The sequence below is a fragment of the Oryctolagus cuniculus genome, chromosome 2 (assembly GCF_051225735.1).
Source record: "Oryctolagus cuniculus isolate XC-2025 breed Fujian yellow rabbit chromosome 2, ASM5122573v1, whole genome shotgun sequence".
In the NCBI taxonomy this organism is placed as follows: Eukaryota; Metazoa; Chordata; class Mammalia; order Lagomorpha; family Leporidae; genus Oryctolagus; species Oryctolagus cuniculus.
The window spans coordinates 82,678,689-82,822,548 of NC_142868.1; the positions used below are offsets into that span (position 1 = coordinate 82,678,689).

At 45.1% G+C, this 143,860-nt stretch overlaps 3 protein-coding genes across 7 annotated transcripts in view; 1 reads left to right on the plus strand and 2 right to left on the minus strand.

Annotated features, from left to right (window-relative positions):
• Window positions 1-430: 430 nt before the first annotated feature.
• GTF2E2 (general transcription factor IIE subunit 2) lies at window positions 431-88,140 on the minus strand. 4 transcript variants are annotated; one of them, XM_089327295.1, is made up of 9 exons: window positions 86,903-87,148; window positions 83,125-83,184; window positions 78,896-79,065; window positions 55,773-55,864; window positions 39,182-39,289; window positions 35,042-35,224; window positions 21,910-22,003; window positions 2,766-2,881; window positions 431-1,142 (listed from the first exon to the last, which is right to left on the minus strand). In XM_089327295.1, exons 3-9 carry the CDS (start codon window positions 79,059-79,061, stop codon window positions 1,026-1,028), a joined length of 876 nt encoding a protein of 291 aa, XP_089183421.1. In that variant the 5' UTR covers window positions 79,062-79,065; window positions 83,125-83,184; window positions 86,903-87,148; the 3' UTR covers window positions 431-1,025. The 4 variants fall into 4 exon arrangements, with proteins under 4 accessions (XP_089183421.1, XP_089183422.1, XP_069924617.1 ...); XM_089327296.1 differs by lacking the exon at window positions 83,125-83,184 and having other exon boundaries at window positions 86,883-87,148; XM_070068516.2 differs by lacking the exon at window positions 83,125-83,184 and having other exon boundaries at window positions 86,903-87,142.
• On the plus strand, window positions 58,936-73,767 carry SMIM18 (small integral membrane protein 18). Of its 2 annotated transcripts, XM_089327317.1 has the most exons (3): window positions 58,936-59,250; window positions 62,228-62,320; window positions 67,691-73,767. In XM_089327317.1, exon 3 carries the CDS (start codon window positions 67,727-67,729, stop codon window positions 68,009-68,011), a length of 285 nt encoding a protein of 94 aa, XP_089183443.1. In that variant the 5' UTR covers window positions 58,936-59,250; window positions 62,228-62,320; window positions 67,691-67,726; the 3' UTR covers window positions 68,012-73,767. The 2 variants fall into 2 exon arrangements, with proteins under 2 accessions (XP_089183443.1, XP_008250567.1); XM_008252345.5 differs by lacking the exon at window positions 62,228-62,320 and having other exon boundaries at window positions 58,964-59,250.
• Window positions 88,141-116,465: 28,325 nt separating the features above from the next.
• The window catches only part of GSR (glutathione-disulfide reductase), a 47,439-nt gene continuing 20,044 nt past the window's right edge, over window positions 116,466-143,860 (minus strand). Inside the window, exons 3-13 of the mRNA XM_008252335.5 lie at window positions 142,089-142,177; window positions 141,383-141,452; window positions 136,717-136,864; window positions 132,459-132,513; window positions 130,963-131,062; window positions 128,102-128,188; window positions 125,739-125,897; window positions 122,265-122,376; window positions 120,568-120,699; window positions 119,570-119,703; window positions 116,466-117,437 (exon numbers count right to left, since the gene is read on the minus strand). Coding sequence (XP_008250557.3) covers window positions 117,288-117,437; window positions 119,570-119,703; window positions 120,568-120,699; window positions 122,265-122,376; window positions 125,739-125,897; window positions 128,102-128,188; window positions 130,963-131,062; window positions 132,459-132,513; window positions 136,717-136,864; window positions 141,383-141,452; window positions 142,089-142,177 — 1,236 coding nt within the window. The 3' untranslated portion in view covers window positions 116,466-117,287. The remainder of the gene's footprint in view (window positions 117,438-119,569; window positions 119,704-120,567; window positions 120,700-122,264; window positions 122,377-125,738; window positions 125,898-128,101; window positions 128,189-130,962; window positions 131,063-132,458; window positions 132,514-136,716; window positions 136,865-141,382; window positions 141,453-142,088; window positions 142,178-143,860) is intronic.

Here is a 143,860-nt window from a genome sequence, read left to right on the forward strand (position 1 = left end):
ACTCACTCTAAGTCCCATGTGAGCTGGCACAAACCCAACATCCTTAGGCCACTACATCACTGACTCTCAGGGTCTGCACTGACAGGAAGCTGGAGCCAGGAACTGAACCCAATACTCCAATATGCAGTGTAGGCACCCCAAAGGGAATCTTAACTACTTTCTGAAACATGAGATTTTGTCTTTACACTTCACTACAACTTAGTCTGTGACATGGGATCTGAGATAATCAATGAAAAGATCTCAGCAAATCATCTGAAAATGGTTTGCCACAGAAGGCAGGAACGATCCCATCAATTTCCTGTAAGTCACCCTAACTCCTGAGAACCCATACAGCCTTGATATTGCTCTCACAAGCGGGGAAGTGCCAGGGGAACAGGGGGCTCTCCACCAGAAGAAAGAGGCTAAACTTTTAAAAGAAAACATGAACAAGGACGTTTAGTGCATCTTTATTGCTTAACTTGCTACAGGAGAAACACCTTGTGTTCTGACTGTGAGACCCACATGCTCAGCACACAGTGCAGAGTTCCATCTTCACAAACCCCAGACAGGCGCCCTGGAAGCCAGGCCGGCACTGCTGCCTGCCATTTCCAGAAATCAAAGGAAACAAGCTGAATTCACTAACATCTTTAAAATCCTTCTACAATTATTTTATTATAAATATGTTCTTTCGGAATAAACAAATATCGCATTCAAGACTACCTGTCAATCTGCTCTAAAGTAATAAACAAGGGAAAATGGAACCAGGAACCTTGTAGAAGCAGACAAACAGCAAAGACACCTGCATGCCACGCACAGTGCCTTCCCCCTAAAACGTAACTGGAGGTTACAGGGAACATCACATTTCTCGTTAGCCTGCCCAGTGAGCTTGAGTGTGAGGCTGGTAATTTGCACCTGTTCTGTAAACTGAGCTGCTCCTCTCCTCAGCCCTAGGAAGCAGAATGGAGGACAGTGAGTCTTCGGAGCCCAAGCATTGACCAGAACAACCCTGATGTGTATCGGTCCTCTGTTCAAGGACAAACCTGTCCCTATTTGCCAGGAGTAATGTCAGAGTAATCCTTCAGCACGCCGGCCAAGTGCTCATTATGAGTCTTAAATCGTCGCTTTTTCTGCGAAGCAGGCTTTTTCCTTCTCTGAATGGGTGCCTAAAGGAAAAGGTAAGAATAGTTAGAAACAAGCAGCTACTCCAAAGGGTACGATGGTCAGGGTTTCCTAAGCATAGAACCCAACAGCAGAGGAGGAAGGGTCTGGAACTTTCTCCCTGCCCTGGAGCCCAGCATCCCATATGCCAATGCACAGCCCACAACCCAACCTGAGCCAGACCCGGGATTTTTGTTCAAGAGATGCGATGCAAACCTCCCTAGGAATGAGCAGGCTGGCACAAAAACCTTCCTGCAGGCACCAAGTCAGTAAGAGAGAGTCAGTGAAACTGTCATTTGTCTGTTATCGGGCTTACAAATAAATCCACTATCACCACTTAAAAAAAAATCAAATATGATAAGATCCTGATATGGCAAACTTGGGTGATGGGTGGACACACAAGGGCTTTTAATGTTATTCTCCATTCTTTTCTGTATATTAGAAACGTTAACATCAATCACATAATAAAAAGAAATCAACAGCCAGCCCAGCAAAATGGCGCCATCCGTGTTACTGTGCCCTCTCTCATGGCTGCTGGCCCCGCCACGCTCCCCAGCATTCTTCAGCATGGTCAAAATTCTACGTGCAGGAGGGGCCAAATGACAAACCTGACCGGTTGAACACTGGGCTGCCCTTGGGCACCACCGTGTTCCTGTGGATCTACCTCATCAATGTTAACAAAGTTTTTTTTTTTTTAGTATAGAAAAAAAAATGGATTGGAATAAACTTTTTAAATTCCAGTATCAGAGTATACTGCATATGGTGTTTAGCTTTTCCTCTCGATTATTCTGTTGAATTGTTAATGTGAGAGAAAAAATTATATATGAATATGTCAAGTCAGCATTAGTGTTCTGCATCATTAAATGAAAAAAAAATTGTTAAGTCCACAAATTAAGCAGTGATCGGAACTCATGAAGGGCTGCAATGACACTGCTTCTTGGAGAAATTACCGGCAGTCAATCTTCCATTTCTGAGTTCTGAATGCTCACTGAATAACACACACCCCACAAAGCCACAGACAAGCTACAAAGTACGATGGGGGCCTAGGGCCTGAGGAGAGAGGCAGAGTAGCCACAGTCAAGGGTGCTGGTGGGTTATTCTCCAAGCTGGCTTTGTTCCTGGACTACATAGAGCCTGCAGTTAGCTGGCACAAGACGATTTTCGAGTTGTCATTTGGTTACTAAGGTCTCTGATGAGCAGGACTTAGGCGCTATAAAGACCAAAATATGATTTCCGAGAGACTCAAAGATCAACAGGGACAATTCAGTGTGATCAAGGCCATGACAGAGCCGGGAACCAAGACCATGAGGCTCAGGGAGCAAGGGGGAGGGGAGCACAACTGAGGTCTTGAAGCCCAAGCAGATGAAGAGCAGGCTCCTCACAGAAGGCAGGGGACGCGTGCTGAGGGTAGGAGGGGAAACAGTGGACGATGCTGGGGCCTACAAACAGCAGGGGATGCTGCAGGGAGGCCGGGCCTGAGGGGCAGCAGCCAGGGGCATGTCCACGGGTCTGCAAGGCAGACATGTGCTGAATGGCATCTGAGCAAATCGCAGGACAGAGACAACTACAGGAAGCAGGGTAACAATGCAGAGGAGGAAGGTTGGATGGCTTTTCCAGAGATTACACACCACTTTCTTTGGTCCAGATTCCTGCATGGAAGAAATACCCTGTCGCTTCAGATATTCTTCAATTTTCTCCTCATCCATTGAATCCACAGTGACACTCCTCCAGAGTTTCTGAAATTCTGTACCAACAAGAGAATAGTTATTTTACAATCCATTTTTACAAATGATTACATTGAAGTGATCAAAATCCAGGCTTCATTATTATCTCTTTTGGGTCTAAATTAGCACATCTGAGATTTCATTAGAAAAACAAAGAGGCAAGGCAAGAACATTCCAGAGCTGGACACTGAGCAGCAGAAGGGCCTGGGAACAGAGCAGCACCAGCGCAGACCACGTCATTGCCATCTATTTTTAGAGGCCAGTAAGGGAGGGCGATGTGCCTGAGGCCTCCCTGCTTTCCTGGGGAGGAAAGGCAGTCAGCACTCTCCTTTTATTCTTTTCCTTTTGGGCAAACAGTTCAGTTCAACTGAGCTCAGTTTACTCCATTTCCTCTCCCACTAATAACAATTATTGAAACAGAGGGAGACAGAACAAAGTTTTATATGGAAGTGAGACACTTCAACAGTTTGGGAAAAACAGTTGAAATCAGTCTGGGGACTGGAGACTGGGAGGACATGACAGTGGAAAGGGGAGAAAGCGGAGGAAAACAGCCTCACCCTCCACTCCCATAAAACAAAGGAGGAGGGCTGCCACCTGGCCTACATCTTCTCCTTGGACACCCACGGCCCCTCCGCCAACGTCACCTTTTTTTAACCAAAAGAGATCATGTCCAATTGGAACATGTCCAAAATAAGCTCCTAAAGACAAATCCCAGGACTGGGTTCCTCCCTCCCGCCTTCTCTGTTTTCTCTGCCTCCCAGGGCTACATTAGCAGGAAGCTGGAATCACGAATGGAGTCAGGACTCAAGTCCAGGCACTTGGAAACAGCAAGCAGCATCTTAACCATTACGGCAAATGCCTGCCCAGCATCTACTTTCTAGCACAAAACCATTTTTGTGATAACAAAATCTAAGACCTAGGGACTCTTTGATGGAAAACAGAAGAGGTGGGGGGAGAATGCTCCCTGAGCACAGAGGCGGTTTACTGAGCCTCCTGTTCCTAACAGCCGTGCATCCACCACGCCCCTGCCCTTCCTACCAGAGACCCTCACCAGTGCCGCTCCTCCTCTCCTCCCTTCCTTCCTCCTGTGCCATTAATTTTCCCTTAGGTTGTGACCACTGTCCCAGAAGAAACCATAAGGAAGCTGCCATCCAATTCTGCATTGGGCCACATTTTTTCCTTTTTCTCTCCTTTCTTCTTTTTTTAAGTATATATTGCATGAAGCAAATGATGCCTAAACAGTTGGAATGCTGGATACTGAAGAAATCTGTTTTCTGCAATACCCTCTGAGGGCTTTTGGTTGCTGATGTCCAAATACAAACATGGCATAACCTACTATGAAGAAGTCAATCTGGATACAAAGTTATTTAAATCCCATAAGAGTTTTCTAGTTTACAGACTTGTTGGGGTTTCATACCACACTGCCACTGAAACTTCAATTGCATACACTGTAGGCATCACTTAACTGAAGGCAATGGTTTGTTCTGCTTGCCTGACTCGCTCAGTCTCTTGAAGAATGGTAAGCCCCTTGAGAGCATGTCCACTCCTCAACCATCTGACTCTGACCCTGCACATATGAAACCCTGCAGTCTACTATGGCCTAGACACAGACTGTTTCCTCATTTTAAGATTTATTTGAAAGACGGTGTTACAAAGAGGGTGGAGTAGGAGGAAGAGAGAGATCTTCCATCTGCTAAGTCACTCCCCAAATAGTCTTAACAGCCAGGGCCAAGCCATGCTGAAGTCAGGAGCCTGAAACTCCACCCAAGTCTCCCAGGTAGGTGACAGGGGCCCAAGCACTTTGGCCATCTTCTGCTGCTTTCCCAAATATATCAGGGAGCTGGATAAGAAACAAAGCAACTGAAACTCAAACCAGCATCCATATGGGTACTGGTATTAACAGGCAGCAGTTTAATGTATTGTACCACATCAGCCTAACTAAATATTTTTAGTATTTTTACTTATTTTAAAATAACTTTAACAGAAAAGCAACAAAATAGTTTCACTATCCTTTGTCCAACTTCCTCTAATGCTAAGAACTTTATTTTATGATTAAAATTTATTAACCATGGTATAATGCTATTAATCCATATATCCTATTTTTTTAAAGATTTATTTTATTTATTTGAAAGAGTTACAAGAGAGAGTTAGAGACAGAGAGAGAGGTCTTCCATCTGTTGGTTCACTCCCCAGATGGCAGCAACAGCCGGAGTTGCACCGATTGGAAGCTAGAAGCCAGGAGCTTCTTCCGGGTCTTCTAAGCGGGTGCTTAGAAGCTTAGAATCAAGATTTTATTATTTTACACAGACCGGAGGGGGGGGGGTGTCTTCCATCCGATGGTTCACTCCCCAGTTGGCTGCAACGACTGCAGCTGCGCCGATCTGAAGCCAGGAGCCAGGAGCTTCCTATTGGGTCTCCAACGCTGGTGCAGGGGTCCAAGGACCTGGGCCATCTTCTACTGCTTTCCCAGGCCACAGCAGAGAGCTGGCTCGGAAGAGGAGCAGCCAGGACTAGAACGGGTGCCCATATGGGATGCCAGTGCTTCAGGCCAGGGCTTTAACCACATAAACCACAGAGCCGGCCTCCCACATACCCTATTTAACTTCCACTAGATTAGTATTACTACCTGCACCCTTCTCCTGTCCCACGATCCACTCTAGGGTTCAACACTGAATTTAGTTGCCATGTCTCCTTATCTCTTCCCACTTCTGAGTGTACCCTCTCTCTCTTTAGAATGATACTTCTGAGGAACACTGGTCTGTTACAGATTTATTTATCCACTTGAAAGGCAGAGGCAGAAAGAGAGAGAAAGAGAGAGAGAGAGAGAGAGAGAGAGAGAGGTCTTCCATCCACTGGCTCACTCCCCAGATGGCTGCAACAGCCAGAGCTGCACTGATCTGAAGCCAGGACCTTCTCCCAGGTTTCCCATACACAGGCACAGGGACCCCAAGCACCTGGGCCATCTTCCACTGCTCTCCCAGGTCACAGCAGAGTTGGATCGGAAGCAGAGCAGCCGGGACGTGAACTGGCACCCACAAGGGAAGCTGGCATGCAGGCAGTGGCCCCAGCCGCTACGGTCTGTTATTCTGGATGCATCTGAAGCTTCCTCAGGAATATCGGAGGTTATGCGTTTCGAGCAAGAATGACAGCACTGAGGCTGTGCTCTTTGTGGTGACTGCCGAGATACACACTATCAACATGTCCTCTTACTGGAGTTGGGAAGCTCTGAACACTGGTTCAAGTGGGGCCTGTCAGCTTCCATATGTATTAATTAGAATTCTCTGTACAGATGAGGTGCTCAGGGCCAGTGTTGTGGCATGGCGGGTTAAGCCTCCACCTGCAACACTGGCATCCTATATGTGTGTCGATTCAAGTTCCAGCTGCTCCACTTCTTATCCAGTTCCCTACTAATGCACCTGGGAAAGCAGCAGAGGATGGAACAAGTACTTGGGCCCCTGCCATCCACATGGGAGACCTGGCTAGAGTTTCAGGCTCCTGGCTTCAATTTAGCCATGCCCTGGCCATTGAGGCTATTTGGAGAGTGAAACAGTGTGTGGAAGATCTTTCTCTCTGTTACTCTGCATTTCAAATAAAATAAATCTTTAAAAAAAATTCTTAAAGAATATCAGCCATTTCTCCAAGTTGTGTTTTTAGTAAGGATTTGTGGATATTAATTTTATATATATATATATAGATAGATAGATAATTCACTACCACTGTTTATTTTGTCCAAGCTTTGGTCAATGAGAATTCTTGAAAGTACTGTGTCCTGTGTCACTTTGGTTTTGGGGCGGGGGAGCACTCTCATAATTTCTGCTACCAAAAGATGTTCCAAGCTCATTTTGAATTTCCCCAAATTTGAAATCAAATCATTTCTCCAAGGGTTCCTGACTTGTTTTTACCATAGAAGGGTATTTAGAAACCAAGATCACACATTCTGTTTTCCTTTTGTATCAATCTCTTCTTTTTTGAACATAGAAAATGAAGGGCTGGCGCTGTGGCATAGTGGGTAAAGCTGCCACCTGCAGGGCCAGCATCTCATATGGGCGCCAGCTTGAGTCCTGACTACTCTACTTCTGATTCAGCTCTCTGCTATGGCCTGGGAAAGCAGAAGATGGCCCAAGTCCTTGGGCCCCTGCACAGGCATGGGAAGACCTGGTGGAAGCTCCTGGCTCCTGAATTTGTATCAGCCCAGCTCCAGCCGTTGAGGCCACTTGGGGAGTGAACCAGCAGATGGAAGATCTCTCTCTCTCCCTCTCTGCCTCTGCCTCTGCAACTCTGTCTTTCACATAAAAAAAGGAAATGAACAGGAGACAAATTTAAAGGCAGATGCTCTGTTCTGGCAGATCTCCAAGTATTGTGCAAGTCAGGCATGCATCAATTCTAATAAATAAAACCAGTACAGATTTAGAAATCTGTCTCAACAGAAGAGAAAAAAAATCAGATTTCAAGAGACCCTTCCTTGGCCTACTTGAGCTCCGAATAAAAACTACACAGCTCCCATAGAAGGAAGAAAATAAGCTAATCCATCAATGAGACATGGCCTCAATTTCCACATAATTTATTAACACGCCTTGCCCTTTCCTAGGAAATGCAGCTAGCACAACAGTGGGCTGCAGACTGGAGCCAGATGGTGTGGGTGTGAATTCAATCACCCCAGGTACCTCATCTAGAGAGAGGGAATAAAAATACTATCTACCTCATAGAACAACAGGAATTAAGGGAACTAAAATCAATAAGGCACTGATAGTAAGGCCTGCAAAGGAAGAAGCATTCTCCGTATCTGTTACACTCATCACCATCATCTACCACATACTGTCTCATTTCTGAATGCTATTGTCTTTTAATAAAGGCAATATAAAAAATTTAAGATTACTAAACAAAGTGATCTTATTTTTATAAAATAGAAAAAACTAAAATTCTGAACACTTCTTTAAAAGCAAAAGAGCACATACACAGTAACATGTTGTAAAGATCTAGAAAAATATATACCAGTATATATCCTCAAGCAAAGGAATATGGTTTGCTTGGCAAATTTTCATTTTTTTGCCATCTATGCTTGAGAAAAATTTTAATATGCAGAGGAATTTATATTATTAGTGTCATTTTTGTTTCTTTTAGTGTAGCATTTTAAATAAACGTAACAATAATATACTCATCATCACTTGTTAACTTGCCTCCTTCAACCTCTATTACCATTTTGCAGTTTCTGAAAATAGAACATTCCATAGAACATTACTCAATTTATCTCATTTCCTAAAGTGGTAATCTTAAATTTTAGACCTCAAGATGTCCACATCTTAATCTCCAGACTCTATGAATGTGTTACCTTATATGGCAAAAGGGACTTTGAAGATGCAATTAAGAAGCTTGAGATTAGAAAATTATCTCTAGATTTGGATTTAGAACTGGAAAAATTACTGTTAAAATAGCCACACTACCCAAAGTAATCTACAGATCCAATACAATCCTTATCAAAATTCCAATGTCATTTTTCATAGGAATAGAAATAAACAATCCTAAAATTCATATGAACCACAGAAGCTGTGAACAGCCAAGATAGCTGCTAGAGTTATGAGTATGGCTGGTCTCCAAAGCTCAGACTGAAATTTAAGCCCCACTGTGAAATACTAAGAAGTAGGACCAGGTTGGTCCTTTAAAAGGTGATCAGGACTCTGCCCTCACCTCTTCAGGTGATGAAGTCACAGGACAGCAAGCTCTCGAGTGCAGGTCCACTTATAAAAGCAGACATGTCCAGGTCTCCATGTGATGTAACACTCTGCCAGCAAGAAGCCCACTATCAGATGCAGCCCCTCTACCCCAGACAACAACTGTGAGCCAAAATTAACCTCTTTTCCATATAACTTTCTCAATCTGTATTTTGTTATCAGCAACAGAAAATGGACTTATCTTACACAAAAGGAACAAAGCTAGAAGCATCACACTACCTGACTTCAAACTACATTACAAAGCTATAGTAACCAAAATAGCATGGAACTCACATAAAAATACAGAAACATCAAACAATGAAAACAGAGCACCCCCCCAAAAAAACTGCACATTTCTTCACCTGTTCTTTTCAACAAAGGGTCTAGAAAAACTGGATATCCACATGCACAAAAATGAAATTAGACCCATACCATGTAAAAATAATATCTCAAACTGGATTAAAGAGCTAAACCTGAGACCTGAAAATAAAAAAAAATGTACAGTCCCTAACCTGAGATTTGGGGGCTGCAAGATGGCATGAAAGTGAAACAAACTCAGGAGAAGCTGCACCACAAATCTCGCTCTTCCCCCAGACTAGCAATGTGCCCTAGGGTCTCTCCCTTGATGCTGGGCAGTGGGACTAAGTTGTCACTTCTAGGCAGTCTTGTGATAACAAAGCAAAACAACCAATACTCTACAGAGGGCTGTGTTCCTAACCTATGGTATTTGGCAGGTGAAACTTTTGGCTTAAGATATTTTCAATTTATGTTAATTGGAATGTAACCCCTAAGTCACACAATATCTGTACTAGAAAAAAATATAGCAAGGTAACTTCATGACACTGGTATGGGCAAAATATTTTTGGATTTGACTGCAATTACTCAGGCAACAAAACCAAAATCACACAAGTGGTATTACATCAGACAAAAAAAGCTTCTGCACAGCAAAAGAAACAAAGAAACAACCTACAGACTGAAAGAAAATATTTGTAATACAACATACGAGCAACACACACACAAAAAACAGTAAAACAGCTAACCTACCTAAAAGTTGAGCAAAGAACCCAAATACGTTTAAAAACAAAAAAGATAAAAATGACTGATATCAAAAAAAAGTCTGTAATCATAATCACTAGGGAAATGCAAATTAAAATCACAATAGAGTATCATCTCACATCTGTCAAAAGGGCTAATATCAAAACAAAGGTTAGAGTTATTAAGGTTGTAGAGTAGTAAGGAAAAGTAGTAGCAGAGTTAGTAAGGAAAAGGGCACCCTTGGACACTTGGTGAGAACGTAAACCAGCAATCATTACAGAAAACCGCACAGAACTTCCCATGGTTTAGCAATCCTACTTCTGCGTATGTGTCCTAAGTTCTTGAAATCAGTATACTGAAGAGATATCTGACTTCCATCCCCACTACAGCTTCATCCACAGCAGCCAAGATATGGAATCAAGTCATCAGTGAGTGAACACAGGAAATGTGGGCAGTGGGACCAAAAAAAGTTGTTTACTTATTTATTTGAAAGGTCAAGCTGGGTGGAGAGGAGGGGCCCGAGAGGAGGGACTGATTTTCCATCCACTGGTTCACTCCCCAGATGGCCACAACGACCAAGGCTGGGCCAGGCCAAAGCCAGGAGCTTTGTCTGAGTGTCCCATGTGGATGGAAGGGCACAAGCACTTGAGCCATCCTTCATTGCTTTCCCAAGGGCATCAGCAGGGAGCTGGATCACAAGCAGGGCAGCTGGGACTCAAACCGGCATCCATATGATGCCGGCACTGCAGTCCAAAGCTTAACCCACTGTGCAACAGCATGGGCCCCCACTTTGCTCCTTTTTACTGCTGAGTTGTATCCCACTGTAAGGATGTGCCACAGTCAAGGGGATGTTAAGAGACAGTTAAAGGATGTGGGAGTTGTTCCCAGTTTTCGGTGATTACAAAGAAGCTGGAGGTAAAGGCACATGAACTTGAATAAATACCTAAAGGTGGGATGGCTGGGTCATGTATTAACATACAGTACAATGAATGTGTATATTTTTACTCATTCACTCATTCAATCTTGCAAAGAATGGCCAATGGACTTAGATAGTGATACACAAAAATAAAGATCTAAATAAAAGAGCAAAAACTAACTCTTCGAAGACAAAAAGTGGAGTAAATCATGACCTTGGATTAGGCATTGGTTTCTTAGATATGACGACAAAAGCAAAAGTAACAAAACAGATAAACTGGACTTTGTCAAAATTAAAAACTTCTGCACCCCAACAGGTCCTATCAAGAAAGTAAAAAGACAATCAAAAGAGTGGGAGAAAACATTTGCGAAGCTTTTTTTATTTTTTAGACAAACTGGTAACCATGTGAGTGGCAGGGACCCAGCTACTTCGGTCATCAATGTTGCCTCCCCTGATGCGCATCAGCAGGAACCTGGAGTCAGGAGTAGAACAGAGAGTAAACCAAGGCCCTCCACACGGGATGCAGTGATCTTTCCTTCAAGTCTACTTATTCATCTTTTATTTGAAAACCAGAGTGACAACCGAGAGGGATCTTCCATCTGCTGGTTTACTCCCCATATGCCCACAACAGTGAGGGTTGGGTCAGGCCAAAGCCAGGAGTCAGGAACTCCCCATGGGTGGCAGGGACCCAAGTACTTGAATCATCACCTGTTGCCTCCCAGGATGAGCATTAGCAGGGGGCTGGATCAGCACTCTGAAATGGGATGTGGGGATTCCAAGTGGTGGCTGAACCCACAGCACCACAACACCCACCCTGGATGCAGGTATAATAACCACTAGGCTAAACTGCCCTCTTTCCTCCTGAGACCTCAGGTACACACCCAGACCATTTGGTACTGTCCCATGGCTTGTGGATGCCATTTTGTTTTTTTCACACTTCTTTCTCTTTACATTTCAGGATAATCTGTGTCAGCATATCATCAAGTTCACAGATTCTTTTATTGGCCACAAGTTTACTGAGAAGAGCTTATTGAAGGCATTCTTTATCTGTTATTATGTGTTTTCACATAGTAACATGCATGCTGTCTTCTTTTTCTATAGAAAGACCTTGGCCGGCGCCGCGGCTCACTAGGTTAATCCTCCGCCTTGCGGCGCCGGCACACCGGGTTCTAGTCCCGGCCGGGTCACCGGATTCTGTTCCGGCTGCCCCTCTTCCAGGCCAGCTGTCTGCTGTGGCCAGGGAGTGCAGTGGAGGACGGCCCAAGTGCTTGGGCCCTGCACCCCATGGGAGACCAGAAGAAGCACCTGGCTCCTGCCATCGGATCAGCGCGGTGCGCCAGCCGCAGCACGCCGGCCACGGAGGCCATTGGAGGGTGAACCAATGGAAAAAGGAAGACCTTTCTCTCTGTCTGTCACTGTCCACTCTGCCTGTCAAAAAAAGAAAGACCTTAACATTATTTCATTATTTTAGATTCCATATCTGATGGTTCCAATACCTGTGTCCTAAGAATTTGGTTCTGTTAATGTCATATCTCAATAGTATATTGTTTTTCCTTGCTTCCTTTTATGCCTTAATTTTTTTTCTGAAAGCAGGATATCCTCTGTAGGACAGCTGGGACTAAAGAGTTTTTATGCCTGGAAGTGGACACGCCTTTCCTTCTGCCAGACTTAGTGTGTGGAGGTTGAGTCAACCTATTGTCAGCACAAGTCAGGTCTGGGATTTGTTGCTGCTATGGTTACCACAATGCACCACCAGATTCAAACTCCTCTGGCCATACCTTGTGTTTTAGGGAGGAGGCTGGTTTGTGAGAAGGCTTTGCCTCATCATCTGCCTGGCTTTCAGTTTTTTCCTTTCACACTGTCCCTCAGACGCCTGCCTCCATGCCTTTGCAACTCTCCCAGAATTCCACCATCACCTGTCACCCATGGTGTTAGCCTTGTGCGGCGGGTGAGGGGTCAGTGTTCTGACATTGATTAAGCACTGGTCCCAGGCAAGACCTCAAGACTCTAGCCTGTTCTCCTCCGCTGAAGTTCTGGGCACAGTATACTTTTGTCCCTCCCCAGGGGCGAAAGGTCTTCTTTCATTTCCCTTCCTACAGTGGTTCAAGGCTGTTATCTCCGAGGAGGGGGGAAGAAAGACTCAGAGCTTCATTTCTCTAGTGTCTACTGTTCCCTTTTAGCCTTTCTTGACGGATGTTTTCTCAGTACCCTGACTCTAGCCTCAATCTTTTTCATAAGCATCCTGCAAAGTCTAGGGATAAGGTCTGTGAGTGAGTGCAAATATCCCTGTGCCTGCAGTCCCTGCGAGGGACGATGTTCCCATAACCAGTCCAAGTTAAGCCTTCAGCAGTTCATTAAAACTTATGTTCATTTTGTCTGTTCCATCTGTTCTTGAGACTGCTCTCTTCAAATCTGGGGGTAGGTAGTAGTCCAAGAACATCAGCTCTCTGATGGACTCCAGACAGCCTTACATGGGCAGATCTACGGGGGTCTGTTGTTGTAAGGTTACAGACAATGTGTTCTCTAACGTTCTCCATTCTAAATAAAAGACCTAAGTTCCCAACTACCTGCATTTCATCCAAATGTTAGTGGATTGTGATGAATGTGATTAGTTTTACTTGCTAAAGGTATATAAGAAAGAAACTTCACATCAAACTTCAAAGTTAGCAATAAAAACATCTCTCCAATTCCAATAAAGCACTTAAAAATTATTATTTCAAAATGTATGCCTGAGCGGCCGTTTAGTGTAGTGGTTAAAGACAATGCTTGAGATGCCAGCATCCTACATCTGCAAGTCTGGGTTTGAGTCAAGTCCACTCCTGATTTCAGCTTCCTGCTAATGTGCATTCTGGGAGCTGACAGGTGACAGCTCAAAATAGTTCAAAGCGGCTGGGTTCCTGCCACTCACATAGGAAAAGCAAACTGAGTTCCCAGTTCCCAGCTTTTAAACTGGCCCAGCCCTGGCTGCCTACCATGGGCACTTGCAGCGTAAACCAGCAGATGGAAGATCTTTACCCATCTCTGACTTTCCAATAAATAAGTAAAAAGTTTTAAATAATATGTATACCATAACCAGAATGTTACATGTTAAATTTACCATAGCAGATGAAGAATATACATACCAAAAGAGCAGTTCTAGCATGGATACTGAGTATTACGTATTTATATAACAGAAGTTTATATACTACAGGTCGCATATGCCACAATCACAGAAGCAATGATATCATATGGAATACTAAAAAGTAAGCTCTGGGGCCGACGCTGTAGTATAGCGGGTTAAAGCCCTGGCCTGCAGTGTCGGCAGCCCATAGGGGCGCCAGTTCTAGTCTCAGCTGCTCCACTTCCAATTCAGCTCTCTGCTGTGGCCTGGGAAAGCAGTAGAAGATGGCCCAAGTCCTTGGACCCCTGCACCCATATGGGAGACACAGAGGGAGTTCCTGGCTCCTGGCTTCGGGTTAGCGCAGCTCCGGCCGTTGCAGCCATCTAGGGAGTGAACCAGCGGATGGAAGACCTCTCTGTCTTTACCCCTCTCTGTAACTCTTTCAAATAAATAAAATAAATCCTTAAAAAAAAGTAATCTCTATATTAACATGCAACCAAGAAGAATATATGGCAAAATGAAACTCTAAGAACTTTAAAACAAAATTTATGTATTTTTTCTTAAAAGAAATGCTGTGAGCTATTTCAAAGGGAAATTCCTGAATAAAAGCTCTTCCATTTCTTTTTTGTCCCAATAAAATATTTCTATTTAACTTCTGCATCTCCTTAGTTTGACGCTGCTGCAGTATTTAAACCCACATGAGAGAATCAGACTGTGGTCCAAGCTTCAGGCTTCAGCCTGTTCTGGTCATTTGAGGTATAAGCCAGCAGAAGGAAGATAAATCAATGTCTGTCAAGTAAGTAAAAATTAATCAATAAAATAAATGTCCTTCTTTAAAAAAGAAAATACAAATTAAAAACAAAATAATCCTAATCTCATGAGATTGATAAAGTCAACTAGAAACACCCAATACTGATCAGGGTTTGAAGAAATAATTTCCTACTACTACGAAGGTATAAATTGGTCCAAATGTTACAAGGTGACAAACCATTGAAATTTTAAAAAATATATCTTTTGATCCAGCATTTCTACTGCAAGAAAAACAGGTATGTGCAACGATTGAGCATTATTTATAGCAGCATATAGCAAAAAATAAAACTTTCCATCTGGGGCCGACACTGTGGTATAGCGGGTAACGCCATCGCCTGCAGTGCCAGCATCCTATACAGGCACCGGTTCAGGTCCCAGCTGCTCCACTTCTGATCCAGCTCTCTACTATGGCCTGGGAAAGCAGTAGAAGATGGCCCAAATCCTTGGGCCCCTGTACCCGCATGGGAGACCTCGAAGAAGCTCCTGGCTTCAGATGGGCGCAGCTCCAGCTGTTGCAGCCATTCGGGGAGTGAACCAGTGGATGAAAGATCTCTCTCTCTTTCTCTCTTTCTGCCTCTCCTTCTCTTTGTGTAAATCTGACTCTCAAATAAAGAAATTTTTTTAAAAATCACTACATACAAAAAACCATCTCCTTACTTGAGCTACAGCTCATTTTAGGATATGTGTTTATATAACAGATAAAATCAAGAGTGAATCTTCTGCGTGCCAGAAAACCTGCTCACGAAAGATTTCCTCTCTACGGTAAAGACTGTCACCTAGTGGGCTGAAACAGAAATCTTCAATACTACAATCAAAATAGAAAGCACTCTGAGGAGTACAGTATGCAAGAGAAAAGAGAAAGACAAATGTTAAAATCTGTCAGTTTTCAAGGTGTCTTACCTGGAAACACACATTCTTTACATCATCAATGCATTTTGTATAGAATACAGAATAACTTACCTTTGTAAATTATAAGAAACTGCATTTTGTATTTTTTAAAACTTTGACAAGATTTCCTTAGCACTCAAGAGAAAAAAAATCAGTTATGGTATTTAAGGTGTCAATGTATCAAACGCATATTAGTCGATTTGTAGCTATCATATTCATGGGGACTACATGCAAGGGGATTAAAAAAGTTCGTGGAAAATGTGATCATGTAACTTCATTTTGATGCAAAAGAATTTGGGGGCCGGCACTGTGGCACAGTGGGTTAATGCTCTGGCCTGAAGCACCAGCATCCCATATGGGAGCCGGTATGAGGCCGGGCTGCTCCACTTCCAATCCGGCTCTCTGGTGTGGCCAGGGAGGGCAGTGGAGGATGGCCCAAGTTGTTGGGCCCCTGTACCGGCATGGGAGACCCAGGGGAGGCTCCTGGCTTCAGATCAGCGCAGCTCTGGCCATTGCAGCCAACTGGGGATTGAACCATCAGGAGGATCTCTACCTCTCCTCTCTCTATGTAACTCTGACTTTCAAATAAATAAATAAATCTTTAAGAAAAAAAATTGGAAATCCAGGCACCAATTTCCCAACTGCACACAAAGTGGTGCTACACTGATACTTTATTTATTTTTAATTTTTTTTATTTGACAGATCAATCCCATTAACAATAGCTATAAAAAAAAATCAAATACCTTGGAATAATCTTAACCAAAGATGTCAAAGAACTCTACAATGAGAATTACAAAACATTAAAGAAAGAAATAGAAGAAGATACCAAAATGGAAAAATCTTCCATGTTCATGGATTGGAAGAATCAATATCAACAAAATGTCCAATCTTCCAAAAGCAATTTACAGATTGAATGTGATACCAATTTAAATACTTAAGACATTCTTCTCAGATCTAGGAAAAAATGCTGAAATTCATATGGAGCCACCAGAGACCTCGAATAGCAAAAGCAATCTTATACAACAAAAACAAAGCTGGAGGCATCACAATTCCAGATTTCAAGATATACTACAGGGCAGTTATAATCAAAACAGCCTGGTACTGGTACAAAAATAGATGGACAGAAGACCAATGGAACAGAACAGAAACACCAGAAATCAATCCAAACATCTACAAACCTACTTATTGATCAAGGAGCTAAAACCAATTCCTGGAGCAAGGGCTACCTATTCAACAAATGGTGCTGGGAAAACTGGATTTCCAATGCAGAAGTATGAAGCAAGAACCCTACCTGGCCAGCGCCATGGCTCAATAGGCTAATCCTCCGCCTGCGGCACCGACACACCAGGTTCTAGTCCCGGTCGGGGCGCCGGATTCTGTCCCGGTTGCCCCTCTTCCAGGCCAGCTCTCTGCTGTGGCCAGGGAGTGCAGTGGAAGATGGCCCAAGTGCTTGGGCCCTGCACCCCATGGGAGACCAGGAAAAGCACCTGGCTCCTGGCTCCTGCCATCGGATCAGCGCGGTGCGCTGGCCACAGCGTGCTGGCTGTGGCGGCCATCCGGAGGGTGAACCAGCGGCAAAGAGAAGACCTTTCTCTCTGTCTCTCTCACTGTCCACTCTGCCTGTCAAAAAATAAAAAAATAAAAATAAAAAAAAGACGCCTACCTTACACCTTACACAAAAATCCACTCAACATGGATTAAAGATCTAAATCTATGACTTGACACCATCAAGTTATTAGAGAACATGGGAGAAACCCTGTAAGATACTGGCACAGGCAAAGACTTCTTGCAAAAGACCCAAGAGGCACAGGCAGCCAAATCCAAAATTAACAACTGGGATTACAACAAATTGAGAAGTTTCTGTATGGCAAAAGAAACAGGATAGTGAGGAGGCAACCGAAAGAATGGGAGAAATCATTTGCAAGCTATGCAACTGATAAAGGATTAATAACAAGAATCTACAAAGAGATCAAGAAACTCCACAACAACAAAACAAACAACCCTCTTAAGAGATGGGCCAACAAGAAGGCAGTGGAGGATGGCGCAAGTGCTTGGGCCCTGCACCAGCATGGGAGACCAGGAGGAAGCACCTGGCTCCAGGCTTCAGATCGGCACGGCATGCAGGCCGTAGTGGCCATTTTAGGGGGTGAACCAATGGAAAAAGAAGACCTTTCTCTCTCTAACTCTGCCTCTCAAAAAGAGGGAGAGAGAGATGGGCCAAGGACTTAAACAGACATTTTTCAAAAGAGGAAATCCAAATGGCCAACAGACACTTGAAAAAATGTTCAGAATCACTAGCAATCAGGGAAATGCAAATCAAAACCACAATGAGGTTTCACCTCGCTCCCATCAGAATGGCTTTCATACAGAAATCAACAAACAACAAATGCTGGTGAGGATGCGGGTGCAGGGGCCCAAGGACCTGGGCCATCTTCCCAGGCCATAGCAGAGAGCTCGATCAGAAGAGGAGCAGCCGGGACTAGAACCGGCGCCCATGTGGGATGGCAGCGCTTCAGGCCAGGGCATTAACCAGCTGCACCACAGCACCAGCCTCTTTCAAATAAACTTTAAAAATCTTTTTATAAAAAAAAAAAAAAAATCCCAGGACAGCATTTCAGGCATGGAAAGCCAAGACACTGTGGTGAAAAATGACCTACATGAAAGATCTCTGAGTGAGATCCCGGTGGAAAAGGACCATCAAAGAAGGAGGTACCTTTCTCTGAAGGGTGGAGAGAATTTCCACTTCGATTATGGCCCTGTCAAAAATAATGTTGGAGTTTGTGGGATCAAGAGGTTTCCATAGCCTTGGCAGCTCACGAAAAGAGCCTCGGGTGATCACTGACGTCATAAATAAGAGTGTCAATTGTTCAATCAACAACAGGAGTCACTGTGGACTTGCTCCCCATGTAGGATCTCCATCCTTATTGAGTTGTACTATGAGAATTAACAGTAAAACTAGTCTTCAAACAGTACTTACACTTTGTGTGGGTGCAAACTGTTGAAATCTTTACTTAGTATATAGAGTTGATCTTCTGTATATAAAGATGATTAAAAATGAATCTTAATGAAGAATGGGATGGGAGAAGGAGTAGGAGGTGGGATGGTAGTGGGGGTAGGAGGGTGGGTATAGAGGGAAGAACCACTATAATCCAAAAGCTGCACTTATGAAATTTATATTTATTAAATAAAAGCTTTCTAAAAGAAAAAATATTTTATCAGTATCTTCCTAATTTATATGGCTGCATCATTACATAAAAATATTTGTAGAGCCGGCTGGGCCCTCTGGTACAGTGAGTTAAAGCCCTGGCTTGTAGCACCAGCATCCCACACAGGCGTGAGTTCGAGTACCAGCTGCTCTACTTCTCATCCTGCTTTCTGTTGATGAGTCTGAGAAGATAGTGGAGCACAGCCCAAGTCCTTGGGCTCCTGCACCCACATGGGAGACTTGGAAGAAGCCCTTGGCTCCTGGCTTCGGATCAGCTCAGCTCTGGCCATTGGAGCCCTTTGGGGAGTAAACCACTAGATAGAAGATCTCTCTTTCTCTCTGTCACTATATCTCTAAGTCTCTCTCTCTTTTTTTTTTTTTAAGATTTATTTATTTATTTGAAAGTCAGAGTTAGAGTTAGAGTCTTCCATCCGATGGTTCACTCCCCAATTGGTCACAAATGGCCGAAGCTGTGCCGATCCAAATCCAGGAGCCAGGAGCTTCTTCTGGGTCTCCCACACAGGTGCAGGGGCCCAAGGACCTGGGCCATCTTCTACTGCTTTCCCAGGCCACAGCAGAGAGCCAGATTGGAAGAGGAGCAGCCAGGACTCGAACTGGCATCCATATGGGATGCCAGCGCTTTAGGCCAGGGCATTAACCTGTTGTGCCACAGCGCCAGCCCCTTTGAGTTTTTCAAATAAAAAATTAAATCTTTAAAAAAATACTTACACATACACCAAATATAAGAATATTTAATCTACAATTGTAAAATATTTTAGAATCCACTTATCAGATACACACAAAACAGTCATATTATATAATTCATCTATAGTACAAAGAAACATCAAGCTGTTAATAGAACTACTTCCTGAATATGTGAGATTTTACTAAGTAGCATATGTAATGACTTAAAACTGGGGGTAAGGCAGTAAAATCCTCATTTTGTTCCTATCTGCCAAGTAATAAGGAAATGGAGAAGAGCTGAGACCAACAAAGACCATATAAAGTGACAAATTTCATGGGCAATGTTAAGAAATAGAAGCATAGATGAAGGACACACAAATAAGACAAAGCTGAACAAAGTTAGGACAACAGTATTCTCACAAAGCAAAAACAAGGGACAGAAAACTGAGAATCAATTGGTTTAAGGATTACAAGGACACCTGGGCTGAATGTTTCCAAAAATGTCTCCAAAGAAATACTTTCAACAGGACTTTCACCCTACACTTTATGAAGCTACTGCAATCTCTTTCCTATTAACCACTAGCCTCAATTTAAACATCTACTCAAAGAACAGATAGGCTGCACTATGCTGCCACCTGCAGAGCAGACTTAATACAAAAAATTTCCAGAGAATATTTAAATATGTTGTCTATTAAAAGTGCTGAGGCAAATTGTAAAAAAAAAAAACAAAATTAAAACTAGTTGGGGCAGAGTGTGGTGTAGCAGGTTAAGCTGCTGCTGGCGATGCCAACATCCCATATGGGCACTGGTTTGGAACCCAGCTGCTCCACTTCCAATCCAGCTCCTGGTTAATGTGCCTAGGAAAGCAGGGGAAGATGGCTCAAGTGCTTGGACCACTGTTACCCATATGAAGCGCCTAACTCCTGGCTTCAGCCTGGCCCAGCCTCAGCTGTTGTGACCATTTGGAGAGTAAACCAGCGGATGGAAGATTGTGTGTGTGTGTGTGTGTGTGTGTGTGTAAACACTGCCTTCCAAACAAATACTAACAGTGTAAGTACATCAGGAGAAGTCAGAGAGGTGCTGGAACAGAGAGATAAGAGTATGTCACAGATAATGCCTAAGTTGAAAAATCAAGAAACAATAATATATTACCAATACAGAAAACCACAAGACTCTAAAATAAAACAAGAAGAAAGAGACTAGAACTAGAGGAACATCTGTTTTTTGTAAGAACTTATTTCTTGAACATGTGACAATTATATTAAATTTTTCTAAGTACTATAATTTTTTCCCCAAAATGCATTAACCCTGCCTAAGAATAAAAGAATGAGCACTTCCTGGGATGCTTTTTGGTTTGGTTTTTTGAACTTAGATAATCTCAAATGTTTTGAAAACCAAGAAATGAATTTGAAAACTACAAAAGTTATCAAAAAGCAAAATTTCAAGTACAGGAGGCTAAAAGCAATACAAAAATTACTAAGCAGTACTGCAAACTCTCTTCAATAGACACCCATCACTACCAGGTACAGAAGAGGTTTACTACTAGCTTGTTTATATGAAAAAAAGTTTACCTATTAGAAAAAGCAAAAGGAGGAACAGGAATTAATAAACATTTACTGAGAACCAACAAATCTGAGGTACTTAATCAGGATTTTCAGAAAAATACAACTTAAATCATGGTCATCCGAGTCACTTCAGGACAACTAAAGCCCTATCTATTAGCACCACAAGCCTGAATATCTGTAGCCATTTAACATTTAAAAGAAAATAAGGTTACTGTACAAAGTCAAGACATACAATGGCTAATAAAAAGATTTGCAAAGGTATTTGTTACACAAAATTACATGTTCAACAGACTCTAATGTAATGCCATACAGGGCCAAAATGACTAGGCAGACCACAGCAATGATCTCACATTTCGAGTCTAATATTAACTATTTTATCCTACATAGCTGTATGTCAATAGACTATTTTATTGTGAGTTTATTTTGAAATTTTATAATTGACATTCTTATCTTGACTTTACAAAACATAAAAAGTAATGCAAATGTACATTAAAATATTACCATATTTACCTAATCCTTACACCAAGCCTTACACCAAGCTACTTGAATAAGATATTTCTCATCAGTAAACTCTCATTTCTACATGAAAAATACTTTAAAGCAAATGGCCAATTATTTAAAACCAAAAATCGTTATACAGAAATCATGTATTTAGTAGGAAACTCAGTATATAGCTTAGCATCCAACTCAGCAAGTGCCAAAAAAGAAAAAAAATTACCTCCTTCCTTCCTCAATTTGGTAACAGCAACATTCCTAAGTGAACAGAATACCACTCACTAACACAGGCTTGTACTCTCTCCTATAAGGCATCAAGTTTTCACATCAGTATATGAAGATACATTTTCAAAACTGATAAAGAAATAAACCTTAAATGGTACAGTTGAGCTACAAGCATAAGAAATCATTAATTGCTATACGATGATTACAAATACAATCAACCTAAAATCTTTCAAATCAGTATTTCAAATTGTAATCTAAAAAAAAAATGTTAGATGCAAGGGCCATTACCTCTGTTATAAGAGATGATATGCTTAAAAAAAAAACATTATAAAATTTATAATGTAAATATTACAAATTATATCATCCTAAAGTAATACATTTGTAAACTAAATAAGGTTTCCAGACAAAAAGGCTCACCTTCATCCACAGAAAACTGACAGCTCTTATCATTGAAGAAAAGTATTTTCTTCTTATCAGGACGATTTACAAAAAGTATCTGGTCCCCTAAAGCCTGAAAAACAGATTTTTCAGTTAACTCCAAATTACTTTTTTTATTTTTCAAGATCTATTTATTTGAAAGTCAGTTACACAGAGAGAGGAGAGGCAGAGAGAGGCAGAGAGAGGCAGGCAGGCAGAGAGAGAGAAAGAGAGAGAGAGGGGGAGAGAGAGAGGTGTCGAGGTCTTCCATCCGATGGTTCACTCCCCAGATGGCCGCAACAGCTGGAGCTGCGCCGATCCAAAGCCAGGAGCCTCTTAGGTCTCCCACATGGGCGCAGGACGCAAGGACTTGGGCAATCTTCTACTGCTTTCCCAGGCCATAGCAGAGAGCTGGATCGGAAGAGGAGCCGCCGAGACTAGAACAAGCACCTACATGGGATGCTGGCACTTCAGGACAGGGCATTAATCTGCTGCGCCACAGCACTGGCCCCTGCCATTTCTTTTAACCCACAGTTCTGTGTTCCATTAGGGTGCGTAAGAACCCAAATTTAGTTTTTTTAGTTTCTTTCTTAAGCAATTCTGACTGTTTTTATGGAATGATTGTTTCAAGATTTTTATTCATATAAGTCTTTCCAGATAACAAAACAAAGTTTGGTTTTATTTTATTTACTTTTTTTTTTTTTTTTTTTTTTTGACAGAAGAAAACTCAGTTTATGTTGGACCTAGCAGCTGGGATGCCCACATCCATACTGGAGTGCCTGGGTTCCAGTACAGGTTTCAACTCCAGGTTCCAGTTTCCTACTGATGCAGAATGCAGACCCTGAGAGGCAGCAATAACAGCTCAAAGTAGTTGGAGACCTGGATGCCATTCCTGGCTCTGGCCTCACTCAGTCCCAGTCGTTCTAGGCATGTGGGGAGTTATCTAGCGGATGGGAGTTTTGCCTCAATAAATTCATCAATCTTAATCTTTGTTGCAATTACATTAAGGTCCTCTGCAAATTAAAGATACATGTTAAATTTAAGATATACATGGGATTTTAGTGTTCTTAATTTTTTTCTACCTTGAAAAATTTTGAAACTTTCCTTATGAATTATTTTCAGTGTGTTTCTAAACAGCTCAAACACTAATAAGATGGAATAATTAGCCGGCGCCGCGGCTCACTAGGCTAATCCTCCGCCTTGCGGCGCCAGCACACTGGGTTCTAGTCACGGTCGGGGCACCGGATTCTGTCCCGGTTGCCCCTCTTCCAGGCCAGCTCTCTGCTGTGGCCAGTGAGTACAGTGGAGGATGGGCCAAGTATTTAGGCCCTGCACCCCATGGGAGACCAGGAGAAGCACCTGGCTCCCACGTTCAGATCAGCTGGTGCGCCGGCCACAGCGTGCCAGCCGCTGCGGCCATTGGAGGGTGAACCAACAGCAAAGGAAGACCTTTCTCTCTGTCTCTCTCTCTCTGTCCACTCTGCCTGTCAAAAAATAAAAATAAAAAAATAAGATGGAATAATTAAGTCACCCTGGAGTGTGATACGAAAGTAACTAAACACATAAGCTCTCCCTGACCTAATAACTAATAGAGAACCTAAAAGCAATCTGTAGAAGTGAAAAGGACACTTTGAGAAGCAATGACTTGAAAAGCCCTGTCTTGACTGTTGAGGAACAATTTTTTTTAGTAACACTATTTGTTGAACTCTAAACATAGAGTTAATCAAATGTGTATAAAGTCAACTAAAAATCGATCTTAGTAAAAAATAAGAGTGGGAATAAGAGAGGGAGGAGGAAGAGGGGTGGGAGTATGAGTGGGAGGGCAGGCATGGGAACAATCCCATGTTCCTAAAGTTGTAATTATGAAGCACATGAAGTCTGTATTTAAAAAAAAAAAGTAAACACACATCCTTTAAAAAAAAAAAAAACTGATTTATTTGAAAGGCAAAGTGATAGAGGGAACGGGAGAGACAGATCTTCTATACTGGTTCACTCTCCAAATCACCACAATAGCCAGGAGTAGGCCAGGCTGAAGCCAGCAGCCTGGAGCTTCATCTATGTCTCCCATGTAGGGGCAGGGGCACAAGCACTCAGGCCATCTCCTGTTGCTTTCTCAGGTGCATTAGCAGGGAGCCGGATGGAAAGTGGAACAGCAGGACTTGAACCAGTTCTCATATGGGATGCCAGTGTCACAGGCAGCGGCTTAACCCACTATGCAACATCTACCCTAATCATTTAGTTTTCTTAAGTGTATTGATCAAAGCACAATATAATCCTTTCAGAAGATATAAAATATTAGAGTCGTCACTACTGTCTTTTAGCTTTCGTTGAGCATACTTAATTCAGAACTTCAGATGGCCTGAGTGCTTGAGCCCCAGGCCAGGCCCTTGCAGCCATCTATGGAGTGAACTACCTCTAACTCTTTCAAATAAAAAAGAATATTAAAAAATCCTAGTAAAGGTGTTTTAATACCATTCCTTTCTTCTGCTTATTATTCATAAAATGACTTTAAAAATCAGAAAAACAGTAAAGAGTCCTTAGGTGCTAAAAGAAAATGTAGGGGAAACACTTCAAGACATTGGTATAGGCCGGCGCCGTGGCTCACTAGGCTAATCCTCTGCCTGCTGCGCTGGCACACCGGGTTCTAGTCCCGGTCGAGGCACCGGATTCTGTCCCAGTTGCTCCTCTTCCAGTCCAGCTCTCTGCTATGGCCCAGGAGTGCAGTGGAGGATGGCCCAAGTCCCTGGGCCCTGCACCTGCAAGGGAGACCAGGAGAAACACCTGGCTACGAATCAGCACGGTGCGCTGGCCACAGCGCGCCGGCCGCAGCAGCCATTGGAGGGTGAACCAATGGAAAAAGGAAGACCTTTCTCTCTGTCTCTCTCTCTGTCACTGTCCACTCTGCCTGTCAAAAAAGACATTGGTATAGGCGATGACTTCTTGGATAAGATCCCCAAAGTACAGGCAAGCAAAGCAAAACTAGACAAAAGGGATTGTATTAAACTCAGCAGCTCCTTCACAGCAAAAGAAACAATCAACAGAGTGAGGACATCCAACAGAATGGGAGAAAATATTTGCAGGCTACTTATCCAACAAAGGATTAAAATCCAGAATGTTAACTCAAAAAACAAAATAACCAATCCAGTTAAGAAATGGACAGAAGACCTGAACAGACAGTTCTCAAAAGAACACAAATGGTCAAAATCACTAACTATCAGGGAAATGCAAAATAAGGTATCACCTCATCCTTGAAGGGATGGCTATTATACAAAAGACAGCACAAGTACTGGGAGCTTATAGAGAAAGGGGAACACTTATACACTGTTGGCAGGATATAAATTTTCTTTCATTATTGAGTATGGTCCATGCCTAATTTCCTGCTGGACTACTGTATTTTGTTATTTGTTCAACTCTTCATTTAGTGGAGTCAATAAGCCTTTGACTATAATGTAAATTAAAAATATGTTATCTCAAAAAACAAATACTTTTGTAACAAAGTCCAAAGGTCCTGGGTGGTAATATGTAAAGCAAATAAAAAAAAAAGATATTGCTGAAAGAAATGAAAGATAAATATATGGGAAGATTTCCATGCTCGTGGATTAGAAGACTTAATATTGTAAAGATGTCAATACTACCCAGAGTGATCTACAGATTCAACATAATCCCTCAAAATACCAAAGGTGGGGGTGGCACTGTGGCGCCGTGGATTAATGCCCTGTTCCTGAAGTACTGGCATCCCATATGGGCACTGGTTCAAGTCCTGGCTGCTCCACTTCCAATCCAGCTCTCTGCTATGGCCTGGAAAAGCAGTAGAGGATGGCCCAAGTCCTTGGGCCCCTGCACTCATGTGGGAGACCTGGTAGAAGCTCCTGGCTTCAGATCAGTGCCACTCTGGCCGTTGCGGTCAACTGGGGGGTGAACCAGCGGATGGAAGACCTCTCTGCCTCTCCTCCTCTGTTTAACTGTGACTTTCAAATAAGTAAAAATCTTTAAAAAAAATACCAAAGGCATTTTTCCTGCAGAAATAGAAAAATATTTCTGCAAATGTGGAATCTCAAGCAATCCCAAATGGCAAAAATAAAAACACACACACACACACGGCAAAAAAATTTGAAAAGATTTAAGAGATCTTACCTTCCCTAACTTATAATATCTTAAAACATTGCAGTAACCAAAACATTGTGGTATTGGCATACATACAAACCCATGGAATAGAAGAGAAAGCCTGGAAATAATCTTCCCATTTGGTCAAATGATCTTCAACGACAGTGCCAAGATGACTCTTGAATGTGGAAATGACAATTTATTCAACAAATACTACTGGGAAAACTGGTATCAACATGTAAAAGAATGCAGCTGTAGGGGCTGGCACTGTGCCTTAGTATTGTTAAGCCTCTGTCTGCAGCACCAGCACCACGAATATGCCCATTCGTGTCCCAGCTGTTCCTTTTCTGATCCAGCTCTCTGCTATTGCCTGGGAAAACAGTGGAAGTTGGCCCAAGTGCTTGGGCCACGTGGGAGACCTAAAAGAAGCTCCTGGCTCCTGGCTTTGGATCAGCTCAGCTCATGCCACTGTGGCCATTTGGGGAGTAAACCAGTAGATGGAAGGCCAACCGACCTCTTTTTTGTTCTCTCTTTAACTCTACCTCTCAAATATTTTTTGAAAGTAATAAAAAAGCAATGAAGCTGTACTCTTGTCTTACACCATATACAATAACTAGGTAACGAGGTGGTCTAAAGACCTAAACATAAGATCTAAAATTATGGGACTGGCACTGTGGTGTAGTGGGTTATGCTGCACCCCGAGACGCTGGCATCCAATATGGGCACTGGTTCAAGTCCCAGCTACTCCACTTCCAATCCAGTTCCCTGCTAATGTGTGCCTAGGAAAGCAGCAGAGGATGGTCCAGTACTTGGGCCCCTGCATTCTCGTGGAAGACCTGGAAGAAGCTACTAGCTCCTGGCATCAGCCTAGACCAGCCCTGGCTGTTGCAGCCATTTGGGGAGTAAACCAGTGGGTGGAAGGTATCTCCCTGTCTCTCCCTCTCTCTCTGTAACTCTTTCAAATAAATAAATATTTTTAAAAATTTTTTTTAAAAACCCCAAATTACAAAACTCAAGTGAAACAGAAAAAGTTTATGACATTAGATTTGTCAATGATTTGGACATGATACCAAAGACATAGCCAACAAAATCAGAAAGACAAATGTGGTGCAGGCATTTAGCCAAGAGATTAAGAAACCCACAAACCATATTAGAGTACCTGCATTAATTTCTCAGCTCCAGTTTCTGCCAATGTAGACCCTTGGAGGCAGCAGTGATAGCTCAATTAGTTTGGTTCCTGCCACCCACACAGGGAAGACCTAGATTGGGTTCCTGACTCCTGCCCTTCAACCCTGGCCCATCCCAATCATTGTGGACATTTAGGGAGTGAATCAGCAGATGGGAGTCCCAGTGTCTCTTTCTCTACTTCTCAAATAATTTTTTTCAATATTTAAAAAGCAAGATTAGAGTCAAAGACCTACAGCCAGAGCAGCATGGAAGGGGGCTTCCAAAAGAGGAAAAAAACCCAAAGGCACTGATATTAGTGGGGTTTTTAAGTACAATCTTGGGGATGAAACTGTCAATCAATAAGGTGGGAATGGCCGGCACCGCAGCTCAATAGGCTAATCCTCTGTCTGCGGCGCCAGCACCCCGGGTTCTAGTCCCGGTTGGGGCGCTGGATTCTGTCCCGGTTGCCCCTCTTCCAGGCCAGCTCTCTGCTGTGGCCCGGGAGTGCAGTGGAAGATGGCCCAAGTGCTTGGGCCCTGCATGGGAGACCAGGAGAAGCACCTAGCTCCTGGCTTCGGAGCAGCCATTTGAGGAGTGAACCAATGGAAAAAGGGAGACCTTTCTATCTCTCTCACTGTCTAAACGCTGCCTGTCAAAAAATAAAAAAATAAAATAAAATAAAGAATTAAAAAAAATAAGGTGGGAACAAACCCAACCTGATTTACAATTCTTTATCCTATCTGGCTTGCTCATGATTAAAAAAAAATCCAGAAGGGTGAAGTAGGTAACTTGTTTTTACAATAAACTGTAAGCTCAATAGGAATCACCACTCCCTTGTTATTTTCATGGAAAATTTGGAGATTGCTAAGGAAGGGGAAAGAACACTTTTATCTTGCTGAAGGTAACTTTTTCTTTGGAGTGGAGGGAGGTCATTTTCCACTCTGAATTTCCAGACTCCCTGTTAATCCATCTGACTCCTCACATTCCCCCCACCCCAACAAGAATGGAGCCTAACAACTGTTAGTGGGGCTGGGAGATGATCACTCTGGCTGCTTCATGCTGTAAATTGGTATCATTAGGAACAGGAGTCAAGACAGGGTTCCAGCAGGAGGGGGCTTCTCAACGGGGATGGCATTGCCACCTTGCAGAAACCGCTTCCATCTGAGGTTTCATGTGCATGACCACCTAGAATTTCACTGTTTCAAGTCTAGAGAAAATGCATCTAACAAGCAGTTTAAATTCATAGAGCCTAAAACTAAGGACAGTGTCATTAGCAGAAGACCTAAGAAAGGTTCTGTCTAAACCAGGAGCAAGCTTTCTCATTGAGAGGCAAAAATAAATTGACAGAAGGGGCTTGATAATAATCAGGTGGGTTGCCAGCGCCATGGCTCAATAGGCTAATCCTCCGCCTGCAGCACTAGCACACCAGGGTTCTAGCCCAGGTCGGGGCACCGGATTCTGTCCCGGTTGCTCTTCTTCCAGGCCAGCTCTCTGCTATGGCCCAGGAGTGCAGTGGAGGATGGCCCAAGTGCTTGGGCCCTGCACCCGCATGGGAGACCAGGAGAAACACCTGGCTCCTGGCTTCGGATCAGCGCAGTGCGCCGGCCGCAGCGGCCATTGGAGGGTGAACCAACTGGTAAAGGAAGACCTTTCTCTCTCTCTCTCTCTCACTGTCCACTCTGCCTGTCAAAAAATAATAGTAATAATCAGGTGGGCTAAGGCCTGGCAAGATATGAGGTACAGATCTATCTTTTCACATGGAGTACTGGAGACATCATTAAGGGAGGTGTGAACCTCCTCAGGATAGCACCCTGTTGACCTTCATTACCTAGCTGGCCTGGTTCACTCCCCAGATGGCCGCAACAGCTGGAGCTGCGCCGATCCAAAGCCAGGAGCCTCTTAGGTCTCCCACATGGGCGCAGGACGCAAGGACTTGGGCAATCTTCTACTGCTTTCCCAGGCCATAGCAGAGAGCTGGATCGGAAGAGGAGCCGCCGAGACTAGAACAAGCACCTACATGGGATGCTGGCACTTCAGGACAGGGCATTAATCTGCTGCGCCACAGCACTGGCCCCTGCCATTTCTTTTAACCCACAGTTCTGTGTTCCATTAGGGTGCGTAAGAACCCAAATTTAGTTTTTTTAGTTTCTTTCTTAAGCAATTCTGACTGTTTTTATGGAATGATTGTTTCAAGATTTTTATTCATATAAGTCTTTCCAGATAACAAAACAAAGTTTGGTTTTATTTTATTTACTTTTTTTTTTTTTTTTTTTTTTTGACAGAAGAAAACTCAGTTTATGTTGGACCTAGCAGCTGGGATGCCCACATCCATACTGGAGTGCCTGGGTTCCAGTACAGGTTTCAACTCCAGGTTCCAGTTTCCTACTGATGCAGAATGCAGACCCTGAGAGGCAGCAATAACAGCTCAAAGTAGTTGGAGACCTGGATGCCATTCCTGGCTCTGGCCTCACTCAGTCCCAGTCGTTCTAGGCATGTGGGGAGTTATCTAGCGGATGGGAGTTTTGCCTCAATAAATTCATCAATCTTAATCTTTGTTGCAATTACATTAAGGTCCTCTGCAAATTAAAGATACATGTTAAATTTAAGATATACATGGGATTTTAGTGTTCTTAATTTTTTTCTACCTTGAAAAATTTTGAAACTTTCCTTATGAATTATTTTCAGTGTGTTTCTAAACAGCTCAAACACTAATGGGCCGGCGCCGTGGCTCAATAGGCTAATCCTCCACCTTGCGGCGCCGGCACACCGGGTTCTAGTCCCGGTTGGGGCGCCGGATTCTGTCCCGGTCGCCCCTCTTCCAGGCCAGCTCTCTGCTATGGCCAGGGAGTGCAGTGGAGGATGGCCCAGGTGCTTGGGCCCTGCACCCCATGGGAGACCAGGAAAAGCACCTGGCTCCTGGCTCCTGCCAGGATCAGCGCGGTGCGCCGGCTGCAGCGGCGGCCATTGGAGGGTGAACCAACGGCAAAAGGAAGACCTTTCTCTCTGTCTCTCTCTCTCACTGTCCACTCTGCCTGTCAAAAAAAAAAAAAAAAAAAAAAAAAAAAAAAAAAAAAAGAAGAGCTGGCCAGGTAAATGCAGGTGGTATCTCGAATACAAAATTTACAGTTCTGTCTGCAACGCTGCTGACCCTACTTGTCTGTCCCCTCAGCAGCAGTGGTTACTTTGGAAGCTGGGCAGAGCTAAGGGCTTTTCAGCTCAGGCCCAACAGGGTCCGGCGGCTCTGACCCAGCAGTCCTCCAACCACCAAGGCAGTTCCATTTCCAGTGACCCAGCTCTTTCAAATAATTTTCTTAAAACAGAGAAATGAGACTACAGCAAATTCAAGTAACTTATGAGAGAAAATATTTTTAAGTCATGTTCCTTAATATCCAGGCTATATAAAGAGGTCTCACAACTCAACAACAGCAACAACAACAACACATCCTTTTTTTTTTTTTTTTTTTTTTTTTTGGGACAGGCAGAGTGGACAGTGAGTGAGAGAGAGAGAGACAGAGAGAAAGGTCTTCCTTTGCCATTGGTTCACCCTCCAATGACCGTCATGGCCGGCGCACTGCGCTGAATCTCTCCAAAGGTGATGTAGTCAAACAATGGTCAACAAGCATACAAAGGTGTTCAACATCACTAATCATTAAAAAAACAAAATCCACAATGACCCATCAGATCACACCCATCAGGATGGCTAGTACCAAAAATATAGAGGGGCTGGCATTATGGCATAGTAGGTAAAACTGCCACCTGCAACGCCAGCAATCCCATATAGGTGTGCAAGTTCATGTCTTAGGCTGCTCCATTTCCAATCCAGTCCTTGATGATGGCCTGGTTAAAAGCAGTGGAAGATGGCTAAAGTCCTTGGGGGCTCTGCTACCTACGTGGGAGACCTGGAAGAAACTCCTGGCTTCAGCTTTGTCCAGCCTTGGCCATTATGGCCATCTGGGGAGTGAACCAGCAGAGGAAAGATCTCTTTCTCTTTCCCTAACTCTTTCAAATAAATGTATTTTCTAGAATTTTAAAAAATACAGAAAACAGCGTGGACAAGGGAAGTAGAAAAACTGGAACCCTTGTGAACTGTTGGTAAGGATTCAAACTAATGCAGCTAATACTGAAAACAGCATCCTCAAAAATTTAAAAACTCTCAGATTCATATAATCCAGCATATCATATTTATATATCATATTCACATAATCCTTAAAAAGTGAAGTGAGTCTCAAAGAGATATATTTGCACAGTCATGTTGACAGCAGCATTATTTAATAGCCAAGGGGTAGAAGCAACTCAATGTCCACCTAGGGGTGAATAGATTAAATGTGGCATATACACAAAAAGGAGTATCATTCAACTTAAGGAAAAAAAAAAAAAAAGGAAGCAAATCCTATCATATGCTATAACATGGATAAACCTTGAGGATATTATGCAAAGTAAAATAGGCCAGTCACAAAAAGACAACAAGGCAGGATTCCACTTAGACTAAAGGTATCTACAGTAGTCAAATAGAATAGTGACTTCCAGAGACTGTGGTTCTGAGAGCAAAGGAATAGTTGTATGAGGGATACAGAGTTTCAGTTCTGTAAAATGTAAAAGTTTTGGAGATCTTTTGCATCATAATGTGAATACTTACCATTACTGAATTATAAACTTAAAAATGGTTAAGATCTTAAACTTTATGTTGCATGGTTTTTAGTACAATTAAACATTTTAAAAATTTATTTAGAAACCCTGAAAAGTAGATATTTCAATACAACAATTAAATTTAATGCATTACCTCACAAATGTAGACTGCCTAATAGAACTATGTTGGCTTTCTTCGGGGGAAAAATTAAAAAAATTAAAAAAGAATTGAATTAACTGGCAATTTAGTTATCAGACAATTCTCAAGTAGTAGTTACTGAGAGATGAGTAATCTGGAAGTCACTGTCTGTCTTCATTCTCATTTTGACTTCGCACAATTTTTTGTGTTCCCTGCTAGCCCTTCAAAGTGTAAGCAACAAAATGACAATATGGTTATCTTCCATCCCCACCAAGAACTGAAGAAAAAACTATACCGATGGAATTTAACTGAGAAATTACTTCCAACAGAACACACCCTCACATTATTAAAAACAGAAAACACCATTTAGAAATAACTCCTGTCTGAAAGTGAGAACTAACAGCATGCTTTCACAACCCCTTCAGCTCTAACCCTAAGAGAACAGAGCCAGGGAAGATCCAGTGTCAAAGTGACCTTACCTCAAAAATTATTTAAAACAGACTAAGCAATCATCATATTACAGCCCTGTTCTACTTTCAAAAGTAACAAAGAGCCTGTTCTGTGGTAATAATACTGCTCCCTAAGAAAATAGGATAAGGGGCCACCTACAATGCAGGCATCTCATATGGGCAGTGATTTGAGTCCCAGTTACTCCACTTCTAATCCTGCTCCCTGCTAATTCCCTGGGAAAGCAACAAAAGATGGCCCAAATCCTTGGGCCCCTACACTCACGTGGGAGACCCAGAAGAAGCTGCTGGCTCTTGGCTTTGGCCTAGCCCTGCCCTGGCCATCGCAGCTATTTGGAGAGTGAATCAGGGAAGGTAGATCTGCCTCTCCCTCTCTAACTCTGCCTTACAAATAAAGAAAATAAATCTTAAAAAGAAAAAAAAAAAAAAAGGGACAAAAGAGTGGAGTATCATGGCACAGAGGGCACAGTAGCACAGTGGGTTAAGCCATGACTTGGGATGCCAAAATCGCGTATCAGGAATGTCCCAGCTGCTCAGTGTTTCCAATGCTGCTGCCTGTTAACGTGCATCCTAGGAGGCACCAAGTGAAGACTCAAAACATGAGTCCCCCCCCATACAGGGGAGACTCATTTGGAGTGCCTGGCTTCAGCCTGGCCCAGTCCTGGCACTGGAGGGTATTTGGGGAGTATACCAGCAGATGGAAGAGATCTCTGTCTCTCTTCCTCTTCTGCACACACGAGCATGCAAATACTCTGCCTTTCAAATAAAATAAATAAATTTTTAATAAAAATCTTAGGAGGGTTCTGCTTCTTAAAACAGCCAAGTATCTTCTAAAGGAGGAATCCCCAAAGAAAACTATAAAATCTTAAAAACAAGATATTTAGAGAATTGACTATCAAAATGAACTTGGCTGGCGCCACGGCTCACTAGGCTAATCCTCCGCCTTGCGGTGCCAGCACACCGGGGTCTAGTCCTGGTCGGGGTGCCGGATTCTGTCCCGGTTGCCCCTCTTCCAGGCCAGCTCTCTGCTGTGGCCAGGGAGTGCAGTGGCGGATGGCCCAAGTGCTTGGGCCCTGCACCCCATGGAAGACCAGGAGAAGCACTTGGCTCCTGCCATCGGATCAGCGTGGTGCGCCGGCTGCTGCGCGCCGGCCGCGGCGGCCATTGGAGGGTGAACCAACAGCAAAGGAAGACCTTTCTCTCTCTCTCTCACTGTCCACTCTGCCTGTCAAAAAAAAAAAGACCAAAATAGTGGCCGGCACTGTGGCTCACTTGGTTAATTCTCTGTCTGCGGCGCCAGCATCCTGTATTGGCGCCAGGTTCTAGTCCTGGCTGCTCCTCTTCCAATCCAGCTCTGTGCTGTGGCCTGGGAGGGCAGTGGAGGATGCCCCAAGTACTTGGACCCCTGTGCCTGCATGGGAGACCAGGAAGGAAGAAGCACCTGGTTCCTGGCTCTGGATTGGCGCAGTGCCGGCCATGGTGGCCATTTGGGGGTTGAACCAACGGAAGGAAGATCTTTCTCTGTCTCTGTCTGTCAAATTAAAAAAAAAAAAAAACGAGGCTGGCACTGTGGCATGGCAGGTAAAGCCACCGCCTACAGTGCTGGCATCCCATATGGGCACCGATTCGAGTCCCAGCTACTCCACTTCCAATCCAGCTCTCTGCTGTGTCCTGGGAAAGCAGTAGAGGATGGCCCAAGTGCTTAGGCCCCTGCACCTACATGGGAGACCTGGAAGAAGCTCCTGGCTTCAGATCAGCTCAGCTCCAGTCATCTGGGGAGTGAACCAGTGGATAGAAGACCTCTCTTTCTCTCTGCCTCAGCCTCTCTATAACTCTGCCTTTCAAATAAAATAACTAAATCTTTAAAAAAACAAGTAAGTCAAATTTTAACTGGAAATGTTATCTGTATGAATTTTATTGATAATCCATCCAGGATTTCAAAACAGCCAGGTTATTAATTGATGTTTTTGTGTTTTAATGCCTGTAATTCCTCAGGTAACCACTATCTACCAGAATAGGTTAAGTAGCACTTGTTTACAAATATAACAGACCAGAAACAAGAATGTCTGAAGAAAATTATCATGAAATATTCTAAAGAATCAAACCACACAAAACAAAAAAGACTTGCCAAAGTTACACAAAGGCTACTCTTTCCTGTACTGTGGTACAAGACAATTATCAAATCTTCAAATGGCTCACTACTGCCCACATGTATATGAGGAGGCTTTAAAAATAATTTTTAAAACAAATTTTAAAACCAAGACTTTAAAAAAAAAGATTTGAAAGTCAGAGTTACAGAGAGACAGAGATCTTCCATTCACTGGCTCACTCACCAGATGAGCCCAGTGGCCAGGGCTGGGCCAGGCTGATGTGAGGAGCAAGGAGCTTCCTCCGGTCTCTACGTGGGTGGCAGGAGCCCAAGTACTTGAACCATCTTCTGCTGTTTTCTCAGGCTATTAGTAAGGAGCTGGATCAGAAGTGAGGCAGCCAGTCCATAAAAAGGCATCCCATAAGTGATACCAGCATTACTGGTGACAGCTTAACCCATTACACCATAATGCTGGGCCCAAAACCAAGATATTGTTAATCCAAATTGTTTAGTAAGACAAAGAAAGCAAAGAGAGGTTACCTTGACAGCTTTCTGGGAATTGGGCAGTCCTTCTTCTATGTCTTCTAAAAGAATTCCTCCTAGTCCTCGCTGGTCATGCTGATCTAGGAGCCTCAGCAGGGCCTTCTTATCTTTTAAGTCGTACTTAGGCTTGAAAGCATATTTCCCATCTATGACCTCAATTTTAGGATTGTTGACTAATGCCTGTAACAGTGACACAATTTAGATATATTACCAAAAGGAAATGTCATATATACATTATTAAATTTTCATTTTAATATTTAACACTACCCAATGCAGTAGCAAATTTAAAATATTCTGCAAGGACAACTAGCAGATCTAAAGCACTGTACATCCAGGATTCTAGAATAGCTAAAGGTCAGCTGGTGCTCACATTTTACAAAAAAAAAAAATTTTTGCATTATTATTTACATAATCCCTTAGGAGAGAAATAAACCACTTTATTAAAATGCCATTGAAAAAATCTGAACCCATGTTCTTTTGGAAGACAAAATGTGTAAGAGCCAAATAAATATCCATTAATATTAATAGACAAGTAAGCTGGGTTACTGCCCATCCCAGTCCAAAGTACTGTTCCTCATACACTGGAATTGTAACTTAGTGAAAAGCATTACCCTGGAATGAACAAATCAACGATCATTGTTCCCCCACCTGGTATCTACTGCCACTAGTAGTTGTGCAACAACCTGAAATCCATCAGCCTTAGCCATAGAAAAATTGCACCAATGGCAGCTACAGAATGAAACAAAAAAGAGTGCAGGGATTAATGAGTGTAATTAGGTTCCTAGTTAGTTCAGCTGTACAACTAACAAGGAAAGGTCTTCAAGAAAGAGTAACCCTACGTGTTTTCTGCTGCAGCTGTCAGCCTGGCCTGAAAAGGAGAGAGAAGAAAGGCATAGAGAAGAAAACAGGGAGACTAGAATAGTAATACAATGCAAATAACTTTCGTAATGTTTACTTTTTTGGATTTTTAAAACTTCTAAATTTATTTGAGAGACAGAGACAGAGGGCTCCATCTGTTGGTTCACCCCATTAATGTGTCCTTGTTAACTGGGAGGCCAAAGCTGGGAGTTCAATCCAATCTCCCACATGGGTTAGGTAAGGACCCAACTACTTGAGGCATGACCTGCTGCCTCCCACGATATGCAGTAGTCACAAGTTAGAATCAGGGTGTGAACCAGAAATAGAATTCAGGTACTCTGATGTAGGATATCTTAACCTCCAGGCTAAATGCCTATCCACACCCAAAATAATCTTTCAAAAAATTTAATTGTTTGAAAGGCAGAGTGACAGAGAGATAAAGAGGGAAGGAAGGAGGAAGAGGTAGGGGGAGAGAGATTTCTCTTTTGCTGTTTCACTTCCCAAATGCCCACAACGGTTGGAGCTGGGCCAGAGGTCAAAGCCAGGAGCCAGGAACTCTATGAAAGTTTCCCATGGAGGAGGCACAGACTCAACACATGAACCATCACCTATTGCCTCCCTGACTATGCATCAGCAGAAAGCTGGAATCAGGAGCTAGAGCCAGCAATGGAACCCAGGGCACTCCAATGCGGGATGCAGGTGTATCAACCTGCCTTTTTTTTTTTTTTTTTTTTTTTTGGACAGGCAGAGTGGACAGTGAGAGAGAGAGAGACAGAGAGAAAGGTCTTTCTTTTGCCATTGGTTCACCCTCCAATGGCCGCTGCAGCTGGCGCACCGCACTGATCCAAACGCGGGAGCCAGGTGCTTCTCCTAGTCTCCCATGGGGTGCAGGGCGTAAGTACTTGGGCCATCCTCCACTGCACTCCCTAGCCACAGCAGAGAGCTGGCCTGGAAGAGGGGCAACCGGGACAGAATCCAGCTCCCCGACCGGGACTAGAACCCGGTGTGCCGGTGCCACAAGGCGGAGGATTAGCCTAGTGAGCCGCAGCGCCAGCTCAACCTACCTCTTAACCTGTAGGCTAAGTGACTGCCCTAGCCCCCCAAAATAATCTTTAATTAATGTTAGTAAGTCTATGAAATTCCATAGGTAAACCAGCAATTTTCAATGTGGACTAATATTTGTATACGATTAATATAACAAACTACAATGATACCAATTAACTGGCTTATTATGAAAATCAAGAACTCTATTTTACTTGGTAAGATAAATCAATTTTATTTTAGGAATTTTAATCTTTTAAGAAAAAGTAAAGGGGCTGGTGATGTGGCATAATGGGTAAAGCCATCGCCTGCAGTGCCAGCATGCCATATGGGCTCCCGTTTGAGTCCCAGCTGCTCCACTTCCAATTCAGCTCCCTGATCAATGGCAACTAAACGAGCATCTAAAATGATACCCATTGAAGTGAAATGGACACTATGGGAGACAATGACATGAGCAGCCCTTGTCTAGACTGTTGAAGAACAACTTACTATTTTATTCCTTTTAGCATTTTTGTTGTTGTTGTTGCTCTGTTTGTTCTACGTAACTGGTTGAACTCTGTAATCAATGCACAATCATTCTTAGGTGTTTAAAATTAACAGAAAAGTGATCTCTGTTAAACACAGGAGTTGGAATAAGAGGGAGGAGATATATAGGTTGGCACATGCTCACTCGGACTTACCTCCAATGGTGGAACTAGAAATGTGTCAGGGGATTTCAGCTCAATCTTACCAAGGAGGCAGGTACCAATGCCAGTGCACTTGGTAAAGTGATAAGTATAAATACACAACTGATCAAAAAGATAGGTAAGTATCGAAGAGATTTCACAAATAAGACCAGCGTAAGCAAACAATGAAGGACAGAATTAAAAGGGAGAGTATGATCCTGTGGGGGAAGCAGGACACACAGCAGACTCATAGAATGGCAAAGGCCCAAAACAGCACTCCGGCCTCAGAATCAACCCTTGGGACATTCGGATCTGGCTAAAAGGTTCATGAGAGTCTCACAGGCATGGGAAGCCATGACATGTTGGCAAAAAACAATCTAAATGAAAGATCCTGGTGAACAAGACCCCAGCAGAAGGAACAGGCCATCAAAGAGGGAGGCACCTTTCTCTGAAGGGAGGAAGGAACCTCCACTGTGATATGGCTTTGACTAAACAAGTTCAGAGTTGGTGAACTCAAGGGGCTTCCATAGCCTAGACAGCTCATAGCAAGAGTCTCGGGTGATTGCTGATGTCGTAAATAAGAGTGCCAATTGTTAAATCAACAACGGGAGTCACTGAGTACAGGCTCCCCAAGTAGGATCTGTCCTTAATGTGTTTTACTATGAAACTTAAAAACAACACTACTAGTCGAACAATGCCCTATACCTTTTGCGGTTGTGTGAGTGCAGCCTGTCGGAATCCTTGCTTAGTGTATACTAAGTTGATCTTCTGTATATGAAGGTAATTGAAAATGAAACTTGATGAAGGGCAGGATGGGAGTGGGAGAGGGGAGGGCTGCGGGAGGGAGGGAGGTTGGGGGGGGAGCCACAACAATACAAAAGTTGCACTTAGTAAATTCACATTTATTAAATTAAAAAAAAAAAAAAAAGAAGTAGAGGGTGTAATAGTGGGTACCAGGGTCAAGCAGGGCCTGCCTCTTGGCAGGATGTTGATAAAATGGTACAAAATTTCAGGTAAATAGGAGGAAAAAGTTAAAACCGTCTATCGTATAACATGAAAACCACGGAACAAAGTGTATTCTTGAGGATTTACTAGGAGTAAATTTTAAGTGTTCCCATCACAAAAAAGATAAGTGTATTCAGATAACTCATATCCATTAATTCATTTAGCCATGTCATGTATTTCAAAATATTGTGTTATATGTGATAAATGCAAAAAAATTTTTGCCAGCTAAAATACATTCATAAGTAATAAACAGGCCTATTCAATAGCAAAAAAAAGGGGGGGGGCGGCAGAAGATGGTCCAAGTCCTTGGGCCCCTGCACCCATGCGGGAAACCAGGAAAAAGCTCTCGTCTCCTGGCTTCGGATTATGCAAGCTCCAGCCATTGCGGCCATCAGAGGAGTGAACCAGCAGATGGAAAATCTGTCTCTCCCTAACTCCGCCTTTTAAATAAATAAAACTTAAAAAAAAAAAAAAAGCACAGATTTCAATATTATTTAAAAACATTATAAAGAAAATATCTCCTGGTTATTAACCAATTATTTTTATTATATTTTAAGCCTTTTCTTACCTCAGTCATTAACCACTGTTTCTGCTTGAGTCCAATATCTAAATGCTGGGTTTCATCCAAAATTTCTTCTAAAGTTAGAGGATGTGTGTCTCCTCGCTGATGTCGTGTCTATTGAGGGAAGAAATCATTGTCAGTGTTTTAAAATGCTAGATACACTAAATCAAAGCTACCCATAAATAAATCCTTTCAGGAATATAGAACATGTATTATTTGAGGCAGTAAAATTATACTAATTAAAAGCACTGATGATGAAATCAGATAGAATAAAAAAATCATATAACAAGAAAAAAGCATTTGCAACTCACATCACAAAGAGCTAATCTTAATATTTAAGAGCTCCAAACACCTAACAAGGAAATACCCAAAGAGACGAATCCTCAGATGACAGAAAAAGAAATACAAACGATCTTAAACATACGAAAAGACACTCAATTTTTGCCAAGATATTTCTCACTTATTCGAGCTGAACAATTCCAAATGTCTGCCAATTTTATTAGTGAAACTAGAGGAAAATGCCTTTCTCAAAGACTACTGATAACAGTATAAACTGGTACAACCCTAGAGAGCAGTTTGGCAGTGTGAATTAACTAAATCCTTTGACATAGCAATCTTATTTCTAGGAATTTACCCTATAAACATGCCAGCACAGCACAAAAAAAGTGATTAAAAGTCATTGCAATATTGTTTGTACAAGAAAAATACTAGAGGGGCCAGCGCTGTGGTGTAGTGGGTTAAGCCGCCACCTGCAGTGCCGGCATCCCACATGGGCACGGGTTTGAAACCTGTCTGCTCCACTTCCAATCCGGCTCTCTGCTATGGACTGGGATAGCAGTAGAAGGTGGCCCAAGTCCTTGAGCCCCTGCACTCACATGGGAGACCCGGAGGAAGCTCCGGCCATTGCGGCCAATTGGGGAGTGAACCAGTGGATGGAATACCTTTCTCTCACTCTGCCTCTCCTTCTGTGTTTAACCCTGACTTTCAAATAAATAAATAAATCTTTAAATATATATGTATATTAGAAATAACCCTAGTGGCCATTAACAGACAATTCACTAAGTAAACTGCATCCTACATGCTACTGTTCAGATGTTTAATGCTATGTTCTCTATGTGCTAATTTTTTTAAAAAGATTTATGTATTTATTTGAAAGGCAGAGTTACACAGAGAAGGAGAGACAGAGAGTGGTCTTGCATCCACTGGTTCACTCCACAATTGGTTGCAATGGCCAGAGCTGTGCCAATCCAAAGCCAGGAACTTCCTCCAGGTTTCCCACACCGGTGCAGAGGCCCAAGGACCTGGGCCATCTTCTACTGCTTTCCCAGGCCATAGCAGAGAGCAAGATCAGAAGTGGAGCAGCCGGGTCTTGAACCATGCCGGCACGGCAGGTGGCGGCTTTACCCACTACGCCACGGCGCCAATTTAAAAAAAAAAAAAAGCATTGCTACTTCACTGGCCGTAGCATACGTTTTCATAATGGCTTGCCTTTTTTTTTTTTTTCTTTATTTTTTGACAGGCAGAGTGGACAGTGAGAGTGAGAGAGAGAGAGAAAGGTCTTCCTTTTTCCATTGGTTCACCCTCCAATAGCCGTGCGGCTGGCATGCTGCAGCCGGCGCACCGCACTGATCCGATGGCAGGAGCCAGGTGCGTATCCTGGTCTCCCATGGGGTGCAGGGCACAAGGACTTGGGCCATCCTCCACTGCACTCCCTGGCCACAGCAGAGAGCTGGTCTGGAAGAGGGGCAACCAGGACAGAATCCGGCGCCCCAACCGGGACTAGAACCCGGTGTGCCGGCGCCACAAGGTGGAGGATTAGCCTAGTGAGCAGCGGCGCCGGCGAGCATAATGGCTTGTAATAGGGCTTCTCAACCAGCATTCCACAAAACCCTAAAGTTACAAAAAAAAAAAAATCAAGATATTAAGAAATAAATGTTTTAACTTCACAAAGTACTAATGCTTATGGTTAACAGGTCATTACTGAGTTCATGCTAGCAGTTTCATTAGAAGTCTATTAGCAGCAAGCAGTAGCAGCACACAAGTAGGACTATGTTCATGCTGCTAAGATCACCTCTTTTTTTCTGCAAAATGGAGGAGAGCTTTTATAACTGGTAAACCATACACCTCACAAATGGGAACACAGGGGAACGAGAATGTCAGCAATTCCCTTCCAAATTATATCCCCCAACTTCCCCTTACAGTGTCAGTTAACTTAGGGGAGCAATCAAGCTCTACAGGCATAAATAGGAAATCTGACGGAAATGTTCACTGATTCAAGTAATGTTCACACACCATGATTCAACTGCTATCTGCTGCTCTTCTGTTGTAAATGCGGCAAAGCACAGATCATGTAGTAAAAAAAAAAAAAAAAAAGTAACCTTCACTGTGAGGTTTTCTTTCTTTTTTTTTTTTTTTTCTTAACTTTCTCAGTTGTTATTCCCCTTACCTGCTGCCTTCCAAGGTATGCATTAGCAGGAAGCTGGAATAGACAGCAGAGTTGGGACTCAAACCCAGGCATTCTAACATGGATGTCCCAAGCAGCGTCTTAACCACTGTGCCAGATACCTCTATCCCTAGTACTTGTTTCACAAACATGTCTGACCAACCGATGTGATTTTTTTTAAGATGATATTTGTGATGGAAGAGGATTCCAAATCTAGACTGATAAGCAATTTTACTATGGTTAATAATAAAGAACTATAATTTCCCAAGTCATGTTACTATACCAATATAGCAAGAAATACCAAACTGGGGGTACACCACATATGATATAAGCACCCCATTCTGGATTGCTGATTTGAGTACCAGCCACTCTACTTTTAGTTTAGCTCCCTGCTAATAATGTCTGGGAAGGCAGTGGAAAATGGCCCAAGTGCTTGGGTCCCTGCTACCCATCTGGGATACCAGGATGGAATTCCTGCCTCCTGGCTTCAGCCTGGCCACAGAAGACATTTCAGGAATGAACCAATGGATGAAAGATCTCTCCCCACCATCCACCCCACCCAGCCTCTGCTGCTCAACCTTTCAACTACATAAATCGTTTAAAAAAAAAAAAAAAAGAGGGAAGGGCTGGCGCTGTGGCTAGCAAGCTGAGCCTCTGTCTGCGGAGCAGATATCACATATGGCCACCCGTTCATGTCCCGGCTGCCCCTCCTCCGACCCAGTTCTCTGCTGCAGTGGAAGATGGCCCAAGTGCTTGAGCTCCTGCACCCAGGTGGGAGACCTAGAAGAATCTCACGGCCTTGGATCGGTCCAGAGATAGTGGTTGCAGCCATTTGAGAAATGAACCAGCAGTTAGAAGACCTATCTCTGTCTCTCCCTCTAACTCTCAAATAAATAAAATCTTAAAAATAATGAGGGATGATACAAGACAACAACTGACACTACAAAGCTAACTACTAATCAACAATTTTCACATGGGATGGTAATCCTCCTTTTCCACTGTGCATCGCCTATGGCAAACAACTTATAATAGATCCAGGAAACTGAAAAGACAAAAAATCCACCAGTAGACAAATCAAGGTACTTACTAGAATCTCAAATCAAAGCTTTATTATTGTTTTTAACTTTTGTTTATATAATTTCACTTTATTTGAAAGGCAGAGAAATGGATCTTCCATCCAATGTTTCACTTCTTAAATGCCTACAACAGGCAGAGCTGGGCTGGGTCAGTCTGAAGCCAGGAGCCTGAAATTTATTCCGGTTCTCCCATAAGCATGGCAGAAACCCATATGCTTGAGCTATCATTTGCTGCTCTGTAGTGTGTACATTAGCAGAAAGACAGAATTAGAAACAGAGCCAAGCTGGTGTCACGGCATACTAGGCTAATCCTCCACCTGCGGCGCCGGATTCTGTTCCGGTTGCTCCTCTTCCAGTCCAGCTCTCTGCTGTGGCCCGGGGGGACAGTGGAGGATGGCCCAAGTGCTTGGGCCCTGCACCCGCGTGGGAGACCAGGAGGAAGCACCTGGCTCCTGGCTTCGGATCGGCGCAGCGTGCCAGCCGTGGCAGCCATCTGGGGGTGAACCAATGGAAGGAAGACCTTTCTCTCTAACTCTGCCTGTCAGGAAAAAAAAAAAAAAAAAGGCACAGCCGAGAGTCCAACCAGACACTTCATTATGAGAGGCAGATAGCCCAAGCAGTATGTCAACTGCTGGGCCAAACACATGCCCCTGTTGTTTTTTGTTTGGATCCATTCTTTAAGATTGATTGATTGATTTAAGAGACAGAGAGGGAAGGGACAGACAGAGTGAGCTCCCATCCACTGACTCACTCATCCTAGGGGCTAAAGATGGGAGCCAGGAGCTTCATCCAGATCTTCCACAAGGATAGCAGGAATCCAGTCTCTCAAGCCATTGCCACCATCCCTGCTGCCTCCAGGGTCTGCAGTCAGAAGTTTCCCAACCAGGCACTCCAATATGGAATACAGGCATCTCCACCTGCAGCCCAATCACTAGGCCAAACAATCATCTCTGGGAAGCATGTTATTAGTAGCAGAACTTACTGCCCATAAAAGGGAGAGGAGGCAGGTATAACGAAGCTGGTGGAGATTTTAAAATGTCATCCTGTAAGAGGCTGTACTCTCCAACAGCAAACAGATAACACATCATGATGCTGAAGAGGCTTCATAAACTAAGAAACAATCTATGCATGCAGGGTGACAAATCAAAAGATTCCACCGACATGAGTATGTCACATAGAAATCTTAGAAAATTTTAAATGATATTGAATCTCAAAAGCTTTTCTGCACAAAGAATTACCACAAACAAGCAAAGGCCAGGACATATGTACTATGGGATCTTCTTATCTAGAAACAAAGTATCTTGGAGAAACTGTGCTGGAATCAGCAATGGACCAAATTAAATTTCTGTTGAAATTTAATCCCCTTCAGCCGGCGCCGCGGCTCACTAGGCTAATCCTCCGCCTGCGGCGCCAGCACCCCGGGTTCTAGTCCCGGTTGGGGCGCTGGATTCTGTCCCGGTTGCCCCTCTTCCAGGCCAGCTCTCTGCTGTGGCTAGGGAGTGCAGTGGAGGATGGCCCAAGTGCTTGGCCCCTGCACCTGCACCTGCATGGGAGACCAGGATAAGCACCTGGCTCCTGCCTTCGGATCAGCGCGGTGTGCCGGCAGCAGCGCGCCGGCTGTGGCAGCCACTGGAGGGTGAACCAACGGCAAAAGGAAGACCTTTCTGTCTCTCTCACTGTCCACTCTGCCTGTCAAAAAAAAAAAATGTAATCCCCTTCATGAGGTATTAAGAACTGGGACTGCTGGCCGGCACCGCGGCTCACTAGGCTAATCCTCTGCCTGTGGCGCTGGTACCCTGGGTTCTAGTCTCGGTTGGGGCACTGGATTCTGTCCTGGTTGCTCCTCTTCCAGTCCAGCTCTCTGCTGTGGCCCAGGAAGGCAGTGGAGGATGGCCTAAGCGCTCGGGCACCTGCACCCGTGTGGTAGATCAAGAGGAAGCACCTGGCTCCTGGCTTCAGATCAGCACAGCACGCAGGCCGCAGTGCAACGGCCGTAGCGGCCATTTGGGGGGTGAACCAACAGAAGGAAGACCTTTCTCTCTGTCTCTCTCTCTCTCACTGTCTAACTCTGCCTGTCAAGAATAAAAAGGGCCGGCGCCGCGGCTCACTAGGCTAATCCTCCGCCTTGCGGCGCCAGCACACCGGGGTCTAGTCCTGGTCGGGGTGCCGGATTCTGTCCTGGTTGCCCCTCTTCCAGGCCAGCTCTCTGCTGTGGCCAGGGAGTGCAGTGGAGGATGGCCAAAGTCCTTGGGCCCTGCACCCCATGGCAGACCAGGATAAACACCTGGCTCCTGCCATTGGATCAGCGCGGTGCGCCGGCCGCAGCGCACTGGCTGCAGCGGCCATTGGAGGGTGAACCAACGGCAAAAGGAAGACCTTTCTGTCTCTCTCTCTGTCCACTCTGCCTGTCAAAAAAATAAAATAAAATAAAAAAATAAAAAGAACTGGGACTGTTAAGAGGTAACTCAAGTAAGCCATTCATGGACTAATGGATTAGTGGACTGATGGGTTATCCCAGGAGTAGCTTTCTTAGAAAAACAAGCACTCTCTCTACCTAGCTTACTAACTCGTCCTGTGGCACACTCTGTTGTCACAAGACACTGCCTTCTTCTAGCATCAAAAACCCTTGAAAATGAAATGAAAATTGTCTTGAATGGTACTACAAAAACGATTTGCTTTATTAAACAAAGACCACTGCACTTGAGCACATAAATATCTTGCTACAAACAGAAATCCAGGGGCTTACTGAAGAAGGTATCCTTGACAGAACATTTAAGCTGAAAGGTGAATTACCAAAGTACTTTCAAGAAAAGAGGACATGCTTTATTAAGTACTCTGAAAGTCAAGAGTGACTGCAGAAGCTAGCCTTCTCAGCAGACTCTAGTTTCCAATGCTATGGGCCAGTTGAACAAGTTAAGAAAAAAATCCTTTATTTTCAATTGACAGGAATTTTGGATTTCAAAGGAAAACTAAATCTTTGGGGGAAAAAAAATCATGTGGCATAAGAAACCCTTTAATGCTGTTTGGATTTAAGAGTGAGGAGGGACATCACAAAGTTTCATATTAAAAACCATCTAGCGGGCTGGTGCTGTGGCACAGTGGGCTAAGTCTATCTGCGGTGCCGACATCCCATATGGGCGCCGGTTCATTTCCCAGCTGCTCCTCTTCCAATCCAGCGCTCTGCCTGTGGCTTGGGAAAGCAGTGGAAGATGGCCCAAGTGCTTGGGCCCCTGTGCCCATGTGGGAGACCCAGAAAAAGCTCCTGGCTCCTGGATTCTGGCTTCAGATTGGGCCAGCTCCCGCCACTGAAACTATCTGGGGAGTAAACCAGAGGATGGAAGACTTTTCTCTGTCTCTCCCTCTGTAGTTCTACCTCTCAAATAAATTAATAAAATCTAAAAAAAAAAAACCACCTAGAAGAAATAAAGAATAAAACTTAACAGTATTTTCCCTTTCAAAACAAATGTGAGCCTGAATAAAAAAGACTTTCAATCTTATGCTCATCTGGGGACAACTACAAATAAATTTCCTACTGATATGGTTGGAGGAATTAAGCAGCAAATTTAAAAGAAAAAACTGGGGGCAGCACTGTGACATAGCGCTGCCACCTGTAGTGTCAGCATCCCATGAGTACCTGTTCAAATCCCGGTTGTTCCACTTACAATCCAGCTCCCTGTTAATGCGACTAGGAAAGCAGCACAAGATGTCACAAGTACTTGGGTCTTTGTTACCCATATGGGAGACCCAGGTGGAACTCCTGGCTCCTGGCTTCAATCTGGCCCAGCCCTGGTCGTTACAGCCATTTGGGGAGTGAACTAGCAGTCAGAAAATATCTGTCTCCTCTCCTCTATGTAATTCTGACTTTCAAATAAGTAAATAAATAAATCTTCAAAAACAAATAAAACAAAACAAAGGTACCAGCATTATACACAGCAGGTTAAGCCGACATTGCATATAGGAGTACCAGTTCAAGCCCCAGTTTCCAATTCGAAAGGCAGCGTGACAGAGAGGGAGAGAACTTCGCCCAGGTCTCTCATGCAGGTGGCAGATCTCATGGGCCGCTGCTTTCCCAGGCACATTAGCAGGGAGCTAGATTTGGAAGTGGAGCAGCCGGGACTCAAACCAGCACCCATATGTACCCCTGATGCTACAACACCAGCCCCAAAATAAACCTTTAGAAAAAAAAAAAAAAATTGACGTTTACTCAACCTATACTACTTAGAGTTGATATCTTTTCTGAGGAGGAAGCACTATCAAAGAAAAGAAAAAGTAGGCTAAGAAAATAGACAAAATATAAAGAAAAATATCCTTTTCTAAAGAACACTGCTAATGATCACTGCCTTATATCCACAAATCACCGAGTAGTTATCATGTTAGCTGGATTTTTAACAATTTACAAGGGTTTTCTAAAATCTTCAAATCATTACAGGAGTTCCTCCAGAATAAAAAAAAAAAAAAAAACCAAAAAGCTGAAAAAGGTCTTTTTCTTTCTTTGGGAAGGGGGCTAAGGAATTTTGCCTCTACCACTTACTTGCTACAAATTGTTGCCACAAATGGATGTGAAATGTTGCCAGAAACTTTTTATCTACTGAGATGATCATATGTTCTTATTTCCTGTTAATATGACTTAAACAGATTCATTTTCAAATATAAGCCAGTCACCTTCCTAGTTTATCACTTTACTTCATCATGATGACAGGTTCATCTGTTTAAGGATTTTAATATTTCAGGAAAGACACTGATAATTAAAATATTTATTTAAAACTTAAATCTAGGTTCTTGACCTAGCCCTATTATTGACCAGAACTGTGCTTATGAGCCAGGCATTTAAGTTCTATGAATTTCAGAGGCTCTAAATTCAATTGCTAGAATTAATTCAGAAGACAGGCTAGTGGTTCTCAAACTTGAGCATGAATTGCATCACCTAAAGGGCCTCATACAACAGACTGCTGTGGTGCACTCCCAGAGTTTCAAATTCAATAGGAAAGGCCCACAGATCTGCAGTTCTAGCAAATTCCCAGCTGATACTGACACTGCTAGGTTGGAGAATGACACGGACACACTGAGCTAGAGTAAACCAAATTAGCTAAATTTGTCAGCATGACGCTTTACATAACTGAGATATGTGGGCATTTAATCTACTGGTTAAGTCACTCACACTTCACACTTGGAGTACCTAAGTTCAATTCCTGGCTTTGGCTGACTCTAGCTTCCTCCTAATGGGAAAGCAGTGGTGATGGCTCAAGCAATGGGGCCCCAGATATGCACCTGGGAGGTCAGGATTGTATTCCTATCTCCAGTCACAAGCTGTGGGCATTTGAGGAGAGAACCGACAGACAGGAGCTCTCTCCAAAAACAAACAGGATAATGGTCCGACTTTAAGGGAAAAATCATTGGGAAAAAAAAATTCACCTTCATGATTCCTTGTCTAACACTCTCTTCTTTCAATTTCAGATATAGAGAGACAGAAGGAAAAGTTCCCATCTGCTGGTTCACTCCCCGAATACCTTAAACACTTCTGGACCTGGCCTGGGACCAAAGCCAGGAACTCAGTCTAGGTCTCCCACATGAGCAGCAGGGACCCAATTACCTGAGCCATCACTTCTGCCTCCTAGGATGTGAATTAGCAGGTATTTGGAGTCAGGATTCAGAGCCATGGGGCCAGTACTGTGGCGTAGCGGGTAAAGCCACCGCCTGCAGTGCTGGCATCTCATATGAGTCCAGGTTTGAGTCCCAGCTGCTCCACTTCCGATCCAGCTCTCTGCTATGGCTTTGGAAAGCAGTAGAAGATGGCCCAAGTCCCTGGGCCCATGCAGCTGCATGGGAAGACCTGGAAGAAGCTCCAGGCTCCTGGCTTTGGATCGGCACAGCTCCAGTCATTGCAGCCAATTGGGGAGTGAACCAGTGGATGGAAGACCTTTTTCTCTCCCTCCGCCTTTCCTTCTCTGTGTAATACTGACTTTTGAATAAATAAATAAATCTTTAAAAAAAAAAAAAAGTCAGAGCCAGGTATCAAATTCAGGTACTATAATATAGGATGCTAGCAGCTCAACTAGTATCTTAACCTCTAGGCCAAATGCCTGCCTACAAAGGAAAAAATCATTCTATCAAAGGCAGATCTATCATCTGAGAACTAGAGTCTCTGATGGAGAAATACAGATCCTTCATAAAGGCATTTTCACGATCATCTAAAGTGTTAAAAAAAAAAAAAGTTTGAAAGGCAGAGTTACAGAGAGAAGATCTTCCATCTGCTGGTTCACTCCCCAAATGGCCATAACAGCCAGAGCTGGGCAGATCCAAAGTCAGGAATCAGGAGCTTCCTGCTGGTCTCCCATGCAGGTGCAGGGGCGCCAAGTACTTGCTTCACCCGCCGGTGCTTTCTCAGGCACTTGAGCAGGGAGCTTAATCAGAGTGGAGCGCTGGGACTTGAACAGGTGCCCATATGGGATGCTGGCATTGTAGGTGGGGGCTTTACCTGCTACAACACAGTGCCAGCCCCTCTGGAGTGCCTTTTTTTTTATTTTAAAAAGCAGAATTACGGAGAGGCAGAGAGAGAGGTCTTCCATTCATTGGTTCACTCTCCGGATGGCCCCAACGGCAGAAGTTATGCCAATCAGAGGCCAGGAGCCAGGAGCTTCTTCCAGGTCTCCCACGCTGGTGCAGAGGTCCAAGCACTTGGGCCATCTTCTACTGCTTTCCCAGGCCATAGCAGAGAGCTGGATTGGAAGTGGAGCAACCGGGACTTGAACCAGCACCCATGTGGGATGCCAGCACTGCACACAGCAGCTTTACCTGTTACACCACAGCATCAGCCCTTGGAGTGCTTTTAAGACTAACTCATGGGCCAGCACTGTGGCATAATGGGTAAAGCAGCAACCTGCAGTACCAGCATCTCATATGGGCACTGGTTCCAGTCCTGGCTACTCCACTTCCGATCTTGCTCTCTGCTATGGCCTAGGAAAACAGTAGAAGATGGCCCAAGTCCTTTGGCCCCTGCACCCACATGGGAAACCCATAAGAAGCTCCTGGCTTCGCATCAGCACAGCTCTTGCCATTGTGGCCATTTGGGGAGTGAACCAGAGGATGGAAGATCCCTCTCCCTCTCCCTCTGCCTCTCCTTCTCTCTGCGTAAATCTGACTTTCAAATAAATAAATCTTTAAAAAAAATGACGAATTCCTGGGACCCATGTTGTAGTGCATTGGGTTAAGCCACCCCCTGCAATGCCAGCATACCATATGGGAGTCAGATCAAGTCCCAGCTGCTCTGTTTCCAATCCTCAGCTCCTTGCTAATGTGCTTGGGAAAGCAGTAGAAGATGGACCAAGGACCTGGTTTCCTATCAGCCATATGAGAGACCAAGATGGAGTTCCAGGCTCCTAGGTTAAGCCTAGGCCAGCCCTGGCCATTGAACTCATTTGGAAAGTGAACCAGCAAACAGAAGTACACTCTGTCTTGCATATACATGAATTCTCTGTCACTCTTTCAAATAAAAAATCTTTATTTAAAAAAAGAAATTCCTTTAGGCCATAAAATTTGTTTTAATCATTTCTGTAAAAATCATTCTAAAATGGACTATAAACTTTTTCAATTTGCTTAAACAGGTGCATTGAATATGGATTTTCAAGTGTTAAAACAGGAAATTATGGCCCCTGCTGGGATACCTAAAATTCTGGTATATTTTAATTGGAAGGCAATCAATCAGTGTTTCTTTAAATAACTTTATCTCTTCTATTCCCCCCCACACTCCCACCTTCTTTCAATGTTGTTCAAGAACACATTGTTCTTCAGGGAAGAGCCTAATCAAAGCCAAGAAAATACTGTTAAGAAATAGCTAATATGGGGCCGGCGCTGTGGCGCAGCGGGTTAAAGCCCTGGCCTGAAGCACCAGCATCCCATATGGGCGCTGGTTCTAGTCCCGGCTGCTCCACTTCCGATCAGCTCTCTGCTATGGTCAGGGATAGCAGAAGATGGTCCAAGTCATCGGGCCCCTGCATCCGCGTGGGAGACCCAGAAGGGACTCCTGGCTACTGGCTTCCGATCGGCACAACTCCAGCCATTGAGGCCATCTGAGGAGTGAGAGGATGAAAGACCTCTTTCTGTAATTCTTTCAAATAAATAAGTCTTTAAAAAAAAAAAAAAAAACACTCCACTAAGTAAAAGAATTCAACAGATATATCATCAAGTAAGAAAAAAAATAGCTAGTGTAAAAAGTTTTAGGGGTAGGGATTTTACACACTAGTTAAAACATCACTTGTGATGCCTGTGTTCTGTATCAGAGTTCCTGGATTCAAGACCTGGCTAGATTTCTGATTTTGGTTTGCTGCTAATGTCCGTGCACTCTGGAACGCAGCAGGCAATGTCCAAGTACTTTGGTCCCACATGTGAAACCAGTATCTAGTTCTAGGGTCCTGGCTTCTACCTGGCCAAGCTCCCGCTTCTATATGCATTTGGAAAAGGAACCAGCAGGTCAAAGACTTCTCTATTTCTATAAACTGGATTCCTTCTTTAAAAAACAGATTTTTTTTCTCAAGAATTTAAATGTAAGTCATTCTCTTCAATTCTCAAACTCATTTCTTAAGTATTTATTAGCCAGAAGAAAAACCATATTTAAAATGCTGAAGAAAAACGAATTAGGGTGACAAATTACTTCAAATATTTTCCAAGACCACCAAATTTTTCAAGTTATACAACATAAAACCCACAGATAAAAACTGTATTTGAACTATTTTAGATTGGGTACATTATTCAATATGGTAGTTAAAACATTTTATCAAATTAAATCAAATTTGTAGTCAACTCTGATTCTATCTTTAAAATACTTTCCTAGCTGTAAGTCTTTTTAGTAGTGGGTATCCTCCTCTTTCATTAGTTAGTAAAAATTAAATGTACAGGTATTGAGGCCAGTGCTGTGGGACAGAAGGTCAAGCCTCTGCCTGCAATGTCAGCATCTCATTTGGGCTCCACTTTTGATCCAGATCCCTGCTAATGCGCCTGGGAAAGCACCAGAGCATGGCCCAAGTGCTTGGGCCTCTGCACCTTTTGCTTCATTAACGTTATAATGATAAAATACAACAGAAGCAACAGGTATTTTTTAATTACTGTAAAAATGGATAAATCTACATAATTTTCACTTCAATTACTTCAATCATACCTTTTAGTTATGTATTTTATAGTTTCTTAAGAGTTAAGCATTATCTAAAATATGCGTTAACATGTTCATTTGAACTTAAAATATTCTATTATACAAAGCTAGTTTGATACATCTGGTTGGTCTGACAAATGGAGACTGACTGTTACCAGAAAATACATTTTTTGCTTTAATTTCTTTATTTGAGAAGCAGACAGACAGAAACAGAGTTCCCATCTACCGGTTTACTCCCTAAATGGCCATGACAGCCAGTTGTAGGCCGAGTGCCAACATGAGGAACTAGGAACACAATTGAGGTTTCCCACAGGAGTGGCAGGAACCTAACTGCTTGAGCCATGCTGCTGTCTTGCAGGCTGCATTAGTACAAAGTTAGAATTAAGGAACCAGAGGCAGGTATCAAACTCAGGCACTCCAATATGGGATACAGGTGTCTTTACCACTAGGCCAAATAAATGCCCACCCCAGGAGATCCTTCCTGGAACCTGAATAAGTTAAACCTTTATCCTGAATGTTTCGACAAAAATATTTAAACACATAATAAAGGCACCTTTACCAAAACACTGCACTGTTAAAGGTCTATTGAAATTAGTAATTTTATTTTCTTAATTAACTTCAGGAAAAGGAGGGAACTGATATAATTACATATTTGGTCAACAATTGATAAAGCCTTTTTTATATGCTTCCCAGAAACTAAAACAGTAAATGCTTAGGGACTAGGTAACAAATTATTCGGCAAGTTAGGTGATTTCCATTCTTGGGTCCTTTATTAGTTTTGTTGAAAACCAAACAGAACTATCAACCAAGAATGCTTAATGAGGACGAACTAAGTGATTTTTAATATGTAATTTAGAAAATTTTGCCACAATGAAACTTCCATTAGAATTGACTTACTTATATAAGAACATTTATTTCTCGCACTTAACCTACAAAACCTGAAACCAAGAAGTTGAGTGGGTTCTAAATTCTATTTTATTCTACCAGTAAGTAACACACATCCCCAGATATAAGAACTATTGAAATAACAGAGGAGTCAGGCTCCATTCATATCATTAAAGGATGGATACATTGGACAGAGAGAAACTCAAAATTTTGATATGTGCACTATTCTAATCAACTGTGTACTCATAACAAATCAGAAGATTTAAATTTTTTTTTACTTATTTTTATTTATTTGAATGGCAGAGATAGAGAGAAAGAGACAGGGAGAGACACACATTCACACAGAGAGAGAAACCTTCATATCTTGTTTACTCCCCAAATTCCCATAACAGTCAGTCCTTATACAAGTCAAAGCCAGCAGCCCAGAACTAAATGTCCATCTCTAATGTGGGCGGCAAGGTCCCAACTACTTGAGCCAGCAACTCCAGGGTGCATATTAGCAGGAATCAGGAGTGGAGCCAGGACTCAAACCCAAGGACTCCAATCTGGGACACACGTATCCCAAGCAGCATCTTAAATGTCTCACTACATGTTCATCTCCCAGAAGATATTTTAACACTTAGAGACTTACAGTCATAGGAAACAACGTTTTTAATTTAAATTTACATATTACTGCAGAAAAGTTTAATGGGTTATCAATGTAAGGTTTTAAGCATAAAAATATATGACATTAGATAAAACTCAAAGACAATAACACAAGAGACATACAAGTTCACAGAAAAATTAAAATTATCCGAGTTTATTTTTAACCTTTAAATGAATAATAGCAGCTCCACTAGATAAACTTGAAGGAATTATGTATTTTAGTACAAAATTACAATTTGCCAAAATTCCTTATGTCTGGTCACTGCTTAACTTTGCTCAAATAATGTTAATATTTAACTCTGCTAAAATATTGTAGCTATTCTAAGTATGTGCAAAAACATACAGATTTTCATTTTTTTAGGAGATACTTTCATAAAAAATTTGAAGACCATTGTTCTTAGACAGCTATAAGTAAGTCCTTTTTATAATTGAAGACTATATTAAACAGGAGCAAAAACCTGGCACTTAAATGACAGTCTCCCAACAGAATGACAACCTGAAGACATGCTTTTTCTCTGGATATCCCCCCCAACTAGTGCTATAAATCATGTATAGATTTTAGTAACTGTTTACCATGTGGATGGATGGATGGGTAGAAAGAATAAATGAATGAATAGTGAATACGTAAGTATAATATTTGACCAAATAAAATTATAAATAACATTTATGGTAGAAATCACATACAAATGTCAGAATTCAGATATAGACCCAAAGTCTCTTAAATTACAAAAGAAAAGTTTTACCATAGTTTAAAGCCTGATTTATATTTTAAGCAACAGGTTGAAATTAAAATAATAACAAATATAGTACTTTCTTGGAACTTTTCAACTAGCAAATAAGCAAAGTAAGAGTGACAGAATAAAGGGGCAAATTTTTTGAGCTTCTTGTATTTATTTTATTTGAAAGGCAAAATGACAGAGAAAAGAAGAGACAGATAGAGATCTTCCATTTGCTGGTTGCAGCCAGGAGCTTGGAGCTCCATTCGTGTCTCCTAAGTGGAGAGGCAGGGTCCCAAGTACTTGGGCTATCCTATGTTGCTTTCCCAGGCATATTAGCAGGGAGTTGGAACAGAAGCAGAGCAGCTGTAACTCGCTCAAATCGGTGCCCTGATATGAGATGCCAGCATGCAAGGCAGAGGCTTAATATTCTGTGTCACAATGCCAGTCCAAAAAAAGGGTGGATTTTAACTCATTTTCACATCTTAGCTATGAATTAAATTTATTAAATGAAGATTTGAAGTTTATATTAAAGCCAGAAACTTGCATCATCAAAACAGTGTTCAAAAACTACTAAATCTTTCATCAGGTTCTAAACACTAATTCTTTTCTGAGTCAATATTTTTCTAAGACCCTCAGAAATTCTAATTTTCTCCTCCAAGTCACAGAGAAGCCATCACAACCAATGCCTAAACTATGTAATTTTTAATTCTCATATTAATGAAACAACACTCTGAAAAATCATTCCTATTACATTGATGAATTAAGAGATATCAGGGCCAGCCTTGTGGTTAAGCCACCACTTGCAATGCCAGCATCCCACAGAGTGCCAGTTCAAGTCCCAGTAGCTCCACTTCCCATCCAGCTCCCTGCAATGCACCTGGGAGAGCAGTACAAATGGTTGGGGCGCTGCCAACCATGTTGGAAACCTGGATGGAGTTCAGTGCTCCTGGATCAGCCTGGCTCAGGCAGGCTGCTGTGACCATTTGGGGAATCAACCAGAGGAAAGATACCTTTTTCTCTCCCTCTCTGTCACTGTCTTTCAAATAAATAAAAAAACTTACGGGGCTGGCACTGTGGCATAGCAGGTAAAACTGTTGCCTGCAGTGCCAACATCCCATATAGGCACCGGTTCAATTCCTGGCTGCTCCACTTCTGATCTAGCTCTCTGCTATGACCTGGGAAGCAGTGGAAGATGGCCCAAGTGCTTGGGCCCTTGCACCCGCATGAGACTTGGAAAAAGCTCCTGGCTCTCGGCTTCAGACTGGTGCAGCTCTGGCCATTGCGGCCATTTGGGGAGTGCACCAGCGGATGGAAGACCTCTCTCTCTCTCTCTCTCTCTCTGCCTCTACCTCTTCTATAACTCTGCCTTTCAAACAAATAAATCTTTAAAAAAAAAAAAAAAAAAAAAAAAAAAGAGGTAAACTATCTACTGCCTGGCATATTCTTTGTAAGTGTACTCGTGTACCTGAATTCATGTAAATTAAATATACGTAGGTGACTTGCTGCAGTAATATAAAAGATTTAAAGAACTACATATTTTTGTTTTATTGACAGAATTGATGTACCACTATCTGCACATGTGTAAAATGTTCAGTTTGATAAATTTTGATATGTGTACACAAATCCCAATACTCTTCTTCAGTCCAAAAGGTAGAAAGGATTTTTGTTATCTAAGCAAGGTACTTACCTTCATGTAATTGACAATCTTAGCAAGAACACCAAACTTATATCCAGAGCTTCCAGATAGAGCTTTCAAGTTAAATGATCCATTGCTATGATCTGAAAATGAAGTTTAAAAAGCAACTTTAAGAATTTATCAAATATGATTATGACTCTTAAGCAGCTAAGATGACTTTAACTCTGGTAAAATGCTTATTTGACTTTTTCACTGAATAAATTCTATTCTATAAAATCTGGGAATGGGGGTGGTGGCGTGGCATAGATTAAGCCACTGCCTACAACTCCAACACCCTTTATGAGCACTGGTTTGAGTACCAGCTGTTCCACTTCCCAGCCAGCTAACGAGCCTGGGAAAGCAAAGATGGCCCAAGTGCCTGGGTCCCTACCATCCACCTGGGAGATCCAGATAGCATTCTAGTTCCTGACTTCAGTCTGGCCTAGTCCTGGCTATTGCAGCCATTTTGGGAGTGAATCAGCAGATGGAAAGAGCTCTCTCTCTTTCTCTGTAACTGAGTCTTTCAAATAAATTTTTTAAATTTTGAGTATATTAAACTACCAATTTCCTAAGAATAAGAACAAATCATAAATAATTTAATTGGATTAAAATACAAGTCTCTTAAGTAGCTTTATCTCATTAACTCTGAATGGATTCCCCTCTGCCCCATACCCCATAATTAGACAAAGGACCAATATAAACCTCAATCTAATCCTTCAGACTTTTCTAAGAGACATTAATAAGAGAAATGGGTAGATTACTTCTAAGTGATAAAAACTTCAAATTTATCCCCTATTATCTCAATTCCTGTTTACAAACTCCAAACCAAGTAAATGGGAATGGGAAAAATGACATAACTACTTTAAAGTGAACTTTACAAAAAAATTAGAATATGGATGCTTAAAAAAATTACAGCACTGCCCACTCATTTTGAGAAAACCTCCCTTCTATGGCGAAATCTGGAGAAATCTGTAGAGAATATCATTTATTTCAGTATATCTCTCATTTTCTTGCATATTCATAGACACAAATCCTAATACCATTGTTACATCATGAATACATTCAGGGCCATAGGCAAAAGCAGTAAAAAATTCATCATAAATACCATAAAAACATTTCAAAAGTATACAAACTATCACCAAGGCAACAAATCAGATATTATAAAGTTCCCATGTGGCTGATCCACAAGAGATAGGTTAAATTAAAGGGGAAGGGGTGAGCCAAATTCTGGCACCATGTTCATAATAATTTAAACAAAAGATTGCATTAGAACAACCGCAAGTCAAATGCACCAGCTGTCAGAGATCCAAAAGAACATTTTCTAGATGGCAACATGATAGTCTTTTGAGATTAGTGGAAAGTCTTTTTTGAGCACACTTTTTTGAGACTAAAATAGATCTTAACATAATTTTCTCTTAAAAATTACTTGGTGGGCCAGCCCCGCGGCTCAATAGGCTAACCCTCCGCCTGCGGCGCAGGCACACAGGGTTCTAGTCCCGGTTGGGGCACCGGATTCTGTCCCGGTCACTCCTCTTCCAGTCCAGCTCTCTGCTGTGGCCCAGGAAGGCAGTGGAAGATGGCCCAAGTCCTTGCGCCCTGTACCCGCATGGGAGACCAGGAGGAAGCACCTGGCTCCTGGCTTCGGATCAGCGCAGTGTGCCAGCCGCAGCGGCCATTGCGGGGGTGAACCAACAGAAAAGGAAGACCTTTCTCTCTGTGTCTCTCTCACTGTCCACTCTGCCAAAAAAAAAAAAAAAATTACTTGGTGAGGGGCCGGCCGGCGCTGTGATGCAGCGGGTTAAAGCCCTGGCCTGAAGCACCAGCATCCCATATGGGCACCAATTCTAGTACAGGCTGCTCCTCTTCTGATCCAGCTCTCTGCTATGGTCTGGGATAGAAGTAGAAGACGGCCCAAGTCCTTGGGCCCCTGAACCCATGTGGGAGACCTGGAAGAAGCTCCTGTCTCCTGGCTTCAGATAGACAGACAGCAGCTCTGGCCATTGCGGCCAACTGGGGAGTGAACCAGAGGATGGAAGACCTCTCACTCTGTCTCTACCTCTCTATCTCTTTCAAATAAATAAAATAAATCTTTAAAAAAAAAACATTTAAAAAAATACTGCATCCTGTATCAGAGCTGAGTTTGAGTCCTGACTCCACTCCCTATTCCAGCTTCCACATCAAAGACCCTGGAAGGAAGCAAGTGATGGCACAAATGGTTTTGTTTGGTCCTGCCACCCACAAAAGAGACCCAGACTGAGTTCATGGCTCCTGATTTTGGCCTAGTCCTTCCCTGGATATTGTAGGCATTTGGGGAGAGAACCAGCAGATGAGAGATCTTTGTCTCTTTCTCTTTCAAATAAGTATTTTTTTTAATTTTAGAAAATAACAGTAAGCTTTTCCTATACTACATGTATGAAAAACTGACAAAACTATGAAGAAGAGATTGCAGCATATTAAGGACAAACACCACAAAAATGGCCAATTATGAACCACATAAGTTTTTGCCTGTCATGGAGTCTCCAGTACTAAACTCAATACCAAGTGCAGTAAACCTTCAATAATTGTGTTGAATGAATGTATGTAATAAGGATACTTCACACACCCCTTTTTTTACCCCCAGAAACTAATACACTGATTTATCTATAATTTTACCAAACAAGTCTACAGGAGGGGGCATTTAGCCTAGCACTTAAGACACCTATATCCACAACAAGGTGCCTGGGTTCAATTCCTGGGTCCAGTTGCTGACTCCAGCTGTTGGGCCCTGTAACATGTATGTGGGACACCCAGATGGAGTTCTAAGCTCCCAGGATAGGCCTGGCCCTGGAGGGACTGTTGCAGGCATTTGGGGAATGAACCAGTGGATGAAAGATCTCTGTCACTTTGTCTTTCAAATATTTTTTTAAAATTTCCAATTTTTTTAAACATGTAAGTAGTATATATACCTAGATTAACCCTCTGACAGAGCTGAAAACCTTATTTCTTTTCCTTCAGAATTTCCCATAAATCAAATGACCAAGATTTCTATAAGGCAGGCAAGAAAAGTAAAGAACAATCCATTATGAGATTTTTATGCACACTTCCTGTAAGAAATATCAAGCCGGTAAACCTAGTCTGTTTCCTAGGTTACCTCCCCCGACATTATCTTCTAACCCTAGCACTTGAAACACTCACTGTAAGATCCAAGATTTATGGTTAAATGGTAAGAAATCATCAATTTGCTATTAACTCACAAATTCCCATACAGGAATTTAACTTAAGCACAAAAAGTAAAGGAAAAAGGCTGACGGCTAACATCCAGACAGCTCTATTCAAGTTTATGAATGATTTACTCTTAAGAGTGGCAGGACTTAATGCAAATGAGCATAAAGGAAACTGTCAGCTGCATTGTGGTTCAACCAATAGAAGCTCAGCTCCATCTTGGCTGTGCACTAGACTGCATTACAAACAGACGATACCATCGCTTCAACAGCATTCTCTCAGACAAGAGGTAGGTTTAAATAATCTTTTTTATTTAGTAGTACATGTTCTCATGATGTAACAGGGAAATATTTTGCCTTGACAATCAAGCAGAAACCTTTGTTCATACTAAAGATCAAAAAAAGGAAATGTATTCATTTCACTGCCTGCAGGGATTTTATTATGAAAATATGAAGACTGTCCTGTGCTATTTGAAAAGCATCCTTACCATCTGTGCCTGAAAGGAAAATTCATTACATTTTACAGGAAGCTGATGTACAGATACTCAGATCTTAGGGTAAACCATAAGCATTGGATGTTTACTGGTTATTTGCTAATTTCATTTTCTCTGAGAAATTTCATTTCATCAGTTAGGTCTGTGTTAACAAAGGATTTTTCTTAAAGAAAAATCTACAATGAAAGAATACTGAACTAAGGCTTTCTGATTATATGTGCAAATTATATTGGCTGATAAAAAAAGAGTTACAGGAAAGTTTGTTACATTTTAATATGGAAAAATAGGTCAAGATTATTTTATTAGACTTGCAGTTTAGATTCAGAATACCAAGAAACTACTACAATTGTGATTTATTTTTATATAAAAAGGCCATAAAAGGTATTATTATGTGGGATGCATTATTACTACAACCAAATCCTAACATTTTAATTAAAATAATTCCTCACACTGAAATTTATCTTACCATAACAAGTCATGCTATTGCAAATATTTTAAAACAGCCTTTCATTTTTGATAAACCACAAGAACATTTATCACATCACATAAATATGTTAAAGTTATTTTTATCTATTCCTCAAAATAAATACAAAGTAAGTATTTTTGATAAACACATTTTAAAATTAAATGTCCTAAGAAGAACTGGTTAGGAGAGGAAGGCACTGTCTCTTTCTAGCTAGACTGTTTTACGGTTCAAAGCAATTCCTTATGTCTATGAAGATTTAGTATCAACTGCTGACACAATTTCTAATTTTATAGTATTAAGGCATGAAAATATCATTATTTAGTAGAACGCTAGAGCTCCAGGATATATATCATACATACCAACCTAAAGACTCAACTTCAATTCCTTACCTTACTGGTAAATTTGCTGAATTCTTAAAGGTCTGGGGGTCTTTTCTTCATAATTTCTATTTCTTAGCTCTCAGCTAGCATGAATAAAGCACCCTTTGCAAAGCCCAAAGGTTGCTGTAACAAGATATCAGAACTCTTCAGGTTTAACACAATGGATTTAATTACCTAGAAACTGTACCTGCTTGCCAACCTAAGGGAGCCGCCCCTCAATGAAAGTCTCAGATCAATTCTCCCAATTAAATGGTTCATTTTCAAATCAAAATTCAGGTAAACTGTAAAAAGAATCCCTACACCTCACATTGTTTCCACACTCCATCATCAGCCTACATTTTACTTGTAAAATGTATCTATTGTTAGCTCAAACTGAGGTTCACTGCCTAGCCTATCTCAGAGTTCCAGAGCATGAACGAGAAGCTGCTCTATATTAAAAGGTCATGATTAACTGATCAAAGTGATATGCTTAAAGGTACTAGAGGATTCAATTCAAGGGATTTTAACCATATAATAAAGCAAACAAATAATTTTATTCTGACCTGGAAATTCAAGGTTCCAGAAGAGTTCCAAATCCTAAACACACAAATATTTCACAAAGGCCTTTTGAAACGAAGGAAATATAACAAAAATACATGAACCATAATTTTAAAACATATACTTAAAAATCATGCTATTTACTTTAAGATGCCCCTTTCCTGCAATGAAATTTTACTTTAAAAAATTCATTTATTTATGTTAAAGGCAGAGTGACAAAGAGAATGAAAGACAGATTTCCATCCACTGGTTCACTCCCCAAACAGCTGCAATGGCCAGGGCTGGGCCAAACTAAAGCCAGAAGCCAGGAATTCCATCTGGGTCTCCCAAATTGTGTGGCAGGGGACCAAGCACTCGGGCCATCTTCCACTGCTTTCCCAAGAGCAGTGAGCTGGATCAGAAGTGGAGCAGATGGGACTCCAACCGGAACTCTGATACAAGATACCAGTGTTGCAAGCAGTAGTTTAACCCACTATGCCACAACACTGCCCACCCCCCTTTTTTAAACATTTATTTGAGGGCCAGCGGTGTGGCACAGTAAGTTAATCCTCTGCCTGCAGCGTCAGCAACCCATATGGGCGCCAGTTTTAGTCCCAGCTGCTCCTCTTCCTCTCCAGCTATCTGTTGTGGCCTGAGAAAGCAGTAGAAGATGGCCCAAGTCGTTGGGCCCCTGCACCCACATGGGAGACCCGGAAGAAGCACCTGGTTCCTGGTTTCAGATCAGCACAGCTCCAGCCGTTGCGGCCACTGGGGAGTGAACCAAAGGAAGGAAGACCTTTCTCTCTGTCTCTCCCTCTCACTGTCTGTAACTCTAGCTCTCAAATAAAATCTTAAAAAAAAATTTATTTAAAACCCATGAGATAAGAGATGAAATTTTAAGAAGGGCTCCAGAAAAGTGTAACAGACTATTCTTTTACTTTTCTTTGCTTTTTCTACCATTTTCACTTGCTTTTTACAGGGCATATTTACAGTATTTGCTTGATATAAACTTATATTTTAATTTCAAAAATAAAGTCTCAGAAAAGGAGAATATTCTAGTGGTATGTTTCTTTCTGCATGCCTTATTATCCCTAACCCAGCACAATTAGATTTAGTCTTTAACACACAAAAAAATTACTAATGCTCTACTGTACTTTGAAAGAACATCACAATAAATTTGAGAAAAATGACTATTAAGAGGGTTTACTTTGTTCCAGGTATGTCAAGAAGTTAAAGAAACCATGTATGTTTTGAGCTGCTTATTAGTTGCCAATACACTGTTATCATTTACAACATAAACCCATATATAAGATTACTTCAATTTATGGAAAGTGATAAAAAGATAAGTTCATTTTGATACAAAAAATTTTGAGATCCACTCATACTTTTATCACAACATGCATTTTCCTAGAACTTTCTGAAGACCCCTTATACTCTTTCTTAAACTGCTGATATTTTCACCAAAGCCTTTGGAGGTAGCTTTCATCGCTATCCAGTCACTCTTGTAAGTATAATTATTATAAGCATTGCTTGAGGAAGGTAGAAAGTCTAAAATAAAAATGACAATGTTTAGTAATAATTTTTGAAGATTTGCTTATTTATTTGAAGGCCTGTTAACAGAGAGAGGGAGAGACAGAGTAATGTATTTTCCACCCACTGGTTCACCCCTCAAATGGCCACAACAGCCAATTCTGGGTCAGGTCAAAGCCAAAAGCCAAGAACTCCATCAGGGTCTCCTACATGGGAAACTGAATATTTGAGCCACCCTTTGCTTCCCAGGTGAATTTAGCAGGGAGCTGTATCAGAAGCGGAGTAACCAGCAGTCTGTTAGGGGACGTAGGCATTCCAAGCAGCAGTTTAACTGCACCACAACACCTGCCCCAGTCATCTCCATTTTAATGTTTCACAAGTAATCCAGAAAATGTAAATGTATTAAATATGTAACACAAATACAACTTTTAAAAGCCAAAGGCTAAGAATAGTACCTTTTTTCCCCTCCTTTTAAAATATATTGTTTTGGTTTTAAATAAATTTTAAATTCAAGCAGTTCAGAAAGCAACTATGACCAAAGGTATGTTGAGAGGTCCCATACACAACCCTGCATCCCCACTGTCCTCCCTTCCCATGACCACTATCACTGTTTTTAATTTCTTGTAGATCCAGGATTTTTGTACAGACATAAGCAAATAACAATGTATTATTTTCCTTTTCCCATACAGCGTTCCATATCTTGTTCTGTTTGGGTTTTTTTTTTTTTTTTTTTTTTTAATCAACTTGGCAACATTAACTAAAAAATCTTTCCATACGACTACAATTAACCTATTCAGTTGCATGGCTATATTAAGTTAATCAGAATCACTCATTTTGATGGGTGCAAATTAACCCTAAATAACTGAATTTGGTTGTGTATCTGCCTTGCTGACCACCTCTTCCTGTCTCCCTTTTAGAGCTAAGAAAACAAAAAAATTTTAAACAGTTAACTTGTTCCAAAAATAAATATGAGAATCTATAAACAAGCTTTCTAATCATTTAAAAATTTTACTTCTAAAATAGTAACTTATGTTTTTATAACTTCTCCAGTTTTTAAATACAAAGTCTTCTCATAACTAAAATACACAGTAATAACTTTAGTAAAATTTTAAGCAGGCTGAGTTAGTTATGGATTTACAGAGCCAATTTCCAAGACAAAAGAACTGTGGGTGAACTTTTAATTTTTACTTATTTAAAATTACTTCAACTGAAGCTGGGCATTTAAAATTACCATAAGTGAGTAGTTAAGATGCCTGAATCCCATATCAGAGTACCTGAGTTCAATTCCCAGCTCTGCTCCCAACTAGTTTCCTGCTAATGCATACTCTGAGAGGAAGTAGTGATGGCTCAAAGTATTTGGAGACCTGGACTGAGTTCCTAGCTCCCTGGATTGGCCAGACCCAGTCCCCACACTGTGGGCATTTGGGGAGTAAACCAGCAGATAGGAGTTCTCTGTGACACTCTGCTTCACAAATAATCGACAAGAAAACTCCACGCCTTTCAAAAAAATTTTAAATGGCCATAATGATGTTTCTGAAATCAACAGTGAAATAATGTTGCTCCTGGCTCCTAGCTTAGTCTGGCCAGCCCTGGTCCTTGAGGTCATCTTGAAAGTGAACCAACAAATGGAAGATTTCCTCTTTCTCTCTCTGTAACCCTGTATTTCAAATAAATAAATCTTAAAAACAAAAAATTTAAGTTCATTAAAGTAGACTGAACTATTTCAGAGGCATAATAGAATTCCTTCTCTTTATCCTTTCTGTATTATTGTTCTCCCTACAATTACTTCTAATACTAGGCTACAAAATTTTATTGATTTATTTTTGTATTTATTTGAAAGGCAGAATGAGAGAAAGAAGAGCGAGCTTCCATCCACTGGTTCACACCTCGAATGGCCACAATGGCAGGGACTGGGTGAAGCTGGAGCCAGGAGCCTGGAACTCCATCTGGGCTCTCAAGAAGGTGGCAGGCACCTAAGTACCACAGCCATGATCCACTGTCTTCCCAGACACATCATCAGGGAGCTGGACAGGAAGCAGAGTAGCTGGGATTGAGTTGGTGTTCATATGCAATACCAACACAGCAAGCAGCAGCTCAACCTGCCACACCACAACAGCAGCCCAGGAAAAAAGAAACTGTCAAAAGAAATTCCAAGATTTTAAAATGGATCAACCTAGCGCCAGTATTGTGGCACAGTGGGTTTCAGCTCCCTGCTACTGCACCTGAGAAAGCTGCAGCAGATGGCCCATGGACCTTGGCCCTGCCACTCACAATGGAGTCTCAGATGGAGTTCCAGGCTCCTGGCTTTGGCCTGCCTCAGCCCCAGTCATTGCAGCCATTTAGGGAGTGACTGAGGAGCGGAGTATCACTCTGTCCCTCTGCCTTTCAATTCTTTTATTTGACAGGTAGAGTTATAGACAGTGAGAGAAACAGAAAGGTCTTCCTTCCATTGGTTCACACCCTAAATGGCCGCCACAGCCGGCGCTGCACCAATCCAAAGCCAGGAGCCAGGCATTTCCTCCTGGCCTCCAGCACGGGTGCAGGGGCCCAAGCACCTGGGCCATCCTCCACTGCCCTCCGGGGCCACAGCAGAGAGGAGCAACCAGGACTAGAACCTGGCATCCAAATGGGATGCCGGTGCCACAGGCGGAGGATTAACCAAGTGAGCCACGGCGCTGGCCCTGCCTTTCAATTCTTAAAAGGGATCTGAGAGGTCTGAACAGAAAATCTAAGGAATATTTCTATAAATGTCAGGAAGTTCCCACTTTAACCCAGGCAAAATTCTTAGATCCTCAAACAATTCTCACTCTTAAATCTTTAAAAAAATTTCTTAAAATTTTGAAAGGTGGAGTTAGACAAAGAAAGGGAGGGAGGGAGAGAGAAAGAGAAAGGGAGACAAAAAGTATCTTCCATCCACTGGTTCATTCCCCAAATGGCCACAGCTAGGCCAGGCCAAAGCCAGGAACTTCATCTGTATCTCCTATGTGGGTGCAAAGATCCAAGCACTAGGGCCATCTTCTGCCGCTTTCCCAGACACATTAGCCGGGAACTGGATCAGAACTCAATCTGGCGCCCATATGGGATGCTGGCACCTTACCCACCATGTCACAGTGCTGGCCACAAAAATTTGTCTTATTTGAAAAGCAGAGACAAAGAGGGAGAGACAGACAGCAGTCTCCCATCTGCCGATTTACTCCCAGATGCCCACAACAGCCAGGGTAACAACTTAAATTGCCACTTGGAATTTCCATATCCCTTACTGGGGTACCCAGTCTGAGTCCCAGGTACTCCATTTCCAATCCAGCTTCCTGCTAATGCACAGACTGAAAAGCAGCAGACATGGTTCAGGTGTCTGAGTTTCTGCCACTGACACAGGAGACCCAGATGGAGTTCGGATTTCCTGGCTTCAGCCCAGCCAAGCCCTAGCTATTGCAGGCATTTAAATTAGTAAATTAGTGAATAGAAGACTGATCGATTTCAAATAAAGTGAAACTTTTTAAAAAGAAAAAATAGGTTTATTACAGTGTCAAAAATTTGAGATGCATGGTTTTTTCATAGTACATACTTTTAGATGAATTTTCTGAAAACCCCTGTTACTAACTTTAACTTTTCTTTAAGTGAAATATACTTACAAACTTACATCAAGAATTTAGGAAAGCATTTGATATATAGTAGGTAAATACATGTTATAAGTATGAATAAAAGCTTGTCTATAACCATGTAGGAGAAAAACCATACAATATAAAAATGAATTGAGGAAGTAAACTATTTTTCTCTTATTTCCAAAATTTTTAAACATATAAGTAAATGATTTTTAAAAACTGGTGCCAGCACTGTCATCCAGTGGGTTAAGCCAACACTTGCAATGCCAGCATCCCTATCCGAGTCCCATTTCAAGTTCTAGTTACTCCACTTCCCTGCTAATGTTCCTGGGAATGTAGCAGAAGTGCCTGGGCCCCTGCCACCCACATGACACACCCAGATGGAGTTCTAGGCTCCTACCTTCAGCATGGCCCACCCTTGGCCATTGTGGGAGCAAACCAGAGAATGGAAGGTATCTGTTACCCTGCCTTTCAAATAAAAAATTTTACAAAAAAAAAAAAAAAAAAAAAACTGACAATTAAATCACTCGGCTTTTTTGCTAAATGGAATAATTTAATTACTATTATCTTTAGGAGGGCTGAATTTAAAAAAAATAATTAGCCTCCATGGATATTTAGGCATATGAAACACTTAAGCTATCATCTGCATAACAAACAACCTCAAGACTAAAGTCTTCACAGATAACTTTAACCAGGAAGGCAGAACCACATATCTGACTGGTGGATTTGGAAGAACAATCTGGTGAGCTCTGCTCAGCCTTTAAGCTCATGGGAGCAGCCAGGATGCTGAAGCCCATGTTCCCCTTCACTCCAGAGGCAGGACGAGTCACAGCTGCCAAGACTGCTTGAGTAAGCCTATCTCCCCTACAGTGTGCGTCACTTAAGAAACCAAAGTCTCCCCCAGGTGTCTAAAAGTGATATGTTCTCCATCTATAATCTTTCTTTTATATCTCAGATATTTCAAAACCTAGGGAAAGAAGAGAATAGGTATTTACTAGAGCTTCCTTTGGCCTCTCCAATTATTTAATACATGGCTGGATTTTGTTAGTGAATATATGTTTATAGTATGTTTGCTTCTATATTCAAGTGAGTAGTGTTATACACATGTATTAGAAAGGGAAATTATATGTGTGTATGACTGTTATAAGTTATAATCATCTCAGGAAATGAATTGTGGAATGCTCTCTTTTAAAATATATATAAACTTAGTTGTTCCACACACACACAAAAAAAATCCACTTCTTATTCCGAAAAATTGCGTCACTTGGTTTTTCTTTTTCTACTATTTTACACTTGGCCACTATTTCCTGAATCAGACAACCTGTAATCGAAGTTTAAAGGAGTGAAAATAGGAGCCAGAAATACACTAAATCAAGAAGATGAGACACCACAGGGTAATGACAAAAACTTTTCCAGGAGCAATTTGAACAATAGATTTTTTGTAGCACTGGCCACTGCTTTGGTCAGGCTTTAAACCAATTCAGTTGCCATTTTTCCCCTTCCATATAGTTAATTTCTATACATAAATCTTAAACACATTTATCTAACAAATAATATACATTTTTTTTAAAAGCACATGGTTGGCACAGGCACAAAAAATTCAAAAATATCATTCAGGCACAATGCTGTTAGACCATACAGAAGAGTCATGTTGTTTCATAAACTAAGAAATACTAGCACTGAGACTGAATGAACAACTCTTGTTGTTATTTAGTGACATTCATTTTCTACCCTTTTTACAGATTTAAAAGAGCAACCAAGAAGTGGAATCTCTAAAAATGGCATCCAACCACTGGAACGAAACCACCTCTGTTTATCAGTATCTTGGTTTTCAAGTTCAAAAAATTTACCCTTTCCATGATAACTGGAACACTGCCTGCTTTGTTATCCTGCTTTTATTCATATTTACAGTGGTATCTTTAGTGGTGCTGGCCTTTCTTTATGAAGTACTCGACTGTTGCTGCTGTGTAAAAAACAAAACTGTGAAAGAGTTCAAAAACGAACCTAACCCTCTAAGAAGTATGATGAACAACATCAGAAAACGGGAAACTGAAGTGGTCTAACACTCTACCAAAGAGGAACAAAATCTTTGAAAGAAGCCTTGGGCCTCTTCAGACAAAAAGAAAATGTATGTTATTAGAGAACTTATTCTCTCAATGGTTAAAAGATTTCTAGTAGAAGGGAAAAACAAGTGAAATGTGCACTTCCTGTTGTATGTGTATTCTTTTCATTAAACAGTAAAACTTCAAAAACCAACCTATTTAATGGAACACTTCAAAAACTGAATACAAGAGTCCTAGGATTTAATAATGATTAGCAAAAGGTAAACTGTAAAACATAAGCAAGGTTAATAACATTAAAGTTTATTCCTTAAAAAACTCATAGATTAAAAAATAATGTTTTGGTAACAAAAATGATAAGCCAAGCTCCCAAAGTCCCTATCTATTAAAAAGCATTATTTTCAGGCCGGCGCCATGGCTCACTTAGTTAATCCTCTGCCTGCGGCACCAGCATCCCATATGGGCACCGGGTTCTAGTCCCAGTTGCTCCTCTTCAGTCCAGCTCTCTGCTGTGGCCTGGGAAGGCAGTGGAGGATGGCCCAAGTGCTTGGGCCCCTGCACCCACATGGGAGACCAGGAAGAAGCACCTGGCTCCTGGCTTCAGATCGGCATAGCTCCAGCCGTAGCAGCCATTTGAGGAGTGAACCAACAGAAGGAAGACCTTTTTCTCTAACTCTGTCAAATAAAAATAAAATTTTAAAAAGCAGTATTTTCTAATTTATATATATACTTATTATATATACATGTGTATACATGTGTATGGGTTTTTGTTGTTGTTGTTGTTCTTAATGCCTTCAGTTTTATGTAAAAGTCTTAAAATACTCAGGATGGCCACAAGTATATCAGCATAAAAATCTCACAAAATTGACTTGCTGTTTATTAAGAAATACATGGTCGGGGAAAGGCTCAGCCTACTTTCAAACTAAAACTTACACCCTATTTCTTGAGTTTCTTCTTTTACTTCACCTCTCATTCACACCCTCAAAGGCTAAGACACTCAATGAAAAAAAGACTACAAAATAGTCAAAGGACAAAACCACTCAACACCAGTTAATAAATATGGCAGTTTAAGGTCTTTGGAATTCTAAGGGCTGGATAAGTATGTTTTATGGCTGTAATACCCTTTTGCTATCCATAAACAAACCACAGCATACACTTAATGGTTACACTCTTAGGCCAGAGATGCCATTTCTGGGAATGTACCCTGAGAAATAGTTCAAAAGCAAAAAAAAAAAAAAAAAATCAGGGTGCGAAGATGTTTAATCATGAAACTAAAACATTACTAAAAACAAAAAATTAGAAGTAACTGAGCCTTAAAATAAACAGACACACTGACTTGATGGATGATTAAAAAGCTGACGGAGTAGATATCTAGATTAGTGAGGAAGCTGTCAAGACACTCATGTTGTGTGTTGTTGTACCTGAATTTGAAATCCAGCTCCCATTTCTGAATCCAGCTTCCTGCTAATAAGCACCCTAGGAGACAGTGATGATAGATCAAGTAGTTGTGTTCTTGTCCTCCTTATGGGAAACTCAGAACTGCTGGCTCCTGGCTTCAGTCCCAGGTCAATCCAGCCATTGTAGGCATTTGGAGCATGAACCAGTGAATGTAATGTGCATACATGCTTCCCTCACTGTAAATAACATTTTTTTGAGCCACTGAAAATTATGGTACCATAGAAAAATATTTGGTAAACTAAGCAGATAAGTTCAGAATATAAATTTAAGACAATTACACACATAGGTCTGAAAAAATATGGAAAAATTATTATAGCTAATATTGTTAACAAGACTGTGGAGTAAAGAGTACTGGGGTTGTAAAGGACTCCTTTTTTTTTTTTTAATCTTAATTATTGATATAATGTGCAATACATACCCTTGCAGTATTTGGCAGTATGAAATCACTTTTCGACAAAGTATTTTTTATGTTTCTTCAACATTAGAATTAAGCAAATAAACTAACCAACTTTCAAAACACCTATAAAATTCAGGTATACAAAAAACTTTGGTTACCAGGAACTATTCTGAACAATGTTAAAACTACATTTTCAGGGCCAGCATTGTGGCACAGCAGGTTAAGTTGCTACCTGTGATGCTGGCATCCCATATGAGTGTGGGTTAGAATCTCAGATGCTCCACTTCCAATCCAGCTCCCTGCTTATGCACCTGGGAAAGCAGCAGCAGATGGCCCCAGTGCTTGGGGCCCTGCCATCCACCTGGGAGACCCAGATGGAGTTTCAGGCTCCTGGCTTCAGCTTGGCCCAGCCTTGACTGTTGCAGTCATTTAGGGAGTAAACAAACTTCATGAACGCTGCTTACCATGGATAGGAAGCACACAGTCTTTTAATAACTAGATTTTTCTGATAATACATACTTACCAATTTTTTTCCACCCTACCATGTATTTTTTAGTAGCATTACAACAAATTTTTAAATATACTGAGTCAGAGATCAAGTCAGACACTGAGGATACAATGGCAAACAAGTTACCATGCTATTACAATCGTACCATAAGAGTTTCTCAGACTGAGAGCTGGGGTGGGTGCTATGGTGCAGTGTTAACCTGGTACTTGGGACACCTGTGATTGAGTCCCATCTCCCCTTCTGACATAGCTTCCTGCCAATGAGCCTGGGAAGCAACAAATGATGGCCCAAGTACTTGTCTTGCCACGCATGTGGGAGACCTGAATGGAATTTCAGGCCCCTAGCTTCCGCCTGGTCAGCCCCGGCTTTGTGGGCTTTGGGGCACTGAACAGAGGCTTGAAGATCCATCCATCCACCCATCCTTCCATCAATCTCTCTCTCTCTCTGCTTTTCAAATAATATTTTTTAAAAAGCTGAGAGCTATGATAACTCAAATTGGTGAATAAGAACAAAGGGACATTTAAAAAGAAATCTAAAAGAAATGAGTAAGAGTTACCCAGAAGAAAGAATGTTCCAAGAAGAGGAAATAATATGAGCAAATGCCAAGAAGCAAAAGACACAGTAGGGGAGGTACACATGAGTATCACACAGGACTGAACAACGAGATACAAGGCCCAAGAGATAAGTAAAGGCCAGATCAGGTAGGACATAAACACTGCAATTAAAGATGGCTTTATCTGAAAAGTGAAGATCAGCATGAACAGAGAATGACACAATCAGATCAGAAAAATCATATGTGCTGTATGAAGAATAAATAGGAAGGAAACTAAATCAGGAGAGCTAATCTGGCAATCCAACAGTAATGACCTAAACTAGTGTTGTGAAAGTTGTTTGTGTTTGCATCTAGCTATTGTCAGCTCTCCTCATGGTGAGCACAAGAAAAGATTCCACTTAGGATACCCCATGGTTGGGTAGAGTCTTGTGACCATGTTAAATCAGCTTTAACCAGTTCTACGAAGTGATGTGTTACCTCCAGACCAGAGCATTTACCTACCAGTCAGTACAAGATCTCCCAAAGCCCTTTTCCCCTCTGGTACAGAAACCAAAAATAAATGTGATACATCAGCACCCATGGGTCCATGAATGACTACAATGAGTTGAAAACCTTGCCAAGCCATGACAAGCCTGTTGACATAAGACTGCCCTTATACCAGATCTCCACCTGACACTCCAAACGTAAAAACGTTATGCTCCCCATTCTTTTTCTGAAAGTTTCTCCATTTTATGTTGTAACAATGGATCTGATCAGATACTTAAGTCCCTGCTTTTTATCAAGACATAGTCACATATGCACAGAGGGAATCCATAGCAGGGAGCTATAGTTGCATGCCCTGGGCATGTGCAGAGAAGGGAAGATCCCAACCCTTCCCAATTAAGATTTGCCTTACCGGCATTTCTGCTTATCTTGGCTTTCTCCCACGTAGTATTTAAAGCTTTGGGGCTGGCACTGTGGCTGTCACCTGCAATGCCAGCATCCCATGTGGGCGTTGGTTCAAGTCCCGGCTGCTCCATTTCCAATCCAGCTCTCTGCCATGGCCTGGGAAAGCAGTAGAGACTGGCCCAGGTCCTTGAGCCCCTGTACCCATGGGGAAGACCTGGAAGAGTCTCCAGCCTCCTTGCTTCAGATCAGCCCAGCTCCTGCTGTTGCAGCCATTTGGGAAGTCAACCAGCAGATGGAAGATCTCTCCTTCTCTCTGCCTCTCTAACTCGCCCTTCAAATAAATAAATAAATCTATAAAGCTTTGCCTATTCCCTAGAGAAGGAAGCAGATTTCAGACATATTTCACCTGCTTCTTTATTCATGAATAACAATAAAGCCCCTCTCTACTCAAAAAACCAGCTTCAAATAGTATGACTGAGCAGTGGCTAAAGAACCTATATCAACATGGTATGACAGAGAAACAACATTTTGTTGCCTTAAGACGTTGGGATTTGGGGGTTGTTGCCACAACACAGCTTATCCAATCCTGGTTGTTCCTAGGTATACCCTGACCAATGACAGAAAAGCAAGGCCTTAGGCAGCTTCTTCCTACTACTGAATGGGATCTGCGTGTGCAGATGAAATTCCCCACCTATGTATTACTTGTGGCCCAAACTACAAAAGCAAATAAAAATTTTAAGATTTTGAAAAGCAGAATTACAGTGAGGGATAAACACAGAGAAAGGTCTTCCATCCACTAGTTCAGTCCCCAAATGGCCGCAACGGTCAAGACTGGGCCAGGATGATGCCAGGAGCTTCTTCTGGGTCTCCCACGTGGGTACAGGGGCCCAAGGACTTAGGACATCCTCTGCTGCTTTCCCAGGCACATTAGCAGGGAGCTGGATCGGAAGTGGAGCAGCCAAGACTGAAACTGGCGCTCATCAGGGATACCAGCATCATTACCTGCTAAAGCACAGTGCCAGCCCCTGCTCCTTTTTTTTTCCCCCCCAAATAGAGACAGATCTTCCATCCACTGGTTCACTCCCCAAATGGCCACAATGGCCAGGGCTGGGCCAGACCAAAGCTAGGAGCCAGGAGCTTCTTCCTGGTCTCCCACATGGATAACAGGGGCCCAAGTAACTGGGTCATCCCCCACTGCTTTCCCAGGTGCATTAGCAGGGAGGTGGATTAGAGCAAACCAGCTAGGACTCATAAGGGACGCTAGCGCTACAGGCAGCAATTTAACCTTCTATGCCACAGTGCCAGCCCCGCAAATAAATTCTTAAGCAGAGTCTGGTGTTATGGTATGGTGGGTAAAGCCACTGCCTACAGTGCCAGCATCCCATATGGGTGTCAGTTTGAGTCCTGCCTGCTCCACTTCTGATCCAGCTCCCCGATAATGGGCCTGGGAAAGCAGCAGCAAATGACCCAAGTGCTTGGGTCCCTGCACCCATGTGGGAGACCAGTGGAGACTCCTGGCTCCTGATTGGCCCAGCTCTGGCTGTGGTGGCCATTTGGAGAGTGAACCAACAGATGGAAGCGCGCGCTCTCTCTCTCTGCTTCTCTGTAACTCTTTAAAATAAATTTTTTAAAAATAAATTCTTAAGCAGATCAAAGAGACTAGACCTAAAAGTGGCTCTGAAAAGTCTGTTTACTGTGCTTTCATCTGATGTACATTTCGCTGGGATTAGAGATGAATTTAAATGTGCATTTTTATATGAATGAGAGGACTACTTCGATAAATTAGCTCCTCCTTAACATCACTTCTCAAATAGTTTCAAGGACATCTAACAAAATGATACCAGTGAAGATTACTATTGCTATATTTTTAAGTAAATAATTTGTTATGAACTCACTCTAACTCTACCTGTCTAATAAATAAATAAATAAATAAATCTTTAAAAAAAAAAAAAAAGTCGAGGAGCCAGTGTTGTGGCACTTAACTATTTAGTTCTCTGCTGGTAACCTGGGACCCCTGCCATCCACATGGGAGATCCAGATGAAGCTCCTGGTTCACGACTTTGGTCTAGTACCACCATGGCTGTTGAGGCCAACTGAGGAGTGAACCAGCAGATGAAAGATCTATCTCTCCTTAACTTTACCTTTTAAGTAAATAAAAATATCTTTAAAAATCAATTAAGGGCAGGCATTGTGGAACAGCAGGTTAAGCCAGTGCTTGGATGCCCACTTCAAAGTGCCGTTTTGAGCCCCAGCTCTTACGTTTTTGATCTAGCTTCTTGCTAACGTTTACGGGAGGCAAGTATTTGGATTCCTTCCCACCCCCCCCCAGATGGATCAAGATGGAGTTCCCGGCTTTGATCCCACCCAGCCCTGACTGTTGTAGTCATTTGGAGAATCAATCAACTGACAGAAAATCTTTGTCTCCCCATCCCTGTCACTCTGCCTTTCAAATAATAATTAAAAAAAAAAAAAAAAGTATACCATATTAACAGAATAAAGAATTAGAACTACATGATCACCTCACTAGTACAGAAAAAGCATTTCAAAAAATCCAACACTCAACTATGATTGAAAACTCACCTAGAAAAGAGGGGGACTTCTTTAACCTGATAAAAATACCTACAAAAACCTGTAGTAATGTCATACACATTGGTGAAACACTGAATGCTTTCCCCCTAAGATCAAGAACAAGACTACATCATACCAGCCAATCCAGTCAGGCAAGGAAAAGAAATAAAAAGTGTCTATATTGGAAAGCAGTAAGTAAAACTATTTTTATAGATGACAATCTTGATTTAGAGGGGCCAGCGCTATGGCGCAGCAGGTTAACACCCTGGCCTGAAGCACCAGCATCCCATATGGGCACTGTTTTGAGACCCGGCTGCACCACTTCCCGTCCAGCTCTCTGCTGTGGCCTGGGATAGCAGTAGAAGATGGTCCAAGTCCTTGGGCCCCTGCACCCGCATTGGAGACCCGGAGGAAGCTCCTGGCTCCTGGCTTCAGATCAGCGCAGCTCCAGGTGTTGCAGCCAATTTGGGAGTGAACCATTGGATGGAAGACCTCTCCCTTTCTCTCTCTGCGTTACTCTTTCAAGTAAAATAATAAAATCTTTAAAAAAAAATCTTGATTTAGAAAATTCTGGAGAATCCACACAAAAAATTATTAGAAATAATTCAATGCAATTCCCATCAAGATTGCAGCTGGTTTTGCAGACGTTGTTTGACAAGGTAATCCTAAAATTTATATGGAAACATAGAAGATCCAGGAAAAAAAGAAAACAGAAGTCGGACTTAAAATTCTCAATCCCTAAACTTAACCACAGGGGCAGGCATCTGGCCTAGCAGTAATGATACCAGTTCAGACACCTTCATCATGTATAAGAGTACCCAGGTGTGTTATCAGGCTCTGGCTCCTGGCCGCCGCTTCCTGCTAACACAGACCCTGGGAGGAAGTAGTGATGGCACAAGGGACTGGTTTACCATCACCCACGTAGGAGACCTGGATTGAGTTTCTGGTTCCAGCGTTGGCCCCAGCCAGGAGCTGTCACAGCTTTTGTAGAGATCTATCTTCACCTCTCAAATAATAATTTTTGAAACTGAACTATAATGTTTTATCAATAGAGTATGGTGGGGCCAGCACTGTGGTGCAGCGGGTTAAAGCCCTGGCCTGAAGCCCTGGCATCCCATATGGGCACCTGTTCTAGTCCCGGCTGCTCCACTTCCAATCCAGCTCTCCGTTATGGCCTGGGAAAACAGCAGGGGATGGCCCAAGTCCTTGGGCCTGGCACCCACATGGGAGACCCGGAAAAAGCTTCTGGCTCTCCTAGCTTCGGATCGGTGCAGCTCCGGCAGTTGCAGCCATTTGGGGAGTGAACCATTGGATGGAAGACCTCTCTCTCTCTCTCTGCCTCTCTTCTGTGTAATTCTTTCAGATAAATAAATATTAAAAAAAAAAAAATAGAGTGTGGTACTACTATAAGGATAGCTACACAAGTAAAAAAATCAATGGAAGAGCCGGCGCTGTGGCTCACTTGGTTAATCCTCCGCCTACAGCGCCAGCATTCCATATGGGCACCGGATTCTGTCCCGGTCACTCCTCTTCCAGTCCAGCTCTCTGCTGTGGCCCCGGAGGGCAGTAGAGGATGGCCCAGGTGCCTGGGGCCCTGCATCCACGTGGGAGACTAGGAAGGGGCACCTGGCTCCTGGCTTCGGATTGGCACAGCGCTGGCCATGGCAGCCATTTGGGGAGCGAGCCAACAGAAGGAAGACCTTTCTCTTTGTCTCTCACTGTCTAACTCTACCTGTCAAATTAAAAAAATAAATAAATAATTCAATGGAACCAGACTTCAAAAATAAATTCTTTCCTTTATGGCCAATTGATATTTGATAAGGGTGTCAACACAATTCAAGGGGGAAAAGACAGTATTTTCAAGAAATAGCAACAGAATTGAATAACCACACAAAAAATTAATATGGGCCTGTGTTAAACCATACACAATACAGAACTCAGACACACCGGAGACCTATTTGTTCAAGCTAAAACTATGACAGAAAACAAGTAAGTGATTTTGGAGGATCCGCAAAGATTTCTTACATCAAGAATACAAATGATAAAACAAAGAAATTGCCTGGAAGTGGGTTCCAAACTGGAAAACCAGGATCCAAGAAACATTGTTGATGAGAACATAAAATGATAGACATTTCTGTAGTTTTTTTTAAGGATTTATTTATTTGAAAGAGTTATACAGAGAGGGAGGCACAGAGAGAAATCCTCCATCCACTGGTTCACTCCATGGATGGCCACAACGGCCTGAAGCCAGGAGCCTCATCTGGTTCTCTCACATGGGTGGCAGGGGCCCAAGCACTTGGGGCCATCTTCCACTGCTTTGCCCAAGCCATTAGCAGGGAGCTGGATCAGAAGTGGAGCAGCCAGAATTCAAACTGGTACCCATTTGGAATACTGGTATCTCATGCACAGGCTTGACCCATTAGGCCACAACGCTGACCTCTTCTGTAGTTTCTTTAAAAATTAAACAAAGGGGCTGGCACTGTGGCATAGTAGGCTTTGCCTCCACCTGCAGCGCCAGTGTCTCATATGTCCCAGCTGCTCTTCTTCTGTTTCAGCTCTCTTCCTATGGCCTGGGAGAGCAGTGGAAGATGGCCCAAGTGCCTGGGTCCCTGAACTCACATGTGAGACCTGGAAGAAGCTCCTGGCTTCGGATTGGCCCGGCTCCAGCTGTTGTGGCCCATCTGGGAAGTGAACAAGCAGATGGTAGACCTTCTTCTCCGTCTCCACTGCTGTCTGTGACTAACTCTCAAAAAAAAAAAAAATCTTAAAAAAAAAAATTAAACAAAGATCTACCATGTGATCCAGAAATTCCACTCATAGGTATCTACCCAAAAGAAACAAAAACATACATTTATGTTAAGACATGTACAGGAATGTTCATAGCAACATTATTCAAAACAGCCCAAAAGTCGAAATAATCCCAATGTCCATTAACCAATGAACAGATAAATTGTGGTATATTCTTACAATTGAATATTCTAGCAGTGAAATAAGGTATTAATACAGACTACAACATGGATGAAACACAAAAAGAATGCTAAGCAAAAAAAAGCTACAGACAAAAGACCATCAATTATATAATTCTATTTATAGGAAATGTCCAGAAAGGTAAATAAACATAGACAGAAAGTAGATTATTGGTTATCTGGGATTGAAGTGAGAACAGTCACTGCAGATGGCCACATAAGATCCTTAGGAAGTGATGGAAATAATGTAAAATGAAACAGTAGTACTAGCTGCACAACTGTAAGCTTACTAAAAATATTTGAATCGTACACTTAAAATGAGTGAACCATATGGCATATATATTAAACCTCAAGTTTTTTAAAGCTAATTTTTTTTTTCAGTTGATTTGAAAGGCAGAAACAGATTTTATCTGCTATTTCATTCTCCAAATGCCTTCAATAACCAGAGCTGAGCCAGGCTGAAACCAGGAGCCAGGAATGCCACTGAGGTTTCCCTAGGTGGCAGGGACTCAAGTAGTTGAGTCATTATCCACTGCCACCCAGGATGTGAAGGAAACTAGATTGGAGGTAGAAAAGTTAAGTACTTGAACTGGGAATCTTTGATAATGGTCAAATGTCCAGCCCTTAAGAAACAATAACCTAAATCTTAACTATAATATGAGACTATTAACACTTTAAGAGCTTAAATTTTCTTATCATCCCATCTCTCTCTCTCTCTTTTTTTTTTTTTTTGGACAGGCAGAGTGGACAGTGAGAGAGAGAGACAGAGAGAAAGGTCTTCCTTTGCCGTTGGTTCACCCTCCAATGGCTGCCGCGGCTGGTACACCGCGCTGATCCGATGGCAGGAGCCAGGAGCCAGGTGCTTTTCCTGGTCTCCCATGGGGTGCAGGGCCCAAGCACCTGGGCCATCCTCCACTGCACTCCCGGGCCACAGCGGAGGGCTGGCTTGGAAGAGGGACAACCGGGACAGAATCCGGCGCCCCGACCGGGACTAGAACCCGGTGTGCCGGCGCCGCTAGGCGGAGGATTAGCCTAGTGAGCCGCGGCGCCGGCCCCATCTCTTATATTTAACAAAGTATCTAAAAAAAACTAACTTAGAACTGAAAAATGAACTCATCATAACTAAATGCCTTTCTAAAAAATAAAAACGGGGGGGGGGGGGGGGGGGGGGCTGGCACTGGGATGAAAGTGGATTAAGATACAGCCTGAAATGCTAGCATTCCACAAGGGAGTACCAGCTTGAGCCCCGGCTGCTCCACTTCCCATCCAGTCCCCTACTAATGTGCCTAGAAAGCCAGCATTAAGACAGTCCAGGTATGCGGATTCCTGACGTCCACGTGGGAAACCCAAATGGAGTTCCTGGTTCCTGGCTTCAGCCTAGCTCAGCCTTGACAATGGCAGCCACATGGGGAGTGAATCAACGGATAGAAGATTTTTTTCTGTCTCTCCCTCACGTTATCTTTCAAATAGATAAATCTAAAAACAAAACAAATGGGGGGAAAAAAAAAAAAACATGAAAACCCTAAGAGTCCTATACAATTTTACTAACCAGAATTTTGTTTAGAGCCTGATGATCCTCCATGTTCTATCTTTGCCTTCTTCTTCTTCGATGATGAGGATGATGATTCAGAAGATACTGAACGCTTTTCCACTACAGGAGTATTAAGAGCTCGTTTTCTGAACAGCTCCCGTTCTCTCAACAAGCTTGGATCCATAATGCTGTAAAGAATAAAATATCTGTAAGACAAATTCAAGTCACTCAAATCTATATGCCAAATCCAAAGATCAACAAGTTCCTTCCCAAATAAAATTACAATTTATTATTAGTTCTCCGGCATTTACATTTACTCACTTATTCATCAACCCAAAAAACACTTAGTAAGGCTGGCATTGTGTACAGGTTAAGCCACCACCTGCAATGCCAACATCCCACATGAGCACGGGTTCAAGTCCCAGCCACTCTGCTTCAGATCCAGTCCCTGCTCATGTGTCTGGGCCTTCCACACATATGGGAAAACCAGACAGAATTCTGGACTCCTGGCTTCAGCCTGGCCCAGCCACTCAGGAGTAAACCAGAGGATGGAAGATCTCTGTCTCTCCTTCTCTGTAACTCTGCCTTTCAAATAATTTTTTTTTCTTTTTTAAAGCAAAAAGATCCTAGTTTAGCAGGAATAGAGACAATGGCTATAAACAATTGAATGGAAAAATGACCATTTTACCCATATATGGTAAATTTTAAAATAACCACGGGTCATTAAAATTATAGTAGTATAACTTTTTTTTTTTTTTTTTTGACAGGCAGAGTGGACAGTGAGAGAGAGAAACAGAGAGAAAGGTCTTCCTTTGCCGTTGGTTCACCCTCCAATGGCCGCTGCAGCCGGCGCACTGCGGCCGGCGCACCGCGCTGATCCGATGGCAGGAGCCAGGAGCCAGGTGCTTTTCCTGGTCTCCCATGGGGTGCAGGGCCCAAGCACCTGGGCCATCCTCCACTGCACTCCCTGGCCACAGCAGAGAGCTGGCCTGGAAGAGGGGCAACCGGGACAGAATCCGGTGCCCCGACCGGGACTAGAACCCGGTGTGCCGGCGCCGCAAGGCGGAGGATTAGCCTAGTGAGCCGCGGCGCCGGCCAGTAGTATAACTTTTTTTCTGAAGATTTAGTTTGAAAGTCAGAGTTCCAGAGACAGGAAAAAGAGATCTTCTATCCACTGGTTCACTCCCCAGATGGCCCAACATCCAGGACCAAGCCAAAGTCAGGAGCTTCTTCCAGGTCTCCCACATGGGTGGCAAGGGCCCAAACACTTGGGCCATCTTCAATTGCTTTTCCCAGGTCATTAGCAGGGAGCTGGACAGAAAGTGGAGCAGCCAAGAAATGCACCAGTGCCCACGTGGGTGGGCTGTCACCGCCACAGGCAGTGGCTGTATCCCCTATACCATGATGCCCACCCGTGGTATAACATTTTTAACCACTGGTTTGACAGAGGTATAAAACAAAGTTTTACAAACTGTATTTGCAGCAATACTGGTACACACAGGCATTTTTTATTTTGGGGTTTCTTTCCTCTTTAATTTTAGCTCCTACACATAATGAAGAACACGTAATATTTATCCTTCTGTGTCTGGCTTATTTCACTCAACACAGTATCCTCCACTTGCATCTATTTTGCTCAAATGGTAGAACTTCATTCTTTTTTATAGCTGAATAATATTTCACTGGGCATATGTACCACATTGTCTTTATCTAGTCATCTGATGGACACCTTGGTTGATTCCAAATTTTAGCTACTGTGAAAGAGCTGCTATAAACATCCTGGTACAGGTACCTCTTTGATACAATGTGTCCCAGTCTTTTGGGTATGCACCCAATAGTGGCAATGCTGGATCATATAGCAAATCCATTCTAGTTTAAGAAAAGTCCATACAGTAATTTACATTCCCATCAACAATGTGTAAGTGTTCCCCTTTCTCTACACTCTCTACACCCTGACCAGCATTTGTTATCCTTTGTGTTTCGGACTTTAACCATTTGGACAGGGTTGAGGTGTTATCTCATTGTGGGTTTGTTTTTTAAGATTTTATTTATCTATTTGAGATGCTGAGTTACAGACAGTGAGGGAGACACAGAGAAAGGTCTTCCTTCCATTGGGTCACTCCCCAAGTGGCCACAACGGCTGGAGCTGCACCAATCCAAAGCCAGAAGCCAAGTGCATCTTCCCAGTCTCCCATGTGGGTGCAGGGACCCAAGCATCTGGGCCATTTTCTACTGCTTTCCCAGGCTATAGCAGAGAGCTGGACGGGAAGAGGTGCAGCCAGGACTAGAACCAGCGCCCTTATAGGATGCCGGCAATGCAGGCAGAGGATTAACCTACTGTGCCACAGCTCCGGCCCCCTCATTGTGATTTTGATTTGCATTTCCCTAATGGCTAGTGATGTTCAGCATTGTTTTAAATAAATGTATTACTTGTTATAAAGAGTTTCAGAGAGAAATCTTCCATCTGCTAGTTCATTCCCTAGATGACTACAATAGGCAGAGCTGGGCCAGGCCAAAATCAAGAGCTTCTTCCAGGTCTCCCACATGAATAGAAAGAGTCCAAGCACTTGGGCCATCCTCGGATGGTTTTCCCAGGCTCAGCAGGGAGCTGGATCTGAAGTGGAGTAGCCAGGACATAAACTAGCACCCACATGGGATGCCAGCATTGTAGGTGGCAGGTTTACCCATTACATGACAACGCTGCCCCAAGCATTTTTTCATATACTTGTTGGACATTTGTAATTTTTCTTTTGAGAACTCTCTATTGAGGTCCTTTGCCCATTTCTTTAACTGGATTGGTTGTTCTGTTGTTGAGTTTAAGTTGCTGTTGTATGCTGGATATTAATCCTTTGTTGGTTGGGTAGCTTGCAAATATTTTTTTCCCATTCTGTTGGATGTCTCTTCATTACAGAACATTTCCTTTGTTGTGCAGAAGCTTCTGAGTTTGATGTTTAGTTTTACTTTTGTTGTCTGCTATGGCTTTTGTGTTTGTCTAGTTCTAAAATTACAACTCTGAGCAATTTCAGTACAACTAGGGAAGCTATCAGTCAATCAGTAAGAATTTTTAAAACATTCCTGTTTTCTGATCCACCCCAGAACCTTGTAGAGAGTCTAAGAAGAGCTCAAGCTAATTATGTGACTGAATCTGACACTCTTAATGTTAAGTCAGAAGAAAGAGGACTACCTTATACAATCACACATCGCTTAGTGAGAGGAACACATATTGTTGCTAGGTGACTTAGTAACTGTGCAAATACCAGTGTGCTACACAAACCTAGAGACTACAGATCACTCTATATGGCCTCTTTGCAACCAAGAAATATCATAAGCAGGAGATGAGGATATGAGGCTGTTGCTAGTTTAACATGCAATGCTGTTTTACAATAAACTATCATTTTTCTAAGTTATTTCATTTATTTAAAGGCAGAATTACAGAAAGAGGGAGAGACAGTTCTTCCATCCATTCATTCACTCCCTAGATGGCCGCAACAGCCAGAGTTGAACCAGGCCAAAGCCAGGAGTCTAGAGCTCCAACTGGGTTGCCCACGTGTGTGGCAGAGGCCAAGTCCTTGGGCCATCTTGTGTTGCTTTCCTAGGTACATCAATAGAAAGCTAGACTGGAAGCAGGGCAGCCAGGACTTGAACTGGTGCTCTGATATGGGATGCTGGCAGCACAGGCAACGGCTTAACCCACTGTGTTATATCATCCACCCCTACAGTCAACTTTTTAGAAGCAAAAAACTTTAAAAGGGTGTCTGGTCTCACAGTTTAGCATCCCAATAGGGGAGAATCTTAAGTTTGAGCCCTGAAGTGGACGACACTGTAGTGCAGCAAGTTAAGCCAGTCTGCATTGCTGACATCCCATACGGTGCTGGTTCAAGTCCCAGCCACTCTGCTTCTAATCCAGCCTCCTGCTAGTGCACCTGGGAAAGCAGCAGAGGATGGCCCAAGTGTGCTGCAGCCATTTGGGGAGCAAACCAGCAAATGAAAGATCCCTCCCTCTCTGTAACTCTTTCAAATAAATAAACCTTTAAGAATTAAAGAATTTAAAAAAAAAAAAAAAAAAAAAAAAAGCTTAAGCCCTGGAGCCAGCATTGCGACATGCCGAGTTGGGCCACAGCCTGTGACACCAGCATCCCACATGGGAAGCCAGTTCAAGTCCTGGCCACTCTGCTTCTGATCCAGCCTCCTGCTAGTGCACCTGGGAAAGCAGCAAAGGAAGGCCCAAGTCCTTGGGCCCTTGCACCTACCTACGAGACTGGGATGAAGCCACTGGATTCAGCCTGACCCATTCCAGATGTTGGGGCCATCTGGTGAGTAAACCAACAGAAAGAACATCTGTTTCTCTCCTTTTCTCTGTAAAACTGCCTTTCAAATATATAAAATAAACCTTAAAAAAAAAATTTGAGCCCTGGCTTTGTTCCTCATTCCAGCTCCCTGCTAATTCATCTGGGAAAGCAGCACAAGATGGCTAAGTGCTTGGGCCCCTGTCACCCATGTGGAAGACCTAGAATGAGTACCAGGCTCCTAATGAGAGCATCTGGAGAGTTTAGCAGTGGATGGGAGCTGTCTCTCTCCCTTCCAAGTAAACAATTTTTTTTAAAGATTTACTTATTTATTTGAAAGTCAGAGTTACACACAGAGAGAAGGATAGGCAAAGAGAGAAGTCTTCCATTTGCTGGTTCACTCCCCAACTGGCCACAATGGCCAGAGCTGTGCCAATCTGAAGCCAGGAGCCAGAAGCTTCCTCTGGGTTTTCCCATGCGGGTGCAGGGGCCCAAGGGCTTGGGCCATTTTCTACTGCTTTCCCAGGACATAGCAGAGAGCTGGTTCGGAAGTGGGGCAGCCGGGTCTTGAACTGGCACCCATACGGGATGCCGGCACTGCAGGCAGCAGCTTTACCCACTATGCCACAGCGCCGGCCCCAATTTTTTAAAAATTTAAGATAAAAAAAAAATAATAACACACATAATTGAATATTATATTATATACATAATTGTCTGGTATGCTCTTATACAACTGGTAGCACAGGTTTGTTTAGACCAGCAATGCCACAAACACAAGTAATGCATTGTTTTGTGACATTCTAACATTACTAGGCAGCAGGAATTTTTTTAGTTCCATTATAATCTTGAGACTACTACCATTTATTTTAGTTTGTTATTTATTTAGTTTGTTATTGAATGAAATGCCATTAATGTGGCATATACTTTGAAAGTGTTTAAGCACAGGAAAGCTCAGGAAATTTTGTTAAGCAGACGAATGGAAAATATACCTTCGAATTGCTCTATCCTCACTGGCTCCACCAGCCTTATTAAATGTTTTCTGTATGTAAGGCACTGGGCACTAAGCCTTGAAAGATTCTGGAAGAGAAATCTTTGCCTTCCAGCAGCTCAGATTTAAGATGAAGTCTCGAGCACTTTGCTCTAAAAACAATGAACAGGGGCTGGTGGGTAAAGCCACCACCTGCAAGGCGGCATCCCAAATGGGTGCCAGCTCAAGTCCTGGCTTCTCCACTTGTGATCCAGCTCCCTGGTTAATGGCCTGGGAAAGCAGTGAAAGACGGCCCAAGTGTCTGGACCCCTGTCACCCACATGGGAGACCCAGAAGTTGTTCCTGGCTCTAGGCTGTCTCAGCCCTGGCCATTGCAGCCACTTGGGAAATGAACCAGCAGATGAAGATCTGTCTCTCCCTCTAAATCAGACTTTAAATAAATCTTTTAAAAATGAATGAAATGTGAACTGAAGTGCTAAGAATTAGAAATACACCGCACTGATAAGGACTAATCAGAGTGAACTTCAGTAAGAACAGTCACTGTACCACAACGCAAACATCTACCTTCTCTGAGTTTTGATTCCTAACAGTCACACAGCCAGGCAATCCATAAAACCTCTCTAGATCCAACTTCCTATGTAAAATAAGGACACTACCAATGCTGTCTACATCTAGTCCAGCAGTAAGAAGAAAGTGGCACTGATTTTTTAAAAATTTTAAAGACAAAGTGACAGAGAGGGACAGATCTTTCATCTGCTAGTTCACTCCCCAAATGCCAGGTATGGGGCAGGCCAAAGCCAAGAGCCAGGAACCTCATCCCGCTCTCCCATGAGGGTGGAAGGGCCCAAGCACTCAGGTCATCTTCCTCTGCTTTCCCAGACACATTAGCAGTGAGATGGATTGGCACCCACATGGGATGTCGGCATCACAGGTGACAGCTTAATTTGTTATGCCACAATCCCAGTGCCAAAACTGATTTTTTAAAGCCATATAAATAAGTTATTTTGGTATCACTATTTAAAGATCTGAAGAGAAAAGAATGATTCTTGTGGTGTGAGGAAGGCAGTTTTGGGAGGTGGGATGGTATGAGGACAGCAACAAGAAAGTGAGATTCATAACTGAGAAGATGGGGACAACAAGCAGGTTGTGAACTTTTTTTTTTTTTAAGATTGATTTATTTAGGGGCTGGCGCCATGGCTCACTTGGTTAATCCTCCGCCTGCGGTGCCAGCATCCCATAAGGGCGCCGAGTCCTAGTCCTGGTAGCCCCTCTTCCAGTCCAGCTCTCTGCTGTGGCCCAGGAGTGCAGTGGAGGATGGCCCAAGTGCTTGGGCCCTGCACCCCATGGGAGACCGGGAAGGAGGCACCTGGTTCCTGGCTTTGGATCAGCACATCGCCGGCCGTAGTGGCCATTTGGGGGGTGAACCAACGGAAGAAAGACCTTTCTCTCTGCCTCTGTCAAATAATAAAAAAAATTTTTAAAAAGGTTTATTTATTTGAAAGTCAGAATTAGAGAGACAGAGAGGAAACAGCAACAGCTGTGACTGGGCTCAGCCTAAGCCAGGAGCTTCTTCCAGGTCTCCCACATGGGTGCTGGGGCCCAGGCACTTGGGCCATCTCCCACTGCTTTTCCAGGCCATTAGCAAGGAGCTGAATCGGAAGTGGAGCGACTGGAAACCGAACTGGCACCCATATGGTATACCGGCACTGCAGGCAGCCCCAGCTGAGCCACAGCACAGGCCCCAGGTGGTGAATTTCTGAAAGAGGAAACCTTTCTAACGGTTTATCTCACTTTGTAATGACAGGTAGATAATCTAGGCTTTTAAAGAGGACTTTAACATATTTTAAATAAAGCCCAACAGTCTAGCAAAGCCTAAATGGTTAACAGTTCCAGATCCTCATAACTCTGGGAGACAACAGATGACCCAGTTGTTACTAGTTTAATATGTGAAATCCAAAACTAAGGCGGTAGGGTGAGACTGACACACGCGAATAAACCAGGATCCGAATACCCTGACTCCTACAACAAGTTGAGCGCTGGAATGCCCGCAGATGAAGATCTTTCACCACCCGACGCTCCGCCTAGCTTTACCTGCCTGTACCGACTTCGACATTTCTGAACTGACCTCTGTAGCCAACAGGACGCGACACTATGCCCGTTTTACATTTACAAACACAGCAGCACGACACAGACCGCTGAGGGTTTCCGCAGATGGAAACCGGGAGACAGACCCACAGCCCACGACTCGCCCTCTTCCAGCCTTTCGCGGCTTTCCCGGCCTCAGCCCCAGGGGTGCCCGGCTGACCGACGGCGCAGAGGTGCGCCCAAGGGGGACCCCGGCGTCCTGCCGGGGCAGACGCCTGCAGAGTTCTCCGGAAACTCCTGTAATTACAGACCACGAGCGCGGGCTCCCCGAAGCAGCTGGAAAGCCGGTCCGGGTGTGAGCAACTCAATCACAGCCTCGACGGGCAGGACGCCGTGGCGCCCCGAGCCGCACACGTGCGGTTCGCTCGGCCCACGAGGGGCTCAACCCGCGCGCGACCCCACTGCCGATTTCCCCCTCTTTTCAACCCAAAAGTTTGTCCCGTGAGCCCCAGGCCTCAAAGACAGAGCGCCCACGGAGCTGTTAGCGTGTCCGAAGGGTCCCGAGACCCAGCCCCACGAAAAGTGAGGACCTGCGAGGAGAGCCGCGTCGCGGGGCGAAGAACAACAGGCCAGGGCTCGCGCCCCTCACCTGGCGGTCGCAGCCCTTACCAGAGAGAAGAGGGCAGCCCCACGCGACCCGCCGCCGACTCCCTGCGCCTCCGCCTCGGCCAGCCGTCCCCGCCGGCGCTGCCGTGGCTTCCCGCTCCTCGTCAGCGCCCTCGCCAGCCTGCGCGCACGCCCAGCGCCGACCCGCCAGCTCAGGGGTCTCGCCACTGGCGGCGGCGGCGGCGGCGGCGGCGGCTCCGCCCCGCCCGCCACTTCCTGATAAGGCAGCTAGGATCAGTCCCGGCAGCCACCGCGGCGCCTTCGCTGCCGAGAACGCGCATGCGTCATCGCGTACCCCGCGAGAGTAACCGCGGGAGCTGATCAGGCCGGCTCGGGCGTCGGGATCTCCATGACAACGGGAAGGTGGCTGGGGCGGGACTCAGGTGGGAGGCGGTGCTAAAGAAGATGGACGCAGCTCGTCTGTGCCGAAATTCGAAGTTACGAAGTCCTCTTTCGACAGGCAGGCTCTGGAGTCTAACCCGAGGGCGACGCGTTCTGGCGGCGTTTATTGTGTGACTGTCGCTCAGATGCCGCTCACCGGCACCTGAACCTGAGAGAACGTTGTAGCTGTTTCAAAGTGGCGAAAAAGGCCCCGTGGAACTAAGTGACTCGTTCGCAGCAGAGAGAGCAAAGGCGAGCCCACACGGGCTCCTTCCCGCACACCTGTGAGCTGTCTGTCACAGCAAAGGATCTCGGACTGCGACAGGAGGTGCTGGAAGCGAAACAAGAATAAAACGAAAACCATCGCCTGGCTCGCGCTCTGCCGCTCTCCGTTCCTGTTCTGAGAACCTACAGCAGCAGCGTGGCCAGCGCTTACCTATTGTGAAGCTGCCCTTTAATTACTGCTGGTTACTCCTCAAGTTACTTAACCTGTATCTCCATCTCTTCTGGGAAATGGGGATAATAATGGTACTACCGTGATGGGCTACTTGGACTGTGGCGAAAATGAAATAACGCATAAGTCAAACCAGAGCCTTTGCCTTGAGCAATCCGCTCAGAATTATCAGGATTTGGGGCTGGTGTTGTGGCACAGCTGGTTAAGTTGCCACCTTTCACACCTGGATCCCATATCAAAGTGGTGGTCCACATCCCAACTACTCTGATCCAGCATCCTGCCAATATGCCTTGAAACGTGGAAGATGACCCAAATACGTAGACCCCTGCCACCCACATGGGAGCCCAGGAAGGACTTCCTGCCTCCTGGCCTCAGCCTGGTGCAGACCTCAGTGTCGTGGCTGTTTGGGGAGTTAATCAATGTTGGAAGATCTGCCTGTCACTCTCGTTCTGCCTTTCAAATACATTAATCTTTAAAAAAAAAAAATCAGTATTTACCCAAGGAATTCATGGAAAAGTGGCTTTGAAAATATGTTTATTTTGGTGCAAATTATAAATGATGGATGTTGTCAACAGTGGTTATCACTCTGGCTTCTACTGCAAGTTGCCTGTGACGAGGTCATAACACTGAAAGCAATGACTGCATTTATTCAAAACACTTTTAAGTGATATCCTGTACCCTGAATCATTTCCTCAAGAGAAGTCCATAAATAGACTCATATGATCTATAATCTGTAATTAGGCCCGTTCTTGTGTCAGAGGTGCTTAAAAATGGTCATCACCCTATAAATGAACTCAGAAAGGGATCCTGTTTCTCTGCTGCCAAGGTTGACCACATGACCAATTTGTTTCCCAACAGCCACATTAACTTGATTTCAGAGAGTCCAATATTCATAATTTATATTCTGCCATCTCGCACCTATTACACATTCAGGACACCATCTGGCTTGATTCTCAGGCAGTCATTACCAAGGTTTAACAAGCACATAGAGGGCTGGCATCATGAAGCAGTAGGTTAAGCCACAGACTGAGACACGGGCATCCCATATGGGCAATGACTCGTGCTCCACTTCCAATCCAGCTCTCTGCTAATGCACCTGAGAGAGCAATGAAGAGTAGCCCAAGTGCTTGGGCCCCTGCACCCATGTGGGAGGTGCAGATGAATCCAGGTCCCCAGCTTCAGCCTGTCCCAGCGCTAGCTGTTGCAGCCATTTGAGGAGTGAACCAATGGATAGAAGATCCCTCTCCCTGTCTCTCTCTAGCTCTGCCTTTCTGCCTTGCAAATAAATAAATTTTTAAAAACTAAAAAGCACATAGCATAGGATAAATCTTCCACTCTGAGGGGAGCTCTGTGGCTATTGTAAGTCTTTTTATAGACATAGCATCCACTTCTGTAATAATTAGAACCACCTGCATGTTGGCAGTCTCCTTTGTTCCAGGTCAGAAGGGTGTGGTTAATGTCAAATTATATGAAGAACTAGCCAAGCAACTAATGCAACAGTAATTTATGTCTTTTTAAAAGATTTCATTTATTTATTTGAAAGGCAGATTTAACAGAAAAAGAAGGAGGGAAGAGATCTTCCATCCGCTGGGTCTCTCTCCAAATGACCACAATGGCTGCAGCTGGACAGAGATGACACCAGGAGCCAGGAGCTTTTTCTAAGTCTCCAACATGCTCTTGGGCCATCCTCCACTGCTTTCCCAGGCCATTAGCAGAGAACTAGATTGGAGGTGGAACAGTTGGAACTCAAACTGGCTCCCATATGGGATGCTGGTGTTACAGGTGTTGGCTTAACCCACAACACCAGCCCCAATTAAGCAATTTACATCTTACCTAGTGAATGCTTAGTGTATTCTCATCGGCTTTGGTAGGAAGTGTGGTGACTTCTCTGGGAAACATAATCTACATATTTTACACTTGATCTTAGTCAAAAGGCTGAGAATTGATAATCTGTGTATTTTATTTTTTAAAAAGATTTATTTATTTATTTTGAAAGTCAGAGTTACACAGAGAGAGGGAAAGACAAAGAGAGAGAGAGAGAGAGAGAGGTCTTCTATCCACTGGTTCACTCTCCAAATGGCCACAATGGCCGGAGCTGCACCGATCTGAAGCCAGGAGGCAGGAGCTTCTTCTGGGTCTCCCATGTGGGTGCAGGGGCCCAGGCCATAGCAGAGAGTTGGATCGGAAATGGAGCAGCCAGGTCTCAAACTGGTGCCCATATGGAATGCCGGCACTGCAGGCGGTGGCTTTACCCTGCTATGCCACAACGCTGGCCCCCCAATCTGCATATTTTGTAAAGCATTCTTCTGCCCTTATCTGTCAAAATCCTCTCACTGCTCAAAAATACTCTGCTTAGTGGATTGATTTTTACTATTTTATTTAATCGTGAGAAAATATGAGGAATACTCAAAAAGTTCATGGAAATGCATATTATGAAAAAATTTCAAAAATTTTTACACCAAAATAAGTGTAGTGTCTTCTTTCAAAATTATTTTAGGCCAGCACCGCGGCTCAATAGGCTAATCCTCCACCTGCAGCGCTGGCACACAGGGTTCTAGTCCCAGTCGGGGCGCCGGATTCTGTCCCGGTTGCCCCTCTTCCAGGCCAGCTCTCTGCTGTGGCCCAGGAGTGCAGTGGAGGATGGCCCAAGTCCTTGGGCCCTGCACCCCATGGGAGACCAGGAGAAGCACCTGGCTCCTGGCTTTGGATCAGCGTGGTGTGCCGGCCACTGGGGTGAACCAACGGTAAGGAAGACCTTTCTCTCTGTCTCTCTCTCTCTCTCACTATCCACTCTGCCTGTCAAAAAAAATTATTTTATTTATTTGAAAGGCAGAGTTACAAAGAGAGGGAGAGACAGAAAGAGAGGTCTTCCATCTGCTGGTTCACTTCCTAAATGCCTGCAACAGTCACGTCTGTGCCAGACGTAAGCCAAGAGTTTCCTCCTGGTCCCACATGTGGGTGCAGGGGCCCAAGCACCCAGGCCATCCTCCACTGCTTTCCCAGGCATATTAGCAGGAAGCTGGATTGGAAGAGGAGCAGCCGGGACCCCAACAGGTGCCCTTATGGGATGCCAGTGCTACAAGCATCAGCTTAACCCACTACACTTCATGCTGGCCACAGCATATGTCTTTAATTGCATTTTTTCATGAACTTTTTAAAGTACCTTCATGTATATATAAAAACATTTGTCATTTTAACCAAGCATGCAACTCAGTAGTGTTAATTACATACTGCAACTATCACCACTATGTATCCAAAATTTTTCTCATTGCCCCCAGAAATTCTGTACCCATTAAGCAACATTTTGCTTTTTTAATTAATTGCTCTTTATTTTTTAATTTTGTTTATTATTTTTATTAAGATTGTTTTTCCGTTAAGATTTATTTGTTTTAAGATTTGTTTTAGGCCGGCACCGCAGCTCAATAGGCTAATCCTCCACCTGTGGCACCGACACCCCAGGTTCTAGTCCTGGTCAGGGCGCTAGATTCTGTCCCGGTTGCTCCTCTTCCAGGCCAGCTCTCTGCTGTGGCCCAGGAGTGCAGTGGAGGATGGCCCAAGTGCTTGGGCCCTGCACCTGCATGAGAGACCAGGAGGAAGCACCTGGCTCCTGGCTTCGGATCAGCGCAGTGCCGGCAGTAGTGGCCATTGGAGGGTGAACCAACGGTAAAGGAAGACCTTTCTCTCTGTCTCTCTCTCTCACTGTCCACTCTGCCTGTCCAAAAAAAATTTTTTTTTGTTTTATTTATTTGAAAGGCAGAGTGAGAGAGAGAGGGGGAGAGAAAGAGATCTTCCATCTGCTGATTCACTCCCCAAATAGCCAGAAGGGGCTGAGCCAGGTAGAAGCCAGAAACCTAGAATTCCATCGAGTCTCCCACATGGGTGGCAGGGATCCAAGTTCTCCAGCCATCATCTGCTGCCTTCCCAGGCACATTAGCAGGAATCTGGATCTGAAACCGAGTAGCCAGAACTCTAACCAGCACCACAATATGATATGCTGGCATTGCAACTGGTGGCTTAGCCCACTGTGCCACAACACTGGCCTCATTTTAGTTTTTTACCTTATATCCATTATTTGTAAGAAAAAAAAGTGGACACAGCAAATAAATTCACCTTGTTCTGTCATCAGCTAATAACTGCCCTTCAACTCTCCTCACCTGTTAATCATCTCTAGTAATAAGGAGCCTAAATTCTCAGAATAACCAACAGAGCACATTGCCCACACCCATGCAAATCAAGAGCTTCAGTATTTCACTCTTCACCTGCCTGGATTCTTTTTGAAAGAACAGTCTATCCTCCTTTGACAACTTTCCCCCTGCCTTCTGATTCATCCTGCTCAATCTGGAAAATACGTTCCCAGCACCCTACTTCCTTCTGAGACATCCATCCCTCATCAAATTTTCTCTGAAGAGTCAGTCTCTGTTTTTGCCTCCACGTAGTGATTTTCACTATTCAGAGGTTAAAATGCTGCCCTTGGAGAAAGAGAATACTGACCTGAACCTCTGTTCTGCCACTTACTAGTTGTGGTGGAATGAGAAGGCCATGCTAAGATGGCCACTGGCAAGCCAGCATCAGTTACTCAGGAATGGCTTCCAAACCCACCTGGCAACGGAGCCTGCCTGGCAACAGGCTGTGATTGGATGGCTTAGGAAACCACGTGGCAACGGAGTCTGCCTGGCAACAGGTTGTGATTGGTTAGGGCATAAACCGCCCCTTGACTGGATTGGCCGCTTTGGCTATTTAAGCTGCTGTACCAACTGAAATAAACATCTGCAGGCTGCTCGCCTCTGGTCTGCTTTCACCTGACTCCCGGGGTCTGTGTGGTGACTCCGTGCTTCTTGCCCCCACTGCGCTCCTCCTCTCAGAACGAATCCACAGCAATAACTAGTCATATAGTGTTTAATCTTCTTAAACCTGGGGCAGGTGTTTGGCAGTTAAGATGGTGGTTGGGACACTCACCTCCCACATCCAAGGGCCTGGGCTCCAGTCCTGAGCCAGCTCCTGATTCCAACTTCCTGCTAGTGCTTACGCTGGGAAGCAACACCTGATGGCTTAAGTGCTTGGGTCCCTGCCTCCCATGTGGGAGACCCACATGGAGTTCCCAGCTCCTGGCTTAACCCTAGCTCAGTCCCAGCCATTGCAGGCATTTGGGGAGTATCCAGTAGATAGAAAATCTCCCTCTCTCTTCTCTCTCTCTCTCTGCCTTTCTCTGTCTCTCTCAAATAAGTAAATAATAGTTTTTAAAAATATCTTTCTAAACCTGAGTTTCCTTATGAGCCATGGAAAGGATTCAGTGAGAAAATGAATGCAGAGCACGCAGCAAGCACCGCGCAGGGACTATGGACTATGGTCAGCAAATTATAAATCCTGCAAGAATCATTGGAACCCAACTATCCTGTCAAACTCTCTCAAATGGCACCATTGATTTCCCAACTGCCGAATCCAACAGCCCCTGTGGTAGATTGTATAATTGCCATAATTATTCACTTCTTCTTCAAGAACACCCTGTTGAACACAGGAGTGGCATATGACTTGCTTTGACTGATGAAAAGTGAACGGAATCATTGTGGGAAGAATCATTATATTCCTAAAGTTGTACTTATGAAATGCATGACGTATGTATTCCTTAAATAAAAGGTTTCTTTGAGGGGAAAAATAAATAATTTTTAAAAGTATTAAAAAAAAAAAAAGAAAAAAGTGAACAGAATGACATGTGACATTCAAGGAGAAGTTTTATTAACTTTTTTTTTTTTTTTGACAGGCAGAGTGGACAGTGAGAGAGAGAGACAGAGAGAAAAGTCTTCCTTTGCTGTTGGTTCACCCTCCAATGGCCGCCGCAGCTGGCGCACCGCGCTGATCTGATGGCAGGAGCCAGGTACTTCTCCTGGTCTCCCATGCAGGGCCCAAGCACTTGGGCCATCCTCCACTGCCTTCCCGGGCCACAGCAGAGAGCTGGCCTGGAAGAGGGGCAACCCGGAAAGAATCCGGTGCCCTGACAGGGACTAGAACCCGGTGTGCTGGCGCCGCAAGGCAGAGGATTAGCCTATTGAGCCATGGCGCCGGCCCCAAGTTTTATTAACTTTAAAAAACTTTTATTTATTTTCACTTTATTTGGAAGTCAGAGAGCAATGGAGAGAGATCCACTGGCTATCCACTGGCTCACTCCTGAAATGTGGCTCCAGACCACAGCCAGGTCTCCCACATAGGTGGCATGGACCCAAGTACTTGATCCATCACCTCCTCCCAGAATGTGTGCCAGGGAACCTGGATCAGAAACAGAGGAGCCAGGCAGACTCAAACCCTCCAATACGGGATGTGGGCACTCCAAGTGTCAGCCTGAGCCACTGAGCCAAACACCCACCAAGTAGCTTTCATTTAAGAACTAACTTGTGGGGTCAACACCAGTTCAAATCCCGGCTGTTCCTCTTCTGCTCCAGCTCCCTGCCAATGCACATGAAGGCAGCCTAAGACAGCTCGAGAGCTTGGGCCCAGCCACTTGGATGGAGTTCCTGGCTCCTGGCCCAGCCCTAGGTCTCACACTTCAACTTGACCTCTGACTCTTGGCTAACCCCTCCCACTTCTGCCTTCGGGAAGGAGCCTCCTCCTTCCCTTTGGGCTGAAGCCACTCACAAACCCCACACTATGGGCTTTCGTCCAGTTCCTTCCTCTCCAGCTGGGATTCAGGCTGGTCTCCTTTAACCCCATCCACAAAAGTGGGTGTTGAAGCATCGCTCTCTCCAGATAACATTCCTCTAATAAGAATCATGCTTGGCTCAGACCTCTACCTCTATTATAGAGTTCTGTCTGCTCCAGGGTCCCAAGTCCTGACCTGGCCTACTTTCCAAGGTCATGTCCAACCCCTAGCATGCAGGGCTCTGACCATCGTGCTCATCATCCCACTGGGTCCCCCCCCCCCCAGCCCACGCTCTGATTCACCCTTCAACTAAGAAGTCACTTTATTTATTTAGTAATTTTTTTTTTTTAGATTTTTCATGTATTTATTTGAGAGGTAAAGTTACAGACAGAGCGAGGGAGAGACAGAGAGAAGCTAATTCCATCTGCTGGTTTCACTCCCCAAATGGCTGTAATGGCCAGAGCTAAACCAATCCAAAGCCCAGAGACAGGAGTTTCTCCTGGTTTCCCATGTGGGTGCAGGGGCCTTAGGACTTGGGCCATCTTCTACTGCTTTCCCAGGCCATAACAGAGAACTGGACTGGAAGAGCAGCAGTCGGGACTTGAAGTGGTGCCCATATGGGATGCCAATGGTGCTGCAGACGGAGGCTTAGCCCACTATGTAACAGCGCTGGGCCACCAAAATAAATTTCTTTTAATTCCATTTTTATGCAAACTTTTAAAAAAGATTTATTTATTTATTTGAAAGTCAGAGTTAGGGAAAGACAGAGAAAGATCTTCCATCTGCTGGTTCACTACCCAATGTGGCAGCAACAGCCAGGCTTGAGACAGGGCTGAGTCAGGCTGAAGCCAGGAGCCAGAAGCTTCATCTGGGTCTTCCACGTGGGTACAGGGTCCCAAGCATGAGCGGGGAGCTGGATTGGAAGTGGAGCAGCAGGGACTTGAATCAGCACCTATAGGGATGCTAGTGTCACAGGTAGTGGCTTAACTAGCTATGCCACAACGCAAGCCCCTACACAAACTTTAAAAAAATTCTCGGGGGGAGGGAGACTGCGCTGTGGACCAACAAGTAAAGCTGCCGCCTGTGATGCCAAACCCCATAAGGGTGCTGCTGTGGGTCCCGGCTACTCCACTTGCAGTCCAGCTCTCTGCTATGGCCAGGGAAAGCAGCAGAAGATGGCCCAAGCACTCTTTTAGAGAAAGAGAACAAGCAGACTATGTATGACAGAGAGGTGTTTTAAGGAAAGGCTAATGCAATTGTGGAAGCTGGCATGTCTGGAATTAGCAGGGCAGGCCAGAGGCTGGAAATTCCAAAAGCAGCAATCTTGAGTATGAAGACAGACAATTCCTGCCTCTTAAGGTCTTCAACTGATTGCATGAAGCCTACACACATGATGGAGGGTAATCTGCTTCACTCAAATCTACTATTTAAATGTTAGCCACATCTGAAAAATACCTTCGCAGCAACATCTAAGCTGATGCTTGCTTAAACACCTGGGTACCCTGTGTTAGCTAAGTTGACCCAAAGAACAAACCCTCGTAGCTTGCTTACCCACCTGGTTTATACAGGTGCCCTCAGGGTAGCCGTTTGGCACAGCTGCAAAGTTGCTGCTTGGGATGCCCCATCAAAGTGCTGGTTCCATCCTGGCTCCTCTTCCAATTCCAGCTTCCTGCTAATGCACACCCCAGGAGGCGGCAGGTGATAACTCAAGTTCTTGGGTTCCTGCTACCCATGTGGGAGACCCAGATTGATTCCAGACTCCTGGCCTTGGCCTGCACCAGCCCTGTTGCCAGCACCTAGGGAATGACAGCAGATGGAAGATCTCTCTGTGTTTCTATGTCTCTGCGTTCCAAGCAAATAAAAATTCACAAGTTTCCATGCTGTCAAACCCATAACCCTTTATTTATGTCTTCTGTCATGGCCTGTTTAGAAAGATTTTTCTTGAATTAGCTCCATATTTCTTGTTTCAAATATGAATTCACCTGGAATTGATTCTGGCATAAAGTATGAAATAGGGTCTTTCCTCATCAAAGAGTTGGCCATTTATCCCTCAATGTTTCATTTATTATATTCTTTTTTAAAATTTATTTGACAGGTAGAGTTGTAGACAGTGAGAGAGAGAGAGACAGAGAAAGGCCTTCCTTCCATTGGTTCACTCCCTAAATGGCCGCTACAGCCAGCGCTGTGCCAATCCTAAGCCAGGAGCAGGTGCTTCTTCCTGGTCTCCCACGTGGGTGCAGGGGCCCAAGCACTTGGGCCATCCTCCACTGCCCTCCTGGGCCACAGCAGAGAGCTGGACTGGAAGAGGAGCAACTGGGACTAGAACCTGGCGCCCATATGAGATGCCGGCGCCACGGGCAGAGGATTAGTCAAGTGAGCCACAGCGCAGGCCCCCATTTATTAAATTCTATATTCCTTTCCTCAATTGTTATTTTTGCTTTATTGGAAAGACAGAGAGGCAGAGACAGATAGAGACAGAGAGACAGAGAGAGAGAGAGAGATCTGGTTCACTTTCCAAATGCCTTCAATAGCCAGGGCTGGGCCAGGCCAAAGCTAGGAGCCTGCAGTTCATTCCGGAGCTTCCCCATGGGTGGCAGGGACCCAGCAGCTTAGGCTATAAGGTGCTGCCTCCCAGGGTGCTCACTGCTAGGAAGCTGGAAATAGGAGCAGTACTTGGGAACTGAAACGAGGCACTCTGACATCAGACGTGGGCATCTTATATGCTATGTCAAACACAGCCCCTCGATTCCATTCTGACCAGCTGATATGGCTTTGGTCATGTGCAGTAGACTTTCTTAAGGATGACTGTAAAGGACAGTCATGCATCTTGTTTCCAATGCTGTCCACAAGATGGCGCTAGGTTACTAAAAGAATCTGCTAACCACAAATCAAAGACCAAAACCAAGCACAAGGACAAGCAATTGCCGTATCTTCTAATTTAGTATTTTTAAATTAATATTCTTTAAAGCTTGATGTATTTATTAAAGAAGTGTGGCACACAACAATTAGGATTTGCTTCGATTTTCTGTGAATAAAATGTACACTCAGGGGTGGGCACGTGGCACAGCAGGTTAAGCCACTTTTTGGGATAACTGCATTCCATGTCAGAAATGCTGGTTTGAGTCCTAGCTACTCTGTTTCCAGTCCGAATTCCTGCTCCACGCCTGGGAGGCTGCCGATGGTGTCTCAGGTCCTTGAGTCCTTGCCACCCACATGAGAGACGCAAGATGGCATTCCTGGTTCCTGGCTCAGCCTGGCCTAGCTCTGGGCATTTGGGGACTGAACCAGCATATGGAAGACTGATCTCTCTCTCTCCTTCTCTCCCCTCTGCCTTTCTTTTTTTTATTTTTTTTTATTTATTTTTTTATTTTTTTGACAGGCAGAGTGGACAGTGAGAGAGAGATAGAGAGAAAGGTCTTCCTTTGCCGTTGGTTCACCCTCCAATGGCCGCCGCGGCCGGCGCGCTGCGGCCGGCGCACCGCGCTGATCCGATGGCAGGAGCCAGGAGCCAGGTGCTTTTCCTGGTCTCCCATGGGGTGCAGGGCCCAAGCACCTGGGCCATCCTCCACTGCACTCCCTGGCCACAGCGGAGGGCTGGCCTGGAAGAGGGGCAACCGGGACAGAATCCGGTGCCCCGACCGGGACTAGAACCCGGTGTGCCGGCACCGCTAGGCGGAGGATTAGCCTAGTGAGCCGCGGCGCCGGCCTCCCCTCTGCCTTTCAAATAAATTAATCTCCTCTCTTAAATGTCACTCAAACAAGGAGCCTCCCATCTTATTATCAAGGCACAATTCAGAATCACAATGCTGGTCTCATGTGAAATATCTTTACTTGTTCTTGCATGTGGTGGCTTTTGTTCCTGCTCCTAGAGAACAACACCCACCACTAACCACATCTTCTATGTCCTGCATTCTGACACTTAGACATCCCGAGGCCTTGCCGACCTACAGACATAGCCCCTGCCAGTGCTAGCCAATGCTAGGGACTGGGTGAGCTCACCTCTCACATGCCAATCAACCAAGGGGGGCCTCCATCCCCAACCACTTCCTGTGCTGAGCTGTCACACTCTCCGCCCACCTTGGTCCCTCCAGGGCAGCCAGGTATCAGGGCAAGAGGCACAGAGCCTATGCCCCAGAAATTATTCAGATACTCCAGGCCCTAATCTTATTTGCCCATGGACACCCCCATAAAGTCCCTTGCCCACATTTTCCTCCTGCTTTGTTTGCCTCCTAGTGACCTCAGAACTTTCCGACGTGCCCTCTCCCCATCATGGCCCAGCATGCCCGCCACACTCAGGATCTCAGAGTGTAACAAATGTATCTTCTGTGGGAGTTGTCTGTTGGCCTTGCCATGCCAAGTAATAATAAAAGCCTATATTTTAAAACATTTGTCAGACTCTGCTGGGTACCCTCCTAAGCGTTCCCCTACTTTCTGGCCAAGGAGCCTTGGTTTTGCCCAGGATAGCAATGCATTCGACTAAATGTCTGCCCTGCCAGATTCTTTGCAGCAAGGTGGTCCATGTGACACCCGGATTCCGCAGAGGCAGAAATCCACTGGGGATTTCTAAGAAAGCTTTGGTTTCCTGATGCAGGGGCCATTCCTTCCTTCTGCATCCTGTTTGGAGCACAGATGCGAAGCTGGAGATGAAGCAGCTGTTTTGCAGCTACGAGGTGACAAGCACAAGTGTGAGCTGCTGCCTTCGGAGGACAGTAAACTGGACAGGTGAAAAGGAGTATGCACAGTCACAATGAGATGGAGCTGCTTCCTTCATAAAACTCCCGAGGTAAAAAGCATAGCCATCACCATTGGGCTTCCCTTGGATGCAGTCTGACACACTCACAAATGACACTTCTTGGGGCCTGTGCCATGCATAGCAGGTTAATCCTCCACCTGCAGCGCCGGCATCCCATATAAGCTCCAGTTCCAGTCCTGGTTGCTCCTCTTCCAGGCCAGCTCTCTGCTATGGCCCGGGAGTGCAGTGGAGGACGGCCCAAGTGCTTGGGCCCTGCACCCCATGGGAGACCAGGAGGAAGCACCTGGCTCCTGGCTTCGGATCTGCGCAGCTCCGGACATTGTGGCCATTTAGGGAGTGAACCAATGGAAGGAAGACCTTTCTCTCTCTCTCTCTCTCTCTCTCTCTCTCTCTCTCTCTCACTGTCTGTAACTACCTGTCAAATAAATAAATAAAATCTTTTTTAAAAAATGACACCTCTTACATCCTACTTACCTACAGCTTCACCTGTTCCCAGCGTTTCCTTCTGATCCTGGCTGACCTGGCCTGACCAAGCAGTGGTGCTCAGCAGTAGCTCGGCTTCACCGTCGCTGACAACGCAGCTCCCCCTGCACACGGCTGCTCGCTAAGCCAGCCCTGCTTTCCACTTGCAGGCTCAGCCGGAAGTCGCAGCTCGGGGTTCCCTTCTCTGCTCAATGGCGGTGACATCACGGTCCCTCATCCCCAGGGTTTGGTCTCAGCTGCACAGCCAGATTAGACTGCTGGTAAGATTTCTGCCCTTCCCTGCTTGGTCTTTTGCCTTGTAACAGCAGCTGTAGCAAACGTTCTTCATCTCCAGGATCTCTTTGGAAGCAATAATAATAATAATAATAATAATAATAATAAAAACCTTTCTGTTTAGAAAATAAAGGAGCAGGTGGGCCTTTAGCCTAGTAGCTCAGATGCCTCTGTCCCATCGCAAGTGCCTGGGTTGGAGTTCTGGTTCTGCTTTCCAATCCAGCTTCCTGCTAATGTGCAACCCTGGGAGACAGCAGGTGCTGGCTCAAAGGTGTGGGTCCCCGCCACCCACTTGAGTTCCTAGCTCCCCGACTCAGCCTGTTCCAGCCCAGGGCGCTGGGGAGTGAGCCAGCAGATGACAGCTCCCTACTTTTCTCTGTCTTTTTCTATCTTATACATAAATAAATAAAATGTAACTCTATCTCCATTGAGATTTTCTACTCCTCAGGCATCAGGGACACTGAAAAATAGCAGGGCTTTGAGCAAGGCTGTGTCACATTTGCCTCATCTTCCTTCCAGGCAAGGGGGACACCACAGTCATTTTAAACTCACGGTACCAGGTTGATGGAAAAAGCCCCCTGCAAGAAGAAGGTTTGCCTGCTGAGAGACCTAGCGACATTGCCCCTCCACACGTGCACACTAATCTGTGGGGAGCAGCCCGGACTGGACTGAGTTACTGGAATTAAGACTTATTCTATGCATCTGCTCTCCCACAATATGGCGCTGGGAGAGAAGTAAACAGCTTCCGCACAGCTGCCTCCAGTTCAACCAATAAACTGTAGGACTTGCTCCTGATTGGAGGAGAGCAGCGTACTCGGCGTGTGGGCAGCCGAGTTAGGATTGGCGGAGGAGGACTATAAAGGAGGAGAGAGACGGCATGCACCAGGGAACATCTAAGGGGAACACCTAAGGGGAACACCTGTGCAGCCCCCGAGAGAGCCGGCCGGCGGAGTGCCGCTCCCCTGCGGAAGTGGGGAATGTGGCCAGGGGGAACCGCCCTTCCACGGAGGTGGAAGGACCAGTCACCAACCCGGGAAGAACCAGCAGCAAACCCGGGGAGGGCCGAGCAGATGAAAGAACAGCGCAGGGTCCTGTGTCGTTCCTCCACGAAGACGGGGAGCGACATAATGGTGCCGTGACTCGGATATGAAGCCTAGGCAGGGTTTAGTGTCGTTCCTCCATGAAGAGGGGGAGCGACATAATGGTGCCGTGACTCGGATAGGAAACTTAGGACGGATATGAAACTTAGGAGGGAAGAAACGGGAAGAAGTGGAAAATATCGGAGAGAGAGACTAGCAAACAGCCTAGGGAAAAGCCGGATGAAAAAGGGTGCCGGAAGAAGCTATTGAAAGCCTAGGCATAGACTCGGATGCGGACTATGGCGGGGAAGCTAGGAGATTGAAAGCGAAAGTGAAACCTGGAGGAGGCTTGGACTCGGATATGGACTGTGGGGAGTAGCCAAGAGAAATGAGAGGAATATTGTTGGAAGAAAACTTAAGGAAACATACCGGGTAGAGAAAAATGTTAGGGAGGATGAAGCCGCAAGTGCAGGCCGAGGCGGAGACATAAGCCACCTTGGAATTCTTCAAGTTACCCCGGGGAGCAAGAGGCGAAGATCTGGAACCAGAGGCAGAGACGTGGGCCGCCAGGTTGAAATTCGCCAGGTTAGTCCGGGGAACTTGGACTGAATGCCGGTGGTGGCGGAAACATTCGTGGAAGCCGCCGCGTGCAGAGAGAGCACGGGGCGTGAATAGATAGGGAACGCGGGGCTGGCGCGAGGCCGTGGTTCAGACGCGAAGGGGCGTGGAGACCGCTGAGTGTGCGCGCGAAGCCGAGCCGCGCAGAGCCGGGAGCCCGCCGGCGGGGCGAGGCGCCGGGAAGCCGCGCAGAGCCGTGAAGCTGCCGCAGGGCGAGGTGCCGAGAAGCAGCCTCGGGGCGAGCGCCGCCGGGAAGCTGCAGGGATAAGAGAAACAGAAGTTTAGAAGTAAAATGAGAGAAATAGGAATGTTGGCAGACAGAAGTAAAATGGGAGAAATAGGAATGCCCGGAGATAGAGAAATAGAGAAATAGAAAGGCCTCCCCACAATGCTGCAATGAGAAGGCTTGGATTCGGTCTGCCTGATTAGTGAGGCGATGAGCACCTGCGGGCGGCTAGCAGCTTGTGCGCCACAGGTCACCGAAGAAAGGCACATTATCAACACCAATAAGTCACCCCACAACATGGCAATGAGAGAGCTTGGATTCGGTCTGCCTGATTAAGGCAGTAAGCACCAGCAAGCGGCTCGACCAGAGTGTGAGCCGCAGGTCACCGAACACAGGCACGCATCGGCGCCTAAAAACCTCCTCATAACATGGCGAAGAGAGGACCCGGATTCGGTTTGCCTGATTGATAGGACTTGTAAGAACCTGTGGCAACTCTAGCAAGTAGAGCAGAGTGTGTGCCGCGGGACACCGAAGACAGGCGCGTATCAACGCCAAAAAATAAAAAGAAAGGGGGATCTGTGGGGAGCAGCCCGGACTGGACTGAGTTACTGGAATTAAGACTTATTCTATGCATCTGCTCTCCCACAATATGGCGCTGGGAGAGAAGTAAACAGCTTCCACACAGCTGCCTCCAGTTCAACCAATAAACTGTAGGACTTGCTCCTGATTGGAGGAGAGCAGCGTACTCGGCGTGTGGGCAGCCGAGTTAGGATTGGCGGAGGAGGACTATAAAGGAGGAGAGAGACGGCATGCACCAGGGAACATCTAAGGGGAACATCTAAGGGGAACACCTGTGCAGCCCCCGAGAGAGCCGGCCGGCGGAGTGCCGCTCCCCTGTGGAAGTGGGGAATGTGGCCAGGGGGAACCGCCCTTCCACGGAGGTGGAAGGACCAGTCACCAACCTGGGAAGAACCAGCAGCAAACCCGGGGAGGGCCGAGCAGATGAAAGAACAGCGCAGGGTCCTGTGTCGTTCCTCCACGAAGACGGGGAGCGACATAATCTACATCCAGGACAGTGAGATCTGATTGGTAGAACAAAGAACGCATTTCTCAGAGCATTCGTCTTTGCCGGGACAAACACTGGGCTATCTGGCTTCTTGCGTCGGCAGTGCAGGCTTGTATGGGAGGACCCGAGAGCAGGGAGCAGGGTTTCTCCCAGGAGGAGAGAGTGGGGAAAACACCTCGGCTCTTCCAGGTGGGGAACTGCCAGCAACCCCAGGTCTGCCTGGAGGATGGCGGCTGGCATCGCTGCTCAGCCCCTCCCCTTTTCTCTCTTCGGGTCACGGTATCTTTTGGGCCACTTTCCTGGAGAGTGGCTTCTCCTCCAAGGAACTGCCAACCCTGTCATGGTGAAGCAACTTAAAGAGCTGGCATGGGCCGGCGCTGCGGCTCACTAGGCTAATCCTCCGCCTTGCGGCGCCGGCACACCGGGTTCTAGTCCCAGTCAGGGCACCAGATTGTGTCCTGGTTGCCTCTCTTCCAGGCCAGCTCTCTGCTGTGGCCAGGGAGTGTGGTGGAGGATGGGCCAAGTCCTTGGGCCCTGCACCCCATGGGAGACCAGGAGAAGTACCTGGCTCCTGCCATCGGATCAGCGCGGTGCACCGGCCACAGTGCGCCAGCCGCAGTGCCATTGGAGGGTGAACCAACAGCAAAGGAAGACCTTTGTCTTTGTCTCTCTCTCTCACTGTCCACTCTGCCTATAAAAAAAAAAAAAAAAAGAGTTGGCATGAATGAAACCTGGGTCTCACCACTTCCACTTCAGGGCTCTTTCTCCTACACTGGCCATTGTCTCAATCGTCTCCTTAGCATATTCTGAATTTCATCACTTCTGTGCTTCTCTGTCTTCTTCCCAATAGCAGTAAACAGCCTCAAAGTTGATCATTTAAAAATAAATAGAATTGACTAGGCTCACATGTGCTCTTATCTAGTTCATCTGCACTCCCTCAATGATTACCTTCATTTCTACCATATTACTTTACCTAAACAGCGATCTTCAAAGTCATCAACAATCTCCCCAGCAGTCCCTTATTCCCATTAGTACATTTCTGGCTCATAACTGACTTTCCCTCTCTATGTCTGAAAGTGGTAACACCAACCTTCTCCTGAAATAATGCACTTTTTTTTTTTTGACAGGCAGGAGTGGACAGTGAGAGAGAGAGAGACAGAGAGAAAGGTGTTCCTTTGCCGTTGGTTCACCCTCCAATGGCCGCTGCGGCCGGCGCGCTGCAACCAGCGCACCGCGCCGATCCGATGGCAGGAGCCAGGTGCTTCTCCTGGTCTCCCATGGGGTGCAGGGCCCAAGCACTTGGGCCATCCTCCTCTGCACTCCCGGGCCACAGCAGAGAGCTGGCCTGGAAGAGGGGCAACCCGGACAGAATCCGGTGCCCCGACTGGGACTTGAACCCGGGGTGCCGGCGCCGCAAGGCGGAGGATTAGCCTAGTGAGCCACGGCGCCGGCTAAAATAATGCACTTTTAAAACAGACTTCTATGACATCATAATGCTGACCTTACAGCTACTTCCCAGGTGGTGCTTTCTTAACTTCTCAATTCACCATTCTCTACCTGCTCTTTACTGTTGCTTAAATTTTTACTACTAATAAAATAATTGTCTTTATTATTTCATCAAATATAATCTTAGCAAACTTGATACATAAAAATAGAACCTTGTGGTTTTAATTTGCCTTTTTCATTATCAGTGAGTTTGAGCTATTTTTTCTGTGAATCACTGGTTGCTACCTTGTTTATTTCCCTTCCTATGGGGAAGACAGCATTTTAGTTAATGATTTGTAAAGACTTTATACAGAGAAGTTAGTTTTGTCTGTCAGATGCACACATATCACAAAATGTTTGTCTTTAATTTTATTGTTACTCCTATAGAAAAACTTTAATATTTTTATAATCCAATTTTTTAAAAAAGATATATTTATTTGAAAGCATAGTTACAGAGAGGCAGAGGCAGAGAGAGAGAGAGAAAGAGGTCTTCCATCTGCTGGTTCACTCCCCAGGTGGCTCCAATGGCCGGAGCTGGGCCGATCTGAAGCCAGGAGCCAGGAGCTTCTTCCAGGTCTCCCACGTGGGTAGCAGGGACCCAAGGACTTGGGTCATCTTCCACTACTTCTCCAGGTACATTAGCAGGGAGCTGGATCAGAAGTGGAGCAACCAGGACTTGACCCAGCGCCCATATGGGATGCTCGTGTCACAGGCAGCACCTTAACCCACTGTGCCCCAACTCTGGCCCCAGAAGCCCTCTTTCAGTGTATCAAATACTTGTACAGTCTGTTGTCCTTGTTTGCAGAGTGCATGTTTGCCAAGTCACCTACCTGCTAAAGTTGACTTGTAACCTCCAGATCAGGACCTGCAGCACCTGCTCAGTTGTTTGCAGGCAAGGGCAGCAGGGTAAAAAGCTTGAGGCCCTCTGTGTGTCCTTCTGCTTTCTTGTTTTAGTCTCATTCTGTCAGCATCCCTTTCATGGCCTACCTAGTGCATTTTTTCCCATTTTTGTGCCTTTTCTTGGTTATTTCACCATGTAACATGGCCCCCAAATGGAGAGCTGAATGTTGTCTAGTGTTCCTAAGCGCAAGAAGGCGCAGTGTGCCTTATGAAGGAAATGCACATTAGCGAATCCTCATTCAGGGGGCCGGTATTGTGGCACCGGGGGTTAAGCCACAACCTGTGACACCAGCCTCCCATATCTGAGTGCTAGTTCAAGTCCCAGCTGCTCTACTTCTGATCCAACTTCCTGCTAATCCTCCCAACACACCTGGAAAAGCAGCACCAGATGGCTCAAGTCTGGGTCTGAACCTTGCCACTCATGTGGGACACCCAGATGGATTTCTTGGCTCTTGACTTTGGCCTGGCCCAGACCCAGCTGTTGCGGTCATTTGGGGAGTGAACCAGCAGACAGAAGATTTCTCTTTGTCTCTCTCTCTGTATCTGCCTCTCCCTCTCCCTCCTTCACAATTGCTCTGCTTTTCTTTTCTTTTAGACAGTTTCCCCACTGTTTTCCTTTTTCTTTCTTAAATATTTATTTATTTATTTGAAAGGCAGAGTTACAGAGAGGCAGAGGCAGAGAGAGAGACAGAGGTCTTCCATCTGCTGGTTCATTCCCCTGATGGCCACATGGTTGGAGCTGTGCTGATCCAAAGCCAGGAGCCAGGAGCTTCTTCTGGGTCTCCCACGTGGGTGCAGGGGCCCAAGCACTTGGGCCATCTTCCACTGCTTTCCCAGGCCATAGCAGAGAGCTGGATCGGAAGTGGAGCAGCTGGGACTTGAACTGGTGCCCATATGGGATGCCGGCACTGCACGTGGTAGCTTTACCTGCTACACCACAGTGCCAGCCCCATTCTGCTTTTCAAATAAATAAATATTTTTAAAAGTTTTAATATGGTTGATATTAATATGGTAACCCAATAGTAGATTTTCTTTTTTTAAAAAAATCAATTTTATTTATTTGAAAGGCAGAGTTACAGAGAGGCAGAGGCAGAGAGAGAGAGAGAGAGAGAGAGAGAGAGAGAGGACTTCCATCCACTGGTTCACTCCCCAAATGACTGCAATGACCAGAGCTGAGCTGATCCGAAGCCAGGAGCTGAGAGCTTCTTCCGGGTCTCCCATGCAGGTGCAGGGGCCCAAGGACTTGAGCCATCTTCTACTGCTTTCCCAGGCCACAGCAGAGAGCTGGATTGGAAGTGGAGCAGCCAGGACTCGAACTGCCACAGTGCCAGCTCAAGTAGGTTTTCAAAGCAATGATCTAAGAGATCAGGCAATAAATTATAAAATTCAAATGAGACATTTTCATTTTACAATATAAGATGTGGTGTTGTTCAAAACAAAATATTTTCATGCTTTGCTTCACCTTTGGTTTAGCATTGTGCAGTATCTTGGAAAATAAAAGACTCAAGCCACGGAAGCACGGTGCCAGATATCTCTAACTACTGCTCCTGTTGGAGAAGAAGCTCTCCTAACTGACCATCTCCCTGTGACTCATGCTCATTGCACAGCGAACTCTGGTGACTATGGAGCCATTTACTAGAAAACTCTTGAACTTTTGACCCAGAAATTGAATTGTGTCCTTACTAAGACTCAGCTATGTTACCCAACCGGTTCGCGGGAGTTGTACTACTTGTTACTGTAGTTATGAGAGTTAATTCAATATTGCATAAAGTGATGAAATGTAAAAACATGAAGTTGAGGTTTATATAGACTTAATAAAGATGAACATATTTTTACAACTGTTATTAAATTTGCTTCGAATAAGGCAATAGATTTCATTTAGAAAGCAGTCATTAAAAATCTCACTAGAAGGATATGTCATCAGATGAATTTGCCTCCAACTATTTCCTGTTTCCTGCACAACAGTTCTAACCTCTGTGTTCAGCTAATATAGTTGCTGAATTCCAACCCTCTTTTGGATATGCCACAACCCTTCAAATTCAACATATCCATAACTTAGCACACATCTTCCTTGTATGTTCCCTTGATTAAGTGAGAAGTGGCACCATCCAGCTGGTTTCCAGGTCAAAAATATGGGGCTCCCCAGTGGTGTGCTGGGAAGTGGCTGGTAGGTACAGCGGTTTAAGTTACTGCCGGGGATGCCCATGTTCCATGTTAGAGAGCCTGGCTTGAGTCCTGGTTCTGCCCCCAATTCCGTCTTCCTGCTAATGTGCACCTTGGGAGGTGCCAAGTATTTGAGTCATTACATCGCACATGGGCACCTGGATTGAGCTGCCAGCTCCTGGCTTTGGCCTGGCCCAGCTCTGGCTGTTGCAGGGTATTGGGGAGTGAACCAGTGGATGGGATCTCTCTCTCCCTCTCTTTTGGTTCAGCTTCTCAATCACCATAGTCGTTTGTCAACAAATTCTTTTTTTTTTTCTTTTTTTTGACAGGCAGAGTGGACAGTGAGAGAGAGAAATGAGAGAAAGGTCTTCCTTTGCCGTTGGTTCACCCTCCAATGGCTGCCGCGGCCGGCGCACTGGGGCTGGCACACCGCGCTGATCCGATGGCAGGAGCCAGGTGCTTCTCCTGGTCTCCCATGGGGTGCAGGGCCCAAGCACTTAGGCCATCCTCCACTGCACTCCCTGGCCACAGCAGAGAGCTGGTCTGGAAGAGGGGCAACTGGGACAGAATCCGGCGCCCCGACCGGGACTAGAACCCGGTGTGCCGGCGCCGCAAGGCGGAGGATTAGCCTAGTGAGTTGCGGCGCCAGCCCATTTGTCAACAAATCTGTCATTTCTACTTCCAAAATATCTCCTTAATCTGTTCCTCCCGTGTCCCAGAAAACACTCATTTTTCCTCAAGGAAAGAGGTATCCCACAGAGCACAAAGGCTGACACATGGGAAATCTAGCTGCATTGAATGCACTTTTGCCCAAAACTATTGTCCTCCTACCCTAAATCTGTTCTGCTCTTGGCATATCTTCCCCGCATCGGCACACACTTTACCCCCATTCCTTACTTTATTCATAATATAGGTAACATTTCTCTTGAAAAAAGACTTATTCATTTATTAATTTATTTGAGAGTCAGAGTTACAGAGAGAGAGGGAAAAACCCAGAGAGGTCTTCCATCTGCTGGTTCACTCCCCAGATGGCTGCAACAGCTAGGGCTGGGCCAGGCTGAAGCCAGGAGCCAGGTGCTTCATCTGGGTCTCCCACATGGGTGCAGAGACCCAAACACTTGCGCTGTCTTCCACTACTTTCCCAGGCCATTAGCAGGGAGCTGGATTGGAAGCAGAGCAGCCAGAACTCGAACTGGCATCCACATGAGATGCCGGCATTGCACTGCAACCCACAACACTGGCCCCATAGGTAGCTTTCTTTGAAGTGTTTTAATTCACAGGAAAATTGAGTGGAAATCACGAAGATGTCCCATAATCCTCCCTTCCTCCAACATGCACAGCCTCCTCCACGATCAACATCCCCTACCAGAGTGGCACTTGTCACAATGACGAGCCTACATTGACATGATCTCTCCCAGTCCATGTTCACTCTTGGTAGCACAACTATTCTATGAATTTAGACAAATGTGTCCGCTATTATATCACGAAGAATAGCTTCACAGTCCTGTCTCCACCTACTTGTCACCCTCCCTCCAGCCCTGATCCCTCATCTTTCCTCTGTCACCACAGTTTTGCATTTTGCAGAAAGTAACATGGTTGGAATCGCAGCAGCTTCCAGGCTTTTGAGACGGGCTTCTCTGACTTAGCAATAGACATGAAGAATGTTTCCATGGCTTTTCATGGCTTGATAGCTCTGAGTAATACCCCATCCTAGGAGATACCAGTTTGTTTATCCACTCGTTGATGGAAGGACACCTCAGAATAAAACGCCGTGCCCATTAAACAATAAATTTGCCTTCCCCCGCCCTTAGACCCTGGGAAGCTCTGCTCTAGCTCCTGTCTCCATGAATCTGCCTACTGTGGGCAGCTCACACACAGGGCATCCTGTCATTTTAGTCCTTTCTATCTCCTGCATCTGTAAGGTTCCACCATGTTGTAGAGTGTATCAGAATTTCATTTCCTTTTAGGGCTGAACAATGTTCCAATGTTTTGTTTCTCTCTTCACCTGAGGATGAAATTTGGGTTGTGTCTGCCTTTTGGCTGTTGCAAATGATGATAGTGCGGACGCTGGTGTACAAGGGTCATTTGAATCCCTGCTTCCTGCTCTTTGGGGGTCCGTACTGAGAAGTGGATTCTGGATCGTGTGGTAAATCTATGTTTCATCAAGCTACTTTCCACAGCGACTGCTCCGTCTTACTTTCTCATTGGCAGTATTCAAGGGCTTCAAACTTTCTCCACATCTGCCAACATTTATATTTTCCTTTCTCTATATCAGTCACCCTAATGGATGTGAGTATAATACTTTTAAAATCTTATTTATTTATTTGTGGGGGGGAGAGAAAGAGATATTGAGATTGTTCCCAATGGCTGATTTACTCCCCAAATGTCCACAACAGCCAAGACCAGGCAGGACTGAAGCTGGGAGTTGGGAACTTAACCCAGGTCTTGCACGTGGATGGCACGAACCCACACACTTGAGCCATCACCACTGCCTCCCAGGGTCTGCACTCGCAGGAATTTGGAGTTAGGAGTTGGAGTTGGTTATTGAACCCAGGCACTCAACATGAGAAGTGGACATCTTCACTAGCATTTTACTAGCTAGGCTTAAACCACCTGACCCTGTTAACTTTTTAATTTTTTTCTCACATGGTTAAAAAACATTTTTATTAGTATCTTGGAATTAAAATTTCATTCAAATTACGGAAAAATATGGGGCCGGTGCTGTGATGCCCTGGCCTGAGGCGCCGGCATCCCATATGGGCGCTGGTTCGAATCCCGGCTTCTCCACTTCTGATCTAGCTCTGTGCTATGGCAGTAGAAGATGGCTCAAGTCCTTGGGCCCCTGCACCCATGTGGGAGACCTGATAGAAGCTCCTGGCTCCTGGCTACAGATCGGCGCAGCTCAGCCACTGCGGCCATTTGAGGAGTGAACCATCAAATGTAAGACTTTCTCTCTTTGTGTGTAACTCTGACTTTCAAATAAATAAATAAATCTTTAAAAAAATATGGAAAAATACTCTCTTTAGTGAAGCCTAAAAAGAACTCTCACAAAACCTTGACTTCACTCTTTAATTCAGATAATTGTGTTGCTGTGCACGTCCCCATGGCAACACATAGCTTTTGAGTTCTAATCTGAGATGGGCTGATAAGGCCAGAGAACTGGCAGGCTCCCTGGGGTGCTCTTCACCGTGCTCTCATGGCATGCCGAATTCTTTGACAAAGGGTGGGAGAGACAGGTGCTATGGCACAGCACCACTGCAACACCAGGTCCCATGTTGGCGTGTAGATTCGAGTCCTAACAGGATCCCTGCTAATGTGCCCAGGAAAGCAGTGGGAGATGGCACAAGTAGCTATGTCCCTGCCACCCATGCGGGAGACTCAGATGAAGTTCCTGGCTCAGGCCTGGCCCAGCTCCAGCTGTTGTGGCCATTTGGTGAGTGAACCAGTGGCTCAAATATCTGTCATTCCGCCTTTCAATAAATAAATCTTTTTGAAAACTGTCATTGACTCTGCCTCATTTTACAATGCATCCGAATTTAGAATAACTCCATAGAGGCTAAAACATTGGTATGGTGTAACTAGACAGTTAACATTAAGGTGAGCTGGAATTCTTGTATTTTTGCAAGATCATGCTGTCTCTTTAACTGTAGGCTTGATACCCTGCCTTCCCAGGATATACCTGTTGCATCTAGACCAAGGGTGCACCCTCAGACCCCAGCCCATTTGTATATCCAATTGGGCTACTAACCCCTAAAAGTAGGAAGGGGGTGAGCTCTTTCCATCGTGGACCACACTCAGACATACTGCTCTTTCTCCCTTCTTTTGCCACAGACTACGCTTAGAGGTACTGTTCTCATTCTTTCTCTCTTGTTCATGGGCAACCCTTTGGCCCAATCGTGATGGGTATTTCTCTGTGTGGGGCAGCCCACATCACCTTTACATCATAGAATTTCAATCATGGGAAATTAAGAAGAGTGAACATCAACCACGGACTTTGTATCCTCTTCTGGGGAAAGAGTTTGTCTTCTACTGTATACAGGTAATTATATCACATCAGGTGAAAGTATGACCTTGTATTTTCTTTTTTTTTTTTTTTTAAAGATTTCATTTATTTATTTGACAGGTAGAGTTAGACAGTGAGAGAGACAAAGAGAAAGGTCTTCCTTCCACTGGTTCACTCCCCAAATGGCCGAAACGGCCAGAGCTACGCTGATCTGAAACCAGGAGCCAGGAGCTTCCTCCAGGTCTCCTATGCGGGTGCAGGGGCCCAAGGACTTGGGCCATCCTCCACTGCTTTCCCAGACCACAGCAGAGAGCTGGACTGGAAGAGGAGCCACTGGGACTAGAACCGGCGCCCATATGGGATGCCGGTGCTGCAGGAAGAGGATTAACCTAGTGTGCCATGGCGCCGGCCCCTGTATTTTCTTTATTTGGATATTACATGTGATTTAGGATGTGTATGGGTGCCAAGTTGACAAAATGACTTGTAATAATTAATTTTCTGTATTAACCTAGTGGGTATTTTAGGATAGATTAATATTTAAATTGGTGAATTTGAGTAAACCAGATTGCCCTCCATACTGTGAGTATGCCTTACCCATTAAGAGGAAGGCCTGGATAGAACCAGAAAGAACCATCTCTGAGCAGATGCCTTGTCACTCCATCCAAACCACTGGCTCTGCTGGGTCTCCAGTTTGATGGCTCATGCCACAAACTTTGAACTTCTATGCTTCCATCGTAGCGTGAGTAAACTCTTTCCAATAAAGGTTTTTACATGTACAGGTATCCTATTATTTTGTGTCTCTGGAGAATCCTAACAAACCTGCTTACTCATTTTCTAAAGAGGTAAAGGATTGTTATAATTTTTATGTGTTTGAAAGGCAGAGTGAGATAAAGAGGGAGAGATAGAGAGATCTTGCATCTGTTGGTTCATTCCCCAAATGCCTTCAACAGCCAAGGCTGGGCCAGGCTGAAGTCAGGAACCAGAAACTCCACCAGGGTTTCCCACCAGGGTTGCAGGGACCCAACTACTTGGGTCATCATCTGCTGCCTTCCCAAGCACATTAGCAGGAAGCTCGATTGGAAACAGAGTAGCTGGGACTTGAACCAGCTCTTCAGTATGGAATGTGGACATCCCAAGTAGCAGCTTGACCTAAGGTAAAGGATTATGATGCAAGATCTTTTCTACTACCAATTGTAGTGCCAAAAATCATGGTAACACAGTCCCACCCAGAGTCTCTGCAGGACTTATCAGGAACGATGCTGTGGAACCAACACAGTCAAGATAGAAATGACTGCAGTGCAAAAGGGCAAACACAAGGGTGAGCATGTCGTGTAAACCAACTATGTGACAAGGTGTTACAGGAACACACATTTTTTTTTTTAAAGATTTTTAAAATTTATTTGAAAGTCGGAGTTACGTAGAAAGAGAAGGAGAGGCAGAGAGAGAGAGGTCTTCCATCCGCTGGTTCATTCCCTAGTTGGTTGCAATGGCTGGAGCTGCGCCTATCCGAACGAAGCCAGGAACCAGGCGCTTCCTCTGGGTCTTCCCAGCCGAGTGCAGGGGCCCAAGGACTTGGGCCATCTTCCACTGCTTTCCCAGGCCATAGCAGAGAGCTGGATCAGAAGTGGAGCAGCCGGGACTTGAACCAGCACCCGTATGGGATGCTGGCATTGCAGGTGGGGGCTTTACCCGCTATGCCACACCACTGGCCCCAGGAACACACAATTTAATACACAAAACTATTAAGTAGTCACAAAGGTGACGTTTCAGTCAAGCTTTGTAAAATGGGATTGCCAGACACGGGTGATTAAGGATGTTTGCAAATTCTTTACCCTCCTTCCCATGACAGATGAAGTTTAACTCACTCCCTCTTGAATCTGAGGCAGCCTTGCTGACAAGCGGCAGAAGTGATGTTCTAGGTAGAATTTTCATGGCGAGGTCATAAGGCGTGGCATCTGCCTGGCATTCTTAGAACACTCTCTGGCAGCCCAGAGCCTCCACGTAAAAGGCCATTACTATGAAACTACCACACTGCTAAGGCCACACTGGTCAACAGTCCCATCCTTGTCTCATCCCAACCTGCCAGACTTCAAAGTAGGAATGGGGGCCTATGCCTGTGATGCCGGCATCCCATATGGGCACTGGTTCATGTCCTTGGCTGCTCCCGATCCAGCTCTCTGCTAATGTGCCTGGGAAAGCACCATAGGATGGCTCAAGTGGGCCGGCGCCGCAGCTCACTAGGCTAATCCTCCACCTGCGGCACCGGCACACCGGTGTTCTAGTCCTGGTTGGGGTGCCGGTTCTATCCTGGTTGCTCCTCTTCCAGTCCAGCTCTCTGCTGTGACCCGGGAAGGCAGTGGGGGATGGCCCAAGTGCTTGGGCCCTGCACCCGCATGGGAGACCAGGAGGAAGCACGTGGGTCCTGGCTTTGGATTGGCGCAACGTGCTGGCCATGGTGGCCATTTGGGGGGTGAACCAACGGAAGGAAGACCTTTCTCTTTGCCTCTCTCTGTCTAACTTTGCCTGTCAAAAAAAAAAAAAAAAAAAAAGAAAAGAAAAGGCTCAAGTGCTTGGGCCCCTATCACCCTCATGGGAGATCAAGATGAAGCTCCTGGCTTTGGCCTGGCCCAGCCTGGTCGTTGCAGCCATTTGGGGAATGAACCAGTAGACAGAAGATATTTCTGTCTCTCCAACTCTCTGTAACTCTGCCCTTCAAATAACTAAATAATATTTTCTTTTTTAAAGTATGATTTTTAAACTCTCTAGATCAGCTCATTTCTGTTGACGCCAACAATAAGAATCAGCCAGCTGAGCCTTGCCTCATCTGACCCACAAAATCATAAGACTTCAGAAAATTGTAGTTTGTTGTGTAATAAAACAGTAATTTGCCCAATCCTGGCTTCACGGTGCTTCCTGGCTGCTCAGACGTCCTCCACAGCTCTCACATCCTGCATGCTCCCCAGGTCTCCCCAAGGAAAGGGGACGTCCACCTCCACTGAACTTGCACACTTCCACATCCCTGGAAATGGGACAAGCACTAACTGTGTCGATTGTCTCAGTTATGAATAGTGTCCCATTTCACTGTTGAAAATGTCCCATTCTGGGCCGGTGCCGTGGCTCACTAGGCTAATCCTCCGCCTAGCGGCGCCGGCACACCGGGTTCTAGTCCCGGTCAGGGTGCCGGATTCTGTCCCGGTTGCCCCTCTTCCAGGCCAGCTCTCTGCTGTGGCCCGGGAGTGCAGTGGAGGATGGCCCAAGTGCTTGGGCCCTGCACCCCATGGGAGACCAGGAAAAGCACCTGGTTACTGGCTTCAGATCAGCGTGGTGCGCTGGCCGCAGCGCACGCCAGCCACGGCAGCCATTGGAGGGTGAACCAACGGCAAAAGGAAGACCTTTCTCTCTGTCTCTCTCTCTCTCACTGTCTACTCTGCCTGTCCAAAAAATAAAAAATGTCCCATTCTGGTTAATAACTCATATGTTCAATCTTGTGCCTCACTGCCTCATTTGTATAGACATCTCTTCTCTCATTCTAGACTATAAGGTTACTTGAAAGTCATCTTTCCTTCAATAAACACCCATTGAACACCTACAATGTGCCATGTGCTACATGTATGTATGTACAACATACAGTGTGCTGCTTTGTTTAGCTTTATATTCCCCTGTGCCTTAGGTATGGGAGGCTGTTAGGCCATAGCAGTTGAAGGGCTGGCCAATTTGACTAGTGAGACTGCAGAGTGGAACTCAGGTGGGTGAATCAGTATTGAGGCAGCACAAAGACTACATGAGATCAGGAATGCATAGTGGGACAGGCAGCTCAGCCGCCACTTGGGATGCCTGCATTCCACACTGAGTACCTCGCTTTGAGTCCTGCTTCTGTTCTCCATTCCGGCTTCCTGCTGGGTGCACACCCTGGGAGACAGCAGCCGATGGCTAACGTTGGGTCCTTGCCACCCACCCATGCATGAAACTTGGATTGGGTTCCAGACTCCTTCCTGGCTTAGGCCTGGCCCAGCACTGCCTCTTGCGAGCATCTGGGGAGTGAACCAACATGTGGGAGATCTCTTTCTCTATCTTGCAAATAAAATAAATAAAAAATTTTTAAAAAGAACGGCATGTTCTTTCAACACATTCACATGTGGTGATGAGTGATTACAGGGGTCTCCCCTTATCCTGACAAAGGCACCACTCAAGTTTGGGGCCTGTGCGGAGTGAGAAACTGAGCAGGACAGTGGACCCCGAAACCTCGCTCCACTGACTTTTGGGCTCATGGGGAAAGAAGGGAATGGCTCGCTCAGTCTATATCCAGGTTTGGGGATCCCATTTCCTGGTTACTAACTTGATATTTTTCTTTCATTGGCATTGCGCCTACTTTGAAGCCAGTGAAACAACTGCCCACGACCAGTCGGAAATTCTGAAAAGCTTAATGAAAGGGGCCTGCACTGGGCTGTAGCAGGTAAAGCCGCCACCTGCAGTGTCGGCATCCCATATGGGCACCAGTTTGAGACCCGGCTACTCCACTTTCGATCCAGCTCTCTGCTATGGCCTGGGAAAGCAACAGAAGACGGCCCATGTCCTTGGGCCCCTGCACCCGCGTGGGAGACCCGGAAGAAGCTCCTGGCTCCTGGCTTCAGATAGGCACAGCTCCAGACATTGTGACCATTTGGGGAGTGAACCAGCGGATGGAAGACCTCTCTCTGTCTGCATTTCCTTCTCTCTGTGTAACTCTGACTTTCAAATAAATAAATAAATCTTTTTTTTTTTTTTAAAGCTTAATGAAAGAATCCAGTAACACTGTATCACTAATGAAAATCATGGAAAAATCCCCTAACCAGCTTACCTCAGTGGTAAAGGCTATTGGAAATACAATGCTAAAAAGCTAAGAGAATTCTGGTCTGTTCTCTCAGCTCTGTGACAAATCTGCTAAATGTTTCTTTTCCAGTTCTGTCTCTATTTTTAAAAGAGAAGCCTCTTTCTTTGCCCATATGTGTTGGCATCTGATCCTTGTGAAATATTCTTAGAAAATATACTGGTACCAATTAAGTTCATACAAATTTTATAGGAAGAAAAGGCTGTGATTTTATTTGCAAATGTTTGGAATCATTTTCAGAGAAGAATAGAACAACAAGGATACATAAAAATACTGCAATTACTCATTCTGAACTCTTAGCAGAGAAAAGGATTTTTGAATCCACCACCTTCTGAGAACAAGAACCACTTCTAAAACACCCCCCATATGTATAACCAGCTCCTTAAATCTTTCCCAGGTTTGATGCACTTCATCTCCTAAAAAGAATACACACCATTTTAATCACGTAAAACAAAAGGAAGAATAAAATAAGGGTGGTAGCCCTCGTGTTATGTGCTTTTAGAGAGGTCACACCCCGGAAGCAGCCTTGCAATATGCAGAACACAGTACTGGCTTCAAAATTATACAAAGATTCTGTGCGCTTGCATTACTTACACAGGAAGTGGAATCATCTCCCCCTAGAAAATTAGCAAGTTATATTCATTCAAGAACATTCAATTGATTGTACTTCATATAGTTTTTAAACCTGGGAAGAGGCTGAAACAAAACAAAACAAAACAACAATCCAGCACAGGGCTATCAATAAAAACGTGAAACTGTTAATGACTGTGAGATATGATCACATGAAAACCAATCCTGGATAACACAATACATTTCTGATTACATAAATAGATTCTACTGCTTAACAAAAAAAAAAAAAAAAAAAAAAAAAAAAAATTCCACTATCAGAGGATGCTGATTAAAAACAAAGACATACACCAAACGGGAAGAGTCAGTAAACGTGATGATTTGGTTCCTTGCGGAAGGCCCACGGGTCTGGCCACTGGCCACCCCCGTCTCTGGCTGCTCAGCGCAGGGTGACCAGCTCTTCTGCAGAGGTAGGGTGAATGGCCACCGTGTTGTCAAAGTCCGCCTTTGTTGCTCCCATTTTGACCGCAACGGCAAAGCCCTGCAGCATTTCATCACACCCGATTCCCTGCATGTGGATCCCAACCACCTGGGCAAAAAGAGAACAATTTGAAATGTGAAATGTTTAATTACATAGACAGTGATGAGCAATATGTGACATTTTAAAAGCCCCTAAAGGGACCGGCGCTGTGTCGTAGCAGGTAAAGCCGCCGCCTGCAGTACCGGCATCCTATATGGGCGCTGGTTAGAGTCCTGGCTGCTCCATTTCTGATCCAGCTCTCTGCTGTGGCCTGGGAAAGCAGTAGAAGATGGCCCATGTCCTTGGGCCCCTGCACCCATGTGGGAGACCCAGAGGAAGCTCCTGGCTCCTGATCGGCGTAGCTCCAGCCGTTGTGGCCAACTGGGGAGTGAACCAGCAGATGGAAGACCTCTCTCTCTCTGCCTCTCCTTCTCTCTCTGTGTAACTCTGACTTTCAAATAAATAAGTAAATATTTTTAAAAAGCCCCTAAAAAGACCTTATGTTGTGAATCCAAAATATGGCCTAACATAGCTACACAGCCCAGCACAGAATCTGGCCTGGATGGCCCCCCTCCGGCTCTCCTGGCTCAGAAGCCCTCCCACCCACTCTCCCCCTCTCCCTCTGAAGCCTGTTCATTATTCATATGCTCACACAGCTGTGCTTTCCCGACCAAGTTAAATCCTCCATCACGTGATGCCTCGGTATTGGTATTTATTTCTCCTTCATCGGTCTACCATTCCATCAGAACTGTACTGTTACATCTCTGGGAGGGACCCCTCTTTTTTTTTTTTATTTTTTTTATTTATTCATTTGAAAGGCAGAGTTACAGAGAGGCAGAGGCAGAGAGAGACAGAGGTCTTCCATCTACTGGTTCATTCCCCAGTGGCCGCAACATCTGGAGCTGTGCCAACCTGAAGCCAGGTCTCCTCCAGGTCTTCCATGTGGATGCAGGAGCCCAAGGACTTGGGCCATCTTCCACTGCTTTCCCAGGCCACAGCAGAGAGCTGAATCAGAAGAGGAGCAGCCAGGACGGGAACTGGTGCTCATATGGGATGCTGGCAATGCCGGCGGCAGCTTTACCTGCTATGCCACAGCACCGGCCCCAGGGGTCCCTCTTTTACACGGAGCACCAGTTCTGCCTCTCCTCCTTACCCTACTCCCATGGCCAAGCACAAAGACCAGCACTCAGCAGGCACGCATGCTGGCTGCCTACACGAACGATGGTCAAGAGGCGTTTGTTTCAAGTCACATTCTTCAGCAAGGCTTTGCAACAAACCTTACAACTGCTGATGTGTGCCTTCCACAAACACAGTTAGGGTAGATATACCAGTGAGAAGCAAAGTTAGAGAATACAGCTGTGGATGCTGGTCAGCCCCTTTTGCCAGCCACCCGTGGGGAGATAAGATGAAGATTTGTAAGATATATAAAACAAAGTCAGAAAAATTATTTGTTTAAAAATAGTTAATTTAGCAATGGTCAAGGAGTGGGCATTTGGTCTTGTGGTTAAGACACCCACATGCCATCCTGGGGTGTCTGATTTGACTTGAGGCTTGAACTCTGGCTCCTGACTGGCTTCCTGCTAATGCAGGCCCCAGAAAGCAGGAATGATGGCTCAAGCCACGGAGCTCTTGGCACCTATGTGGGAGATATGGATTGAATTCCTGGCTCTTGGCTTTGGCCCAGCCTCAGCTATCCTGAGCATTTAGGGAGTGAACCAGAAGATGGGAGCTGCTCTCACTGTCTCTTGTATCTCTCTGCCTCTCAAGGTTCCAGGCCAGGTTCAATTGGCATAATAACAAATCCCCTCTGGTTTAATCCTTATACATAGAAGTAATCGAAAATCACCTGATATTAACTAATCAGTTATTTTCCAATTGGTCGGTCTCCCACCTTACAAGAAGCAACCACACTTCTTTTTCTTTTATCTCTGCTTTCTTCAGTTGTTCTCTGTATAAATAAACCCTCTCTCCTCAGCCTGTGGGGACCACTCTATTTTATTGAATAAAGCACTGATTCTAGAATCAAAAATAAAGCTGAATAGATTGGTTTTAAAAAATAAGAGAGAAGCACACCTTTGGTGTAGCGGTTAAGACACTGGGGGGATAAGTGGCTCCCATACCGCAGGGCCTGGGTTAATCTTCTGACTTCACTCTTGGTTCCAGCTTCCTGCTAACACACACCCTGGGAAGCGTCTCCTTACCTTCTCCTCTCGGTTGGCACACACCATCTTCATCACGCATTTTGTTTTCCTGGTGGTAACCGCATGATACATCGGGGTAAAGGAGGTTGAGTAGGTCTTCACGTTTTCTTTTCCGTATTTATAAATGGCTTCATCTATAGTGTACATTAAAAAACAAAAAAACAAAAACAAAAACAAAAACAAAAACACATCAAAACAACACCAAGCCATCAAAAAGAAGAGATGACCAGACTCAAATCACAAGGAAATATCAAACAATACCCAAATGAGGGCCATTCTATCAAATAAATGTCTATGTCACTGAAGACAAAGAAAGGCCAAGGAATTCTGTCTTTAGATTAAAGGACACCAAAGAGGTATGAGAACTAAATGTAATACATTATCCTGGATTCCATTCTGGATTTGCAGGGAAATGTTAAAAAAAAAAAAAATCCCATTATTTGAGACATTTGGCAAAGTTTGCATAAGGTTTAGACAATGCTGTAACAGTTGAAGTGTTTTCATTTTGAAAACCATCCTGTGTTTCTGTAAGAGATTAACTCTGCTCTTAGGAAATACATAGTTAAGGAGTGGCTATGTAGGGGTGAGTTTGCTTGTGCAGTGAGCAAATCATAAAAGAAAAATGGTAAGGGTATCCAGGGGTCTGTTGTAGTATTTTTGAAACTTTTTAAAAATGACCTTCAGGGTTGAGTGTCTGGCACAGTGGTTACGACGCTGCCGGGGATGCCAGCACCCGGATCAGAGTGCCTGGGTCGGGTCCCAGCTCCTCTGCTTCCCACTCAGCCTGCAGAAGCACACCCTAGGGGGCAGCAGATGATGGCTCAGGTGCTCGGGTCCCTGCTGCCTACATGGGAAACTCACATGGAGTTCTGGGCTCTTGGCTTCAGCCCGGCAGTTGTGGGCATTCAGGGAGTGAACCAGTGAATGGAAGATCTTTCTCTGCCCTTCAAATACATACATGGAAAAATTTTAAACAACTTTCAGTTTTAAATACCTACCTTCCGTGAGTCCCACTGTCCCAATAGGAGGGTGGCTGAAGACCACGGTGGGGATGTTGTCGTAGTCTAACTTGGAATCTTTTTTACATTCAAAAAGTCTGTGGGCAAGTTTGCGGCCAGCAGCTATTGCAACTACAAAGAGATTGCACAATCAGTGTTTATCTTAAAGTTCATTTCAGCGCAGAGTTGTCCTGACATAAAAACTAATTCTGATCAAGTTTTATGTTCATTCTCATGGTAGTGTTAAATACAACATAATGAAGAGAGATAACAATGCATTAGCGAACAATTTGAAACTATTGGCTGATGTGAATTCTATAACATTGCAGTATGACTCAAAAAAAGGAAAGAAAAAAAAAAAGACATACATTCACAGGTGCTTAGTCATTTGACAGTTAATCTACTTAATGAGGATACTAACATTTGGATACCACTTTTATGGAACAAACTATAACAGTTTCAAACATCTTCAGTTCTACTTTATAACCCTATTCATTTTTCCATTACTTTATTTTTTACTCAAAAATGTATTCTTCTGGACCCAGCATTGTGGCACAGTGGGTTAAGTCATTGCCTGCAATGCCAGTATCCCATATGGGAGCACTGATTAAAGTCCTGGCTGCTCCACTTCCACTCCAGCTCCCTGCTATTGTGCCTGGGGAAAGCAACGGAAGATGGCTCAAGTGCTTGGGCCCCTGCACCCATGTGGGTTTCCCAGAGGGAGTCAGAGCTTTGGCCTGGCCCAGCCCTGACCTCTGTGGCCATTTGGAGAGTGAACCAGAAAATGGAAGATGGTCTTTCTTGTCTATACCTGTCTCTGTGTAACTCTGCCTTTAAGATAAATAAATCTTAAAAAAAAAAAAAAATTACCCTTGGAACTGCCATTGTGGCATAGCACCACATGGGTGCTTGTTCGAGTTACTGCTACTTCACTTTTGATCCAGCTCCCTGCTCATGTGCCAGGGAAAGCACCAGGAAGAGGATGACCCAAGTTCTTGGGCCTCTGCACCCACATGGAAGACCCAGGAGAAGCTCCTGGCTTCAGCCTGGCCCAGCTCCAGCCACTGTGGCCATTTGGGGAGTGAACCAATGGATGCAAGATTTCCTTCTGTCTCTCCCTCTCCTACTCTGTAAGTCTGCCTTTCAAATAAATAAGTAAAGCTTTTAAAAACGAATAAATACATTTTAAAATATTTATAGAGAGAGCTTCCTAGAGGAGCTAAAAGACTTTGGGAGAGCAGTTGATATGACATCACTAAAGGATGGAGGTGGGACACAGAGTGGCAGTGGTGTGGTTAACTCAGGAAGTGGGCCGCAGCATGGGATGGGGGGATGCAGAGCCAATGCTGGCGGCATCAAAACCAAGCTGTCACCCAATGCCGATCTAAGCTGCCCTGTCCAAAACCTCCTTACCTCCCTTCCACTGTCACCACACACAACCCTGGTACTAACTTAGAGCGTGGTCAGAGGGGGCTCATGTCACCGGGATGCAAATGTTAAGTCTTTGGAAAGCATTTCAGGTGTTACTGCGGAGTGGCAGGTATCTAACCTGCATCTCCTCTGCGGCAGTTCTACCATTCTGACGACCTCCAGCTCACATCCTTAGAGCTTTGCCCAGGTGATCCGACCGTGAAGAGCCCCCCAGCTCTAGGGAGCACACAGGACCCCTCTTAACCAAGAAAGTGGGGACACGTTACCTGGCGTAAGAAGAGCTTTCCCACACACATCCCCGACTGCGTAGATGCCTTTTACGTTGGTATTCTGGAACTCATCGACTACAACGTGCCCTTTGTCATCAGTTTTGATTCCCTGAAAATGCAGAACGAAGCCACACAAATCCTTAGCCCGTCAACTAAAAATGGCAGAGCAGACTTCTAGGCCTGTCTCTGTTTACACCAGCACCCACTCAGCCTGAATACCCAAGACTCAACCCCAACACGAGAAATGTTCAAGCTGGCAAGTTTCCTACCTGTTGATGACGGAAAAGGTGAATACACAGCCAACCCGGAGGTGCTTTAGCAGGATTTAACACTGCAGTGTACAACTCACCTGGCCAGGTATCACCCGACTATCCAGTGTGCTGCTTGCTCTCCCCGTGGAACCCAGCTAAGACAGGGCTTCCCAACTGTTGCCCCTAGAGACTCTCCTGACACAGTCACCAAAAGCATGGGCTTTGGAAGCTTGCCCTTTTATCTTAAAAAATTCAAGCAAATTGGCCGGCGCCGCGGCTCACTAGGCTAATCCTCCGCCTTGCGGTGCCGGCACACTGGGTTCTAGTCCCGGTCAGGGCACCGGATTCTGTCCCAGTTGCCCCTCTTCCAGGCCAGCTCTCTGCTGTGGCCAGGGAGTGCAGTGGAGGATGGCCCAAGTGCTTGGGCCCTGCACCCCATGGGAGACCAGGAGAAGCACCTGACTCCTGCCTGAGGATCAGCGCGGTGCGCCGGCCGCAGTGCGCCAGCGATGGCGGCCATTGGAGGGTGAACCAACGGCAAAGGAAGACCTTTCTCTCTGTCTCTCTCTCTCACTGTCCACTCTGCCTGTCAAAAAAAAAAAAAAAAAAAAAATTTTTCAAGCAAATTGTGCACCCAACTCTAAAACATACTGTTTACCACTTCACCAATGTTTGTTTTTATACATTTAATCAAATTGTGCTCAGCTGTGTCGTTTTCAATTTGTGGCTTTGCAGAGCCCAAGCAGCCATACTGCAGTGTGAGAAGTAGAGGCAGAGCAGAGGGAGGAAGTGGATGGCATACTGGTAAGGGCACAACTTTTGGAGGCAGGCATCTGGCACAGCGGGTAAGTTACCACTCGGATACCTGCATCCCTGCTTTGAGTCCTGGCTCCTGCTTCTGGTCCAGCCTCCTGAGGGGCAGCAGGTGACGGCTTGGTGCTCAGTCCCTGTTACCCACATGAGGCATTTGGAGGGAGTTCCAAGCTCCTGGCCAACCTGGCCCAGCTCTGGCTATTCTGGGCATTTGGGGAGTGAATCAGTGGACAGAAGATCTTTTTTTTTTTTTTTAAAGATTTTTATTTATTTATTTGACAGGTAGAGTTACAGACAGTGAAAGAGAGACAGAGAGAAAGGTCTTCCTTTTTCCGTTGGTTCACCCCCACAAATGACCACAACAGCTGGAGCTGCGCTGATCCGAAGCCAGGAGCCAGGTGCCTCCTCCTGGTCTCCCATGGGGTGCAGGAGCCCAAGCACTTGTGCCATCCTCCACTGCCTTCCCAGGCCACAGCAGAGAGCTGGCCTGGAAGAGGAGCAACCGGGACTAGAATCCGGTGCCCTTATGGGATGTCGGTGCTGCAGGTGGAGGATTAACCAAGTGCGCCACAGCGCTGGCCCCAAATAGATCTTTTTCACTCTTTCTCTGCCTTGCACATAAATGAAAATTAATGAATTAACTTTAAAGAAGAAAAGAGTACAACCTTTGGAGCCAAAGAGATCAGAGTTCAAACCCCAGCTCTGCCATATACTGGCTATGAGACCTTGTATAACTACTATTTATCAACAAGTATCTGAGCTTCTATCACAAAGCTTAATTTAATCACTGCAACACAGCGGGAAGATGGACACACGTCCTCCCTACCCACGGTTTCCGGCCTGCTGAAGGCCCTGAGGTCCTCGTGCTCTTGGTTTCCCCATCCTAAGCCTCACGGAGTCATTGGCAATGTTAAACAACATCAGTGACATGTCGGCAGGCCAAGCACGTGGCAATCATTCAGTCTCCGTTATGCATTGAATGAGGCTGGGAACACCTTTTGCCTCATTCTTTAACAATGCAGCATGTACAGTTAAAGTCTAGACCTACCAATGTCTGTATGTGCACAACGGCAAAACAGGTACTGAAAGCCGAGAAGCTGAATGACTGGTGAACATGAAAATAGACACCTGGTTTTAATAACTTTCATTGAACCATAAGATTAAAAAAAGCCAAATACCTCCCTAGGTATTTTACTCTTTAAAATGATGAAAAACCATCTGTTATAAAAATGAAAAAAGTATCCACATTACAACAGAAATTACGAGGACATAAACTGAACAGCTGCACACTCCATCAAATATATCAACCACCAACATAAAATATCCCATTATTACTCACAGAAAAGATTTGTATCAGAGAAACCATTGTCATCACCATCAGCACTGAGTTAATATTTTTTGTGCCCATACTATAAGCCAAGGTCTACGCTAATTACTTTGCATTCACTTTCTCATTTATTATTTTTATTTTCTCATCTATGAAGCAATGGAAACGTAAAGAAATGAAGTTGCTTGCTCAATGCCATTCCATCTGGCAGGTAATGGAAGTAAGGTTCATACTTGGGTCAAACTCTGGGAACCACGGCCCAGGCTGCCATAATGGACTGCATTTCAAGACTGAACAAAAAGAATGATAACCGTCTGCATGTGCAAGACAGGTGCAGCCGAGGGAGGGGCAGCTCTCCGAGTGTCTCCAGCATCACCTTGTCCAGAACCAGTCACACACACAGCAACCTGGACTGGACACCTGAACAAGACGGAATCAGTGCAGGACTTCAAAGAGACATCCATAGAGCAAAAGGGAAGTCTGAGAGAAGGAGCCAGGCAGGAAACCACTGCTAAGTAGATCAGACGTGGCAGGGATCTGATCCAGGACGAGGGCGCCAGAAAGGGCAAAGGATCTGTTTTTTAATTTTAAAGGAAGAGGTGACGGGATTTGGTGACAAACTGGACACAGGGAATAAGGAGAAAAAGGATCCAACAGAGTGGCCGGCGCTGTGACGTAGCGGGTAAAGCCACCTCCTGCGGTGCCGGCATTCCAGATGGGTGCCGGTTCGAGTCCTGACTGCTCCACTTCTAATTCAGCTCCCTGCTATGGCCTGGGAAAGCAGTAGAAGATGACCCAAGTCCTTGAGTCCCTGCACCCTCGTGGGAGACCTGGAAGAAGCTCCTGGCTCCTGGCTTCAGATCAGCACAGCTCCGGCTATTGCTATCAATTGGGGAGTGAACCAGCGGAAGGAGGACTCCCCCACCCCCACCCCCACCCCCCGCCTCTCCTCTCTCTGTGTAACTCTTTCAAATAAGTAAATAAATAAATTTTTTAAAAAAAGAAAGAATCCAACAGAACCCATCCAAGTTTTGGGTGATCACAGGGCAGACAGATTCAAGAAGGTTTTGGTCAGCTTACCACATTGTTCAAATTCAGGCCGCTGGAATTTGGGTCCCGCCCGATGGCCCAGAGCAGGCAGTCAACATTTGGAATTGTGGTGAAGGTGGGTTTCCTACCAGGAGCCGCAGTGACCATGCAGACTTCCAAGCCCGATGAAGTCTGTTTAACTTCCTTAACCTGTTGGTAAATAAACTGTTGTAAATGTGTGTTGGGTAAGGAGTGCACAGGAAAATTGAACTTAAAACACTGAAAAAAATCCCCACTGAATCCTGTATGTTGAAATACACCTTCACACTTTGGCCCATATTCGGCTGACACTAGGTTCCTGCTTCCTGGGTTGCCCCAAATCTTCCGTCCTGCTGATGGCCAGCAGTGTCAGCTCACGTCACCATCCTAATGCTTCCTCTTAAAAACAAAGTTTTGGCCGTTGCCGCGGCTCACTAGGCTAATCCTCCGCCTTGCGGTGCCGGCACCCCGGGTTCTAGTCCTGGTTGGGGCGCCGGATTCTGTCCCGGTTGCCCCTCTTCCAGGCCAGCTCTCTGCTGTGGCCAGGAGTGCAGTGGAGGATGGCCCAAGTGCTTGGGCCCTGCACCCCATGGGAGACCAGGATAAGTACCTGGCTCCTGCCATCGGATCAGCGTGGTGCACCGGCCGCGGTGGCCATTGGAGGGTGAACCAACGGCAAAGGAAGACCTTTCTCTGTGTGTCTCTCTCTCACTGTCCACTCTGCCTATCAAAAAAAAAAAAAAAAGTATTTTCAGAGTGCCTGGGTCTGAGTCCTGGCTTTCCTTCCAACTCCAGCTTCCTGCCAATACAAACCCTAGATGGCAGTGCTGATGGCTCTAATAACTGGGCCCCTGCCACCCAGCTGGAAGACATAGATTAAGTTCTACGTCCCCGGCTTCAGCCTGGCCCCACCCTGGCTATTGCAGGCATTTGGAGAGTGAACCAGTAAATAGCAGATCTGTCCGTCTGTCTCTCTCCTTCCAAATTCAGAAAAAATAATAAAAAAATAAAAGTTAAAATTAAAAAAAACAAAGTGTTTTTAAAGGGTACTTCTTAAAAGCTGCGATAAAAATTTGCCATCAATGTAAGCACAGTAGCAGCATCAGCAGGAAACTTTTCCAAACTGCAGGCACTGCTCCTCCCTGGACATTCCAGGTGGAAGTGAGGTGGAGTGGGGGCAGGGTGAGGAGTGCAGCGTGCAGCGTGCAGACGGTGCAGTTCAGTGAAGGTTGCACAGTGATTCTGACGTGACCCCCACCACCACTCTAGCACTCTGCACTCCCAGCGCATGCTCGCATTTCTAATTTTACATGAACAAAGTTGTAGGGAGAAAGGAATTTCCGGAGACTAATTCTTACGAAATTCAAGTCATTCCCTGAGGAGTCAGATACTCTGAAATTCTTTCCACCCACAACACTCAACAGGGCGTGCTTTCAGAATAGATTCTGGGGGCCGGCGCTGTGGCGTAGCAAGTAACAGCCACTGCCTGCAGTGCCGGCATCCCATATGGGTGCCGGTTCAAGTCCCGGCTGCTCCACTTCTGATCCAGCTCTCTGCTGTGGCCTGGGAAAGCAATGGAGGATGGCCCAAGTCCTTGGGCCCCTGCACCCATGTGGGAGACCCGGAAGAAGCTCCTGGCTCCTGGCTTTGGATCAGCTCAGCTCTGGCCGATGTAGCCATTTGGGGAGTGAACCAGTGGATGAAGACTCTCTCTGACTCTCTGTAACTCTGCCTTTCAAATACACAAATAAATCTTTAAAAAAAAAAAAAAAAAAAAAAAAGAATAGAATCTGGAGTGCACATTCAGCCTAGTGGTAAGAATGCCAGAATCCCACATTGGCATGCATAGTTCAAGTCCTGGCTCCGGCTCCTGACTCCAGCTTCCTGCTAATGCAGATCCCAAGGGGTAGTGGCTATGGCGGGCGCAAGTGGTTGGGTCCCTGCCACCCATGCTGGAGACGTGGATCATGTTCCTCCTGGCTTCGGCCTGGCTCAGTCCCGGCCACTGCAGGCATTTGAAGAGTGCACTAGCAGATGGAAGCTCTCTCAATTCAATTTAAAACGAAAAAGTAAAAACCGATTTGAGAGTCTATATTTCCTTAAAATAAATAAAAAAGTGAACAATAAGGTCATGCAACAAGGCATCTGAGCACAGAACTCAAAGTTTTCATTCTAAACTCACTGCCAGGTTTCTAATCTTGTACCCCTTGGCTTCATTTCCACATTAATGTGAAATACAGCTTCGTAAGAAAGAGTGGAGGTACTTACAAGTGGGAGGCGCTGCCTGGGGTAGGTAAGACTCTGCTTCCAAAACTATGGGGTAAGGCCAAGTGGGGCGGACCAGGGCGGGAGCAGCCCGGGTGTGGCGCACGTACCTGGGAGTGCTTCAGCACCTCTACGCCCGAGTTCTCCAGCTCCTCCGTGCAGTTGGAACTGATCAGTGAGTCAAAGTTTCTAAGCACCTGTGCACAAACAAAGGCAGCAAGAGGTCGATGGTGGGAAAGGAAGGAGCGTTGATTAAAGACTCGCCACACTGGGGCCGGTGCTGTGGCACAGTGGGTTAAAGCCCCAGCCTGCAGCACCAGCATTCCCATATGGGTGCCAGTTCAAGTCTTAGGCTGCTCCACTTGCAATGCAGCTCCCTGCTAATGCACCTGGGAAAGCAGTGAGAGATGGCCCATGTACTCGGGCCCCTGCACCCACGTGGGAGACTTGGAAGAAGCTCCTGGCTCCTAGCTCAGCTCTGGCCATTGCAGCCATTTGGGGAGTGTGAACCAGCAGATGGAAGACCTCTCTCTCTCTCTACCTCTGTAACTCTTTCAAATAAATAAATAAATAAAATGTTTAAAAAAATAAAAGACTCGCCACATGTTTGGGAGGGCCATGCCAGTATGGAATCACCTGCCCTCCTACCTCCTCCTCTAGGGTTTATTATTGGGAGTAGAGTTTTGAGAAATCCCCTATTCACATCTGACTTCACCAACTCCTGTTTTAGGGTCAAAGGGACAGTCACCTCCCCCTGGGCCTCCACTGTCATCTCTTCGCGCGCCTCTTCTCCCAAGCTTGCTTCTCTTTTCTGTAACTCTATGTGAAAAGCCAGCTTCCCACTTTTAGGACCCAAGGGCCGGCTTCGTAAGGGAAGGTGCCATAGCAACATCCCTTTATGGAGCCAGAAATAACAGTTTGGCCTCGAAGTCTTGGACAGCCCACAGGGAACACACCCTCTCCTCCACCCCCGGACAGAATGAAAGTGGGAGGTGGGAGGTTGTGCGTTATTCACTGAGTGGGTCTAGAACGGACACGGAGAGGGAGGCTGAGTCTGACGCACCCCATCCAACTACAGGAATTGGCCACTGTATGGACACACGAATCAGACTTCCTTACTTTCGAGCAGGCTAGCCCGCTGCCTTTCGCTTCCTTCCCATTTGCTGGAGATATTCCAGCAATGCAAAGTTGGATTTTTCTACGAAGAAACTCTATTCAGAATGTAAATGTCCCGGGCATCAATGACAGGACAAGTTTCAAAGCCCAGGAGAAAGTTCCTGGGAGTGCACACCGACTAGGACTGTCAGCATCTCTCGTCTCCCTTTGTCCACTCAAGTAAGAATTAAGAGCCACTGGGGCCGGTGCTGTGGCATAGCGGGTAAAGTCCCAGCCTGCAGTGCCGGCGTCCCATATGGGCACCGGTTTGAGTCCCGGTTGCTCCACTTCCAATCCAGCTCTCTGCTGTGGCCTGGGAAAGCAGTAGAAGATGGCCCAAGTGCTTGGGCCCCTGCACCCACATGGGAGACCTGGAGGAACTGTGGCCAACTGAAGAGTGAACCAGCAGATAGAAAACCTCTCTCTCTGCCTCTGCCTCTCTGTAACTCTACCTTTCAAATAAATAAATAAATCTTAAAAAAAAAAAAAAAAAGAATTAAGAGCCACAGCATTTGAGTGGGCAGAGGTCTGATATACCCTGTCCCTGTAGCGGGCATTAAATGACCTGCTCAGGTCACAGGTTCCTTGGAGACAGGCAGCAGCAGGCCCAGATCCACAGGCCAGCATGCTTGGTACAGCTCCACACCACGATTCTGAGAGCCCTGGTATGGTGCCTGTGAGGCCTGATCAACCACACACACAGCAGGGAACTTCAAAAAGTTGGTGCAAATGGAATTCAAGGTAAGCCTGGGGGCTGGTGTTTAGTGGAGACACCCAACCCCGTATCAGAGTGCCTGGGTTCAAGTCCCAGCTCTGCTCATGCAGCTTTCTGTTAATGGGTCCTAAAAGTGGGAAGCTGGCTTTTCACGTAGAGTTACAGAAAAGAGAAGCAAGCTTGGGAGAAGAGGCGCACAAAGAGATGACAGTGGAGGCCCAGGGGGAGGTGACTGTCCCTTTGACCCATGGAGGCAGCAGATGATGGCTCACGCACTTGGGTCCCTGTCACCTACATGGGAGACCTCGATGGAGCACCTGACTCTTGGCTCTGGTGTGGCCTGCCCTGCCATGTGGGCATTTGGGGAGCGGTAAGGATGCTGCTTGGGACAACCACATCACATGCTGGAGTTCCTAGGACAGAGCCCTGGCTCCACTCTCGATTTCAGCTTCCTGCCAGTGTGTGTCCTGGGTGGCTGCAGACGAAGGCTCAAGTAATGAGGTTCCTGTTACCCACGTGGGAGACCTGGACTGAGTTTCTGGTTCCCAGATGCAGCCTGGCCCAGCGCCCAGCCGCTGTGGGCATTTGGGAGGGAACCAGCAGGTGGAAGTTCTCTCTTGTCTTTCTCTCTCTCTGCCTCTCAAATTAAAAAAAAAAAAAAAAAAAAAAAACTTAAAAAGATAAAATTCAACTGGTTGACCTCTAGAATTCCTTTTAATGCAAAGAATTAGTGAAATGTTTTGACTGAGTGTTAACAATCCAGTACTACCTGATCACATGGCACTGAGCTCCACCATTAAGAAATTAACCCGACAGTCTGTTTAACATTTGTATGTAGGCCTGCGTGGCTCCTTCCTTATTAGCGTGCCTGGCAAACCATCTATGAAAATACCAGCCAGTTTGACCACCTCAAAAACCGTCATTATTCAGCAGCTGGGAGGGGAGGCAGGCCCTCATCCAGGGAACTCAGACGCAGCCTGTGGAGAACACCCCACCTGGCCTCCGACCGCTCTGCACCTTGGCATGCAATGGTGATGTAAGGAGAGATCACCACTCAGAAATTAACTTCAAGGAAAGAGAAGGGAAAAGGGCAGAGTTTACCTTATCGTGCCGTATCATCAGCGACGTCTTAGAACCCAGGGCCGAGAAGATCCCTGCTATCTCCACAGCGATGTAGCCTGCTCCAACGACGACGCTCCGCCTGGAGAAGTGCACAGATTCATATTCTTACGTAAGCCCAGCTTGGAACCTCAGACGTAACCGAAGTCCCAGAGACAATGCAGATACCCCCCTTCAGCCCTTTGCTCCCTCGTGGTAGCTTTTTCTTTTTCTAAAGATTTATTTATTTATTTATTTGAAAGTCAGAGTTACACAGAGCGAGGAGAGAGAGAGAGAGAGAAAGAGGTCTTCCATCACTGGTTCACTCCCCAATTGGCCACAATGGCCAGAGCTGCGCCTATCCGGAGCCAGGAGCTTCTTCCAGGTCTCCCATGCGGGTGCTGGGGCCCAAAGACTTGTGCCATCCTCCACTGCTTTCCCAGGCCACAGCAGAGAGCTGGATCGGAAGTGGAACAGCTGGGACTTGAACCGGCACCCATGAGACCCATATGAGATGCCAGCACTTTATCCACTACACCACAACACCAGCCACTGGCCAGTTTAATAAATGATTTAAGAACTCTAATGGGCAGAAATCTATGAGGAACGTCCTCTGAGGGCGAGTCTAGGCTGTGTTACGTCAGCTAAACATGAAGACCCAGGATCCTGTTTCTGGACGCAAGCCCACACGTGTCACCTCAATCAACCCTACAACCACGCAATCCCGAGGGACGGGAGGCTGTCGTACCCTGACAGCAAGCCTAGAAACACTGCGTGCTTTGTGTGAACGTCACCCAAGTCAGAGGACCCCGGCTCTGTCTTCATGGGACAACTCCACCGGTGGTATGGCTGTGCGGTGGTATGGCTGTGCGAGGCCGCCCTTCCCACCCTGTGCCTCCAGGGGTGCGGCAAGCGCACGTCAGGAGTCAGCAGCCCTGAAGGCCTCTGCTAAAGGCCAGGATGAGGACCTCACACTGGACGGGGAGCAGCAGAGTTGAGCGAGGCACAGGCCAGCTCCAGGCCACAGGGTCCTCTTCCTGTCCCTAGGGGTGGGGTCCTCTCTTTGGACAGCGGAGGGGAGGACCCTCCAGCCTGGAAAGCCTGCAACCGCAGCACCTTCCATCAGAGAATCCACCGTCCTCATTCTGTTTTCCCTCCTCGAATCCCAACCCACGCCAGAGGGCGCCTGCAGGTGACACGCACAGCGAGGGAGCAGCCACTTCTGCAATACTGATGGGGCCTTTGCTAGCCTCTGCGCTCGCTGCTCTGAGAACCAAGGCGGTTTTGGGCTTCACCTCTCAGTTCTTCTAAACTGCCCCAGGGCTGGATTTTGGTTCAAAAAAGTTTGCAGTGGCCTCTGAGCCAAAGCCTGAGAGATATGCCCAAGGCCGTAAGAAAGAAAAGAGCCGGGAGAAGTGAATTCAGGAGGAGCTTGCGTGGAGGGGGAACAGCCTCAGGAGGCTGCAGCAGGAGGGACCGGGCAGGTCACGTCGGCTCACCTGGGCAGCTCTTCCAACTCGAAAAACCCATCACTGGTTATTCCGAGACTGGCGCCTGTGTAGAGAAACACAAACAGATCACACAAGCCCGCTCTTTCTCCCATAAAACGCTCATTCCCTCAGCCAACACGCGCTCTGTTTGGATGAGCTTTGTCGAAGTCTCCACGTGGGAGGCTGCCAGCCGCGTCCAACCGGAGAGGGAACCCCTAGGTGCAGCCTGGGCCCTGCCCTCTCTGCTTTTCCCCCCAGGCTTTTGCCTCCTTGTGGAAGACTGCTGGATACAGAGCTCCAGTCTGACCTTCTGCCCCGCCAAGTCCCAGGGCTGTGTCTCTAACTGTTGTACTGTGCAACTGTACTTTGTCTCAAACTCGGGGCAGCCTGTGCATCCCTATCTGAAATGGCTGGGACCAGAAGTGCCTTGAATTTTTTCCTGGATTTTGGAATATCTGCATATGAGATATTTTAAGGATGATACCCAAGGCTAAATATGAAATTCATTTACATTTTGTATATACTTTATATATATAGCCTGAAGATAATTTTATACAATTTTTAGAAAATTATTTAAGGGGCTGGCATTGTGGCATAGCAGGTTAAACTGTTGCCTGTGACGACGGTATCCAATATAGGCACCAGTTCAAGTCCTGGCTGCTCCACTTCTGATCCAGTTCCCTGCTAATGCTCCTGGGAAAGCAATGGAAGATGGCCCAAGTGCTTGGGCCCCTGCACCCATGTGGGAGACCTGGAAGAAGCTCCTGGCTTCAGCCTGGCCTAACTCTGGCCACAGTGACCATTTGGGGAGTGAACCAGCACACACAGGATCTCTTTCTGTCTCTCCCTGCTCTTTCTGTGTCTCTGGCTTTCAAATAAATCAATCCAAAACAAAACAAAACAAAAACCACAGGAAATTACTAGACAGAGGGGGACAGCACAGAGCAAGCACCCAGTCTCTGGTTCACTCCCCAAATGCCAACAATGGGTGAGGCTACCAAGAGCTTAATCCAGGTCTCCCCCGTGGGTGGCAGGGACCCAATCACTTGAGCCGTCCATCACCCCTGCCCCTCAGAGTTACAAGCAGCAGGAAGCTGGAGTTAGGCACCAAACCCATGCACTCTGACACGGGGTGCAGCATCTTGACTCCCAGCCTGCCTGTGGAATACGCACTTGGCAGAGAGGCTAAGAAGCCACTTGGGATGCCAGGATCATTTGTCAGAGTGTCGAGGTTCAGATTCTGGCTCCCAATTCCAGCTTCCTACTACTGTGCACCCTGGGAGGCAGCAGGTAATTCTTCGAGTAGTTCGGTCCCTGCTACCCACGTGGGAGACCCAGCTGCAGCTCCAGGCTCCCACTTTCGGCCTGGCCCAGCCATGGTTGTTGCAGCCATTTAGAGTGAATCAGTGGATGGAAGATCTCTCTCTCTCCCTCTAGTACTCTTTCAAATGAATAAATCTAATAAATAAACTGATCCCATGTGTCTTGGCATCAGTGATGAGTCTGATCTGTGTTTTGGGCCTGGCGTGCAGTGCCCGGCATTGCAGCAGGGGCTCAGCGGCTGCTGCAGAACTGAACTGAGATTTGTCCATCACATTTCCGGTGCAAATCTGAACTCAGAACCATCTCACGACTGCATGCACAGACAACCGTGGCAGCTTTCCAACAGGGCTCCAACTTCTGTGTTCTCCCCTTTGCAGTCACTGTCAAACTAGGTCCTAAAATTATCCCTTAGATCTTGTCACTGCTCTATTTATAAACCAAGACTTACTTGGCACAGTTGCCCTGAGTTTAGAGATTCTTTGGGCTCCACAATTGGGCCCTGACACAGGACCAGTCTCAGGTCAAAGTATTTACCTCAAGAACGTCAGTGCTAGGAAGCCAGCTGGACTGACCGGAGGTCCTTCCAGGACAGCTTTAACGCCCGCTGGCTCCCACGTCCGGCTCTCCTCCACACACCATGCTCAATTTCTGAGCCCTTTCAAGGCAAGTCTTTCTGAATCATACCAGCCCCCAGCCATTCGTCCACCTCTCAGACTCTCAACTCTGTGAAATGATTGCTATAGGACATTTAGAATTTTTCCATTTGTCTTAAAAATAATTGTGTATGAGGCTGGTGCTGTGGCGTAGCAGGTAAAGCTGCTGCCTGCAGTGCCAGCATCCCATATGGGCACCAGTTCAAATCCCTGCTGCTCCTCTTCCGATCCAGCTCCCTGCTATGGCCTGGGAAAGCAATGGAAGATGGCCCAAGTCCTTGGGCCCCTGCACCCATGTGGGAGACCCAGAATAAGCTCCTGGCTCCTGGCTTTGGATCAGCCCAGCTCTGGCTGCTGCAGCCATTTGGGGAGTGACTCAGCAGATGAAAGACCTTTCTCTCTTTGTGTGTAACTCTGCCTTTCAAATAAATAAATAAATCTTTAAAAAAAATTGTGTATGTTAAAAATTTCAACAGGTGGGGGCCGGCACTGTGGCACAGTGGATTAACACCCTAGCCTGAAGTGCCAGCATCCCATATGGGCGCTGGTTCTAGTCCCAGCTTTTCCTCTTCCGATCCAGCACTCTGCTGTGGCCTGGGAAAGCAGTAGAAGATGGCCCAAGTCCTTGGGCTCCTGCATCCACGTGGGAAACCTAAAAGAAGCTCCTGGCTCCTGGCTTCGGATCAGCATAGCTCTGGCTGTTGAGGCTAACTGGGGAATGAACCAGCAGATGGAAGACCTCTCTCTCTCTCTCTGCTTCTCCTCTCTCTGTGTAACTCTTTCAAATAAATAAATAAATTTTTTTAAAAAATTTTCAACAGGTGCAATGGAGTATACAGTAAAACATATGGTGAAGCAAGTAACAAAGTGAAAAGCAGGTCGCGTCTCACCCGTCACCAAGGTCCTCCTTACAGAGTTTTGGGTATTCTTCCAGAAATATTCTAGTGTGTAGCATGGTCTTCCTGCCTTTTTCTTACTGGGATGCTTATCTCCAATCTCCCCTACTACATTTTCTAAGTGAAATATAAAAATTGTACATATTAACCCTCAACTAAAATGTAAGTGACTTGAGAATGGAGACTTCGGGACTTATACAGCAGTTGCTTTCTACCCCGTGGCTCAAGACCCCTTTTTAAAGCTGGTAAAAATCCACGGATGCTGAGTCTCTCTCCAGAGAGAGAAACGCCTGCAACGTTTCCCATATGAATTCAGGTTGGTCCGGGGTCTTCAGAAGTCAACCCGCGGAATACAAAGGATGCATGAACTATGTTCACCACCCTCAGAGCCCTTATCTTCTAGCTGGGGAGGAAAACACGGACGGGTGTTTCCTCTGAGAGAATAAGGTCACGGGTTCATGATTCACCCCCAGGGCTTAGCCCATGCATGGATCGAAAAACACAAAGGCAGGTATGATCATGTCTGAGACTCTTTGCTGCTTTAATCTTTCATCTTTTTCTATATAAAAAAATGCATATATAGCCGGCGCCGTGGCTCAATAGGCTAATCCTCCGCCTTGCGGCGCCGGCACACCGGGTTCTAGTTCCAGTTGGGGCGCCAGATTCTGTCCTGGTTGCCCCTCTTCCAGGCCAGCTCTCTGCTGTGGCCCGGGAGTGCAGTGGAGGATGGCCCAAGTGCTTGGGCCCTGCACCCGCATGGGAGACCAGGAGAAGCACCTGGCTCCTGCCTTCGGATCAGTGCGGTGCGCCGGCCGCAGCGTGCTAGCCCCGGCGGCCATTGGAGGGTGAACCAACGGCAAAAGGAAGACCTTTCTCTCTGTCTCTCTCTCTCTCACTGTCCACTCTGACTGTCAAAAATTAAAAAATAAATAAATAAAATGTATAATACCCTTGTGGAATATCAAAAATATATTAAAATTCTTTATAAAAAATGCATATAAGGAAGGCTTACCAGCCCAGCTAATGAAGCTACATACTTACCAAATTTCTTTTCCTTAAACAAACAGTAAACATAGTATAATTCTTTCAAAAAACCATCCACCTGTGACCTGAAGCCAGAAACCATCTCTAGCAGGCTGAGGAAGGCTGGAGGACCTAACTGCTTTTTCTCCCCAGTACCCGCACTACGTCTGAGCCTGGGGCTGGCGGGAACACCTTTCTCGCCCCATCACCAGCCAGCACTGGCCACCCACAGCGAGGCTCCACGGAGCCCTTCTGCCGTGGCCTTTCTCACGAGGGAGAAGCGGAGCAGGCAGACGTCATCACATGATTGAAAGCATCAGTGAACTTCCTGACAGCCACTGACAAGCATTCTGCTGCCTTTGGGGGACTCACCAGGGATCTGGCTCTCGTGAGGACGTGAGGGCACACCGCCCGTGGCAATCAGGATGTGAGGAGCAGTGTATTTGTTTCCATTGACCTCTACCGTGGGTTCTGGATCACTGGTGAAGGCTGCGTAGCCATGGATGATATCTATATGGGACTGGAGAAGGAACCAGGACAGCATTAGCTTGTTCTTAAAGACACCTGCAGCAACTCAGCACACATTTCTCCAGCAGCGATTAAAAATTTTTTTTTTATTTATTTGAAAAGCAAAGAGACAGAGAGGGAAAGACACAGAAAGAGACCTTCCATCCTCTGGTCCATCCCCAAGTGGCTGCAATGGCCAAGGCTGGGTCAAACAGAAGCCAGGAGCCTAGAACACTCTCCAGGTCTCCCACAGCGATGGCGTGGACAAGTACTGGGACCACCCTTGGCTGCCTTCCCCGGTGCATCAGCAGGGAGCTGGATCAGAAGCAGAACAGCCAGTGTGCTAACCCACTGTGCCACAACGCCGGTCCTCAACACCTCTACTGACTTCTGATTGGTAGGTTCTGTGGTCTGAGCTCCTGCAGAACTCTTGACTGGTAACTGATACTTAGCTTGGGGTTACTATAAGATGCTGGACGTACACGGTGAGAGATCAAGGTGCTACTTTGGGACAAAAGTGAGACCAAAAATATATATGCAAGTCACTAGGACAAGGAGAAAAAGATGACATCGTTGACACAAGAGGTGAGGGAAGGAGTTTTCCACACCTGCAGTGACAGCAGCTTGGAGAACGACGCATCTGGAGGAGGGGCCCAAGGCTGAGACAGACACGACAGCGTGGCTCTGGAGGGGAAGACACCAGCGAAGATGCATGCATCTCACAGTGCCCCGACTCCACTCCTCATTCCCGCTTCCTGCTCATTCAGACCCTAGGAAACAGCAGGGACGGCCCCAGTGACTGGGTTCCCGTTGTGGACATGGAAGACCTGGAGTGAGTGCGCAGACCCTGGCTTGGGACCCTGGGGACCGTTACAGGCATATAGAAAGTGAAGCAGCAGATGGAAACAAGCTGTCTGCCTCTCAAATAAATAAACAGGGGCTGGCATCATGGCCTAGCAGGTTAATCACTGTCTGAAACACAGGAATCCCAGAGGAGTGCTGGTTCGAGTCCCGGCTTCTCCACTGCTGATTCAGCTCCCTGCTAATGTGCCTGGGAAAGAAGTGGAGACGACCTGAGTTCTTGGGTCCCTGACACCCATGTGGGAGACTCAGATGGAGTTAAAGACTCCTGGCTTTGGCCTAGTAAAGCCCTGGCTGCTGTGGCTATTTGGGGAGCTAACCAGCGGATGGAGGATCTCTTTCTCTCTCTTTCCCTCTCTGTCTCTGTAACTCTGCCATTCAAATAAATCTCTGGAAAAAATACTTTTTTAAAAAAATTCGTTTTATTTATTTGAAAGACAGAGTTACAGAGAGAGGCAGAGACATAGAGAGATAAAAAGAGGTCTTCCATCTGCTCTTTAACTTCCCAAATGGCCTCAACAGCTGGAGCTGAGCCAATCCGAAGCCAGGAGCCAGGGGCTTCTTCTGGGTCTCCCAAGTAGGTACAGGGACCCAAGCGCTTGGGCCATCCTCCACTGCTTTCCCAGGCACATTAGCGGGGAGTTGGATCAGAAATGGAGCAGCTGGGACTCGAACCAGCACCCATATGGGATGCTGGTGCTACAGGCCGGGGCTTTAACCTGTTGCACCACAGCACTGGCCCTAAAAATTATTTTTTTAACTAAAAACATTGAGGCAAAAGAGAGATACTCAGGCTGAGGGAGGAAGATGCCTGGCTTGTGTTCTCATAGCCACAATGGGAAGAGTATCACGAGATTACATGACATTGAATTCTGATAGATGAAGAACTCAGATTTTGGTCTGCTCTAACCAGCATCCTCTGTACCAGGACCTCAGCTTGGGAGCCTGCTGGCAGGTGCCTGCCAGCCCAGACACACGCACTGGCACGCCAACACAGAGAGCGTACCAGGATAATGGAACCACGTGAGCAGCACTGCAGGATAGAATGTTTTAATGTCTCAGAACATGCTTGATTCTAAATTGAGTTCTCTCTCCTTCCCAACCACCCCTTGGGCCTGTTCCTGCAGGTGCCCGGCTTAATCGAGCTGAGTCAGGATCAATGCCGCAAGCCTCTGCAACAACCTTGCTTCAGGAGGTCACAGTTTCCTGTGCGCTGCTACATGAAAGGAGTTGTGTGCAGAGTGCTGACGGGACAGAAGACAGGAGGGGAAAATGATGGAATTTTTATTTTTAGTTCTCAGAACAGCAGGTACAAAAGTTCCCTTCCAGGACCGGCGCTGTGGCATAGGAGGTTAAAAGCCTCTGCCTGAAATGCCATCATCCCATATGGGCGCTGGTTCAAGTCCTGGCTGCTCCACTTCCGATCCAGCTCCCTGCTAATGGCCTGGGAAAGCAGCAGAAGATGGCCCAAGTCTTTGGGCCCTTGCATCCACGGTGGAGGCCTGGAAGAAGCTCCTGGCCCAGCTGCAGCTGCTGCAGCCACCTGGGAATGAACCAGTGGATGGAAGACCTCTCTGGGGCCGGTGCTGTAGAGTAGCAGGTAAAGCCGCCACCTGCAGTGCCGGCGGGTCGCAGCTGCTCCACTTCCAATCCAGCTCCCTGCTACTGTGCCTGGAAAGCAGTGGAGGATGGCTCAAGTGTTTCAGCCCCGCACCCGCAGGGGAGACCCAGATGGAGTCCTAGGCTACTGGCTTTGGCCTGCATGAACACTGGCCATCGCAGTCATTTGGGGAACAGACCAGCAGATGGACGATCTCTCTCTCTCTCTCTCCAACTCTGCCTTTCAAATAAATCTTTTGGGAAAAAAAAAAAAAGCCAATCCTGAGTAATTTTCTTTTACAAAAGTATTTTAGCTGGCAACTCCATTAAGAAGAAAACTGATGTGGGAACTTTAGTATACTGAGTGGTATCTCTTTTTAAGATTTAGAAAAAAAAAGATTTATTTACTTATTTGAAAGGCAGAGTTACAGAGAGGCAGAGGCAGAGAGAGAGAGAGAGAGAGGTCTTCCATCTGCTGGTTCACTCCCCAGATGGCTGCAATGGCCAGCACTGGGCCAGGCTGAGGCCAGGAGCTTCATCCAGGTCTCAATGTGTAGGGGCAAAGGCCCAAGCACTTGGGCTAACTTGCAGTGCTCTTCCAGGCACATTACAGGGAGCAGGATCAGAAGGGGAGCGACTGGGACTCAAATCAGCGCCCATATGGGATGCCAGTGTCCCAGGTGGCGGCTTTACCTGCTACGCTGCAGCGCCAGCCCCCACTGGGTGGTATATCTTACAGGCATGTGTGGAAGCCTTAAACTCTCTTATCCTCAGTACACGCAGCATTATAGACCCCTAAAGTTTTCCTCCTAAATAAAGGTTTAGAATCAGAAAACAACCTCCCAACACCAATCCAATGAATGGTGAGAATCAAGATACAAGTACATGGGGCCCGCGCTGTGGGGTTTAGCGGGTTAAGCCACTGTTTGCAGTGCTGGCATCCCATATGGCACCAATTTGAGTCCTGGCTACTCCACTTCCAATCCAGCTCCCTGCTATGTGCCTGGGAATTAGTGAAAGACAGCCTGAGTGTTTGGGCCCCTGCACCCACATGGGAGATCTGAAGGAAGCTCCTGGCTCCTGGCTTTGGCCTGGCCCAGCTCTGGCCTTTGCGGCAATTTAATGTGGAGAATGAACTAGTGGTTGCAAGATCTCTCTCTCTCTCTCTCTCTCTGTCTCTCTGTCTCTGTCTCTTTCTCTCTGTAACTCTTTCAAATAAAATAAATAAATCTTAAAAACCATTAATTTATTTATTTGAAAGTCAGAATTACACAGAGAGAGAGAGGTCTTCCATCTGTTGGTTCACTCCCCAGATGCCTGCAATCGTCGGAGCTACGCTAATCCGAAGCCAGGAGCCAGGAGCTTCTTCCAGGTCTCCCATGTGGGTGCAGGGACCCAAGGACTTGGGCCATCTTCTACTGCTTTCCCAGGCCATGGCAGAGAGCTGGATCGGAAGAGGAGCAGCCTGGACTCAAACCGGCGCTGTTCTTGGCTGGATTTCATTCACAGCAACAACCTTCTGTATCATGATTTGCTCTCCCTGAACAGATCTGGCCACCAGGCATGAGGCTGTTCTGAGCAAATGAATGCCGAGCCAGGAACTCAATCTGGGTCTCCCATGTGAGAAGCAGGAACGCCATTACTTGAGCCCTCGTCACTGTCTCCCGGGGTGCCCCTTAGCAGGAAGCTGGCATCAGGTAGCAAGGCTGGGTATCAAACCAGGCACTCCGAGGTAGGATGTGGGTGTCTTAACTGTTAGGCCAAACGTCCTCTCCCCGGGCTCCTGATTTTAAACAACAAACTGGCACTCAGGTGCATAGTCCAGTTTTCAGTGTTTGACGCCAGAAGCAGCAGCTGTCAGGTAAGACCTGGCCTGTGGACTTTGATGCACACGGCTTACTCTGCAGAAAATGAGACTGGCCTATGACAGCAGAGGCTTCTGCATAATCATTAACCACAATCAAAACAACAGAAAGCAACAAGAGGTATATCCAAAGGCTACAGTTCTGTAGTCGTGTATTCCAGCAGTCAACGGCGCCTTCTCAAAGTTCAAATCCCAGCACCCACGTACCTTGGTCAGGTTGTTCTGATAGATGGTATTCAGGCGACTCACGTAGGCGTCCCGTTTTTCCTTTATAACACTGCAAGGAAACCAGAGTCAGTACCCAGAAACAGTTTTCCTCTTTCAGTTAGTAACGAGGGCATTTGATCCCGAACACCGCTGAGCTTAGCATCACAGACCGCCCGCGGGAACGGAGCAAGCCAAGGGCCTGTCTCCGAAGACCATCATCCTGTCCCTGGTATCCACCTGCCATTCCACGTGCTGCAAACCCTTAGTGCACTCGGGGAGAGCTCTCAGATGATAGCCGTGGCACATAAAACTCATTCGGCACAGGAAACAGGAGAGCTGCTTTGGCATAATGTTTAGTACACAGCGTCTACTCAACAAATACTTGTGGAATAAATGAAGGAATTTTCTATAATATTTTGAAAAACTGAAAGCTTCAAAAAGCTTATGGCAGCTCCCTAAAAAGTTAAATGCACAGCTGTCTGTCATGTGAAGCAATCCCAACCCCAAGTACAGATCCAGAACCAGACGCAGGCACCCATGTGTGCGGATGTTCAAAGCAGCCCTATTCACAACAGTTAAAGAGGTGGAAGGCACCCAGGTAACAGATAACATTTTAAACACTAATACACCTCCTCCTCTCTCCCAGAAAAGCATACGGCTTACTTAGTTATCAAAGAAGAAGATTTACATTTGCATCAACACTTACCGCCAGTTGAATTTACCCTCACAGCTCTGAAAGCCATAGTCAACGTGATCGTGCATGAACTCGGAGTGCATGGCCGTGTTCCACATCACCTGCAGGAAAAGCAGCCAAAACAGCGGCGCATGACCCCGAGTGAAGACAGACACCACTGATTACATACAACTGTGGACTACAAGACGGACCTTGAATGGAAAGCCCAAACCAAACACATTCACAGACGACCAGAAACATGACCAAGCAGACATTACAACGGGGCTTCCAAAATGCTGCGGGAAATGACTCCTACCATAGTGTCATCTGATTCTTTAAGTTTTGGATTTCTTTAAGCGCATGAAATGGAATAGCACTGGCCACTTTACAGCAAGCTTTCTTAGAAGAAGCTATTACAGAAGGAACAGGCCATCAAGGAGAGAGGCGCCTTTCTCTGAAGGGAGGAAGGAACCTCCATTGTGATACGGCCTTGACTAAACAAGTTCAGAGTCGGTGAACTCAAGGGGCTTCCATTAGCCTAGACAGCTCATAGCAAGAGTCTCGGGTGATTGCTGACATCATAAATAAGAGTGCCAATTGTTAAATCAACAACGGGAGTCACTGGGTACATGCTCCCCACGTAGGATCTCTGTCCTTAATGTGTTTTACTATGAAACTTAAAAACAACACTACTAGTCGAACAATACCCTATACCTTGTGCGGTTGTGTGAGTACAGCCTGTTGAAATCCTTGCTTAGTATATACTAAGTTGATCTTCAGTGTATGAAGGTAATTGAAAATGAAACTCAATGAAGGGCGGGATGGGAGAGGGAGTGGGAGAGGGGAGGGCCGCGGGAGGGAGGGAGGTGAGGGGGGAACCACAACAATACAAAAGTTGCACTTTGTAAATTCACATTTATTAAATAAAAAAAAACTATATAACAAACAAAAAAAGAACTTAATACTTTACCCTTTTAGTATTTTTTATGTTCTACTTAAAACTATTGGTTGAACTCTGTAATTAATACACAATTACTCTTAGGTGTTTAATTAATGCTATAACTAGTACTGAAACAGTATTTTACACTTTGTGTTTCTGTGTGGGTGCAAACTGTTGAAATCTTTACTTAATTTATGCTAAATTGATCTTCTCTATATAAAGATAATTGAAAATTAATCTTGATGTGAATGGAAGGGGAGAGGGAGTGGGAGAGGGGAGTGTTATGGGTGGGAGGGAAGTTATGGGGGGGAGCTATTGTAATCCATAAGCTGTACTTTGGAAATTTATGTTCATTAAATAAAATAAAATATATATAAAAAAAAGAAGAAAAAAAAAGAAAGAAGCTATTAGATAAAGTTGGACCAAAAACGTTAACAGAATAAACTCCTACTGTGTGTTTGGCCACTGCGAACAGGCCTTTCTAAGGGTGTATGTAATTAGTCATGTGGAACTCAGAGAGTTGATGCTTCTCTTGTGGAACATAGCCTACCCCCCGCCCCCAAGCCTGCTGTGCCAACCGATCAAGACAATTGCATTCAAATCACCATCTAGAACTCCCAATGACAAAGCCCCGCTTTTCTTTGTCAAACAAGCTTTAGACTCTGTTTTGGACAAGGCTTAGATGGCTTCTTTGCTCTTTTCCCTCTTTATGCCTCGGTGTATAAACTGATGGCTCTCTTGTTGGATTTTAATTCATTCAAGATGAAACTCATGTACCATACAATCAACCACTCTACTTGCTAAATTCTCTACCATAATGCATATGAAAGATTCACCAATACCACAGACTGTCACATGAACAGAC

What these genes read in the sequence shown, in the direction of transcription:
- GTF2E2 (XM_089327295.1), bottom strand. Translation starts at nt 79,061, where the DNA reads ATGGATCCAAGCTTGTTGAGAGAACGGGAGCTGTTCAGAAAACGAGCT. An exon ending in AGGCTCTAAACAAAATTCTG is followed by an intron (nt 55,865 to 78,895) that starts GTTAGTAAAATT and finishes CTTCATTTTCAG; the next exon opens with ATCATAGCAATGGATCATTT. An exon ending in TCAGTTTTCTGTGGATGAAG is followed by an intron (nt 2,882 to 21,909) that starts GTGAGCCTTTTT and finishes TTGTTGGTACAG; the next exon opens with AATTTCAGAAACTCTGGAGG.
- SMIM18 (XM_089327317.1), top strand. Translation starts at nt 67,727, where the DNA reads ATGGCATCCAACCACTGGAACGAAACCACCTCTGTTTATCAGTATCTT.